Raw genomic sequence first — 121,896 nt, 5'->3', positions numbered from 1 at the left:
CAGGACAGTGTTTGTCCAGTCGTAGCAGCCACAAAGATCCAGGGTTAGACCTCTATAGCTTGTTCAGACAGAGAGTGAAAATCCTGTGGGCCTACTTTTTTTTCTACACACAAAATTGATCAGGAATCAATTAGGGAATCGATAAAGAGTTGTACCACTAAACAGAATTGATAATGGCGGTGGTATCAATACAATCTTGTCAAGTCCCACCCCTTTTAACATGCTGAAGTGGTATGTATGGATCTGTGCTCAACACTCAACGCTGTTTTTTCCCTATTTTTTCCAATAACACTGGATCAAACTGTCTTGCTACATGCTTACAACAGCAGGGTTCAGCTTGCATTCATAAAATGCCACATTTACTCCGAGCGTGTCCACTGTGTTGTATTTCCACACTGTGAGGAAGCTATTCCTGGATCCTATTAGAGATTATATTTAGGCACAAAATGGTTATAGCTCGGAAAACATAATGGTTTGGCTTGAGTAGCTGGCTGGCTACTGTTGACATTTCTGCCAGTGACTGATGTGGTCACAGGTGGTGAGAACAGTCAGTGGTTGTCAGCTATGAGTGAAGTTGGACTTGATTTCAAAAAATGACTAAGAATCTACCACTGTTATCATCTTAAACTGCATATCTGCTGTGCAATAACGAGGAATAAAGGAGAGCAGGGTTTAGCAAACGGTCAGGCAGAAGTTCATCACACTTGAGAAGCCTGACGTAGCAAAACAGACTGATGCTCATCGTTCATACATGGGTTTACAACTTGTTTGACCGCGGAGTGAATCCAGACATCACTGGTTTCATCTCCCGTTGTCTCCTGCAGCCACCAAAATAGCTGACCTTTTGGGGTGACCGGTTATAAAACGTTTCCCGATGCTGCCACGAGCGATCACGTGGGAACCTAAACAAACTTTTCCATTCTGGTTTGTGTCAAAGACTTTTTTTTTTTTATTATACAATTCCTGATTGATTCTGACTGGGGTAGACAGACAGACGTTTCAGCAGTCGATAGCTTGTATTTTCATTGATATTTCGCAGTACACACAGTGGACATGAGGGCACACTGGGGACTGAGGGTGCACTAGGGACAAGTTCAGCTCTATTTAGAGCTCTGTGTGGTCGAGCCAACTTCTACTGTACATAAGAGACGCACAAATTCCTCCACAGAGCCTCAAGACCAGCTGAGAAAGACGACGTAGCACCCACCCTCAAGCAGAAGAGGTAGGAAAAACTCTGCTTGCCGATTCAAATTTCTCATCTGCCTGTCGAGGGTTTGCAAGAGAGGCGAGAAGTCAAGCGCTGCTCACATTTCACAGAGGGTGAGATGCCACTGCTGATTAAAATCTTGAGGACACCGAGGTGTTAGCAGCTAGCAGTGTCTGTTCTTTCCCACAAAAGATGACAAGAGATCACTAATCGACCACCATCTGATAGGTGTTGGCAGTCACAATTCTCTATTTGTTTCCACTCAATGCAGTCTCACTCTGCAGCTGAAAGATCATCGATTAGCTAAAAGTAAACTTAATTACACACAACCATAGGATGAGGCAGCAGTCCTGCTCCAATGCAGGAGTATGCACCTTCCCCAATGCTGTAGATGCAGTATTTTGGATTATAAGCAGTTAACATTTTATTCTTTGCAAGTACAGTATTTTCACAAGTGCTTGTGAAATACAAAGTTGAGCAACTGTTTCTGAAATAGCTGCACACAATGCCAGTTGTGGAAAGTAAGAAGCACATAAAAAGTACTGTACTTAGAAGAATTAGAAAAAATCGAGTATTTATATCTTTATATCTTATTAAACCACATTAATTTGATGTGACTTTGCTGGATAAAGATTTTTAATACAAATAATGTGCTTGAATAACATGTGATGCATTATTTAAAGCTAACTAAAATGTCATATGCAGGACTGTAAAGGAACTTATTCACTTTCTTGCCTCTCTTTCTTGAGTCATTTACAGTAAACACGACGCTACTGCCAGGATAGCTTAGCTTAAATACTGGAAAGCAGCAGCCTGCAACCAAAACTTCAAACTTTTACACTTTGGTTCATTTAAATCTCACATTATCAAGATATCAAATGTTAATTAGTGTGTTTTAAAGGTGCTTGTAGGAGGATGATGTTACCCTTAGACAGAGCCAGGCTAGCTGTTTCCCCTTGTTTTTAAGTCTTTATGCTAAGCTAACATCTGCAACTTCAAAGTTGACTGACAAACATGAGAGTGATATCTATAAAGAGGTGAATGTCAAAAAAAGAAGAAAGGATCAATACTTCCTTCACCGCTTCATGTTGCACACTTAATGCCACCTATATTTATGTGGCTGTTTGCAAAGGTGCATAAGAAGTAAGATAACATTGAATTTCTTTGTAACAAATGACATCAATGGCTTTCTATAAACCACAACATGCAAGTCCAGGAAGTTTGAACTCATGCCCACATTTATAGAAGTTTAAAAGTGCATTTCCCTTCCTTTGAGATAAGATAACTTATCTCACCAGCCAGCAGAGAACATGGTGCAGATGATTTGCTAACACCATGTCGTAAAGACACAGTGCGGTGATTGCAAGATCATTTTCCAGTGAAACTTCACCAGAGCGTCAGCTTCAAAATAGAGACGCATGATGAAACAACCCCAGAATAAAGGTAACATAACATGCACTGAGTTTCAGGTGTTGACAGGTGAAAACTGAGTATCTAAGGATGATTTATAAGAACAGCTGACGGCCTGTTTGCCACAACAAAGTTTAAAGTCTAATGGACTTCAGCCACAGGTGAAAATGGCATAACGCAGCAACTGATCTGGAGAATTTGCTTAATCGAAGTGAAAGAAGCAAAGCAGATAAAAACACACGACACTTGTTATAGTCATAAAATATATTTATTCAACTAGTAAAACGTCCACTTCCAAAATAGAATGACAACAACACATACTCATTGGACGGCCCTAACTGTGATTGGCATAAGGCGTTTTTCTTTTTTTCCGGTTAATTACAATCTTTCTGGAAATACATCACTTTTGTCAATCTTCTGTATTATTTCAGAGATGCATACAGGACTACAAGCAGAGGCCTTCAGGACCTCACATGGCCTTTTATTAGTTACTGTCCTAAACAGGGCCTGACACCAGGCTGACACTATAATCTGTTGGCAGGTTCTCTTCTTCCTTGGCTTCCTTGGCGGGGTAATTTTGTCCTTGGCTTTGTGCTTGAGCCACTATGGCATCACCCGCGAGGCGATTGTGCGTTTTAAGCTTTAGCACTCAACAAAACAACACATGAAGGGATTTTCTTTGCACATTACATTTCAATTTCAAACGAGGATCATTCCTCCCTATTGCTATATTATCAGGGCATCAAAAAGCGCTGATGACCTTTTGGTTACAAAACACAATTTAGGAATCACTTAAAACTTATTTTGCATAAGCTGTCAGGCTAAAAAAGAAAAGACATAATCCATAATAATAATAAAAACACGACACGGGATGACAGAACACATGAAAGATTTGAAGATTAGGCCGTAAAAACAGAGAAGTAAGCCATTGTTGTGGTGTTCGGTAGCTGGCAGCAGCAGCCTGTCCTCGTGTCCTTACCCTGAATTTGAATCAATAAGCAGGTCAGTGCCTATAGGCATCGTGCCTGCATGAGACTGTGTGTGCCATGTTGTGTGTGTCTGTGTGTGTGCCAGAGGGGGATTTCTGAGTCAATCGGTTGTGATGGAGGCGGCTGCAGCGTTTCATTAAGCTGCTGTGATGCAGAGGCTGGCAGTCGGTCAGAGATTACAGACAGACTGGCAGCGGGAGGGTTTCCTGTGTGCTGCTTTTTATCTGCACCTTACCCTCCTTCACAGATGGTGATAGTTTCATCCTCCCCCTGCCTACTGCAACTAGCTTTCTGCTGACTCGAGAGCACCATTTTGACTATCTTCATTTTCCATCCCATTGGCGTTTGAACAAAGACGATGAAGTGTTTGTCTGTTAAAATAAATTATGACAGGGCATCTTTGCTGGCTTACATACATAAAGACAAGAGATGCAAATCCTGGAAGTGCTTCATCTCACAGCTACACTGCCCAGCTTTAAAAGCAATGGGCCACAGGAATCTTTTAAAAATTGGACGGAGAGAGATATGTGTGCTTTGTTGCTCACTGCTAGAGAGGTAACTCTGGGTGTCTGACTGTCGGGCGGGGGGAAGGGATAGAGGGCAAAAGGGCAAAAAGGGTCATAGAGGGGGGAGGGGGGGGATTTTACTTAAAGGAAGCACGGACAGCGCGACCCTTGAGCGGCTGGGGAGGACGGTAGTTGTCGACCATGCAGCACTCGGCCTCACCCTCGGCAGAGAAGAGCAGGCTGCGGAATTTGGCCATCTGTGAAAAGGGAGAAGACGTTTAGTCATTCCTGCCGACCTCCTGTGACTGTCACTCAGCAAACATGTCACTAGTCTGGCTGCTGAGTCACTGACTTGAAGTCAGATTTGTGTAGGCCTAATGGAGAACTGACTTTGACAGTTGCGTTAGGGAATAGTTTGGGAAATAGGCGTAATTCACTTTCTTGCCAAGAGTTAGATGAGCAGATCGATGCCACTCCCATGTCTGTACACAAAATATGAAGCTGTGGCATTTAGCTGTTAGCTTAGCTTAGCATAAAGACTGTAAACAGGAAATAAAAGCTAGCATGGCTATATCCAAAGGGAGCAAAATCAACGTAGTAGCACCTCAAAAGCTCACCAATTAAAAGCCGGTCTGGACGGGGCTCAGAGCTCCCAGTACAGACCGCTAGCTGCACAGCTAGCTGAGCTACAGCGAGCAGTTAGTGGTTACTCTGGTGGTGAGCTGCCCCCTATTTGTGTGAATTCACAGGACGACAATTCTTAAAATATTTTACCTTTATCTAAAAGTAAGGACATAATTGTGTAAAAATACTTGAGCAATTTTACTTAATCTCTAACTATGCATCACATTTTAAAAGCTAAAGTTAGCCAAACAGCTGCCAAATAGTGGAGTTAGCTAGCTAGAACTAGCTCGGGGTTAGCCTTTGTGTTGAACTAGCCTAGCCTTTTAGCTGCGTAGGTCACTGTGAGGTAAAACCACTGTGAGGTTTGTACACTTTGGTATTCATGCGGATTAAACAAACAAGATTTAACATGTTAATCAGAGCACATTAGCGGTGCAGGCTGACTTAGTTACCTTTGGACAGAGTCAAGCTAGCTGTTTCTAGTCTTTAGGTTACGCTATACTAAGCTAACCTGCCGGCATTAGCCTCACATGAACCCTACACGCATGAGGTTGTTATCGACAAGTGGCTGCAGGATGGTATAGTGTGACCTATTTAAAGGGTTTGTCATTAACTCTGGCTAATGATCAGTAGTTAAACTGCTTCTACTTTAATGTACACAGTGAGTTATATTCACTGCTGGAACAAAATAATTCAGCATGTGGGTGTATCTTACATTTAGCTGATTGCAGAACATTAACTAATGACGAGTATTTATTATTTTATTTTTTTCCACGTGAATGACTTCTTTCTTATTATCTGCTTTACCGGCTTTGTATTACACAAAGTCTAAAGGTTATGTCCACACATCTCACATGTTTACCCCTGAGACACACACTCACATCCATGAAATAAACATTACATCGGGCAGTGTTAGACTGAAGACTCAAACCACAAGGACAAACCTGCCTGGAGAGGCCCTTAGTTTAGATTTACGGGTGGTTGGGAGTCAAATAACCATTTTCAGTCGTGGGATTAGGGGTAATTTTAGGAGCAAACACTAAACAAATGTAGGTATGGTGTTTATAGATGAAATCCCACGCTCACTGAAGCTGAGTTTCTTCACCTTACAGAATGTGTTGCATGTGTGGGACGAACATTTCCTGTTGACTTCCCACATACTGACTCAGAAAAACTGTGGTAAAGCCCCATTACCATCGACTGTGGTGAACTCTGATCTGTCCTCATTCTCGAGATCGAGATCGTTTTTTTTAAAATTTCATAGAGTAAGGGCCTGCTGTATTGCGTTTCCCCCCCGATATAAAGGATTCTTCTTCTGGTTTCAGCCGCGCAGCTAATCTGAACAATTAAGCCCTTGATTCGGATCGTAGTGGAAGAGAGGATTTGCAGACGGGGCTATTCTAGACCGTGGGCACGCAGCCAAGCCTTCTGCTACCGCTGAAGTAATTGCTCTGTGAGCAGCCATACCTGCGCAGGGCTGACGCTGATGGGCTCTTTGCAGACAATCCAGGTGACGCTCTCCAGCAGAGGGGGTGTGGTCAGGGAGCCGAGATACGTCCAGTAGTCTAGGGAGCCGGGGAGCAGGGTGGCAGGGTCGAAGTTGGCGAAGGTGGTCTGCTTGCCCTGAAAGCAATGAAGAAAACAGAAAGTGAGGAACAGGTCTCTGAACTGCAGGGACAAGGGTCTAAACCCCCCCCCCCCAAAAATCCCTGCATGGGTTGATAGTACATCCCATAAGTGCAGGAACTTTAGGGGTGGGGCTTGGGGATAAACATTTGTGATTGGTTGAGTACTTGCAGCATTTTTTCTTTCAGCCACCATTTCTAAAAACCTGCAGCTGCAAACCAGTTTGTCTTTGTTCACTTATCTTCGACAAATCGACACATGGACCCGTGACAAATTGCGTCATTGTTGGATAGTCTCATTCAAAAGATGTAAATCAGCGTGCTCATTTGCCTAATCTTCACAAGTCTTTAGACCGTGATGGAAACGCAGACAAAAAAAAAAGGCTTAGGAAGTTCCCGTGGCTAAAAGTTCTGGGTGCTTTTAAAATGCAAGAGAGTATGTTTGTTTTTTAAAAATAGAAAATAAACTTACTTTGGCCTTGATGGAATCGAAGGCCTCCAGAAGCTTCTGGAGATTGGCATTTTCAGCACCAATCTGAAAAAAAGACACATAATGTTGAAAGTGAATTATATAATCATCAGCAGACAGGAGCCTACTATACTAAACTATACACTGTGGTGAATTAAAGCAAACGTGTGCTACTAACCTGCAGGAATACTCCAACAACAGCGAGCCCATCGGGCTGGCTAGCTGCCTCACCAAAACTGGGGTATTTGGTGTTCCAGTGCACCAGATGAAGCTGGGAATAAAGAAAACATATCAATCAAAAACAAAGCCCTTCAAACATAATATAATTTCTTGGATTCATTTTTGGGAAATCTCAATAGACTCTTTGAATCTTTTTGAGAAAGTAAGATAAGTTTGATCGAAAGCTGTTTTTTCTCATCGCAATAGGGGTGGAAATAAAAATGCGATGCTGCAAAACAGTAACGTGACTGAACATTTTGGAAACTGAATCTTCTCTGAGGTTAAATAGTTTTGATGGTTGGGTTAGAAGTCATGCAACAGATAACAAGCAGAAAAAGCTGCTTTGAGTTGAAGTTAGTGAACTGGAACACATACAAGGCAAAAGGAAATTAGTTTCCAATTTAGGCCTCACTAATCTGATATATTTCTTCCCTCGGAGCAGCTTTGCTCTCAAGAAATGTTAACGACCTACGATGCAAGTCAAATTTAAAACTCCAATCTGACTTTTTCCTCCTCGTTACTCCACGCTGAGCATCCTTACCTCAGCAGGAAACTTGCTCCCGGCCACGGTGTGCTCAGAGCCCTTGTCATCAGAAGCTCCCCAGTGGAAATGAAACTGCTTGAGCCTGTAGGTTCCTGTGATGGGTCCGTCCGTCAGAGCTGCAGAATAAACACACATCTACAGTCAGTTCATCCCACGCTGAAGGTGGGTGGTGCTGCGGTCGGCCTCAACTGTGCAACATTGTCATAAAATGGTAAAACGACTGCAAACGTGGAAAGAAATGTTTTTATTTCTGTGCTGTAAAAATATGAAAACACAAAGAATAGGCTGAGAAGATGACACACACTTGTGCCACCGTGGCAGACTTCCTATTTCATGGAGGCAGACTCAGTTCCTGTTGTGTAAGCTTTTGTCAAATTGTGGGTTTACATTCAGTCTGAAACAATGTCCACATATTGTTCACATCCAGACTCCCGTAAATGTTACGTAACGTATCTATTTGCAGGAGTAGTAGTTGAAACGGTGGCAGATAATCCTGTATATTGTTCTATTTCTGGTGCTATTACGAAATGCTCTCTCTCACACACACACAAACACACACTGCCCTCTCCAGACAGGATATTTGTTTCTCAGCAGACGGCCTCAAATGATAAGAAGATGTCAAACCGGTCTTTGCAATTTTGAAGGTGTGTGTGCTAATAAAGGGATCACTTAAAAATAAATATGAAGAGGCTGAGGTGATACACAGACACATGATGCACGATGACACGCAGACCGAGCTCGTCCTTTGTTTGGGAGGGCAGGGTGGAAAATAAGTGCAGCGAAGCAAGATGTAAGAGGCTCTAACTCGTCACATTCTCAGAAAAAAAAAGCTGCTTTTGTTTTGTCTTAATGTGTGTCCACCAGAAATAATCCATGTGATTGGGTTGATTATATAACCATCTCCTGCATTAGACTCAGATCAGCTTAAGGACGACCAATCCCAAATCCTCAAAATACAAAAAAAAAAAAACGAGAAGCAGAAGTGATTGTCTCTACGAAACCAAATCTTAGATGAATTGAAATGCAATAAAAAAAAAAATAGAGAATAGAAAATCAAAGTATTCTTAAATTGTATAGTCTAGGAAGGAAAACAAAGCATCTTATAGGTGACTCATTAACATGCAGGGTTGGGGTTGAATAGTTAAGCAAGCCAGCGTTTGTTTGCAGAGTAACCTTGGTTTTTCTTTTTTCTTTTTCTTTTTTTTTTGGTGCTTTTGACCTCACTGGCAGCAGAATGGAGTTGGCGTGGGAAAGGTTTACCAGGGGTTACATTACCAATTCAATTAGTATCTGCGTGCTTTGTGCTCCGCTTTTGAATGGAGCCCCTGCAGCATGTCCACCAAACTCCAGGCAGATTTCTTTTGATTTAAAAAAAATAATAAAATAACGCAGAATAATCGAATAAAATGAATAAATAAACACATTTTCTTCCTTTTCTTGTTTGGTCATGACGAAACCCTGGATAAATATTAACATGCATGGGTTTTACAGCCTTTAAGCAGGTGCAGCTCTGACACAAAGCAGCTGAATGCCGCATTTTTTGCAGGTTGCTGCATCCTGTAAATCACCATCAGTACATCGATTGTCTTTGTTTGCAAACCCTACAGGTCCAATCATCTTACAGCTCCTCTAATATATCAACAAATCTTGCAATAATAACTGGAAAAACAAAGGAAAACATCGTGTTTTCTCCACGTTAAGGCGAAATATGAAATGCAAATTTGCCTGATCAGATTCTGAGGCGTCGATATTCATACAATATTAATGTCACACTAACTTGAGCTGTCGGAGTCGTCTACGAAGGTCACTTGGAAGGAATGTCCGTTGTTGAGGATATCAAGGCAGGTGGAGGGGTCGTACTTCAGGTTGAGCGGCTTCAGCTCCCCGTCGTAAGATGCTGCGCCAGGGACGATGTCAATGGGAGACTGGCGGGGTCCATTGGCAATTGGGAAGTTATCGCACCATTTTTCGGGTCCTAGAAATTATATAATAATGGAAAAATTGTGATTATTAAAATGTTAATCTTGAAGTATGTTTGTTTGGGGAGGTGATGTGCTTAAAATGCGCGTAAAAAAGCCCCTAAATGTGCAGAATTGCAATAAATAAATAAATAAAATAAAAAATCTCTGCATGCAGTGACAAGTGCATTCATTGAGCACATTCTGCTGGTTATGACTGGTTCTTTAAACACCCCCTCTCAGTAATGACACCCCTATATTTCATAGCATGCAGGCCGATGAGCGCCTCACCGTTGTCGGCCGCGTATCCCCAAGCATGAGACATGGTTACAGTTTGGATCTGTGAGTATCTAGTGCCGTAATCCCCTAAAGCGAGTCGTCCCCTAGCGCAAAGCAGCCAGTGTCCTCCACCTGACAGCTGCAGAGCTTATATAGGGTCCCACAGTGAGCGGTGCGCCTGTCAGGCTGTTGTTGGCCACATGATGTCCGCGCAATGACCGGGAGGAGTTTAGATGCGCCGACACGCTGCAACAATGTGGATCAATGAGTCTCTCTCTCTCTCTTTCTCTCTGTCTCTCTCTGCTGCTGCTGCGGTGGTGGTGGTGGTAAACTCCTCATTGACACTCCACAGCAGACTGCTACAGCTCGATGAGCTGGATAGTATTCCTCCATCAACGTGCCGAGCGCGTTTTCGCTCTCCAGCTAACGGGTTTAACTCGCCTGTCGTGTCAGGAAGTAACGGAATTACGCGACAGCAGCGGTGACAGTGTCACCTTCAAACTGAAAGTCAGCTTCAGCTGGGACGTGACAGAAAGACGCGCCGTGGAGACATGGAAACGCGCCGCGTAAAAACTGAACATGTGCAAATACAGATTTAAAAAAGTTGGTAAAGTTTTACAGTAAGGCACACACACACATGTGAGTGAGCTGCACGTGAGGAATGAATCAGGAACAACTTGATGGTTAATACATCGTTAATTCCTCAATAACTGTGATTTGAAGATTAAATAGTGGACAATGATGAGTTACTTGAGAACAGACTGGGAGATAACATATTAATGAATCATTAGGCAATGATTAGTTCATTAATATCTGTGAATCAACACACTATCAACCAGCTGCTATATAATGACTCTATATTGGTTACTACTCAGTATGTCTCACTTTACTTGAGGTACACAAAAAGAATAACTAATGATTAAGCAATTAGTAACTAATGAGCTGTAACTCAGCGGCTGGTTGATAGTTAATCAGGAACAACTCATGAACAAAGTGATCAATCTGTTGAGTCACAGATATTAATGAACTAATCATTACCTAATGATTCATTAATATATTATCTCCCAGTCTGCTCTCCAGTAACTCATCATTATCTACTACATAGTCCTCGAATCACAGTTGAGGATTTACTCGTTAACAGTTCATTAACCGTGAAGTTGTTCCTGATTCATTCCTCACACACTCCCCAGTAACTACTCACATTTTTTGTGTACCTTATTGTAAAGTGTTCCCAAAAAGTTATTCTAAAATATCAATAAGATTTATTATTACTAGTTAAGGACCTCAAGTTGGGTCTCCAAACTAAAAAAGACAGTAACTTTTATTATTCTGTACACGAAAAATTAAAACATGTGCTTTCTGACTTGAAGATAAAGGACAGCAGAGTTATCTTGCTTGTTCTTGCACAGCTCAGCAACACAGATAACGAAACTGAAGGTCTGCTGGAGGGCCTACATAATTTGTCGGCGAGTGATGGAGCTGCAGCAGACAGACACATCTGTGGTGCAATGCCCCAAATGGCTGACACATTATAATCACACAGCTATTAGTAGCCTACATGCAACCAACATGCCATAATTTGCATAATAAATAGGTGTATTAGAAACATAGTATCAGAACATGAAAGCAGGTGTGTGGTTTCCAAGTGTGGCTTGCAAAATTCCCCTGTCTCTCCTTCTCTTCTCTTTTTTCTCCTCAATAGTAAAAATGCATTCAAGTGGCCAAAACAGCTCAGTGTGCACTGGCAGCACAGCTTTTCAGGAAATCATACACCTGTCAGGTACACAGCTGTGGTGGTACTATGATGCCACCTGCTGTTGGTAAACGAGACTGCAAGCATTCAAAAAAGTTTGATTTGTAGTTTATTTTTCGTTCAAAGGGGGGGGGGAAACCCTTTGCAAACAAACATAACCAACAGAGAAAAATAACTTTTAATTCTATGTTAATCTTATAAATGCATCAAGGGTATTTCAAGGTGTTTAAAATGCCATGTGGGCTGTTGTAATTTCTACAAAATGTTACATCATTAAATACAGACTTACCATGAATTTCAGTAGTGGGGTCACAGGGTAATTTGGCGCAAAATGTGTTGCCAAAAATGTATTTCCAAGCTGTTTTTTGTTGATTTTCGACATATTAAACATCTGATATGAAGTATATTAACAGAGCTAAACACTGTGCTTTTATTTTGAATAAAGCGGAAGTGTTGTTTTCATGTTATCCGGTTAGCTTAGCGCTAACTTCCGCACCGAAAATCAAATATTGAGGGTGTATTTTAGTTTTACGAGAATAATTTCAGTGGAAATCATTTTAAAACCCCCCTTTTTAAAAGAAAGGACAACTACAGGTTTAACACACGGTTAATATTTACACCTTGTCGCCGAACATTTTTAAAGGAAACACTTCAATTCACGGAAATCGTCTTTCAAAATAATGGCGTTTTACGTCGCTAATCTTCAACTTTCAGTCGACTGTAGTACGCAGCAAGCTAAATTAAATTATGTATTGGTTTTAACACAGTGAAGCGTGTTTTATTTATTCTGCAATACCTTTCTTCCCCGCTGTTTATTGACGCTAACCGAGAGGGATTTAACAAACGTCAAACGGGTGAGTGTCGACGGTGGTCGCACAGAAATGACGTCACAGAGAAGGCACGTTGTTTGTGCTAGCACATGAGGATATCAACACAAGCTAACAGCTCCTCAAACAAGGTCTGTCTGTGAGTTTCTCTACTTGTTAAGTCGTCAAAATGTGAACGTATTGTTTTGTCAAAAATAATCCTGCTTAGTAGAATTAATCGGCTTCATCTGAAACGATGAAAATAACTAATAAGTGACACAGTTTCATGTGTACAGTGAGGCAGGCAGGCAGTAGCTGGCAACAACATCTTTGTAAGGCATTTTAACTGACTTGTGTTTATCCAGAAGGATGTGGATAAGGTTTATTAAGAGTCATTTAAATGTGTCTGTAACAGGCAGACTAGATGCTTGATGTCTATTTATATTAAGCTATTGGTAGGACTCATATTTCCCCTGAGGTGACATGGACTTAAACAAGAAAATAGAAGACACATAGGCTTCACAGTACATGACAATATCTGTTGAGTTATAAAGGCTGTCTTTACACTTGCTGGTGCGAGTTTGGGAAGTTGTATAAATAATTTTCTCCATTTTGTTTTCTTTTTTGACTGTGGTAGGCCAATTTTTTTATGTATAAAATGTTCTATAAAGTTTAAAGTCATTAATCTCAGTGCATTATATTCATGTGGGCGGTTCTTTTCTGAAAAGCAGTTTATATTTTTCATGGTTTGGGGTTTTTAATCAGGCCTACAGGTAGCTGCCAGTCGGTTATTGACCCAGAGTCAGGGGTTTGTTTTTGTCTATGATGCAACCGTCAGTCAGTTCCCCTGTAGGGCCAAAACTAAAATGTATTGGTGGACCACGGGCCAATGTTTTACCAGACTAATCTTTCAATTTATTTTTAATTGGCTCTACATAGTACAAGGATCTTGACTAACCTGAAGTGACTGACTTCCTACACAAAGTGTAGGACATATTTAAAGAGCATTTTATCTCATATTATAATTTTATTTTTCTTCATTTGTATTTCATCTCACTAGAAACATCTGGTGGCCCAAATAAAACTTTATTGTGGGCCAACTTTGGCCCACAGGCCCCACTTTGGCCAGCCCTGGTCCAGACACTAATGTGCATTAAATTGCAAGCTTGTCCGCTGCATAATGCCCAACTTGGTGTGTTTGGTGTGACATTAAGAATCCCTTCAATTACGCTTATTCATACATCATCTGAACCTCTTGATCCTGTTAAAGTCATCTGACTATGTCTCAAGGAGTGAGCTTCTTGTGTGAATGGATGTGTTGCTAATCAGGTGGCTGCTGAGCGCAGGAGGCATACGGGTAACCTGGAACAATCTCAACATTGTCTTTTTCAGAGAGCAGCGAGCAGGTGTGATCAATGCAGAAACTACCACTTTAGTGCAGGCAGACACAGTAGTTGCAGAGGCTATGGTATAGAAGTTAAATCTCCCCACTCTTTGGTGTTTCTCTCCCCAGGTAACATGGGGAAGAATAAGCAAAAAGGGAAGAAACAGAAGAATGTCTTTCAAGTCGCAAACAAGCACTTGAAGCCCAAGAACAAAGCCAAGCCCGTCACAACAACACTGAAACACGTAAGATCTCTCTTTCTGGTGTTTTCTCTTTTTCTTGAATATATTTTGTATTCTCTTTTTGTATGCTCCATCAGCTTCAGCATAATTTGTGGCTTCACAGATCAATGCGGTGAAAAACGAGAAGGTGGAGAACCTCAATCAGATTTTCACAGAAGTCCAGAGGGATGTTAAGAGCGTTTCAAAGTCTGTTGCTCCTGAGCCAAAGAAACGAACACAGGTAGTGGTGTGGAATTGCAAAACATTTAAAACTTGTATTTTTCAATCAACAGTTGAATTCTCTGTGAAAACTTATATTTGTCTAATTTCTAGTCAGAATATCTCATTACACCTAATATAAGACGCAATCACATAGAAAGTAACATTTCAGTAGGATGCAGGTACTTGTTTTTCGACATTTTCCTTTCTTCCATTGACAGATTTACTTTAATGTTACAAGCAAGAAACTCCTTGTATTCGTTGTTATTTTTATTTATCTATGAAGTGACATTTTTCCAGTGTGTGATTAGTGATAATTATTTTTTGTCTGTGCTAGGTCGTCAGAGAGCCACCAAAGGAATCTGTAAATGTCGACAATGCAGCTCAACTCTTCTCTCAGCTATAATGGACGATGAAAGCGGGATTGCCATCAAGTCTTCGGTCAAAAAACAGCGACCAACTGTTGGACTGTATTTTCCTCCATGGTGGACATTTGAAAGTCAGTTTACTTCCAATGCATCCTGACATTTCATGCCAAAATGAGGACTGCGGATAAGTTAAAATCTAGAAGAGGTTAGGGTTATTGCATGATGTGTAATTTAAGCATTCTGTATATTGAATGCAATGAAATATATCAAATTGACAGACTTGTGCACTGTCAATTGGGATATTTTCTATTTATGCATATTCTCTTGTGTAGAAATGTTTGCTTCCTCTTCAGGATGCAACTAATGATTATTTTCACCATCATTTAATCTGTTGATTATTTTCTTAATTGATGACTTGTTTTGTTTATAAAATATCAGAAAATAGTGACAAGTGCCCATTATTTATTGGAACCCGTGGTGATATCTTCAAATCTTACTAACAGTCTAAAACTGTTACTAAATATGGAATAGTTAGCAGTCTGTTAACGATCATGTTTGACAGATAACATCAGCAGACATTCTCATTTGAGCGAATACAAAATGGCTGCATAACAAAATAGTTGCTAATTAATTTAGAGGTGCAATATGTAAGAATTTTAATTATAAACATCATGAAATTAACTATAATTATCAAAAATAATGTGAAGAAATAACATTTTTGATGTTATGTACTGAAGTTAGCATGCGAACCAGCTAGCCCCGACCCAATGCCCCTTCACTAGTGGTCTAAACACCAACACTCCCTCGCTAGTTGCACGGCTAACAAAGCTAACTAGTTAAGGGCAGCTACAGTTAGCTTTTATTCTGGTGATATGCTGCCCCTTATTTGTTTTGAGAGTGAATTTGACAGGCAGCCAATTCTTTCATATTAGACTTTTGATTAATCAGGTAATTGTTTTTGCTCTACTTTCTTTACATTGTTGCTATGGGTGCCGTGTCCTTCATTGTCTTGAATCTGTTTGCAGTTAAAGGCAACTAAAGTTTATGTTGAACGCAGTATTTTTACAAAGAATTTTATAACCATGCACAATTTATCCCTGCCCTTTTTGGAGTTTTGTTTTGTCAGGCAGTTTTCACACCCTTTTTTCATTCTCTTCGTGCCTCGGATTGAATGCAAATGAAGTCACAGAGCAGACTGTTGTGACTGGTGTTTGTAGTGATGAAAGTGTTTGCCTCAAAGAGTTTTGTTACCATCGGTTCTTATGGAAATCATTAAAGTTTAATGTAGAAGTTGCCGGCACAAAACAATCACAGAATTTAAATGAGAAACTCACATGTACGGTACAGTAGCATCATTGATTGTGTAAATTTGCACTGAATGTGGTATTGCTGTACTGGACTGACTCATCATCAGGCATTTCTGATTTTTTTTTTTTTGTCCACCCCTGTATTTATTTACCGGCTCTATGTCAGGGCTTCACACTATCATTTCTATCAGGAGTGCACCTGAAGATGAAGTTATAGATTTTCCAGCTCCATGCGAGCTGTTATCAGTATGCTGCTGCCGCAACTTGACAACAGAGTTCACAGGTGTGCAGGTACCCGGCTGATTGCTTGTGTACACGCCGACCTCTGACTGAGTTAGTTGGTCAATAAATCTGACAAAGGTGAACGCACAAATGAGGCTGGTAAACAAACTAATGCATGAGTGTGTTGACATAAATAAGAAAGGTTTTCAAGGTGGAGGCAGCTGTACTGTGCAAACTGTAAACAGCACTGACATATAACCTTTGTGGTTGATATGATGAAATTGTGAGCAAATAGTTGCCTATTTAACTATAACATTCATTTAGAGTCGTGTTTGTGTCCACCTGGTGAATATAAGTCCAATATTCAGTCTCCTTTTAGGTCTGTTTTTGGTCTCCACCACCCCCTTGGAGAAATATGGGCACTTTAGCTGCTAAATGTGTTTAAAAGCTAGTTGGTAAGTTAATTTATCTGCAATTTGAGGCTTGGCAAGTATCGTACAGTCAACTTTTTTGCTGGAATAAACACTGATGAGAGCAGTGACGGTTAAGTTTCGAGCCATAAAAACAAAACAATGTGCTGAAAGAGGCTAAAATGCTAGCTAAAGCTTGAAGGGAATGGAAGAAACCCCAAAATGAATGAAAATGTTTTGTCTGATGTCTGAATAAGGTCTGTGGTCAACACCATCTTAAGAGATTGGTAACTCCTCATTTTACGTCAGCAAATTTCATGATACGAAGGTGATAATTACCAAGAAACATTCAAATTTCTTTAAAAACAACCCCCTGGTTACCACAAAAACTACTTTAAAATGTATTGAAAAAGACCCCCATATGATTTAATAACAATATTCTGGTGAGAATGTAAATGGTCAAAAATGTGCTTCAATTTACTGACCTGCAGAAGTTAGTCAGAAACTAGTTAGTGTAAATGCAGACGCATTCAGCTCAGGAATGGTGTGCTTCTATTCACATTTTGTTAAACCTCCTGTACTTGTGTCAAGCTGTAATGTTAAGCTTTTTTTCAACATAATTTTGCCATAGAGAATATATGAGAGGCACATGATCACAGGGTTGGTCAGTTTGTTTATTCAGTCATGAAAACAAAGAATGCTTGAGCATAAAAAAGTCAGTCAATGAAGATCTTTCTCTTCTGATTAAAATCTCTTTCCCAAACATACAAGATAAACATATGTATGCAGGATGTTGCTGAGAAAGGGCAGCAGAATCACAGGGATTTTCAACAAATATGACAGATTCGGTCTGAAATGCATTCGATCGACGCCTTTGGGGCTCAAACATTTATTCCTAATACAGGGGAAAGGGTTTCCGGTTGGAAGCGACTGGCGAGGAGAGTGCAGCAGATGCCGTGTTAAGGTGTCATGTGCTCCCCGCTGAGATCCAGATGGCTGCACCACAACACAGGCAGTGGGGTTGCACCACCGCACACCCTGGGGAGGCAGATATCATGCCAGCACACGCGCACATTGAATTTGAAATGCAATTTACATGAGCTGGTGGGGGGTAGTTGGAAATGTGGGTAAGACCGATTTTTTGTCGCTGTTTGTTATGCAAAAAATATTTAAAAAAGTTCTGCTTGTTGCTCTAAAACTCATCCCTTTGATCCCACTTCAAACTAAGAGTCATGAATTAAAAAAGAAGTTGGCTCAGTGTGTCTCGCTGAGCCAAATGCCAAGGAGAGACAGAGACAGACAATGCTAATGACGCTATATTTTATAATGGAGAGAATTGATTTCCATAAATTGGATTCATAATTGAAATCGTGTCCTTAAAGAGGAGAAAAAAAGCGGTCATAAAAAACTCCCGGGCACTTCTGATTGAACCTGATGAGTCAGTTGCTTAATTGAATGTAATCAAAAGTGACATTTTAGACAACCACCAGAGTTGGAAATGTCCACAAGATGGTGCTCTGGATGGGCTTATCAATATGCATGGTGACAAGCGAGGAAGTGGATCTGAGTGTGTGAGTTAGGGGCACAGAGGAGAGAGAGAGAGAGAGAGGAGGAGGGAGGCTCCCTGAATGCCAATAAGACGCTGAAGGCCTATTTGCAGTATGTCATTCCCACCGCACAGCTGGGTTTTTCACTCTGACAGGACTAGCAGCAAAAGGTTACAGCACCTGCACTCCTCCCTGTGACAGAAATAAGAATCACAGTGTTTGTCTGTGCAGGAGAGACACAAACAGCAAGTGTTTGCCTATGCAGATTTGCTTTTCACAGCCATTTCCAGATAGCAGCAGTTGTCACGACCCGCACGTCATGTTTTTCTTGCAAAGCCTTGATGGTGATTTATACTTTTCTCTCACCTTCATCCTATTCAGCTTTTTGAAAATAAAAATGAATGCCTCGGGGCGTAGAGGACATACATTATCAGCTTGAATGTCCAATTGAGATATGCTTTGTAAACGATTAAAGCTTTTTCTGACAGCTTGGTTTTTATTTGATCGGTAAAGAGAGATGGTGATCTGTTCAGTAGAAAAGAAGACATTTAATTAACGGACGCAATTATAGTGTTTGAAAGGTCGGAATGCCATTCAAATGAAACGATTCGTCATGATTAAAAGTCATGAGAAGATGTGAAAAGTTAATTTGACGGGGCTGTTAAACAGGTATTATGTCTCACTCTGCAGTACAAGAAGTTTTATAGTCTACAAAAAAAATTTTCGGACCTGTTTTAAAATGTAAAACAACCGAAAAACGCACAAACTTTTTTTACTGTTGAAGCCAGTGCGCTGAAGCCACGCCCCTGCTGCTGCTGTGCTCATTGTTTATTCAAAATGTGTCAATATTGAACATCTCTCATGTTCAAATCGCACTAAATTCCACACTGCGCTTCCTCAGGTCCTCAACAACAAACCTGCAAAGTGTGAAGTAGACCGGATGAACGGTTCTTGAGATATGCGAACCGCAGACAGACATACAGGGAGTCCTTGCTTTATAGATAGAAGACAACATAAACATCCTCTGCTACAGTGAAGATTTGTAGCTTTTAAAAGGTGCAAGTACCATTTTTTCAAATCATTTGGGATCTTGCAGCTTTTGGAGATTTGATTTAAATCAGACAAACTGTATGGAGCCATTTTCTGTTTTTATTTCGGTCCCCATCTACTTCAGTTTTTGAGAACGCTGTTTTGCTGTCAAGGTCCAGAAATGTTTTGTGGACTGCAAAACTTCACCTGACTTTGCATCAGCACAGGGGTCAGTAACTAATGACTATATTTTCATTTTTTGGGTGAACTTATCTTTTAATGGGTATGCACTCATGAAATTCTCTTCACAGAAACACATTTTGTCATTGACAGAACACCGCTCCCCTTCAGAAATTGAGCCCTTTTTCCTATTTGAATCTCCCTTTAATGTCTTCAAAAGGCATTTTGCCAGCAAGTTAGACAGCCAAGATTCAAATTATGATTAAAGTTTGCTCTTCAGAGTGACCAGAGTTCAGTTGAGCAATGTCTCACTGTGTCTCCACAGGTGCCCAAAATTCTCCTCACGCTCTCATGCCTGCAGACTTACCTCATGTGAATCTGCAGGTTTTTCTTCAGTCTACAGTGTTGCAGTCAAAGATTTTTGTGCCCTCACTGTTGTGACAGCCCCCCTGCTTGGTTCACTCTGCTGCTGCTTGCTTTCTGTCTCCAGGGCTGCAGACCGATTGGGAGGTTAATCAGCAACATGGTACACACCTGGGCCCGGTGTGCATATAAAGCCCGAGCAGCAGCACGTCCTTGGGCAGATCTCACCACAAATCTATGTGTTATAGCTTTCGATTTCCTTTTTGCTTGTTTTTACCACACAATCAAATCTTTGCTCGTCCATCCCCTACACTACCGACTTTACAGATTCATCCCATCTATTTGTTTCAATCCAATGCAAGTCAGAAGTCTAAATCTGAATGCGTCCCAGTGCGTCTGCTCGGGGAAAACATGAAGGTTTGCAGCAAATGAAAGGCATGTCTCTGAACTTCACAACCGACTTCAGCAGCTGATTTAACAGATTAGGGCACTTAAAAAAGAGAAGGGAGGAACAGGCACGTACCGCATGCTCACAGAGACTTCTATCAAGCACAAATCAACTGAATGGAAACAACAAAGTTGTTTCACAGCACAAACCCTACATAGAGTAAAAAGAGAGAGATGTTAAAGTTTAATGCTGCGTCCCAGTCAACATCAGTGGTCAGAATTTCCGAGTTTAAATTTCCAGCTTCCAGCCTTCAAGCGTTCCAGGTGCTCGATGCCAAAAGTGAGCAAACAACTTGTCTGACCGTAACAAAATGTCTCTTTGGCAAGTGCACACACATTTAAAACCTCAGGAGGAGGGAAAATGAGGCAACAGATTTTTATTTTACAGCATTTTTATACATGTTAACGTGTAGCAGACTGATTCCTGATTGAGGAGTGGAAGCAGCTTGGGGCATTTCCCTCCCAGCCAAACATGGTGTGATGACACCCTTTTTGTAGCTTAAAAGAGGTGGGAAATGGCACACAGGGGGCTTTGCCCCCCTTATGCTGAATCTGCCCCTGACCCATTCTGAATCTCTCCCTGAATCACTGAGAACCTCGTCCCCTTAGAGTGCCAGCCAGAAACTCTGGTCTGTTTAGCCCCTATTTTGTTTTCTTGGCTACCCACATCTTTATAGTGAGGAAACTTTGTTTATTTGGGAACCCCTTAAAACCCAAGCCCCTCTACACCTTCAGTTTACCATTTTATTTCCCTGGGGCTTGTAGAAGAGGCATTTGTTTATTGGTTTATTGTCCAAGTAGCGGCTATGGGCATTCCCCTAGTTTTTCATGTTTTTTGTTTATATTTTTATGTAGGTTGGGCTGGCCTGTAAGGAATTTACAGCCAGTACCACCACAAATGCATCTAAATATTCCATGCACGAACCCAATACAAATACTGACTTGGATGATCGTTCCATTGCACTGACAGTCCGTGTCAGAAGCCATTGTTTTTATAGGTTGAAGTGCAATGGAAAGCAACAAATGACACTCTGGCCATCAGATTAAACCTAAACCTGTGGTACTTTTTCACAGAATAACCAATAACATCACTAACTTGACAAGAAATGCTAGCATAGCAATTGCCAGAATGCATTTAAGCAGCGTACATTTCTGCAAACCCTCAGGTTCAATTTTCAATTTAATGTTGTGACATCGCTGTGCTTATGATAGGTTGATGAGGTTATCACCCTTACAAGTTTTGAAACGCAGTCTCGAACTGCCGTGACTGGCTTGCAAGCCTGTGTTCCATGTAATGTGATCGTGATATGACACGCTTCGCAGAAATGTAACAGCCTATGACACCTACAAATGTGAAAGTTTCAGTGGTTTGCAGAAAAGTTAACTGCCAACGTTTTATCCTGGTGAGCACAGAGCTAATGTTTAATTAATGTAATTTATTCATGTTGATTCAGAAAACTTTGAGCAGAAGGGAAGAACATGACAGATGTTCACTTGTTGTCTGCTAAGTTTTTGATGAGGTGTGATAAATCAATCCTCTCCCTGATCCTGAAGTCAATCCCTTTGCCATCTTGGAAGTGAAACAGGAGAGAGCTACTATCTGACCAACATCACACCCGGTGGGGTATTGATTGTCGATTTTTTTTTTGCCTTAAAACAACAGTTATTTGTATCTGCCAAGCCAATAAAACCTTTCCCAGATCCTGATCTCAAGGCTCAGCCCGGTCCTCATCCTTTTGCCACCCTGAAACTCAAATGAGAGAAAACAAAGTATTAAATTTAGCTTTAATGCTACTTTTACAAGGACAAGTGTCATTGTAGAGGCCTTTTTGCAACAGAAGTTTTTAAGCCTGTTATAATTTAATTAAATCTTCTACATGTGTCGCTCTTAACACCTGGGGAACAGTCGAAAAGTCTTCCTTTAGAAGCCTCTTTACTGAGGTAATTAAAGTATTTAAGCACAGACATGATTAAAACGGTCTGACTTCTCTTAATTCTGGCACAAAAAGGTTATTTACAGTTTTATATACCTAAGAGACTGGCACTCTGCGATTCATTGCTTCAGGAATGTACGAAACAAACAATGTCTTTGCATCAAGGTCAGAGAAGAGACAGATTTTTTAAGACTGTGTGGATCCAGCTCTGGTGTCTGTAGGTCTTTGCCTGGAGGAAAAACAAACAGACTTAACTTTGCCAAAATCCAAAACACTAAACAAAGATTTATAGATGTACTGCTGTAACCTGAGGATACGAAACTACGACGGGTGGGATAAAACTGGACCCCTACGTGTCCAATGTTGAAACCATTTTTTTTTTATGTAACCAAGCCATAAAAAGTCACTTCTAAACTAAAATTAGTCAAAATTAACCGAAGTGCCTCGACATCTTCTCACCTGCAAATCATCAAGACCAAATGCTTATGATTTAATGAATTTAAAGGGCCGATGTGGAAGTGCTGGAAGCTGGTCGCTGGTTCATAGCCCCTTACAAACACATCCAGAGTTTACCCAGAGGAGCTGTATGTATGAACACAAATGTCTGCATTATTTGCCCTGGACTTTACCGTGCCAGCCCCCTAGTCCTCCAGGTTCTATTGTAAGTCTATGACATTTTGGTTTTGAAGTGTTTTAAAGTGTATCTTGAGAAAGCTTTAACGCTTTAAGTCACCAGAACAATTTATTTAAAGCTTTACTCATCCAGTAAGCATTTTGAGGACTTATCTGCCACTTGTTCTTAACATACACACACAAACAAAAAATCAAACTTGGAATTGCTTCAGCGCAAAGCTCGGTACTGACCACTAAGAGCTTATAATCACAAGGCTTGGTGCTGAGCCGAGGCGAGTCCCCCGTCAAGTCCACGCCCCGAACTGTATCTGGATCACTACCAAATGCCAAAACAAACAAACCCAAGCCTCTGCACCTCTACTTTCCATCTGCAACAAACCACCAGAGCGTCAAGCCACTGCAAGCTGTTTGGCTCGTAGGGAATGAAATAGGCTTTACACTTGAGAGAACACAGCACACAGAGTTGCTTTTTTTTTTAATAGGATCCCGGGCACGTTGCTGGAGTCGCCGGTGAGGTCCCACCTGCAGGTGCCGTGGGCCGGCTTGTGGCTGAGGGACGGGAGAGGGAGGAGAGAGGAGCACGGCTCAGAGGAGATCTGCAGAGGAGCGCCTGCTTGCTTGTCAGCAAAGTGGATAGGGGAGAGAGCTTTCTGGTACACCTGTCAGACGCATGAACAAAGTACATCTGTTCATCCCCTCCTCTGCCGTCAGATGTCACAGTCTAAAAACAGGGCTCTCTAAAAACACAGCACACTTCTTCCTGCCTGCGTCTGTCTCCCCGGCCTCTTTGTTTCTCATATGAGCGCACACACACACACACACACACACACACACACACACACACACACACACACACACACACACACACACACACACACACACACACAGAGAAAGTGGTGCAAGATGTGTTCAAAGCAAATATACAGTTTACAGCATTATAGAATTCATCCTGTCAACAGAAGGCCATCAGGCGTCCTCCGCGGTGGTGAAAGCATGCAAATCTGTCATATTCAAGGCTGCAACAAGAAATTATAAAATTTTAATTACTGCCTTGGGCTAGAAAATGTTTTAACAATATGTAGATTTTTGTGAGAAAATATTTCACAGATAGGCTGATGCATCAACTTGCAGGAGAGCAATCACAGCAACTCAGTCGCCAAAATAGAAGTTGGCAGTGTACTTTCCTACAAAACAATGGATATGTTAAAATTTCACTTTCTTTATGTTGTAACTTTATGTTTCTGTAGGTTCATTTTTTGGGGTTAGAGACTAAAACCACTTAAGTTGGGAAAAGATCATGTTTTGGCTTAAAATACTTATTTTGGTTGACACAAACACAGCTGGACATGTCCTAAGGTCTTGTTAAAAACACCTGGTTTTGTCACTACAAAGCTGACTGGAGATGTCCCGACTTCCAGTCAAAAATACATGTTTTTTGTTGGCTAAATATGTCCCATGGTCTTGTTCAACACACCCAGTTTTGTCAGCACGAACATGGCTGGAGATGTCCCCAAGTCTCTTTGAAAAACACCCAGTTTTGTTGCCACAAAAGCAGCTGGACATGTCCCAAAGTCTTGTTTAAACATCCAGTATTGTCGACACAAACATGGCTGGAGATGTCCAGACTTCATTAAAAATAATTGTTTTTTGCTGTCACAACCCCGGTTAAAAATGTCCAGAGAGTTTTGTAAAAAACACCCATTTTTGTCACCACAAAGACAGGTGGAGATGTCCCGACTTAATCTCCAAAATATCCAGTTTTTGACGCCACAAACACGGCTGGAAATTGTCCCCTAAGTCTCCATTGATATCCAGTGATGTCACTGGCTTGCCACCACTGTCTCCACCACGTCTTGACATGAAAGTGAGATCATGTGATATGAGGCGTTCAAATTTGAATGAACCAGTGGTCTGTACAGAAGTCAACATTTTATTCTGGCGACTGGGCAAATCAGCAATTCAGTGCATATTTCCTGAGAAACAGAGAGTGTTGTGGTTGAGTTGCAGAGGAAAAAACATCTATAAGTGAACTTTTTTTTTTTTAGCAAATTTTCTCTCTGTCTTAAAATGTATTAATAAATAAATTTCTTTTGTGTGACTGCCTGGAGGCTCTGCTGCAGAGAAGGTTTTAGGTCTGATTCTGAGATTTGCTTGGTCTTTTTCTTGCAGTGTTTTTTTTTTTTTCGCACAGATATGCAAAAATCTTACTAAATCGAGTTTTGAGTTTCAAAATGCATTTCTCTCCAAGGTCTTGAATTTCATTTCATGCCAAAGTAAGAGCAGCTTTTCAAATGAGAGATTCCTGTCCTCGTGTTCTTGTCCTTGCTTTTCATATTTGGTTTAAAATAGATGTAGCTCAGATGGAAAAATGTGATGTCAATCAGACTTTAGGGGTATTTTAACCACAACGTGACGACAGTTTCGTTAATCAAACTCAAACAACAGGCCAAGAGAGCTTAGCACTTTTCATGAATAAATAAGAGTGATTTCTTTTTGTCGTCTTTAACTTCAGTTGTTGCTGTTAAGTTGTGAATATTTAAAATTATAGGGAAAGATTCACAACCAAGATTTAAGGAGCTTTAAAGCGATTTTTTTGATTATTTATTTCGAGCTGTTGACACTCAAAATTGGAAATATGGAAAGATTTCCCCTTTGCTGGGAGTTTTCATGTGAAAAACAACATCTTAAGACTTAAATCCACGTGAGACTGGCTTGATATCGTGAAATGTTAAACTTGTTTGTTGTCTCACGCAACTTTTATGTTGCACCAAGGAAAGTTGTTTCATCATTGAATTTCAAAGTTGGGTTGGGGTGTGCTCTGGCAAACTTAATCCTAGTTGCATTCCAGAAAGTGTTATTTCAAATTTCATCATCTTCTCCAGTCATTATGTATAACTGTTGTTTACTGTCCGGTCCAGGTTTGATTTATTGAGTTTCTCTCGGTGCTGAACTGCTGAACAACGATGCTCTTGTGGTCACTGTGCTGAATTCCAAGATTTATCTAAACAGCTGCGATGGAAGTTCAGCGGGTCCCAGTTGATAGATCTTTTCCATGGCAGGCAGCAGATAACTGCAGCACTACAGGGAGTGTACAAATGTAAATAAGTGTGTGAATGTGGAGGTATGCATGCTCAGCAAATCCTCCCTGAATGTAGATAAATAAAGAGATGAAAAATATGCTTCTCCAATTTGTTGTAAGAATACAATAACCAAGATTCCAGGTCTGCAGTTTGTGTTGCATTGATATTTAGTCATAAAAACCTCTTGTTGTATTGGTCTGGAGTCTTATTTTTCACGGCATTTGAACACAGATGAGGTCTGACTCGAAATCACTTAAAGCCAGAAATTGAAATCTGACCTCTTGACGTTTGCATTAAGCAGGCAGTCGGTGCCAAGATAACAAGAATTGGAGCTGATAGAGAAGTTGCACAGAGGACAAGGACGGAGCGAAATGTTCTTCATTCATTTCCGTAACGAGGCAGGAACGCTTCCAGAGGAGGGCAATAAGGGAGAGAGCTCTGTGATTCAGGGGAGACGGGGACGGACGTGAAGGGCTTGTTGATGAGAGGAAGTCTCAGTGGAAGAAAAGGAGACTCGGCCGTCCTGACTCGGGTGAGCAGGTCAGCGGACCGTCAGGGATCCAGGAGGTGGACGGGCCGAGCAGAGGGGAGGTTGCCGCAGGGAAGGGAGAGTGAGGAGCTGGGCAGGAAGACAACATGGAGCCCTGGCAGGACTGTAGCCTTGAGGGGAAGTGGTGCCAGCACCCGGCTTTTACATTTTGGAGATAATATCATGTTGCATTTCTGGTCATATTCCAATATCCTGAGACAATGTGCAGTGACACAACAATGTGATTTTTTTCTGCTGATAATGGATGATGTGGATGGGAAAAGAACCTGATAATCACGGATGAAAGAATGTGAATAATTAACACTTTGGCTGGCAGGGTCTGAAACTAGACAAAGATGTTTATCGAAACAAATATTTCTCTTACTGTAGGTTCAATAATTGCTGGGATTGCAGGAAAATGAAGCCAAAAATGCATCCAATGAGGCAATAATCATAAAGAAGTTGGTTTGACAGAGTTATTTGGAGCAGAAAAGCTAAGGCAACCTGTTATATGACTACCCAGACCGTCTGTTGGAAACATCTGTCCAGACCTCCTGTTCCAACTGTCACTGATATTAGTGAATCTGGATCATATTTTATGGAGAAAATGTTTTAATTTGTTTTTCCCTGATATCCTCCGGCTGCTCTGCCTCAACTCTCTGTGATTTACAGAGTTTCCTGAAAGCAGCCTGTAGCTGCTGCGTCTTGTTGCTACCGTACAAGTTAGCTGTGAGAAGACAAGTGAAAAGAGTGCAGACTATAAAAACCCATAAAAAGTGTATATTCCCGGATTTTGAGATCTCATTTGCTACATGATGCGTCAATTATCCGGTGACTGGCATGTAAGTGGCTCAGGAGAGAGGAGAAAGAACAGAGAGTGGGTCTCCTGTCTTTGCGATCACTCGTTGGTTGTTGTAGGCTCCAGGGCGGGCATAGAAGCTCCTATCTGCTCATTGAGGCGTCAATGAAACGGCTGCTATCTCAGGACGTCTGCTATGGAAGGATAATCGCATTTTGGATTAAATGAAAGCAGTTTTTGGCTGTTTTATCACCATTTATGCGTGGAATACTGTGTTTTGGACTAGATAAATGAGTGAAATGGGACTGCTGGATGTTTGGGAAAAAGCGAAAACGGCTTTTGTTGGATTTTGGTACATGACTAAAACACCCAGATCTGTGAGTTGGCTAGTTTGTTTGTAGATTGTAACTGCCTGATGTGGTTTTACCTTGAAATGTTTTGCATGATCCAAATGACAAGAATTGAAGCTTTCTAAAGATGTTCAGAATGGCTTGAGTATCCACATAAACTGAGGCACTTTCCCTAAAAACAATAAGCCACTATGATCTCCATTAAAATCAATGAAAGCTTTTAAACTTGCTGTTTGGTTGATCTTTCTTGAGAAGAGTCCTCTGGTCTTTTTCAGTTACCAGAGGCAGCAACGTTATTTGTTTGGAATGAATAGACGTCGCCGTCTACAGAGACTCAGCCTTCATCGACGGAAAAACCGAGGGAAGATTGCACAATATTGCACACAGCACTTGACTGACAGGCAAAACCTGAGAAGTGACTGCTTGGCTGCTTTGCAACCAGGATGTCACCAAAATAAATGTTAAAAATAAGACTTTGCTCTCTGTAAAGATTTCAGAACTAATAAACGAAATGATATTTGGCATGTGTGTTGCTGCCACTGCTCTAGCTCCAGATGAATTCAGACACTTGTGAGTGGAAAGGCTCTGTTGGAGATGTTTGCCTCGGTGAGTGAGATTTAAAATCCCATCTTTCAGACTGGTGTTTAGGCCTCTTCAGACCGTGCAGATAAGAGAGGGAAGTTTTCAACCTGCAGACAAGCAGAGAGAAGATGATGACAGCAGGGCTCACCTCACCCCAGGGAGGTGAGGAGCCCAGAGGTGTTGTGAAGAAATGGATTTCAGGAGCGCCGCTGTGCACTGAAACGACTAAAATGGAGGAAAGTGGAGACGCACGCAGGTCGACATCAGAGACAAAATGGGAGACACAGCTGAGAGTCGGAAGGGAGGGAGCAGATACGGAGAGGAGGAAGTTTGAGATCAAGTACCGATAGACAAAAAGACAAGACATGGCTTACTAATAAAGCCAGATTGTACGCACAATACAAAAGTCTTCATCATCTCTGTGTCCACCTGACAACTATAAGTCTACTATGTCAGCCTGGTCTCATTCCTAGGTTGTCAAATTCTGACATTTTGTCATGCTCCTTGACGTCTCATTCGCACAAGGTGTCCTTTAGCATCCGTACCAGAAACACTAGGGTTTCAACAACATTTGTTGAAACTTTACATTTCTTTATGTTGCAAGTGCACCTTTCTTTAATGTCACTTTTTTATTTTATGTTCTGACAATGTGGTGCATATGTTAGGTTTCGGCACAAAACCCACCTGCTTAAATTACCTGTTTTGGTCGCCGCCGACATCTGGAGATGTCCCACCTCCTCGTCAAAAATATCAGTTTTTCTTCACCCAGGATAACAGGGTTTGTGTCCTGTGTAGAAAGAAACGTCAGCGATCTTTTCCCAAACCTTGTGCATCTGTTTGAGCAGATTTTGTGCCTAAACCTACCAAACTGTAAACGTTTCACAACTTCAACCTTGTGTTTGAAAGTTTTTCTGGGAGGAAGTGTTTGCATGTCACACATATAGTAAAGGATACCTTGAGTTTCCGTATGTGTGACAAAGTGGCGTAGGAATTTGACAATCTGGGATGCGAACATTCACTCTCTTTTAGCTCCATTTTTGGTCTCTACCAACCAGCAAACTGGTTCGCTAGCTACTAAATGCTACAATATATTCACCAGCTAAACTTTGTCAGCTGTTTTTGAGCTGAGCAGGTTGTATACTGCAGGTTTTTAGTTCTATTTTTGCTGAAAACTGCCTGCTGCATCTTAAAACAACGCTCACAAGAGAGGTGAGAGTGAACCAAAACATTTAATTTGCATGGTGAAAACCAAAACAACGAGCTGAAAGACACTAAAATGTTTGAAGAGTGGAACTGCAGCGCTGAGTGATAATTGTCTGTGGGTTCATGAGCAACCCCATTTACAGTATCTGTAGTTGTGTGATCCAGACTTCTGCAACTTGAGGTAATCTCGTTATTAAATTATTACTAGTAAATTTAGCAGGAGGTATTATACGGCTCAAAGTTAGATGAATGTTCCTTGGATAAAGTTCCTTGAAACAGTCTTTTCTATCATCTCTGTATTGAAACCAGAAGCGAGAGTCTGCTTTAGCTGAAGGACAGTACTTCAGTGCATATCTGAGTCCTCATTCAGTCAGCTCAGTTTTGTAAAGTGAAGTGGTGTGAGTCACAAAACGAATGACGGAAAGATATCAAGTTCTCATTCCTTCTTAAATATATCTTCTATCTCTTTTCATTTTGCCACTGACTGAGAGAACGAGTAGTTAAGCTTTTTTAATTTTAATACATATACAAAATGTTTTAATTAAGGGGAACCTATAGATGGGTTCAGCTTTAGTCTTCTATCAAGGTGAAAGCTCCAAAGCTGTAACTCCTGTGGGGTACATTTTTACGCACCGGGAAAAAGGAGGTCAATTTGATGTAGATTTAAGTGTCTGAAGAGTGAAAACTGTGGGGCTGAAACCAATTTTTCATTTAATGTCTTATTAAGCACTGCTTCGCACTCGGTTGAGGCCACGGCTGCCTTTCTGTAGGTTTGCACTGGACTGTGAAGGAGGAAAACCGAAGAAAACACGAAAACTCAAACAAATAGCGAAAAGTGAATACGAGCACATATCTGAAGCTGAACTTTGAAAGCTGTAAGGTTTTCTTGGTGTGAAATGTTTTTACTTTGCTGGTGTTTACTTCACCGTGCATATCAGATCGACCTTTTCCTCTTATTCATTATTAACTTTCAACGTGGCTCTCAACACATTTCAACCATCAGAATGTTTCATTTATTCTCTGGAATGGAAGCTGACAATCTTTCAGAATAGGGTCGGTGTGTGAAAGCTTTTCTGAATTAAAATATTCATCTCTCCTTGAACGTTTCATGTTTTGTATCTTTTTTCTTCACTTTTTTTTAGATCCATTTCTAATGGAGGTATCTGGCCTGATGGAAAACTGGCATCTGCTATTCCGATTGCTGCTGAACTTGCCGGACAATATAACAAACTTTATTTTCAGCATTGATAATGAATAGGTGGTGCATTTTTTTGGTTTACATCCTCCACGATGTTCTTCGTCGGCTTGTGCTTACTGATAAACAATCCAGTTAAAATGTCAGAATCAACGGGACATCCATGTATCACTTCCACAGAACAGATGATTCGTTGTATAACTGTGTGAAATCTTCAGTGAAAATGCAGCAGTAAGAGAAAGAACATCTGCTGCTGGCTGCAACCCACCAGAATAAATATTGGCAATGTGTAAACCTTGGATTTGTTGAAACTCACTCTTATTTTATGTTGTTGCTTATAGTCTGGATAGATTTAGTCACAAAGGGTTGGGTAAAGAACATGTTTTGTCTTAAAATATCTGTTTTGGTCACCACAAACCCAGCAGGAGCTGTCCCACCTTTGTCACGGTTTGAGTTGTTTCCTGTTTTATATTAAACACTTCCTGTCTTTGTGTTTTTTCCCCAACCTTATTGATTGCTCTATTAGTTTCACCTGTCTCTTAGTAGTCTTCATTCTTTTGTGTAGTTACGTCTGTGTCTTGCCCTCCATCCTTGTGGTTTTGTCCTCACGCCAGTCCTGCGTTTCTTGTCCGTCTTGTTTCAAACTCGTGTTTTTCCTGCGTCCTCGTCTTATCCTGGTTACTTAGTTAAGTTTTTTGTGCTCCGGGATTCCTGATTTTGTTGCCTGTCTTTTCTTTTGTGGATTCAGCTTTTATGTCAATAATGGTGCGACCATCCAAGGAGCACATGAAAGCAGCAGAAAACTACCTTTTAGTTACGTATTAGTAACACCTTAGTGTCTTTTTTTTTGCCTGCCTTAGTGTCTGCTCTTTTTGTCAAACCTTGACAAAATTCCTGTGAAAATTATCCTGAAGTCACCTTAAATAACATCCAGTGGTGTGACATTAGCAAATGTTGAAACACAGTCTTGAACTGTGGTCACTGGCTTGGCAGTCTTGTCGCCTGTAACTCCAACACTGTCCCCTCAACTTCTCATGTAAAGGTCAGGTCATACACATTTGTAGAAATGTTAATATGGTACATACAAATGTGAACATATCAGCGGTTTGCAGAAACATTAACTGCCCACATTACATCCTGGTGACTGGGCTGAACATCCACCGATTCCACACAACAGGCAGCAGGACTGTCTCTTTGCTTCACAGCGGTCCTCTGTGGTCTTCAGAGTCACAGCAGACACTTGTTGTTGCCCGTACAGTCTGTACATGTCTCACACACACTCTGTATTTTCACAGTACTGTTCTCAGAAGGCCATCTAAGTAATGAACTGTGTGAAAACCCATCTGTGTTCCATTTTCAATTTGGCACATCTTTGCAACACTATTAATGATCTCCCCAACACATTTGTATGCAGCGTGATTTGCAGCGTAGCATCTCTCCCACCACACAACATATTGATATGTGGAGTCTCATGATTGGATTTAGAGTGAAGTCGAATGTGGTGTAATATCTTCGCGAACAGGACATTTAGAAGTCATTTTCCAACACAGTGACTTATTTGAGAAACAATGAAATAATTCTGAAATAAAGATGCATTCTAAACAGCTCCATTTATTAACAGAGGAACAGTGCCTGAAGTGTTGAGAAGTTGATATCATCAAAATACGGAAGATTCGGTGTGTGAACAAATGATTGTTTCACTATTGAATTGTGATTAATGTAACGACATTTTGATGAATCTCTTCACAGGTATAGAAACCACTTGTCTGGTGGACTGGTACATAAAAACAATCCTGCAGGAATGATTTATTTAGTGTCTTTAGAAGCAGTGATTTACAGAGCTGGGCATACTGGGATATAGAGTGCAAAAAAAGAAGAAGAAAAAACTACAATAAAACCATCATTGTAACACAAACTAAAACATGATTCTGGGTTTGTTTCTTTGTCAACCTCTCTGAGGTTTTATTTTGATTTTGAGTCTGTTGAAAACCGACATTGATTTGTTTATGTCCAGCTGGATCAAGTGAAGTGAAACTGTTAAACTTGATCTTTCTTGATGGAAGAAAAATCAATTCTTGATGCAACACTGCAGAAATCAAAATTTTGTTTATCTCACACAGAGCAAGAGAACTGTGGCTGTACTGTTTTTTGCAGGACAAATATTAATGATATTATTAAGAATATTCTCAGAGCTTTCTACTTATGAAAAACAGCTTCCTGCTGATGCTTCAAACAAGGTTAAAACGGTGCAGTATTGGGCATAAAGCCAAAACATGTGAAAACAATCTAAAAATATTACTTACTTCAGCTTTTAAGTAGTTTTTTAAGTAAGAAAAAATCCTTCAGAAATAAGTTTTAGCCTGTCTTCTCATTTGAGCAGCATGTGTTCACATCTCATCTCAAACCAAACATGTCGATTGATTTCTCCACTAGGTGTTTTGCAAACACGGCAGCACATTGTTGGAAGCTGAAAAACAAACCTCATTATCCCCCATGACGCCGCACAGCGATTGCAGGTGTGTTTGTTTTGCAATTGGAAGGGGGTAATGCGAGAATTTGACCTGCAGCATTCGGTAATTCCAACTCCTCCAGTTTAATCCCATCTCATTTAAAACAACAGCCACTTCACACGTAGACAGCCTCGGATCGATCGCACCGCATCCTTTAATTAAAAAAAGTCATTAAATCACACCAGTATTCGAGAGTTTCTCATCGAGCTCTTGGATCCCTCCTCTGTCGTTGGATTCTCCAGAGCTCCATCACCTTCCCATAAAGTCCTCCATATTACCCAGAGCAGCTGTTTGGGAAAATCAAATTATGCATGGAGATAAAATTTAAATTCAGCAGCCACCCTCTGTGTAACTCATGATTTATTGATACTTGGGAGCAGACATTAATATTGTCGTTATGATGAAGACTCATCTGACTTAATTTAGGACCAGCTTCCATTCTGATGTCTTTATTATCTTTCTGTCACTTTGCAGGGAGGTTAATCTCGCATTGGGGCCACACTGATTGTCAGGCTCTGGGGTTTGTACAGGAGGGCTTCCCTTGTTACGCCTAACCTTTGGAAAGGTTGCACCATTTCATTTGACATTTTAGAAACAGCCCATTTGCTTCGACAGGCACGCCATCGCCGAATGACTTGCTTCCTCTGACGCGCTTGCGAAACCTGGAACAAGAGAAACATTTTGTCGGCAGACAAAAGCTTTTCAAAATACTTCTCTCTAGTATTTTCTGGTGATTAATGTTCTTTAATGATGAAATATCAAAGTTCAAGAATTTACTGGATGTTGTAGTAGCCAGGAACTGAAGTGATATTGATCAGTACTGATTGTTTATTTTCCCCTCAATACTCATTTCGAAGAATCCCACCTGCTGTGTGTTTGGGAGCTAGGCTACCTTGAACTTATTCCCAATGACAGCTTTACAGAAAATATTTAATTGCATTTCTCAGGGTTCATTTGCACTCTACAGATTACCAATTGTATGTTCTATTTTTTCTACTTTTCCTAAGTTGTGTGTTTTTGTTGTGCAGGTTGTAGAGCTAGTGGCAGAGGTTGTCACCAAACAGAAAAAGTCAATATGGGTCGTAATAAGCTGCTTTCACAGTTAATATATGGATGTTTTTCTAATAAGGATTGGCTGGTTTGCAATCAGGTCACCATACAACTTACAACAATGTAAAAGTAAGTCAAAATTTTACTTTAAAGAAGTATTCCACTACTGGAAAAGATGACCCTGCATGAAACTTGGATGTCTATGCAGAAGAAAGTTAAACTGGTGCTACATGACCAGAGAAAACAGAGAAAATGTGCTGTGCTATACCCATTTGTTCACAAAAATCAGAATGCATCACACCGAACTGGACCAGTACACACTCTCGCTGATGAGTGACACACTGCGAGCTGGGCAGCGCTTGGTTTTGGCTCAGAGCCCGTTTTGAAACAGGAAGCCAGCAATGTCGTATTGCAGCTAAACAGAACACTAAATCATGTTTCTGGAAACATTTTAAGTGAGACACTGAACTGGATCGTGGTCCTTTTTTGATCAGCACTGTCTTGTTTTCCAGTATGAAGTTTTTACAATACAGAAACAATATGGCAGCCACAATCTTTTTCCCCTAATGCAAAAATAGGTTTCTGATCAGAACTGCCTAATTTAGACAGTTTTATCTGCGCTCCTCCACACCTGCACTGCATCACCTTCGTCAGCTCCTTCCCTGCTCTCTTTGCTCTTCCAATCATTTCCCTCACCTGTGTTTCTCTGCCTCACCCCACCTGCACCTCATCCCCTCGTTAATTTGGTTTGTATTTAAATCCAGTCTTTAGCTCAGTCTTCTTTTCTTTGCCTGTTCTGTCCAGTTACTTGTTCCTGATGCTTATTGTGGTAATAAACTCCTGCTGTCTCCACTGTGACCCCGACTACACTCTTTGTGTCGGTGGATGCATGCATAGAAATTGCAGAACAACAATCTGCAGGTGATGCAGCAACAGCTGTAGAAACCACCAGGTGACATGTTTTATGTCATTGGGGGGATTCATGCTCACAAACGAGTGGGGGGCTCTGGGTGCAAGCAAAATGCAGAGAAGTTTAACACTGTTCTCACATTTATGTACAGAGTTTGAGGTAATTTATTTAGCTACACTGGGTGACTAATGTTGCACTAAGCAGCCAGTTGGAAACACATCTCATTTTAATGGTGAGATGAAATTGAAGTTTGATGTTATTATCCAATATCATTAGGTACATCAAATAAACACGAGCTAATTCCATTTCATGGCTCTGTACCTGGGAAATTAATAAAATACCGACTATATATCTAGATACGATTTCTTCTAATTACCATTATTTAGATTTGTGTTGCTGTAATTTGGCGGCTAAGTCTGCAGCCTCACCTCAAATGACATGAGCCAGGCAACTTTCAAAGAGTCATGTGTTGCATAAAACTTGTGCGATAGTTGGATTCGAACGGGAAAAAAATAGCTTCAAGTTCAGAGGGATTTTTTTGAAAATCAATCAACTCTCATTCAAACCAGTGAAAGCCACAAGGCGCAGTTGAAAACTCCTTCAGAGAAAAGAGCAATCAAAGCGACTGTTGTTCTCTCACTGGGTCACAGTAGGGGGATTTTCCTTTCTTCTGCTTCCTTATACAATACCAGTCTAAGTCTTTGCACTGCCTTAGCCACTGCTCCATCTTTCCACTCTGCCAGTATTGATTAAATCAAGTCGCTCCAAACAGATGAATGGAGTAACGTTCCTCTCTGTCTCCATTTCCTTTTCAACTGATGGCAGAAACACAGAGGGTGTGGGTGACGTCGAGCCAAAGAAATGAGGCAAAAGGATCGGTCTATGTGGATCCCTGCTCTACTGATCATGTGCATCGACTGCCTGGCTGACAGCAGACTCAGACAATCATCCTCATCCCCTCTCCCATCAACCTTGGTTTGGCCCGGCCGGCCACAGCTTGCACAGAATCAATCAGCTTTGAGATATGGGCAGCCGTCACGGCAGTGACCGATTTTGGCATGCAAGACTCTCCCTTAATAGACAAAGAGACGGAGATCAATAGCCAATTTGGCCTTGGAATGAGGCTAGAATGGATCAAGGAAAATTCATTTTATTCTCCTCTTCTGTGCCCGGAGAATCCAGGAAAAGTATGATGAACATTCACGACCAGTACAGTAAAGAAGTGAATCATTCATCGGCTGTATACGACTAACCTTGGCAGAGCAGATAAGATTGTATGTTTTTTTTTTTTTTGTGATCTGCAGTTTTTTGGTTTTGTGTCACACATAACGCGCTGAGAAAAAGCCACACGTTTGTTTCACCAAGCTTCTTTAGGCTACGGTTCCAGTTCCAGAGTTGCTCATTTTCCCTTCATAGAGAGGAAAATCTAGTGGTGGGAAGTAGCTAAGAGCATTTTCTCAAGAACTGAGGCACTTCTACTTCACTTGAGTATTGAAGCTGTTCAACCATCCTTAAAGCTGTTGGGATGAAACATACAGGTGCCTTAATAATGCTCTTTCTCAGATTTGTCTCGTGGAGCAGAGAGAGCGGAGAGTGATAGAAACCAAGGTAAAACAGCGTTATTGAGGTCGAATTGGGATTCTTACGATTGTTTTTTGTTTTGGACAGTAGCCTGGGTATCCATGTTGCTAATGCTGTGTTTGCAACAGTGGCACAGCCAACAGTAATACCAGAGGGAAACACTAGTTAAGAAAGGTGTCTGATTTCACACAATGACTAAGCGCTGAACTCACAGTAATTCGTCCCTTTTTCTAACACCATATTGCCTTTTCTGACTCATTTTAAAGCCCACTGGTCAGAATAAAATGCTGGCATTAAAGCTTCTTCAATCTACAGATATGTGTTGTATCACATTCACATTACATGTCTACGAGGTGATGTTCACATCAGGAGAAAGTTGCATATCTGTGGTTTGCAGACATGTACATTGCCACCATGTATTCTGTCCTTTTGGGTTGTATTTTCAGGTTTTGTCAAAATGTGAATAATAATTATGACAGTTGAGACTAAAATGACAATAATTTGTGGCTATGCATGAATGGTCAGTGGCCTCTCAAGAACTTAATTGCAGCAGGAGCGGTTTGAGTCACGAAACCTAAAGAGCTCCTTTTCTGCCCACTCTCTCCTCATAATTATAATGTGACAATTCTCTGTACTATATTATCATTTCTCCATTGAGATGCATAATAACTTTTTTTTCCCATTAGGAGTCTGTCTCCATGGAGAGTTATCAGGTGAAGAATACTGCTCATACAGTGTTATCAGCGGGGGAAGCCATAGCCTGTGGGCGCTGGAGGTGTTTGTGTCACCATCCTCGGGCTCTCCTCGAGCGTCCTTGGCCTCACTGCAGTACAAAGGAAGGGATTCAATTATGAAGTGACACCTTGAGGCATGTAGCAAAAGCACGCTGCTTTAAAAGAGATCACTGAAAATGTATCCTCACCCTTTATCTCCCTCTGTCTACCTGCCCGTCTCACTCCCTTTCCCTTTCTCAAGTTCCTGATGTGTTCCTCTGGGAAGCATAAAACAGATAAATGCATCTCATCGCACCCACGTAAGGGGTTCCAAGGTCAGGATGCACTGAATGTGAGTGATACAGCTGCATAAGTAATGACGATTATTTCAAGCAGTCAGATATTCACCTGCATGGGGAGATCGTTTCATCGTCTTTCCACTTTTTGTCCTGGCTGTTTTAGAATCTCCATTTTTAGTTCTGATTTAATATATCTTTAATCTGGGTTAAAATAAGTATAAAAGTTCAGACTCAGAGTCGGGTCTCCTGGGTGGAAGTCTTGCGTTTGACCTCCTCCAACCATCCTGACCTCGCCATTATGGATCGCAATGGTTTTCTAGCAAGACCCGCTCTACTCTGCCTATGATTGGATCATTTTCTGTGACGAAAGCCTTGATGACATCGTAGTCCTGGTCATCTGTACTAAATACATTCTTCACCTTCTACCATCCTGTAAAGTTCATGATAGGCGCCTTCTTCTCATCAAAGAAACAAAGAAATCTGACGGTTTTTGGTGGCCCTGTTAGTCCACTGGACAACTAGAGGTAGGGAGGGAGGGAGGTCAGTCGGCTATGATAAATTTACAAATGAGACAAGAATTAGCTAGGTAGTATGCTATCTCCTAAAACAAACTGCCAGCGGTGGAGGCGATGCAGCGGATTGTTAATTGTAGTTTACCCACCTACCTCTTTGGCTTTAGTGCTAGTGTCTCTAGCAGAGCGTTTAAGCCAAGTGACTTGCAGCGGACCAGTACCAGGGCAGCCTGTCCTGTGGACACCTGTCTACTATGCCTAAATAGCCCAGAGACGCTCCGGCAGCAAAGAGCTGCTCTGGAGGATGAGTATCTCTTAGAGGAGCAGCAGTAGACTGGGAAGGAATCCGGATAGGTTGGTGTGTTTACTGGGGAAACTACAGCTCACAGATGTAACCACAGCTACACCATGAGTTTACAACTTGAGTCAAGCAAAGAGAAGGCAACCAGTCAGAGGCGGAGTAGGGAAGGTCTTGCAAGAAAAGCAGTGGGAACCATAATAACACACCATGACCACCTACATTGTGGTCTTTTCTTGCCTCTTCATCCTGCTTCGCCAGAGGGGTACCTACAACGTCACAGTATGAAGCAACGGGCCACTGACCAAGCTGCTGTATTGGGTCTGTTGGTAGAATGGGCTGAAAATACATAGCTACATACATGTACAAAATAAATAATAAATACCAGACAATACAATACAAAACAATGCAGTACATTCAACATAATGTTCTTTGCTTATGTCTGAGTTTATGACAAGCAGATATCCCTGAACATATTTCAGTTTTGGTGAGGTTCAGCTTTTTTTTTTTTTGCAATGTTCATTGTGCATGTTCTCAATCCCACATAATCTTGCACAAGGCAGACAGCGACTGAAAATGAATAAATTACAAGGCTGAAAAAATACAAGTGAGTCATTTTAGGACGACTACCAATTAGCAGCTTTAGTTCATGTCTGATAATAAAAGTCTTAAAATAAAATACTGAAAACCTGCATTAGCGAAGAGAAACTTGTATTTGTATCAGATATTGTGTCAATGCAATTTGTAAACTGTGATTTTGTTTGTTCTGTTCTGTACATGCGACATCTATAGCATGTCTGTCGTCCTTGGAGAGGGATCCCTCCTCTGTGGCTCTTCCTGAGGTTTCTTCCATCTTTTTTTTTCCTTGTAAAAAGGTTTTTATTTCTCAATATGGCAAGTTTTTCCTCACTCGAATCGAGGGTCTAGGGACAGTGGGCTTTACAAACAGTGAACGACATCCTCTGAGGCAATGTGATTGTGATTACCATGTAAAAGTAATATGAATATTTCTGACTAAGCCATACTGTAGTATTTCCTGCTGTGCTTACTGAACTCTTCTTGCTATTGTTACCACTTAATATTCTGCACATGTCATTATATCCTATTTTCTTAAAGTTTCTCAGTCATGCCGCTTTCCCTCTCCCAGTTTCAGATCAATACACTTACAGCTTTTCATCTTGTCTTTTTGATTTTCACTTATGTGACATTTTATTTCTGCTGAAGCTGCAAATCCAAATCACGCATACAGCACGACTGTCTGTTTCTGACTTAGATTCAACTGGATTAACCTTTGCGACGCAACCTGCTCTCCACTCTACCTTCGCTATACATCACCGTGACATGTTTTCAATCTTAAATTACCCCATGATGGATGTCATCTGAAGAACCTGATGACTTTCGCAGCTCGGGGACAGGAGGAGTGATTGTTCTTACCCTCTCCTAAATCAATGTAATATCAGCCAAAAGGCATAAAATTGCACTGGCAATAAAACAATTTGTGGAAGATGTACTGTAGCATTCAAAGGCTTTCATTCCTCACCAAGGCGCTGTGTGTACATACTGTAAATGTCTGTTCATGTAAAGCAAGAAGAATTGACAGACCTATTTGACTTAAATCACCCCCCCAAAATTTTAATCTGACACTGATTAATCAACTAAGATTAACTGATTTGATCCACCATGAAAAGCTAAAGGCTTATGCTAAATTGCCAGCCTCTAACTGATCTTAATGACTTTGCAATACCTAATCCTTCACTGCTGTCATCACTTCTACTGATTTCATTGAAGTCTCTGCGGATATGAAAATTGGGTCTCTTCGTTCGCTTTTTGCAGCTTGACACCCAGTTTATTGGCAACACATGCAGATTCATTTAAATATTCCTCAAATCAGACGAGAAAAATATGCTCATCATGCACCCCTGAGCTAATATAATATAAATGTTAATTAAGATTTGTGCAGCGAGCTGGGGAAATGAATATTTGCAATAAGGCAAAAAGCCTTCCAACTTCTGAAACGGAATACAGTATTTAGCGGGTTGTATACTATATATTTATTATTTCGGCTTTAACTCAAATACATATAAATGCAGAGAGAAAATGTAAAACTGTTATTGTTTTTAATATAATATTTTATTTATTGATTTAATGAAGACATTAAGACAATTACTAAACGGAAATGTTATCCCTTTCTTCCCACCCCCCTCCGCAAAAACAGGGTAGAAAAAGCGAACAAACAAACGACAAAAGACAATTACTGTACTCTACAACAAAGGTTTCTATGGTCATCTGCAAATAACATTACATTGTGTTTGGAAAAACACAAAGGAATAAATATTAAACTGTAGGCAAAAGACAGTGAGGTGTCATGAGGGCCCCCTCAGTACTGTGATATAATCAAGGAAGGGCTGCCATATCTGTTTGAAAAAATATACATTTAAGATGGAACAAGAGTTAGAGCTGCTTCTAAATGTGTTTGGCCCGCCTCCAAATGACGCTCATTTTCATCACAGTAAGCCTTGTGCAAATTCAAAGACGCAAATCTATATGCAAAGATTTATTACCCAAATGGAAAGAGACAAGCAGAAATGAGAGAATTGAAGCTGTCAGCTGCTGTACACACACGCGAGTTGATGGTTGTAGGCAAGACTGAGTAATATATCTAACTCTAAAGCAAGGACTCTCAGACATCTGTCTGTCTGTCTGTGGTTCAGCTATCTCGAGAACCGTTCATCCGACCTACCTCACACTTTGCAGGTTTGTTGCTGCGGACCCAAGGAAGTGCAGTGTCGAATTTGGTGTAATTTGGATACGTGACACATTCAATTTTAATACATTTTGACTAAACAGCGAACATCACTCTATAGCAGCTGGGCATGGTTTAAGTGCAAATGTTAAAAAATGCAGATTAGCGTGGTGCAACAACTTCCTATAGTAAAGTGTTGCTGTGAGGAAAAAAGCGAAAGCAGAAGGTTAAACAAGTCTGGATGAGTAGGGAGACGTGGTCAACACAGGTTTTCTATTCTTGTCAACAGTAGTATGCTAGCTAACGTTACGATGGCTCACTCCATTTCGTTGTATTGGCACAGCTGGAAAGTACCAGTTAGTTCATCCATATTTTAAAATGTAAACATCAAACATGTTTGATATCATCGGGGCGGCCCTGATGAATCTGTGAACAGTTGAGAAGGCTTAAGACCGGGTCTGTAATCCCCTCACATTACCAGGTAATCTGTGCCGAACAGCATGTTTTTAAATGGGCACTGCACTTGTTTGTTAAAATAAATAAATAAAAAAAAATAATTAAATACACACCAATAATTCAGATTTGTATTGGCACACCTGGAAAAAAAAAACAATATTGCAAAAGCTTAACAGCTCCAGTGGAATTTCAATCTTGCAGCTATTTTTACCGCCGTCATGGCTGAAAGTTTTTCCCTCACTTCAGAAGCTTCACTCATTTCTGTATAAATGAATAAACTCCAGTGCATTAACCAGGGGTGATACGTTTCCCCACATATAGGTTAAACAGGAACAGCTGTGTGCAATCATGCCGTCCACTGATGTTGTCGACTCAATAGAGCGGGCTAATTGTGCGTGGCACTGAAGTTGGCCCCTAATTAACCTCACTGCGTTACCTTTTACCGTGGATAAATGGGTGGCTCTAAATCTTCCATCTGTTGCTGCCCGGCTACCTTAACAGAGTCGCTAACACAGTGGAAGTGACATCCCAAAACCTTTCAAGGACATTAATGTCGTAGTCTAACAATGAAGACATCCCCTAATAACACACAAAAACCCCTGCAGAGCTCAGATTATTTGAACCCTTACTGCCTTGTAAGTCCTTTATGAAGGGATTTGTTTTAATGTCAGCAGTTCTTTTGTTATTTTGGCTTCCTGTCTTGTAATATACCTTGCTTTTATTGCAGCAGCTGTTTTAGATCTGCTGCAAAAACACCTTATGTTTTGAAAGTCCAGCATAAATCAAGATTTCTTTATTAATTGTGTGTGTGTGTAGCACGCCCTTGAGATCAGAGGAACATGGCCTGAACATTGATTTCAGCCACAAGCAGCCCAGCAATGATTTTCAGGAGTAGTCGCAATCAAAACAAAATTTTCCGTGCAGTCTAAAAAAGAAAAACCTATCCATCTGTGAAAAGGCTTTGAATCACACTTTGGCCTGGACTTGCAGAGCAGAGATTTCAATGGACGCTGCTGTTTACCAGCTCAGACCACAGCTTCACATTCACAGTTCTGCGACTCATTTGGGAAATGAAGGACGGGACAATGTTGGCAGATTAATGCTGCTCTGCTGAGTTTTGCACAGTCAAGTTCAGACTTCGCCACATAAACAAGGTCAAGCTGGGGTCATAATCGGTCTTTAAATCACGTTGCGCGTCCCCAAGAGAAGAACGAGAACTGGACTTGTTTCTTAATCTTACTGAGGGTAAGTGTAATGAGTTTGGAGACTACTGCTCGACCAGAGGACGCAAGTACAATTCCCATACGTCCCGCCTAAGTGTCCTTGAGTATGACAGCGATTACTCAGCGCCTCTGTGTTGGAGCTGATCCTGAGCTCTGACCTTCGTGTAAAGGCGGCGTCCAAAAACAATATTTCCTCACACAGATCAATAGAACTTTCACCTTATTTTCATTACCTCTGTCAAGGAGAAGTTTTTCCTCGTGTTGGTTGAACTGTCAAAAATGTGGGAATGGATATGTGTTAAGAAGCAGTCAGTTTTCAGCCATATCTATCGAACTGACTGTAAAGAGAAAGACACACGGCTGTACCAGTGGAAGGTTTACAAATTGTGTATGTGTAAAACTATGCTACTGCATTTTAAAATGGTTAATTTCAATTAAAACCCTTGTAAACTTGATGACATATCTCAAAGAAGACACATTATGCTCATTTTCAGGTTTGTAATTTCATTTTGGGTTAATACCAAGGTAGGTTTTCTCATACTGTCCAGCGCTGCAGCTCTGTATTCCCCCTCTGTCTGTAACGCTCTGTTTTGGCTCCTGCCTCTTTAAGGCCCCTCCCTCCTGAATACCCAGTCTCCTCTGATTGGTCAGCTCACGCATGCCTGAACTAGCATCGCTAACAACACCAGATCAGCTGCGCTAACTCAAATCTTATGTGCCAAACTAGCCGCTATGCATAAGTTATGCCAATGTGTGACATGATGACGTAGTGTGACGTTGCCTGATGAGGTGTTCGTGGAGCAGTGTTTTCTGTGGGAGAGAGGAGCTTCTCTTTGGGCATTAAGGCATAATTTAGTTAAGATTTGAACAATTATATAGATTTTAATGCTCAAAAAACTTAATTAATCTGTTTTATTAGCACAGTGTGGGCGTGGTTTGATCAGATTTGATTGGCAATAACCAAATAACCCACCAACTGCCATCAGAGTCTGATCCCAACGTTGCTTAATCCTGATTGGTGCAAAGAAGTGTGCAACATCACCTTTTCCAACAGAGCCACACCCACTTCTAATCAATGGAAACAACCGAGGAAAAAAAACCACGTGAAACAATTAAAAACGGTGATGAATAGTGTGTTTATGTTGGATCCCATCACTCACAGTAAGGAGCTGAATATCAATGTACAATTTCAGGGCCTTTATGAAATCAGAAGAATTTCTCAACCCATAAAGGAGCACTTAATCTGTCAGTTTATCATAAAAAATGCATAGTTTGCAGCAGACAGCGAGTCTCATTAACTTTAAATTTAAGTGAGAAAAAAGATCTCTGGCATGAAGAATCCTCCTTTGTGAACAGGCTGTTTTCCTCACATTATTTCATGTATTCTAACCCTTCTTCGCTGTAGTTCATCATATACTTAAAGACAAAATGTAACATTTCTGCATTAAACTGTCCAATATCATCCCAAACTTTTCCAACAAGAAGGAGCCCAGATGCGTGCGTACTTTTACTCAAGGTTAAAGGTGTGTTTCATCGGTTGCCTGTCATTATAACTTCCCTGAGAGAGTCAGAGAGTGATGAAGGAAGTCAGCGAATGTGACTCAACGTAACATGAATAAAACTTCGAGTGAGTCACATCACAGACTTTTATCAGTAAGGTGGTTGTTTAATAATGAAGACTCTTATGAAATTACATACTGTGCCTTTTAACATATTTTTTATAATGTCAAAACTCTGTGTTTTGAGCAAATTTTAGTAGCCTGTCAATACTGGGAGAAATTTGAGCGTATCGTTCTGTTTTTCTGGATCCTTCATTTAAATATCAGGGACAACACACATTAATTGAAATCAGCATAATAATCAACGTGTCAGAACGATTCAAAAGGCTATCTGCAGTCTGTTGACAGGCTGACGACGTCGGAGAAATTGTAGAATTTAATAGGCAAGATATTAAAGCTAACCCCGTTCCCATCCGCTTCTACTGTAAACTTCAGACGCATACATTTCAGATTAGAAATGACTGTTACGATTGGGTTGGTACGTTCTTATTATCACCTACGGTTACAAGTCAGGTGTAAAATGACCTGCCACAGGTGGACACTCTGCCGCGGTCAGATTGTATTAGGTGCACGGCGATATCAACTGGCAGCAAAGCGAGACTGGTGCCATTAGTGAAACACGAGATGACAAGCTGCCGTTATGGTGTCCAGTTTTCTGTTGACTGACGTTAATTTGACAAGTATTCAAACACTAAAGCTGCGCCACTTGTTAAAGTGTCATTTTGACGGCGGCTGTGGCACACGGGCTGCATAATTAACTATATAAATCATGATTAAATGAGCAGTCTGCGGTGAAGGAAGACGGGGAGAATGTATTTTTAAGTGGCACGCCTTGATGTTGCGCCAAATATTTACACACGTCTGTAAACTCTAAGTGGTAATCACACCGTCTGTATTTATGTACAATAAAGCCAAAAGGTTTCTTTGTCCTTCAGTTCATATTTATTTGTAAAATAAAGTGTTGATCATTGAAACATTTGACTAGTTAAATATGACACAAACATTTTATTGACTGAGAAGAACACAAATAGTTATCTACAATGACAATGAGTTCTTTTTTTTAGCCTTACAACAGTTGGAATATACTTCTTTTTTTATACATGAACTGAAAATACAAAGTTACAGTAAACATGCCTTTTGATAAAAATATCTTTACAAAAAAATGTACATTTCTATACAACAGTTGTCAGTTACACGTCTCTACAAGCCCCATGATCCCAACGATCCCAACAAACTGTCAGTATATCATTTCAGTATTATTTTAAACTTAGTAAAATTCTTCTTTCAGTCTATTGATATTTGAAATAAACATGATAAAGGACTATTTACAGGGCAAACTAAAAGTGAGCGTTGAGCCAGAAATGTTTTAAAGTGACCCAGATAAATTACAACAGTTAAAAGCAATGAGGTTTTCCCTTTTATTTTTTTTTGTATTTTTGCAAAAGATTTGACACATCACCATACTGTTCATTAAATAACAGGCTACCAGCAAAAAAGATAAACATGTAGCAGAGCCATTTCCCTTAGACATGTTTTTTTGGATACAAAAATAGTGCTAAATATTACACATTATCATCATTCACCAGACACTTAATTTTGAAAGAGCTGCAGGACAGACATTTTATTTCATGTATTTTTTTCCGGCAGCACTGCCAGGGTTCACTGTTGTGTTCATCACATTGTGCAAAATAATGAATTCTCTGTTTTAAAGGGTCCGTTCACAAAACAATATATTCTTTTTTCAATTTTTGTGTTAATAAGAGGTGAATAAAAATCCATCTATGGTGTTTATCTATATAAAAACACCGTTATTCAGGTTTGTAATCCACAGTTTTCATGGGCACCACGTTCTACCCAAGGTCAAATAAAATAGTGAGAAATTTCAGAGGCATGTGTGGATTCCCCAAAGTAATTAGGGCATTTCTTTTCTGGAAAAAACAAACAAACCATCAAACAAACAAACAAACAAAAAAAACAGCTGCTGAATTTTTAAAATGCAGATAATTTTGCAAATTAAACTAAATTAAATTAGATTGCACTGGGCTGGCGACAACATATCTCAACGATGTGCAAATAAAACCACAATTATCTGCTTGACTAGACACAGCTAAGGCTTTAAATGTCCGCTGCGTAGGATTTAAACCAAACACTGACTCTAAAGCGTACCATTCGTATTTTTCTATATTCTGCTGGATGTCACTGAATCTTACACACTGAACCTTAAAGTGGAACATTTTTTAAAAATAATTTCAGTAAAACAACTCATTAATCTATCAACAGCACTAAATCCAATGATTCGACATTTACATAAATGCAGGACCTCTCCTGATATTCAGTAAGAATAAAGTCATCTCAGTGACACGGCGTCTGTTTGCTGTCATGCTTTCACTTCTACTCTAAAAAAACACCCTCAGGAGGAGCTCTGCTGTGGTTACACTGGAGATTCATGCGTCCGAGTGCAAATTGAAGGAGTAGAGGAAAAGCTCAGTTGGATTGAACTTCGACACTGACACTTCGAGGCTCTCTAAGGTGCAGCTAGTTTAAAAGAGGTGGTGGACTTGACATATCATTCAGAAAATATTGACTGTTTATATCACTGCATAGTGAAGAGATATAAGCAGTAGAGAAGGAGCGATGTTACTTTGCTGGATAAGCTGTGGACAGTCTAACTTTTTTCATCACAATCCATCAGCTTTAACTCATCATCTACTGTTGTTATTATACGTAATTGCATTCAACACACTCAAACTCTTCTTAGCTGAAGTACTTCAGTGTATTTATTTACTGTAAATATGTTATGTTGTCACTTTAAATGGTCGTTTAACGATTGACGCTTCATTTTCCGCTTAACAGAAACTCTCAGTCCTGCTGTGCATTTAGCTCTGTTCGCTGTCTGCTCTATTAGCTCTGTTAGGTCTATTAGCTTTCTTAGCTGTAAGCTAATGGCTCAGCACACTGCAGGACTCTGCTGCCTACCAGCTGCTAAGAGCTAACTAGCTCTCCTCCTGCCGATTTCATTATGGATTTATTGTCGTTAACATAGCATTTTTCAGGGCATTACGGCATACGGTCATTTTTCAAAAGTCTCATGCTGTGTAGTCATCCAGTGATATTAACTATAGTAACAGCATGAGAAAACATTTGCTAAATAATAGCCTAGCTACACATGCTTTAGGTCCTTGGGCATCCCGAGGACGGTCTCTGTTTGTCGCAGGCATTTTCAAACGTCCCCGGGACGCTGTCAGTCTCAAGCCCTGGACAGTGACAGAGATTAGTGATCACAAAGTAATTGATAAGAAGCCGTGTACATTATAAACTTGCTAAATTGTTGTTAAACCGTTAGCCATGCTAGCTCCCGCAGTTTATGCTTACAACCCTACAGTGTCTAAGCCATTTCCTGTCTCACCTGCTAAAATTTGCCTGGCGTTGCCGGCTAATTGTTCAGAGACATGAATTAGGCTTTAACATTCACATAATTAGCACTATTAATCTCTTCTGAATAGTGGCCTACAAGCTTTTACAGGACTACATTATCAGCCTAATTGACGCTAACAGCGTGTCAGCTGGTACACCTGGTGCAAATTAGTTCCCTCCTCCTGAGTTAGGCTCTGAAGAGAAACTGAAAGCTCGAGACAACAAACATGCCTTTGTCATTGTTTGGAGTAAATTTAATCTGTAACGTATTAGAAAAACATGATGTGAATAATTAACAGTAGAACATGCTGACATCTAGTGACTGGTGACATAATTGGGTTTGTGGCAATTTATTTAAAATCAGGTTAATTATAATTGCTCAGCTGAAGCTCAAGCCGCAATTTGAGATGTTTGTGTGTTAGCAGCTCCACATGGCAGGAAAATAACAATCTGGACTGGTAGAAATCATAATTCTGTCAGTATCTGACCACTGTTTGTACTTCACCTTAATATCGACTTTTACGGTGGTTTTATTTAAAGAGTAATGCTGGATGCTGTTTTGTATTGTCCTATCACTTATTCAGGTTGTTTAAAGGCAGCATTAGCCATTACATCTGTTACATTATTACATTTATTCGGAAATATAAGTGATCTAAATCACGGATCACATACTTTGACGATATCAAAGCCTCTCAATTTATAATTAGGAAATGATTTAGATTCCACAGTTTTCAAAAAACTGGCCACGCTCCCTCGCCTCCATAGGACAGAATCAATGCAGGATGCAGAGGGAGATTGTAGAGGAGAAAGAAAAAAGGGCGTTGGCTCCTGAACAGCAGCAGTCCATGTTGGGATGCGCAGGCTGAGCGGGGAGCAGTGCATTGAGACATTGGGGCACTGCTCCCTGGCAGGAGGCCTGTGCCAGTGTTGGCTCTCTACCACAGGAAGCTCTTTCTGCTTCCTAAACTTGGCAGGAGAAGGAATATATGATGGAACAGCCCCACAGGGCATTTGTGTGATAAATGGATAAAGCTGGATAAAGTTATGCTCGCAGCTATTGGCTTAATGTACGAGGCAAATCCGAAACCAGACGGCAAACGATGTTTCATTCATTTTCTGAATATCACACTGGTCGCAGATTGTTCCGACTGTCATTTATTCATTCGATTTTTTTTTTTTGAGCAACAACAGAAATTAATTGAAAAAATCAGTTTGTGAAATTACAGCGCATAAACACATTTCATAAAAGCAGCAACAATTGATCAACATGTTCCCTTCTTTCGACGCAATTCAATTTATAAATCCAAATAAAACTCATTTTCCTCCCTTCTCGTTTTATTTTTTCGGGAACAGGATTAGCGCATTAAACTGTCAGCTTTCTCAAACATAAATTGCACAGAAATATCCGTGAGGCAAACTCAGGCCAATGCTATAAAATGGGTCTTGCACACATTTTCTTTAGAGAGCACATCACATTTCTGTTTTCTGCTGCACAGTTTGGCATCTAAATGTGATTTGGCGTCTCTTTAACACAACTTACAGTCCAGAATGGGTGGCTTGATCCCTCAGAGATCCTTTTTTCTGTCTCTTGAAGGTGATGATGAATTCTAATACCACCGACCGGGGGTGTCTGCCGCCTCATCCTGAAGTGATAAAGGAGAAAAACTGATGAAAACACATTATAGGACTGTGTTTCCTCCTCAAAAAATGCTAGCTATTTATAATGCTGTAAATCTGATGAGGATTAGCCTGAATTTTTAAAGCTTGTCCGTTTTTGAATGGCCTCAGAAATATCTCGGGAAGTGCAGAAATATTTGCTGGTAGCTGGAACTGCCTCCCTAATCCTTCCGGACATGACTTATTGAGGTTCTCCTCACACTGATTTTCTATCCATGGTAGGCCTGCAAGCAAAACATTCATATATTCTCCACAACCTCGAGTGGGATTTTCAGCGTTTTTAAATGTATGTGCTGTGAGGAGGTTTTGTGAATTGGCTGCTGATTTTAGAAGGCGGATATATGGAAAAGGAAATGGAAAACTAAAGTGTAACATGGTTCCTTGAGAGGCGGTTGGAAGTGGTACACCAGACATCTTCACAGACAGATTGGGGGGGGGGAGAGGTGTGGTGTCAGCTCTGAAACATTTTTGCCAGTACTTACATAAAAGAAGACTTTGGAGCAGTGTTAACAAAAACTGTGAGAAAAGCATTTGTTGGTGACTTTTTAGCCATAACTAAATTAAACGTTATTAAAAAGCTATCACGCCTTTCAAGGTGTCGAAGATGGCCTTAATAGATAATAGACACCTTGTCGGACATTATTCCTCATATAACAGTTAGTGAACAACGAAGTAAAAGCAGCTTCTGAATAATCATGCTGCAGGTAGCTGCAGTACTGCCAATAACACCAACTGCCAGAGTTTATGAATGAATGGGGCGTTTGGGAGAATGACTCTATTACCACAGGGAATGGCAGAGATAGATGGTATGTGAACTCTTTCAGTCTGGTATAAACAGAGAAATGGTGCCTTTTCAGCCAACCTTGTGAAAGACTCAAAAAAAAAAATACCAGCTATAACCCTGGTAACTGCACACATTAAAGGTGGCGACGGCCTAAAAAACCTTTTAAAGCCTAAAGCATTAAAAATGCATGAATAAAAATGACATTTCGCTGGTGAAAACTAGACGAAAATGTCTTTTAGTTTTGCTGACTAAAAGTAGAGGAAAACTAATATATATTTTGTTCAAAGAAAAAAACTAAATCAAAATCAGGTGCCAGTTTGATTGCTTTTTACAGTCTCCAATGAACTGAGCCACTTTTTTGGATTTCCTTTGCTCACCCAGAAGCAAAAGGGGAACCGTAGCAGAGATTAACTCAGCGTTTCATCAACAGTCTGCGACTGATAAACACAGCTAAGCACCCCCGCTATGAGGAGCCAGCCAGCGCCGAGCCAACTGATGATGTGGCTGCATCATTACCCACACCCTGAGAGGCGAGAGGCAGGAAACTCTTTACCTTGGGCCTCGCCATTCATACCCCCTTCCACACAATTCAATTAGATGAATGCTGTTTATGGGCAGTTCTGGCCCATTGGAATGCCATTATTGCTCCCTCTGTTGAATTCGGCATTAGCTGCCCTTCAGTGGAGCTGGTCTTCCAAATGTCATGGAGCTTATGACTTAGGAGATGATTAACGAATGTTTAGGGATGCTCACGACACAGTTCAGTGGTTACGGCCGTTAACGAGGACCGGATGTAAGGCCGTTAATGAGGTCTGGCTGTGAGAGGCTGCAGGACTCTTCGCCATCTTGTAACAACCTCACTGTCGCTGTAATGCACACTTGGATTAACCATAAATCCAAATCTCTTACCTGATCTCAGTTGTCGATATCCGATACATGGTTCTCTATCTGCGAAGGAGAGAAAGGAGGTTAAGATCGCGGGTACAATATACAGTTTCCAAACAGAGCACGCAGGTCGTCTTTATTCTTCCTCCAAAAGGTCATTGCCAATATACGTACGCTCAACAACAGCAGCTACGCCGACCTGCGGGACAGACTTTGTGGTACATTATCACCATCCGTGGTCAATGCGACCTTCAGGAAACAAATTCATCTCTTCCACAATGTCTCTGAAAAATAATGCCCTCTATTAGCGAGGCCTCCAATCTTGCATCAAGGATACAGAAGCTTGCCCATGCTCACCTGGTTAATGGCAAATAAATGTAGCATATAAAGAAAGCACGGTCGAAACCACAGCCACGCTGCCCAGATGAACCCACATGAACGCTTGAACTTGAAGGAATTGTAAGGAGGAGGCATACGGCTTACACTTCTGAGAAAATATGGGGAATAATACTTGACTATACAATAGTACCGAGCACTGTGGGTGTTTTTAAAGCCCCTGAGAGCAGATAGAGGACATTTGAACACTGTAAAATGACAGTAATTAAATATTTTAGTTTAAAATGCTTCAACAAAAGAAAACCTCCATTTTTTTCAATGAACAAAAACAATGTTAACTCAAATCCCAAGTCGATGGAAAGTTAAATCAATGTGACAAGAAACTTTCCACAGATGGGAACGATTAGTTGATGAATAGATCACAGTAGCCTACTGCATTTTTATTCACCTTCAAGCAAAAATACCAAACATGTTTGGGTTCCAGCTTGATGCGTGAAATCATTTTAAACGGGAACATCTTTGAGTTTTAGACGGTTGGTTGGACAAAACACGCAATTCTATAGATTACCAAGAATTAGCAATGGGAATATTTTAGTTTATAGATTACATATATATAATAAATAAAGAATATCTAAATCTTTGCAACAATTTGATTTCTGTTGGCTCATCTGTGCCCTTGTGAAAGAAAACCCCTTCACACGACTCTGCAGCCACCACTTCACGGTCGGACTCACACCAGTCCATACGGGTCTGAAACGCTCTCCGATGTGTCTCGAGCTTACTGCTTTAATTATAGCCTGTAAGTATGTGTATGTGTGTGAGCTGGTGTCTGCGTGCGGGCGGTGAAGAGCCCTACTTCCACTGTTTGAGCCGGGGTCGACAGGGAAAAACTGTCAGTCCAGGCGCCCTCACCATTCACTCATGTGAAGCCTCGCTCTCTCAGATCTGTGGCCATGAATAATTCTGGAAAATTAACTTTCAGAAGGCGAAGACTGTCTGCCCACTTGAGATCTCCCAAAGTGCCTTGCTCTTTCCCTCCCTGTCAGCCTTGTCAGCCGTTTCTCTTACCAGATGGTGGCTGCCCTCCTCGTCGTAGTCGTCCTCGCCTCCATCGGTCATCTCGCCCGCCTCCACGTCCAATGCCCCCTCGCCGGCCTCTTCCCCGGAGTTTTCTGCCGTCTCTGACACAGACTCCTCATGCAGGGAGTCGCAGTTGTCCTCGTACTTTCTCTGAGCCTCTGAGAGAGAGAAAAAGAGGGCACGCAGATTCAATTCAGAGTGCGATCACAGTCAAAGGAAAAGTTTGGCTGCCTTTTTCTGGTGACGCGTCTACACCGGCTTCCAAATTCTTGAATTTCACTCAAGCTTTATGAGCATAACTTCAACGCGAAGCATCTATTATTAGCTTTCCATTCCACCCACCTCACATTATGTCCTCCTCCTGATGGAGGACTTGGAGGTATTAGCACTGTATGCTAAGTGGGGCTAAAATTAATCAAATATCGCTAAAAGCCGTTCTTTCAGTTATTATCGTCCAGTCGATCTTTTGTTCCTCTCAGATTCATCAACCTCCAGGACACAACTGATCTTTTCGCGTCTTGGTGTCAATTTGCAAATTCTCGTCTCTCTCGACTTGACGCTACAGTGCCAAAAACTACTTTTCTCTGCACTCATTTCATTTTATACTTCATTTTTCAGAAACCACATAATGTCGTCGAACAATCCATAATGTAATTTTCTGGTTAGACAAAGAAATGCTCTCTCTTGGGGTCATCTTTGCAGCCTACGTTTCAAATAAACACAGCAAATCTTAGTCTGAAACACGTTTTCTGCTTCTTAGAAACACTTCGCTCCAAGAAACTGGAAACTGTTATTCACACCTTCATCATTTGTGGACTGGACCACTGTAGCTCTCTGCTCTCTCTCTGAAAAACATTTCTGCAATATGTGTTGACAGCAAAATCAAAACTCAGCCACCTGGGTGGGTTTTAACTGAACCAAGGAAAGAAGACCAGATTTCAGCAACCCTGGCATCCCTGCCTTGGCTCCTATTTTTTCCAAAATTGATTACAAAACATTTCTGATTACTTTTAAAGCCCAGAGGGATCAAACACTGATGGGAAAGACCAATAAAGCAATTAAGATTTGTTTAAAATTCAAAGCCTGAGGTGGTTACATATTTTTTTTGCAAATGACCCTGTCAACTGGTCCTTTTAGCAAATTGCCTTTAAACTTAAAATGCTTCTGCATGCCACTCACTGCTAGCTGTTTCAAACTATATGAATCCACCAGAAAAACCTTGGATTTCTCATTGTCAGCTCTGGCAGCTACTTTAGTTTTCAATGTCACTTCAAATAAATTACAGAACAGTTTGCCTGGAGGACGACCACGACTGAAATTCTTTTGGTGTTCGACTGTCATGGAGTTAAAAGAGAGTTTGAATAAACCATCGCACTGTTGAAGAACTGCGACATGCACAAACATCAAATGGCGTGAAGTCTGAATGACCTTCACAGCGAGCTTCTCTCTGAGGCCGTCCTGTATTGCAGGGCATCTATAAAGACCTCTCATATAAACTGAGTCAGCGTGGCGTTGACACCTGTCTGCTGTTATGACAGAGAGCTCTACTACTCTTATCTCCCCCGATGTCACTAAGACGTATGGCCTGTGTGTGCTCTTAATTTCCCTCCCTCGGTGTTCGCTGTCCTTTTCCCCTTCTCTCTCCCCGTTCTCACCAGAATCAGCTCTCTGCTGCTTCTCGATCTTCTCAAGGCGTCCCAGCAAAGAGTCGATCTTCATCTTGATCTGAGTCAGCTCCCGTTTGATAGTCTGCAGCTGGTCTGTCTTCACTGCTGAGGCACAGAAACACAGAAACAGGGACATTTATAGCGACTTTAACTTCAGTTTGTCCTCATTTCATTCGTAAACACATTTTAACGATGCTGCTTCATACAGCTCATCGGAGACCGCACGCTGTCAGCGGTTAATACTTAAAGTTTTGGATATCATATCATCGCACTGAGTCACACTTTCCTCGGGGAAGAACGTCTAAATCTGGCCAACTGCAAAGTTACCCAGCTGAAACTGTGGACCTGCTGCTTTCAATTTGAAGATTAGTGCACAGCTTACGCCCACCATGCTGGGCAGTGTTGCTCAAGTTTTGCTCGAGAGTGCCAATATCTGACAGAGACTGTATGCTATCTTTCAGTTGGCATTAGATGGATTATATAAACCATGGAGACTGAAAGGAATCTGTTACTTCCTTTTTCACGGTTAACGGTCTGTTTCAAACAGAAAAGGGCGTGGTTAATAGTCCATACCATCGCAGCCAGACTGCCGCTCTTGCGAGGTCAACATCATTAAAATGGATATCAAAAGCTCTCTCTCGCTCGACCACACACTCACTACGCACTGCCTCTGTTCCTTAAAGGAGCCACGCTACTCTTAAAGCGATGCACTTGAACCAAAAGGCTCACATTTTGGGGGAAGCTGCCTCAACTGCCTGCACAAGCTTAGAGGATGCATGACTTGCAGATTCTACTATAATCATACATCGTTGTTTATAGCATAAAAATGCCAAAATACGCTGTGGAGAGTGGGGCTTTAAAGATTCCTAAAGGGCCATGCAATCCCTAACTAATTACAGGGTAAACTGAGTGGTCAATTTGCACACTTCTTTAAGCAATTAATAATTCATCTTCTTAATTAGTCACTCATTTAGTGCACAGCAAGTCAGCCGAACATACAAAAAAAGGTTTGTTTTTTTCTGACGGCGAATAAAAAAAACAAAATGGAAAATGTGGTTTCCAACTATGAATGCATTTTTCTTCCAGTCAGTAAGATTGTAGACAGCTGCTTTAAAAACTCAAACAAAACAACTTCTGTCTCAGAAGATGTTCTTTGTCTTACGAAATCACATCATGTCCAAGAAATTCTGAGAACATTATGGGACCCAGGAAACAAGGCGTTACCAAACTGAAATCCAAACAGCGAATTTGAAAACATGAATTTCACTCCAATGACCAAGTAATTAAATCAGAGAGGAGAACCAGCTCATTTACTTTTTAAAAAAATCCACATAAACTTGTTTGTACAAACCTTGCTGAAGGTTATTTTGCAGCCGAAGAGAGAATAACAAGTGGCAAGTATTGTAACATGATGCAAAACAGTACAGCATCCACTAAACTGGATAAAAAAAAAAACAACCTTGCGTCAAAGTGTTTTCCAATTGCATTTTTACATTTCATACACTGCAACTTCACCTGATCATTGCCTCACTAACGGTACCGCATGAGAAACAGGGGGCAGAATTTGCCTTCCCACAGTTTCTGTTTACTACCTTATGAATAATTGCTCTCACCAACGCAGGGTGCTTTGGGTGTTACAATACGTATTCTGAGCTTTGGGTAAATGAAGCGTAACTGTATCGTGACGAAGTCTGAGTCTTAACCTTGATATGTCATGTGCAGAAAACATGAAAATAAAAAATATATTCATGGCGTCACCATTAATTCAATCTGGCCCCGTCTCACGGTTGCTCAAACGAGGGTGTTCCTCCTCAGCAGCTTGAACTGAGCAGATTAAAAACATTTAGACCATAAAGTAATGAGATAATCTCATTCCTTAACCCTCGGCGGCTGAAATGTGTCATATTTTGAGAGGAAGGGAAAAACAGACATCAGAAGTTGAGGAGAAAACATAAAATTCTCTTTGACACCTATCAGATTCTGTCAGCCCTGCAAAGAGGATGGATGTGCGCTCGGTAAACAAACCCACGAGTTTCTGTAAATCAGAGGCTGGAGACTCGCACCGAATCAAAACATTACTTGTCTGGAATAATGCCTGCATGCGGCTCTTTAAGATAGTGTATCTGATGTGTATTTACACCCACACCACATCACAATGCGGAGCCCTTCGTACGTCTGTGCGCGATTATGCATGCATGAGCATAAAGCGCACGTACATAAAAGACAAATGGTTAGAGAAGATGTGGACGTGTGATAGAAAATTCTCACACATTAGCTGGCTTTGAACTAGATTCCCTGAAAGGATGTTTTAATCTTTCACTGGAATTCCTGCTGGTAAACGCAGCCCAGGTAAGATCCAGTGCACTCCGTATGGCATTCGTCATCTTTCAAACAGAGCAGGATGATTAATGTGCATGAGGAAAGAGAGAGAAAGGGTAGATAATGCCACACTAAAGGTAATACATGAGTGTAGGAATCAGAAGCATGAGTCTCATGTTGTTTAGTAAAGCAGCCATCAACCCTAAGGCTCCAGAGAGGCAGAAAATCGACCTTTCCCGAGGGGCAAAAAGGAGAGAAATCAGGGGATATACAATGATATCTCGGTGGTGGAACACACTGGAGTGTCTCTATCTCCTTCTCAGTATCACCTGCTTCCATTTGTACATGAATGCACACACATATATACGCTCACTTCCTTATTCCAACATTATCTCAGCTCGCGCTGGGCAGCTTTTGATGATAAGAAAGTGCGGAACAGTTTTTAATTTATCAGCGCCTCCAGGCCCTGTTTTTTCCCCCCTTTTGTGCTATCAGTCACATAAGCCGAAAGAGAGAAAACATACACATCCTAATCCAACATCATCAACGCAGCATCTTTAAATAGCTCAGGTTAAAGGAAAAAATGGAGGAAAAAAAGCACATTGTTATTTAATAGGCAGCAGGAGAGATTTAGGGGGATGAGTAATGGATCTAATTTTAGGACCTCTTGATGAACCGCAAAAATTATTATCTCGGGGATAGTGAGGGTCTCTTGAATCACTGGTCTATGAAGATTAAACCGGACAAAGAGTTTTCGGGCTGCTGATGTAACCCGAGACTCTACATAGTTGTTGGAAAGTTACCGGACTGGACATATGAATATCTGTGAGTCAGATTTAAAGGACAAAATGAAAGGAAACCTGATTTTAGTGAACCTACTAAACAAAATACACCTGCAAATGATGTATTTTGTTTTTGTTTTTATATTAAAATCCTGAACAGTAGAGCGGTTTGTTGTGTGATTTACGATGGCATCCTGGCGAATTTCCACTCTAACTTTACATCATTTGAAAGCAAAATGCACAAAGTGCATGTATTTATCTGTGGCAAAACACCTCATGATCCTACCAGTGTGACCCACTTTGAGATCCTAAAACAGCAACAAAATGTGCTTGTTTTGCAACAGGAGAACATGCAAAATGGGACAAAAAGTGTGAGGAAACCTTTTTGTGCATCTGTAAATGTGTATAGGGATGTCACAAATTAATATTTATGTGTCCATTTGTTTGTTTGTTGGTTGGTTTGTCAGCAGGATTACACGAAAACTACTGAACGGATTTCCACAAAACTTGGATGGAGGACGGGTCCCGGCCCAGAATAGACCCCATTAACTTTTAGTGCAGATCTGGATAATAGATGTTGTTAGATGGTGTTTTTCTTCATGTCAGCTTGCGAAATAGTGACAAAATCTATTTGAATTGTGTACATGGGCACCAATTGTCCATTTTTTCATGACTTCGAGCAGAAGCTTAAAATGTGAAATGTATGTAGATACAGGGTAATGACATCCCTGTGAGCTACATACTTTATCATTGCAATTTGAACTTTATTAAAGAGATGGTATGGATAAAGGAAAGGCATTTGATCACAATATTGATAGCTAGTAGGGAAGCAATCACAAGGACATTGGGTAAAGTGGACCCTCCTTGCCAGGAATAATGGATGGAGATTGTAGAGGAAATATGGAAAATTGACATCTGAGATTACTAAGAACCACAGCTAGAAGAAAAGTGGGAGAAAATGGAGGTTTTTCAGAACCCAAAACAGTGACCAAGACTACAGAAACTCCTTACTGTCACTGCTGTGATACTTTGTTGAATGTTTGAATTGCATCATATTTGGATTAGTCACATAGAAGAGCGAGAAAAACTAGAAAACATTCACATTTGACTGACTTTGACCGAAATTAATTAAAAGGTTGCTTAAATGATAAAACAATTGTTGTGACTCATCACTGTATTGTTTAGTATCACTTAAGACCTTCTCTAACTTTTTAAATGTCAACTCCAAAAAGTTATCTCTCAGGAGGGAACATAATAGTGACCTCAATTAAAAAAGATCCAATAACAAAAACTACTTTATTTTGAGTTTTTCATTTTTAGACCTGTGGGAGGGTGTTTGTTTGAGGGTTAATCAATTTATTTTCCATTTATTTAATATGTTGACAGCTGAGAAAGAAAGGGAACATTAGGAGAGAAGAAAGACAGAAAACACAACCTCAATATTACTCACACTATTTAATACAACTGTGTCCCGTTCTCAAAGCAGCCTGCGACTTCACCGAAGAGACAACAACTTAAAGCGGCATTCCTTATTTACCATCTCTTCTTCAAAGACAAAATACGCCAAAAACCTGAATCCTGTCTTCATAAACTGACAGTCAGCACTGTGCATCAAAGAGGGTTTAATGTGGAAAACACAAATCTATCCGTCCTCACGATCCATTCATCTGACGGATGTTTGTTTTTTTCCCCTCTCGAGTGAATTATTGCTCGTAAAGCCCAAGTGGTTCAGACTGCCCACGCTAACCCACCCCGTTGTTTGGACAAGCTAACCTTATTTTGCTGTCCAATCTATCTAGGCCAAAGTCAATACAAACAGTGATTTTTCACAGCACTGGCTGGGGCAAATTAGTCTCCCAAACATACAGCAGCACTGCTTAGACAGGGGAGAGAATTCATTGACTCTGTCCACAAAGAGGGAGATGGGCTATTTTTATATATATATATATATATAACACCAACTGCAACTGCAGACCTTACCAAGCTGCTCGGGCTGATAACACTGGCCTCGACAGGCAACAATGAAACAAACACTGTAGCCAATTACACATAGACGGATAGAGACTTAGGTTTAGGAAAACACAGCTGACCACAGCTCCACAGGGACGGCCTCCAATCTCACATTAATTACATTTAGGTCGTCAGAATGCATCTACAGTTAATCAAGAGGAGCAAATGAGATCCAGATGGATCCTAGATGACAGCAAGAGCGCTGCAGAACGGGCGCCGCTCGCAAAGCTCGGATTATATTTGTGTTTGCGATTTAGTGTTTTTTGCTCTACATTGCGGTGTGGCATGTTCTGAGCTGCGAGAGTGAATTAAATAGCTTTTTTTTCCAGTTTTTTTTTTTTTAGCGGCGAGAGCTGAATCATGCCACCACTTGCTCTCTCTCAGAGCTGTTGTTTGTCGAGATTTGCATTAAGCCTTGAAAAGGACAGAATGCCATTAGCGTAATTAGGCAGTGTTCTTTTGAAAAATACAAATGAAATAAAAGCAAAAATGTGACTTCAGTGCAGCGTTAACACAAAGGCAAGTGAAAAAGCACCTTATATGGTACGTACGTTTGAGCCCGGAGGAGGAGGATGATGTGGGAGGTCTGGAGGATGAAGAGGAGGAGGAGGAGGATGTTTTGATGGGGAAGGAGGTCTTCCCCCGGCGGGAAGAGGGAGCGAGCACCCTGGAGCGTTTGAGAGGGATCACGGCTCTGGGTGGGGGGGCCACTCTGCCGTGGTAGTCAAAAAGCCTTGAGGAAAGAAAGAAACAAGAACGTTACACTTCACCTTTTACACTTTTTATATAAGTAACTTTCTTTTCTAAAAGGCCCTATAGGACTCAGAGAGCGTCTATTGATGAGCGCTAAAAGATTTTCCACTTTATTTCACCACCACTTCCTTCTACAGCCTTTTATCTGCTCCCCATATTGTATTTCAAGAGAGATTTTCTATGGATTTCTCGGCACACACAAAACCAAAGACTGAGTTTTCTTTGCTAGTATCGAGGTCTCGCATGCAAATAATCCTTTCACGTATCTCGAGAAAGTGAAGAGGATGAAAAGGAGAGGGTGCTAAATGTCAGATGAAGGTGTCAGCTTTGAATGTTCGTCGTGACAGCAGACGTCTGTCACGGCTCTCAACAAGTTTGACATTTAGGAAAATGTCTCTCCGCAGATAAGCACTCTGATCACTGGCGGATAAATGAGAGAGAAAACAAGTGCTCCCTTCATCAGCGTGTTTGAGTTGCATGCTTGATCTGTTCAGCCATTTTGACAAGTTGACTATTTGAAGGTGCCTCTGCGGGAAGGGTACTGAAATACATCTAACGGGGGACTCTTAATGAGAAAGAGAGAAGTCATACCGACTGTTCGCTGCCCTGTACCGAGATTTACCGAGTTTCCTTTCACATCCACTTTGTAGTATTACCAGAGGTTAGCTCTGTCCTATTTTTTTTATTCTACACGTCAGCAACCCCAGCCGTGTTGCCCGAGATAGCCAAACGTTTAGCAAAAAACACTGATTAGTCTTCATCCTGAACGCCTTTCTTTTGTAATGTTAAAGGTGCAAGATGTAAGAAATGGCCACCTTTCAAATTCATACTTATATCTTAACGTAACATAACTGCTGCTAACTGAAGCTGCCGTTAGCTAGTTTGCTTACTTACTTACTTAGCACTGCAAAATAAGGCTATTTCTTTATTTCCGTGTCCTCAACATGGATGACCAACTGGTGAGTAATATTTTCAAGATACTGGAATTTCTAACTTCGACACAATACCTAGAAAAATATCGTTATTCAATATAATTTTCCATACAATGGGGAAGATTTGAAAAAACACAAAGATTTTCATTAGGCCTAGAGATAAATATAACAATACAAGGCTATAACATGAAGAGATATGACTAATAGCAGAGAACAGCAGAATGACAGAAGAAATATACAGTTTTTTCTTTTGATCGGCCTTAAAAAATTATGTGTGTGAGTCAATACGCTACATTTCAAGGTTTCTCAAAGATTCTCATTTGAAAACAAGTCAGCTGAAAGTATTCGAAAGTCAGCAGGAACCAGCGTTATCAACCAACTCGGCAATCAAGTTGGTTACAATAGCTTAATAAGTTAGCTAGCTGCAGCTGACACAACCTGCTGTCATTTCAGCCAGTTCGATATGAAAAGCCTGCTTTTCTCTACTTTCTTACATCAGGGACCTGATGTTAAAAAAACAGTCAGAATTTCGAGTGGTAAATCTGCAGCTGTTGTGATTTTACCCTGGCAGAAAGCTTGACAGGCGTAGCAACAGCAACTAAGGCAGACAGGGCTTGACAAACAGTGAACCGTTTCTTGATTGAACTTGATAACGTAATGTAAACGATACATACCTGCTGTAGAAATCATCCCTGTAGTACTCGTAATCAAATTCATAACCACTGTGAGAGAGACAAACAGAGAGACAGAAGGGGGGAGGACAGATCGGAGAGACGGGGAGAAAGAGATAAGGAGAGGGATGGGCTGTATTTAGAGGAGCCATTCTGGATCTGTCAAGAGTAAGCAGATCAAACTCGAGCCGCTTCGATTCGAACGGACACGCTCTAGTTTACGCCTAAAGCTCACTGCAGGTTACGCGGCAAGCCTGAGCCACGCTGGCATGCACAGACCCACAGATCAACAAAGAAATAAAAAGTTTCAGACGGGGAAGTACAGTCGGAAGGAGAAGAAAAATCTTTTCTTAGACCCTGTGGAGGAAAATCAATGTTAAGTACACGCTCAGGATGGCTGCTAATTTAGAATTCAGACAGAGAAAAATAAAGAGAAGAGGTGCAGAGAAGGAGCTGTTTTTGAAACGCTGCTACTCACACAGGAATTTTAATTAGGATTAATGTATTACTATTTCAATTTAGAGTAGTGTTGGTTTTTGCCTCTCCTGTTCCCGTTTCCATAATTACCATATAACACCCTGCCTGTTTTCAGCCGCAGCTATAACATGCAAATGAGGGGTCTCATATTAACACAATGCACACACTAATAAATTAGTAAAAATAAGACGTGCAATGCAACAAACCAGCTATTCAGAAGGAGTAATTAGTGGGAATGTAAGCTTTGTCAGTGGAATCGAGTATCAGAGAACACAAGAAAAGTGTCCCGGTGAATAGAAAACAACATGTCTGCCCCTCTTTCACATTAGACTGCAGTAAACAAGCCCCGCTTTGATCTGTTTGTGACCAGGAGTTGCGTGCGGGGCAGAAAATCAGGGTCATGCCTAATGAAGCTTATACAACAGCATCTCCTTTGAGCTTTACGGACCCATGCCGAACAAACTCCAGTCACAGTCGGGGGGGGATGTGGAGAGCATTAAAAACTCAATTAGAGATTCAAGGTTCAAAAGAAGAAAAAAATGGACATAATAGGAATCCTCATATTCCAAATATTACTCCACATTTACATCAGAGCAGGAGCAGCGGGGTGTGAAAGATGGTGGATATTAATGCCGGAGAGCTGCATGTGGAGGAGTTTTTTGTCTCACCTGTAGACGGCTGAGAGCGGCCGTTTGGAGCCTGCTTTGGGCCTGTATGGCTTGGGCTCGCCTGCCATGTTTATGTCTGCGGAAACACAAACAGAGAGACGAATCACATGTCAGTCATCCCTGCACGCCTGTGAACAGCCTTTACATGAATGATGCATACGTAATGATTTAGCCGTAACACTTGAGCATTCATGAGCAATAAATAAACAATTGGTACAACATTGTGCGCTGACACTGTATATTGTACTTGTAAGGCATTTCGACATCTGTGATGATTAACGTATGGCTGGAAACTCCTGTGAAGCATCCTTAATGTCTTATGTTTGCATTGTAAAATTATGGAAGCAAGGAAAGGCTGTCGTCTTTTGACATAGGAGTTGTTTCGATTCCAATACCGGTATCAGAAATGCAACCGATACTGCCGACACTGTATCGCTGAGTGCGTGAGTCTACGCACCGATCCGATACCACGTAATTTAGTAATGGGACCCTGCTACTTCCCAGCTAGCTCCGTTAGCTCAGTAAAACGGCGACAAGGCTGTAATTTCAAGTGTTGCCACAAAAGTCAACACCAGCAACCTTTTATAAAGCATTTGAAGACGCATCACGCGACAGAGCACGACGAACCTGCTCTCCCCAAACTTTATGAGACAGTGAGGGAACACATTCAGCTTTACTACTGACATTTGGACCTCTAACGTGTGCCCCATGTCTTTGCTGAGTCTGCACACTGGGTGGACACAGTATCACCGTCAATATCTTTGCCCTTCAGTGTGCGGTGCTGCAAGCCAGAAGGTTCTGTGAGTAAGTTTTAAAGGAATCATTTACTTCTAGATTTATTTAAGTTGCTGTGGCATAACTGTTTCAAATTGTTCTATTTAAAAAGCTGCTGAACTTCTTTTTCGGTTAAAACTCACTGTCAAAACAGACAATACAAGAATGTTGTACGGAAATCATTCTCTGCAAGGTTTTATCTGAGCCAGGCCATACAACAATGATCGCAATCATATCACATCCACACAGGGTTAGCAGTATATACAGCTGTTTTTTTAAACACCCAAAGCCGAGGTATCAGAATCAGAAGAAAAATATGGTATCGGAACATCTTTAAATAAGAGTAAAGCTCTGCACTTTACTGTAACACTCAACCTTTCATGTGACATTTAAATAAGAAACACACAAAGCTGGGAGGTCTATAGCGCACATTCACTGATGTCGAGGTGCATTGTGGAAGCCAATTTTCTAAGGCAAGACCAGAGACCTTGCTACGGTGTACTGGAAGGATTACAAAATGAAATTCTTGATGCGAGGCAGAAGAGAATCCTTGAAAACATAAAAACAATGAAAAACAATACGCATAGAAAGAAAAACTCAACCAAGAGCTGGATTTTAGGGCAGCTTTGATTTATCGCTGGCTCTTTGTGCTGTGCTTTTGTATAAAAATATGTTGCCATCAGGTGCACAGTTTTGTGACCAAGCCAGTCAGTGATGCAGAATTTTTCAAAATCGCTATCTGTGCATTGCCAAGGTTGTTGCAAGGTCCTCGTATTTTGTGCACAGTCTGAGTGGCTTTCGGGAGACGAGCCAGCGGGTCAAAATAAGCACCCGGTCCGAAGTAACACACTGAAAACAGTCCAGAAACTTTATGCGTGCAGACATGAGTCTATAACCCTGACATGAGGCAGAGAATAGTGCTGAATGAGATTAACACTTTTACTTTAGTATAAAAAGGAGCCTTTCTATCTGAGGTCAGGTATATGAGCCATTCAAACGTTAGCCTCAACAAAGACGAATAAAAGACTGAGAGGATTCTGAAGAATACGGATCTCTTGAGGCAAACGGAGTGAAAAACTTGAATACGTTCTGCGTAGTTTGACTGAGGGCGGCAGAATCTAATCATCTGCTCTTTTATACCGTCTTTGATATCAAACAACCTTTTGCGAACGTCTGCACGATTGTTGCAGCGAGGTACTCAGACAGACCACTTCATAACTGGCGGGATAAAAAGTTTAAGACCAAGAACAATATCACAATCAACAAGGTGCCCTTGAGAGACCGAAGCCTCGACTGTGCTGCGAACTCACTCTGGATAAGTGCCTTTTAAGTGATCTATGTACCTGTAAGGCACTCTCTGACAAATTGTTGTTTTCTGCATGCGGCCGTGTTCTCACTATCATTTCGTCCCCTCCAGCCATACACATTTGCTTAAACTATTTATGCCCTGCCCCCCCCTCCTCTATCCTCTTCTCCTCTAAGCACTAAACAAGTGGAAGCACCCCAATCCCTGGGAGTGGAATTGCACTGGGGTGAAAATAAGCTTCTGGCAAACTCTCGCCTCCTTCTCCCAGTGGCTGCTCTCACGAGAAATAGGATTAAACCCCGGGCTGTTTGTATACCACCTACTTAGACGTGCTAAAACACCGACTTTTTATGCAGAGCTGCATGACCAAATGAGCGAACAAGTGTGTGTGTGTGTGTGTGGATGTGTGTCTGCAGACTCGTCGGAGCATGTTGGGGCCGACCATGAAGCCGTTTTAGGATGATTATCATTTTTCTCATTAACCTGAAGGTTTACTTGGACACATATGGAGACTAAACCTTTAATTAGCCCACAAAAATCCCACTAAATGATAATTAGCATCCAAAAACCTCAAGCAGCCTAAAAGCCGTATCTTCGTCTCGACTGCGGTGTTGCCGTATGGTTCATATACAGCGCTCTGTTCAGACAAATCCCCACTATTCTGTCCTGCCAGTCAAGCTAAACCGGGCGAGTGTTGCATCTGCGAGGAGAGGAGAGCTTCTGCACACTTTGATGAAGACTGACTGGAAGAGTCTGGTGTGAGAGTTCAATCTACTGGAGCTCGATCAATACCACACTATCAGATGGGAACAGGTTTGGAGCTAAAGTGATTCGAAGGATCTATTCAACCAACAGAAAAGGAATCGGAAACTATTTTAATTATTAGTTGCACATGACTATTTCCCTGTTTTCTTCACTTTTCTCTGTTTTTGTAAATTGAATATCTTTGTGTGTTGGCAGCCCAGCAGACAGAATAAAATGTTGGCAGTTAATGTTTCTGCAAACCACAGACACATGTAGGTAATAAGGCTGCCAAGCCAGCTTTTATTCCAACATTTCTACGTGAGAAACTGCTGGATATTTTTTGACGAGGGACAATGTCGCTTCAATGATTTCCAGCTGCGTTCAGGGCATCAAAACAGGGTGTTTTTAATGAGAAGTCAGGACATCTCCTGCCATGTTTGTGGTGATCAAAGCAAGTATTTTAAGGCCAAAAAATGTTTTTTCCTAATCCCACAAGTTTTAAAAATATCCGTGGTTTGCAAAAACATTAATTCTGGCGAGTGGGTTGGTTTTGGACTGTGGGACGAACAGATTTAACAGAACAGATTTTTCTGACGTTTCATAGACAAAACATCGTTTCATCGATAATGAAAATAACTGTTAGTTGCAGCTGTGTACAGATGTGACAGCCGGGCTCTGCAGGTTTCTCCATCTTGTCTGCTGATCAACTGAGTTTGTGGATGTGAGCCGAAATAATAGTCCAACTTAACAAATTAGACACATTTGCTGTGTGAAAAAGTGCCTCTGCTCCTTTTTCCCTGAAAGTTAATATCTTATTCCATAAAAATGTAATTACTTTTTTTATGATCTTGGTGTATTTCAGCCTCCAAAAAATGCTGAAAAAAACTGCAGTTTGTCTTACTGACAACAGCTGCCCCTAAAATAATTAAAATCAGCTTGGACTTCATGACTGCAACTAAAGATCATTTTCATAGCTAATTAATCAGTCACAATAATCAATCTTTAGCCAATAGCATGTCAGAAAATAGTGAAAAATGCCCAACATGGTCTTCAAATTGCTTTTTTTCCCTGATGCACAGGCCAAAATCTAAAGGTATTGAATTTACAGTGACTCATCTGAAGGAGAACTCAGACAGGAGGACAGGAGGTAGTACTGAAATACTGAGTACTTCTTATATTTTTGATTTGTTGGGATTGTTAAAGGCAAAGGCTGCCAGCAGCTTTGGTACAAAGGCACTTTTTCAGCCCTCCATCAACTGTTGAGCACTACTTTGAATAGGCTTGGGTGAATCGGTGGTGCAGTCACATGTTTTCATGAAAGCCTAAATTCTGCCTCAATTCTCAAAGAGTCTTTGAGGAACTAATTGTCAGACTCGCTGTTAAGGATCACCTCAGAAGCAGCTTTTAGCATAACACTTTGCTCAAAACTTTGCACTTTATGTAGTGTTTATCAGTTACTGTCCTCTATCCCATCGGTTTGTACCATCGGATTGTCTTGCCTGATCAATCTGCAGCTTAGTAAGACCGGGCCCGGACGGGGCGGAGCTGTCTGTGGTGCTGAACGAGGGTTTGTTAAGGTCTGTTGCACTGCTCAGTCCGGGCAGCGGGTAAAACAAAAGGGCTCGACCTTGCAGCTGCGCGAACACAAGCATGATGCAATTTGAATTTGGCAGCCCTGAAATTATTTATAGTTACACTTGAGCTCGACTCCTATTTTCTATCGCTCAGAGAAAGGGGGTGTCTGTCTGCCTATAGATAACAAAACAAACACAACTCAGCAATGTATAAATATTTAAGGTAATGCTGCTATTGGCTGAGGAATCTGGCGGGGGAAAAGGCTCTGGAGCTAAATTGCAATGGAAAGACAAAAGCACAGAGCATAAGTAATCACTGAGGACAGACCGGTGTTCCTCTGTCAAGAAAACAAGGATCCGTGACTCCCTGAAGGAACCTGCCCGTGTGTTTTATTGCTCTCATTTGTTGCTTTACGTCTCTGTCTCCCTCAGACTACTCTTGCTCATGCTTCCCGTTCTGCCCTCGGCCTCAGCCTATACCTCAACATCTCTTTCTCTACCTCCATCCCCCTCCACCTTCCCCTCCCGCGCACAAGACGCTATATAACCCCACCTCGCCATCCGTCACTCTCTCTCACATCCTGTGTCTCTGCGCGAGCCGAGTGAAGCTCATTATGAGACATTTTCAGCGCCGAGCATCACCTGTGGGCCCTTTTCTTTTCGACACCTGCGCCGCCAACGAAAGGTTTTGCAAGTCTTATTTCTCCCCTCCTTTCATTAGCGAGGGATGAATAACACAGAGAAGTCGGGGCTTTGAATAAATCAGGGCTATAAACTGAGCCATATGGCAACATATTGCAGGGGAATGACTGGGATGAGGAAAGTACTCCTGTGAAAATCAACAGGGCCCAAAAACATACGGAGAGGGTGGGTCCTGTGAGAATGCGGGGAACTGGAGGACACCGTTATATTCAGAGAAGGAATATGAATGAACTACCGGAGCAGGGACAAAACCTGCTCGGCCACGACAAATCAGACTGTAATCTGTCTGTCTTGTTCTCTCTCTCTACCTTTGACTTTTTCCACTCTCCTCGCTAATAGCCCATGGCTTCAGAGGAAAGCTAACAGGCAACGGGCAGCAGGGGTTACCGCAAGGTCAGACGAAGCAAGAGATGAATAGATCGCATCACGAGAGCCAAAGAACCTCTTTGTATTAGTGAGGGCAGAGTGCTGGAAGATGGACAGAAGCTTATATTCCTGAAAATCAATTCATTGTGCACGACGGCGCTCTCGTTAGCCATAACTCTGCGCTATTGGAATAATGACAACTCAATCACTCAGCCTTCAATAGCTCATTTTGCTCTGGCTTTTCCTTCAAATGCCGTGATAAAGACTGTTGTCTAAACATACGGCAAGCCACATCCATCAGTGTGGTCGGTCATAATCAGGATAAACAAACTGTGTTAATCATTAATAAACACAGGCTCAATACCATTTACATCTAGAGCAGAAATTTGGTGCAAGCTCCCTCGACCAAAGCCCACTTAAAGTGACTGATGCCCTCGCTTGGCGTCACACCAGCTGTGCCTGAAAGGACACCAGCGGTAATTAGCATGCCAAACTCCCCCTGCTTTTAACTCAGATTTTCCTCAGCAGATACAGAAACAACCCGGCAACCAACACACAGCTGATTTCTGTTGGTTTCTGCTGCTGCAAATGACCTGTTTGGACTCCTGCTGCGGTGTGGCGCAGAAGCTATAATAGACAAAACAACAAGTGATGTGAGCCAGTTATCACCCTAAATATGTCTGAACCCTCCCACAGAGACTGAAAATAAACAAGCAGGATACTGTCTTCTCTTTGAGGACACATGGCTCCTCACAAACAGCCTATTTACTAGCTGTTGCAAGAGATATAATATCAAGGTATGATGTGTTTAAGAGAATACATGGATGATAAGTCAGTATTTTAGGAATGACGATTGTGTCTTTTTACCTGCAAGAACATTTTGAGATATTACTGTATCAACATGGAATAGAGGTTTGGGTTGGGGTTTGGGTTAAAATAGCTACATTACTTATGTAACCTCAGTCACATCATGTACTGTATGTGAAGTTACTAACTTAAATAACTCACTGTTGACTTTTGATTTCACACTGGACACAAACAGCGGCCTCCTTGGTGAAAGTCATGTGCTTGTTTTACCCTGAGCTTCCATTCCTGAACTCCTCCATACTCATTAAACTACTTTGCCTAGTCTCGCACTGTGTCAGCACTGGAGAAGTGTCTGATGGCACCAGTTCTCATTTCTTAAATGCAACCACAGTCTCCTTGGGCGCCACTTAACTCGGGATACAGTTTACCTGCAACAGAGTGTCGGGGGAAACTTGGTCTGCATGTGGGGAGGTGAGCCCTGGCAATAAGATGACTAAATCCCTACAAATGAAAAGGTAACGGGTTAGAAAATTACCAGTTTCAGCTTGTAGGTTGCTAGCTTGGATGTTGTTGTTGTTGTTGTTGTTACATCAGTCTACATCTGGCAAGTCAGACTATACTTTGCCTGACTTCCTCCTCTGCTGCTGTAATGATAACTACAGCCAACAGAGGTCACCGCCTAACAGAAAAGGTCAATATAAGTCATAATAAGCTGCTTTCAAAGACGACCTGTATGGTTATTTTTGGATAAGGATGGACTGCAGCAAGCCTTTGTGACCACTTGCTTTAACATCTGGGTTGAATGCAAGTAAAGAAGTAAACAACAACTACCCAGATGTATTTGTTGAGAAAAATCCAATACCTCCTGTGCTTTCCACTTTTGTGAACAGATCTACAGCGAGGCTGCCACTCTTTGAGGCTGTACTTCGGCGAAGCGTCACCAAGGTCCAACCCCTTCACACCCCTGACCCCTGATGTGTTGTCCCAATTCAAAGGGGGAGATTTCAACTGCCAGCGGCTGAAGCTAAGGGGCACTGAAGTATTAAAAACCATCTGCCAGGCCACACAAGTGAAAAAAAACACGATTTCGATGACATATAAAACTGGTAGCGAAGACATAAACCTACAGTGTGGTATCATTAAATCATCCCGAGGCCCTTCATGTATCTGCGTTTAGAAACTTTGATGATTTCATTAAAAGAACATTTTGGAACAAGAAGTTCAATTAAAGCCTCTTCATACAGGTATGTCCAACGGATTAAACCTGCGATATTTAATTTATGGGGCAGACTTGCTAACCTAGAAACACCCTCTATCTTCTCCCCTCCTGATTACCTAAAAAGCTTTGGTGTCGCCTTTTGAGTCATATCGCAGATGTGCAGCACAGCGAACAGGTGATTGACTGCAATAAACTCCCTTTAAACGAATCAACGGGGACCTTGAGAGAATGAAAAATGTCTTCTTTTCTTTTACAAAAAGGGAGGAAAATTCCCCACGGACCAGAGCTGATGGCTCTACAACGCATTTGTCACTTCCTCCCTTTGCTCGCTCTTTCATTTCAGTCCCCTCTCCTCGCAAACGTCAACTGTCTATTTGATGAGATAAAACATTAAAAGGCAAAGACGGAGAGCTAGAAAGAATGAGAGAGCGGGGACACGGAGGGAGCTGCCGATCATCTCCTCATGGAACGAGAAACTCCGGCGCCAATCTCCCCAATGTCTTAATTAATTGAACAAAGTAAGTAATCATGCAAATTGTTCCTCGGCGGGAGGGACGTAAAGCTGAGTGTCGAGAACGTGGCGAAGGAGCTGGATCGAGCAGGTAATGGACGTGCAGAAGGGACAGGTAGGGATGTAGGAAATTCGTCTCTCAATTGTGAGGCTTGGCCGGTCTGTGAGGAAGGCAGGAGGTCTGAGATGAAGGAACTGCCACATCTAATACCAAACGCTGTACATCATGACCTGCAGGCAAGGCCCTGACTGTTGTGGGCATCATAAAAACTCCAGATATGCCTTTCATCTTTGCTCCTGTGATATATTTCCGAGGGCTGATACGGGCCGGCCGTATCGCAGGTATGGACTGACAAGTTAAAATGACAGATTTCCTCAAAATCTCAGAGTGAATTACAATCAAATCTGCCTTTCACAGTGGATCCTCGCTGTGCCCTGACCGCTTCTGATTTTCACAGAAGCCTTTCAGCTCCGTGCTGAATCATTCCTCACATTTCAATCACTCCACTGTTAGACATTAGCCTTGTTCTTTGCTCTCTGTGCCCGGCGAGCCCCTCAATCAAGGTCACCAGGCAATTCGGTCCCTTCAAAAACTGAAATAAGCGCTTTGCTGTTCCCTCTCAGCACCAGCCAAAAAAAAAAAAGACAGCTTGTTTACCGACGCTTCTCCGAAAACAGTTGCAGGCTGGCGTCGTGGACGGCTGGTGTTTAATTATATGAAAAAACAAGTAGCGAGGAGACAGCGTGGATATCTGCATATCAAAGGTGGTTTACCTGGAACCTTTGAAGATCAAACATCAAACAGGGCTATTCAAGGCGAGGTCAGGTGGCTCTCTACATTTTTCTGTTTGGATCTGAAATTTTAGTTTGTAAACCGTATTCTTCCGCGTCAAGTGGGCGATATGATGATATAAAATGTGAGGCAATACGTCTCTTCAACATCTCTGGTCGTCCAGTGTGAGCAACAATGAACTGCTGTCTGGCAGTACTGGGTTTTTATGCGATTCTGACATCAGTGTGATTTGTCCGTAGTTTCATTTGCGACATCGATGTCTGGTCATTTAATCAACTAACAGCACATCACAATAATGCAAAAATACCTAACTTTTACTGGTTCCAGCTTCTCAAATGTGAGTATGTAGTTTGGGGATGTTGGTCAAGTTAATTTTCACATTGGGCCCTTGTAAATAAACATGGGTGTTTTTCACTGTATTCTGACATTCGATCGGCAAAGCAATTAATTGATTAATCAAGCGAATGGGCAACAGATCAATCAATAAAGGAAATAATTGTTAGTTGCAGCACTAAAGTACAATAACTTGTATTTCTGTCATCAAAGGCAGAGCGACATCACATTATTACAATCACGTTATTACTTTGTTAGTTAATTCTGTGCGTCATGATTTACACTCAGCGAAGTGTGAATGAAGAACAAAATTGAGATTCCAAGCCATTCATTCCCGCTCATAGAAAACCTGCTGCCTCACAACTTTCAAGGTGACACAGGCTTCAACACACTGGTGCGTTTCTGTTGAGCTCCAAACATCCTTTTTAGGCGTCCTGAGAAAACAAGGCTGTCCTCAGGAGATACCTATTGTTATTATGATAATCTTAAATTTGCAATGCTAATTTCACAGTGGATCGCTTCGATAAATGAAGAGAATACACCGTTTACTTCATTGCACCCTATATAAGATGTCACAATTATTATTTTCCTTATTTCTTATTTTGCAAAATATGATTAATTCAAATGTTCAATATATAAAGTAAAAAAAGAAGAAAAGCGTGACAAATACAAATCACAGAATCCCAAAGTCCAAGGTGAAGTCTTTGCCAACCACAAGACAAGACAAGAAAACATTGTGGTTCGGCTTAAAATAACTATATTACTATGTAAATTTGGTTACAAAGCGAACCAAGTTATGTTTCGTATGTGACGTAACTACGTTAGTGAGTTAAAATAACTCTTTACTTCACCTAACTTCCTCCTTTGCCGCCGTAATAATTACTATGACCACTAGAGGTCGCCACCTTGGACGAAAAACGACAATTTGGGTCGTAATAAGCTGTTCTCACGGTCGACGTTTACAGTCGATTTCCTGATGAAAAATAGGCTGTCAAAACGATTGGTTTTGTCCCAAACCAAAAGATAAGGTTCAATTTTCAGTAACATATTAGCAGTGCAGTAGCATGAAGAGTGAGAACAGTCTGAGTCAGGGGGTGGCTGGTGGGTTGGGTGGTTCAATATCATGGAAAGCCAGCAAGTGTTACCATTTAAGAGGCTGTGACCAGAGCATATTTTGTAATTTTGCTCAAGAATCAATGTCTGTTTTCATTCTACTTCTATGTTGTTGGCATACTCCTAGCTCATCCTCTTCCCTTGCTTGAAAATGATAACGAGTCACATCCCCCTTCCATCAATCCACTCTGTGCCACAGAGTTCCCCTAAAAAGCCATTTTATTATAAGACTACAACATCTCAGTGAACATCCTATTATAAAACTGGAGCATCTCTCCCTCTGTAAACACTCAAGTGTGACTTCTAGTCTGCTGCCCTGCCTCGGCGCCTCTCTGAGGTCGCGTGGACCAGAGTCCGAGGGGATCAGCTCGTAATCCTCGGCCCCTTCAGGCACCGGCGGAACAGATAAAAGCGTGGCATCGGTTTGAGATCACATCCTTCTGTGTGACCTGTAAAACCCAGCGAGCTGCCTCACGCAAGTCAACAATGATGCACTTCAAAGAGCGGACGATTCGGGCGGCTGGATGGATGAACGTGGCGCGGCGAGGGAGCTTAGCGGTGGGGCACGAGGCAGGAAAAACAAACGCATACGAACAACCTCTGAGAAACAATCATGGCAACCGTTGATAATCAGGTTATCAACGCAGACTTGCCTCCCTGCTAAAAATAGGCCCCTTTTCAGGCTCTTTAGCGTTGAACCTACAACAGAAATATTTGAGCTGACATGGTTCTGCTTTATAATTCCCACTTATGCATTTATATTTCATTTAACCCAGGAAATAAAGAGAATTACTGATCGAGGGGAAATTTCACAGGCATACTGCTGGCCTACATGTAGAAATTGTGTTCTTGCCTTTCAGATACGATGTTGCACGTCCCAGAATAGGTGTGCTGGCGTGCATGTGAGAGACGGGCGCCGCGATGGGAAGAGAGACAGAGCGAGGTGTTACAAGTTCCCTAATTATTTCCATGTGCTCGCCCTGACACTTGACAGACATTCATTGTACCGTTCTTTAGACTGGTACACTGCTGCAGTCGCGTTATCTGTCGACTGTGCACATTAGATCCAATATTAACACACGCCATTCACCAGAGCGTGTTGTGCTAAAATATTCTGCTTCTTTTGCCATTTTGCATCATTTCTCAAAAAGCTTATTGCACATAGGGACGTGGATAATAAGGCGTCATTTTAGTTGTGAGTGTCTGTGTTTTCTCTGTGCATCAGTGCTCGGACGTGTTTGTGTGTGTGTGTGTGTGTCACTGAATGCTTGTCTTTATTTCACACTGATTGGCGCTTCTCCTGGCAACAGTCCAAACTGCCTTTGCTCCACTAAACGCGAGTGGAGCCGCCGGTGTGAGAGACAAGGACTCTGGGGGAGCGACATCTTGTGACAACTCTGTCACATTATTTCATCATCCACAGAGGACTCTCATTAGGGTCCTTTTCTGACAGATAAAAATCAAATTCTCAGGACGGAGCGGAGCGTGACGCGGGTGCTTGGACAAGTTGAAAAAACAACACCAACACAAAAAAAATAAATAATAAAAGTGTGGGGGCACAGCTGGTGAAACTGAAACTGTAGCAACTGCATCGTAGGTGGCAACTAGAGTATCTGGAATGGATTATATTCTCTAATTGCTTGTGATTTATTCAAGAGAGGACGAGCCGCAGATTGTGATGCGCGTGATTTGTATTCCTTCCCATGCACGGACATCCAAACTGAAATTTTGGGCAAAATGGAGCTGAGCTGAAAAGAGGTCTAGTCTTGGAGGCAGCACACAAACACACAATCTTCCCGCTCGTGCACGCACCAACCACAGATGCCCTTGACACGTGGCTTGAGATCTTGAGATACATGGAGGACATCTGACAGAAGATGTAACACCCCAACCCCCAAAACCACTCCTCCACACACAAACTAACATCTGCAGCACAGACACACACACACACACACACACACACTCATTCGTCATGCGCTGCAGCCTTCAATCACACACAAATTGCAAGAAACAAGGAGAACGCAGGACGAGCATGTGCAGGGAAAAGGAAAGGAAAAAAAGGTGCAGGAGTAGAGTCTCAGGAGCTTGTGTCCAGGGGAAGTTTTCATTAGCATGTATCAAAGCCTCCCTTCGCCTGAAGAATGACACACAGTACACAGACGCGCACACACACGTGCACAGTGTGTGTCCCAGTGGTGCAGAGGGCTGAAACCCCATTTGATCTCCAAAGATTCCTGAGCTGCAAAATCTTAAATATTTATGGACTTCAACTCAAATACTCGTGCTCACAGACTCGTCAGAAAAAAGAAAAAAAAAAAAAAGGGCCGAAAGCGACTTTTTTTTCTTCTTCCTCTAATTAAATTAATCACAAAAGGCGACGGCATAAACACGCTCGCGGGCAGCAGAATTCACCTTTTGAAAAAAGAACAAAGCACAAAGATAAATCCCCCCATCCTCCCCCTGGGAGGTATTAGCTGAGCAGGGATGGGGATTTCTTTAACACAGCACAATCATGACAACAAAGCAGAGATGTGTAGCAGATTATTACTCTCTAATTAATAAACAATCACTATTTGCAAAAGCTTACATTTTCATCATGTCCATGCAGCACTGTTGCAGAGCACATTTCAAAGTAAGAGCAGCCGGGGCCAAGAAATAAATAATAAATTGCTGCAGTCTCAAACAAACTGATTGCAAATGTTACACCTACACAAATCTCTCTCTCTAGATATATATATAACGTATATTTGCCCTATTATATGTCACTCACACATCCATCATACTGCAGTATATGCTGCTGAAAAACCACACAAACTGATGGCAAAAAAAGAAGCACGAGGTGTGAGGTTTCAACAGCAAGGGAGTCCTTCACTATTTTTTCCTGGCCACCTCTTCCAGCCACCAGTGCTTGACACTGCTCGTGCTTCAACGCACTCAGCCTCTGAATTTGCAGTCAGGGAGCTGATTGCAGAAATGCCCGATGAAGACGATGGCAATGAGTAGGTAGAAGTCACAGTCCTACATTTTTCAACACATTTTGAGGAGCTAACCAAGGTGCTTCAGATAAGATAGGTGTTGAATTGCATCTGGACTAAGGCTGATTATTTTCATCGTCGATGAATCTGTTGATAACTTTCTCAGATAATTGATTAACTGTTTGATCTATAAGATGTAAGAAAATGGTGAAAATGTCAATCAAGGCCGATATAACGTCCTCAAATGTCTTTTTTTGTCCACAACCCATTCACTATGTACCTTAAAGAATGACTCAAACCAATTAATCGATTATCAAAATAGTCGGCAATCAATTCAACAGTTGACAACTAACCGATTAATCGATTAATCGCTGCAGCTCTGACCTGGATCCAGCTGGTTGAAAGTGCATCTAATGACAACAAATAAAACTGTGGTTTTCTCATTTTTGATCAGAACATAATAAGAACAGACATCTTAATATCAACAGGTTTACTGTCCGTTATCCATCAGACTCAGACGTATCACATCCTGAACACATTTCAAGCACCGGCGAGTTCATCCCCTATCTAAAAATTACACAGAAGGGGCTCGGACCAGCCACCTGAAGGTTAAAGTCCAGAACAGTCTGTAAAATAAGCTCAACATCTTCACCAAGCACAGATTTTTTATTTTTTTATTTCACATTCTCCCTCCATTGGAGCTCCTGGATTTCTTCGCCTACCCTTTCTCTGCACACTGACTCCTCTGTGCATGACTTCCAACTTTGGCTTTTCTTCTCACCTTACAAAGCTTTACATCCAGAAAGTCATGCAGTGCTATTTGTAGCCTACACAGTGCACAATATAGTTCTGCATTTCCTCTGTTGAGGAAAACAGCAGCTGCATCACACTCTGCAGGCAGGAAAGTCGTGGGTATGCGTGACTGTAAAACGCCTAATAATTGATTTTACATTGGGTAAAAGGTGTAAACACATGTTTTCTTCAATTAAATCACATGCAACTAAGATATTGCGATAATCTAAACTGTTTCAAAAAGGAAACCTCAAAATGTTTAGTCGCACTCGACAGATTTTTGGTTGCCCTGGTGTGCCAGCAACGTCCATATGCACTGGCCCAGGCTTGCAGTATGGCTGTATAATAGCACCCATATTATACAGTTATAGGTCTGCACCATATCAACCAATCTGCTTCCTATTTTCTTAGTGAATTGATTTAATCACATCACAACTGGATTCATAAACATCCTAAAATTCTTAGAAATCACACTGGCCATGCCCCTAGACCTTGACATTGCCTCTTCTGTCTGACAAAGACAGTTTACAGCCACATTAGGCAAAGAAAAGTAGCAAATCCTCACAATTAAGAAGCTGAATTGCTGATATTTCTGTTTCCAAACTGTGCATCCACCAAAGGAAGATACGTGTGCGCACTGGAACTGTGATCATGTGATGGATGAACGCGAATTAAAACCTAAAACGACTGTTTACATTATAACCAGCTCTCTCTTCAGCCCTGATGAGTCGACACATATTATTTCATGCGCTTACTTCAGCAGTTTGAATGAACATCACAACAGAGCAGGTGCGGGGATGGCTCTCCAAACTAACAGCTCGGTGCAAACACTAATCGTGCAGCAGCAGCAGCAGGTGGCTTGACTTCCTATTAGTCAAGGAAGCATTGACATATTAAGAAAAATACATGTAGACGAGAGCTTTTTCGCGCAGCATGATCCAGTGGCGCTTCTGCGTTTAACTTTGGCACCTCGCAGCTGCGCGTAAAAACCACATTTCCGCGCACAATACAGCAACTTAACCGGGCCTGCAGATTCGGGATGCATCAACAAAAGGCAACTTGTATCTGTCGACATCAGCATAAAGATGCAGCCCGCGGTGAAAAGACGCTGTGTATAAACTTACATCGATGGTTGCGACGCTTCCCCTTGTACATGGTCATTATGTACGGGTCCAGCTTTGCGCTCGTTCAAGATCCGCGTTCGGTTACCACGAGACAGCGACGGAGAGGGAACAGCGGGGACTTGGTCTTGCTGCGATACTTTGTGACTGGATATAAATTAGCCCTTCAGACGGAGGCGCTGCTGAAGCGAGGATCATACCATGCTCAGAGACGGGAGAGGGGGGGAGGGGGGGGAGTACAGTGCATCTCATCCACACACACACGCACACAACCACACACACACAGCGGAAGGGAAATTATAAATCATGGAGATTAGGAAGCAAAACAATCAGACAGCAAGGAAAAGAAATATACATAATGTAGCAAAACAACTCTGTCAGGATTCATTTTGATCACACTCAGGGCCGGAGCCAGGATTTTAGAAATACTGAGGTCATGGCCCCCCCCTTTTCAAATCCTGACGCACTGGGATTGTATGACAGGCTGGCCACCATCCTAAAGTCAATTCAATCAAATCAGTTTTATTTATATAGCCCAAAATCACGATCACATTGCCTCGGTCGGGCTTAACAATCTGTCCAGTGAACGACATTCTCTGAGGAGAGCCACAGAGGAGGGATCCCTCTCCCAGGACAGACTGACATGCAATAGATGCGGCATGTACAGAACAGAACAACAAAATCACAATTTACAAATTGCATTGGCAGAATATCTGATACAAATTATATAATATATGTAAAGTGCGTGGATCCAGGAGGACGACCGAGCGGGCCGAGGCATCGCCAAGAGGTGCCCAGGGCCACACGACCTGACGAGTTGGGAAACCCGAAGCGTCAGTATTTGACGACTTGGGAATGAGAATCCAGAACCTTTAATGTATAAAAGATTTTTAAAAATATGTAAAATACTTGAGCAAGTTTCAATTTCATGCTAATTCTCGGCAGGAAGTGTCCACAGCCCTAGTTGCTAGTGTTAATAGCATGTTGATACAGGCTTTTTGTCAAAGGAGCCATGGCGATGCTAACTTCCAAGGTTAACCTGCAGAAATACGTCATCCCCGCCGCTGTCTTTGGTCAAAAACCAAAAAATATCTGATAAATATTTTCTGCTGATGATGGTGCTGCTCAGTTAAAGGTCAGAAGTTATTCCAATTCATCATGAGCCAACATGAGTCTGTGCTGACTTTCATGTCAGTCCATCAGATAGTCACGTAAAGCCAAAATGTTGACCTCATTGTGTCACTACAAGAAAACTAGATCACCAAAGTCAATAGGATTCAGCCTCGGGGACAATTCATGTTTTTACAATCTCTTCTGGGGACAAAAATGTTCACAGCAATCCATCCGTTAGTTGATGAGATATTTCAGTCTGCTAGCGTGGCTAAAAATGCAAAATGTGTCGGCACAAAGTGCATTTTTTGCGACTCACTACTCTTCAAAAGGCTTCAGATTTATTCAGACTTTACCCTGGGAATAATTCAGTGAAGATTCATCCATGGTACACACTTTTTACTTCAGAATTTCTGCCAGTCTAACCTTTGAAAAAAAGACCAAACCCTGACATCAAATACTGTCTGTGACCTTCAACATGGAACAGTCGCTTCTTAGTTTCGCACTACAAAGCAGTGATAGATCCTTTTCTGTATTATAACAAGGAGGATGTGGCATTCGGCAGCAGACTCTTCATTATAAAACTCTCTCTGATTATTATCTTACTCCATATGAGCATACTGTGACACTGGCACAAAAATCATATTCCAGAAACCTCTGGGCAAGCTTGAGAAAAGGTGCATCTCATCTTACTTGCAAAGGGGATTGTGTTGCTAAGGAGACAAGGATAAGGAAGCGGCCTGGATGTTGATTTTGTGTGATTCATTCTACTATATTCAGTAGGTGATTTGAGGGGGGACAAGAGGGGGGTGCCACCTCCCTTGTCAAAAAAATGAGGGGGGCGTAGAGCAACTACTACGAAGAAGAACCGATATCCAACAATATGGAGGGAAACTAAGTTGAAATATTATGATTTATGTAGGAAAACTAAGTAAATAAGTGTTTGCTGACCTTTATTTCACTGATATTTAACTTGGATTCTTCATTTTAATAGCTTCCCCTTCTGTTAATGATTGATAAAGAACCCCATCGACCACCACCAAACCACCATTGTGGTTGTCGCCATCTTTGTTTTTTAAAGCCAGAAGTGACCACATTTGGACAAGATGGTGGAACTGGGAAGGATATCCTGATTGGATCAAACACAACGTAGCCACACCCCAATGCACACCCTGCTTTGTCGTCTGTTTTACTCTTAATGGGACCATAATTCACAAAATGAACATCATGCTGTACTGACGAAAACTTGTAACCAGCGATTGGATCAAAGAGACACTGCTGCCTATACGATTACTTTTTTGTTGAAGTATTTTTTGGGCCTTTTTATAGCTTTATTTTGATAGGACAGTTTAGAGATGACAGGAAGTGGGATAAGAGAGAGGGGGGGATGACACGCAACAAGGGGGCTACAGGTCGTACTCGAACCCTGTTAAAAAGATGATAATAGGGAGAAAGGGAAGGTATTTGTATTGTGTCATCCCCCTTGTGAAAAAAACAAAATTAACAAATCAGAAACCAACCTTATCACATTGTTATCCCGTGGGTTAAATGACAACACTTTTTTTTGGCCCAAGATGAATTGTGCAGTGGAAACAAACGACTCTGGTTGCAGTACAAGTAGCAGCAATTCAATCAATATCGCTCTCCTCTGAAACTGCTGCAGCTCGCACACTCTCCAAAAAATGATAAATGGTCTTCTATATGCTTTTACTTTGAAACTTTTAACTGATGAAACCCCTCAAAGTGAATATTGCGATAGGCGAATAAATCAATACAGCGGATATGATTACTGGTTCATGCACTAGGCTATAGGTCAAAGTAAATTGTTGTAAAAATGGCTTTTTAGGACAGTTAAAATAAAAAAAAAAAGATATTTCTTTGGATGAGGAAAAAAGTGTACACATTTTTACATCAGCAAACAGCAAAGAGAAAAATTTGTGTTTGAAAGTATCGCAGAGACATCTGCTGTCCGTGATGGATTAATGCAACAAACAGCATCAAGAAAGCAACAGGAAGCACGACGTCAATACGGCATAAAATTAGGAAAATCTGAATCCCTCATCTTTGTTTGCAAAAAAGAGAAATGAAAGAACTACTTGAGACCAGGCCTGCTATGTTCCATACTCCCAGGTGACGCCAGACCCTTTTTTAATAAGCATCAGACAGAATAAATCTCAAAGCAAAGCAAGCCAGACTCTCCTCACTTGAATCTTTTCATATTTTCATTTTAAGAAATATGAGGAGTTTTTAATTAAATGTTCCTTTTTTAAAGTAAGGTTTAGTTCAACAGCCTTGTGGTAAGTGGGAACGGCTGTACTCCTTTTCTCAGAATAGTCATAATGTTTTCAGTCAGATGTGAAATTCAAAAGGGCTGTATTCATGTTTGAGGAAGAATACAATTCTTAAGTTTTTATTTCAAATCTAACCTCTAACCTTGTCAGTCAGGACCACCACAGCAAGGCAGATGTTTTCAGATATATTGGCTTTGATGAGGCTTTTAGAGCAGCTATGAAAAATGGATTTAAATCAATTAAGGACTAACTGAATGACTATGTGTAATGTCAAAGGGGTCCTTCAGAGCTATTATCGTTCAGCTCATTGTTTTTTTGATTTTCTGACCCACAACTTTAATGTTTTTGTTCACTCTTGACATCCTTATCGAGTCATTTTCAGCTAATGGAGGCAGCTTGTTATAATATAAATGCTCTAAAACTCACTGTAGACTACCTGCCAGTTACCAAAAATAGCAATGTTAGCAGCTAGCAGCTTAACATAGTGGAGTATTTCGCAGCTCAAGGGCCAGACATTTTTCACAGGAGTTGGTGGGGACCAAAAATATGTTGGACCTAAATTTCCCTGGCGACCTCCCATATCTGTCAGTTTGTTATTTTCATATCTTGGGAACCCTTCATCCGATCTACTTCACACGTTGCAGGTTTGTTGCTGAGGACCAGAGGGAGTGCAGTGGTGAATTTGGCAATTTCGCCACCGCTCTGTGCAGCAACGGGGGGTGTGGCTTCAGCGCTCTGGCTTCATGGCTCTGAAGACTGAAGCTGGCCTCACATGTGGTCCCTCTCATGTTGTTTCATGGGGAAGTAGATGTAAACAAATTGGAGATTAGCATGGTGCAACAACTTGCTGTAGCAACATGTTGGACAGGGAGAACAAGGTTATTCGAGTCCAGATGAGTGGGGAAACTTGGTCAACACGTTATTTAGCTTCTTCACTAAGAACTGGAGGTGACATTTTACGTTTATGTCTACAGTAGCATGACAGCTAATATTATCCTCAAGGGCTGGAATGTTTAGCCTTGCTTGGCAGCCCCGTAAGCTGCCGGGATGCTTCTCTCATTGGTTGCTGTGGTCCAGCTCAGATGTAATTATCCAGATTTCAAATCATATGATTGATGAGTCTGTGAGCAGTTCTGGAGGCTGAAGACTCAATCTGTAAACCCCTCACATTACCAGATAATCTGTGCCAAACAGTATGTTTTGAACAGGCACTGCACTATTTACCTAAAATGTTAACTGATGTTTGATTAACTATAAATTTACCATTTGATAATTAAAAGGAGGTAAGGTTATGATAAAATGTTACCATAAAATCTGTTACTGCTGGTTTACGCTCTTAGCTCAATTCCACATATTGTATTATCTAAATCCTCCATGTTTATGTGGGAGCAAAGGTAAATATAGACATCTACCCACAGGACCACAGTGCTGTCAAATTTCCACAGTGACACATCCGTCACTGCTAGTAATATATTGCAGCCTCTCGGAAGCAGCCACTGTTATTTCCCTTGCTATTCGGCTTCACGGGGCTACTTAAATCCAGTTAAACTGATATCATATAACGAGCCAGGTGGTGAATTTTCCTGGGTATGGACTGGTATCAACTCGGATTTCCTTGAGAAGAATCTACCCTGTTTCTAGGAACCTCATAAAGTCCTCAAAGCACCAAGCACGTCATTACCCTTTTTAAGATACCAAGAGCCTCCTAGAAGATCTAAATGCATCAACCTAATCTAAAGTGCTCAGCATTTTCTGCTGGCATTTGAAACACACTCCCCGCTAACAAATGACCCTCATTTATAGCCGAGACGGAGGGATGCTGCAGATGCCCACGGGGAAGATTTTCTACATGATGGATATAAATCTGCTCAAGCCATCACATCTCATTGGCCTATGACTTACAGCCTCTCTTAGCTCATTAGACAGGCGCTGCTTTTGGCACTGAGTAATTGCAAACGTATCCAGTGTGTCAACTGCTGCGACTGCTTAGCGGTCTGTGACTGCAAATCGCCTCCCTTTTTTATCACTATGCTTACACTCATTTGTTTGGATTCGGTCCAATTCGACAGAGCGTTGTCAGGCTCAAGGTGTCGAAACATTAAAAACACGGAGGAGATAAAGAAAAAGGAGGTCTCTCAGGCTCCAAGGCTTTTTCTTCTATGATGAACTGAACGTTGTGCTCATTGAAATTCTCTGCATTCACAGTGAAAACTCATCAGATGTATGGTCTCCGATATAAACCTGTGCCACATTGTATGACATTGTATTCTCAATTTACTCCTCCAAGTTTGTGCATACAGATAACAATCAATTAGTCAAAGGAGCACTGTGCTCAAAGGGAACCTTATACCGGAGTATATGGAGGAACAACAATCCCCGGGGTGAAAGTGAAACAAAACTTTATTAAGGAGAAAGCAGGCATCCAAATCCAACACACATGTTGCTTCGAATTGCTGAGTATCTCCTCTGAAAGGAAAGACTGCAGGAAACCTCTCGACAGGTTTTCATCAAGAGCATCCCTCTGGTTCAAGAGCTGATTGCAACCCAAACCTGGGAAGGAAAATTGCACACTCTAGTGGAGAACAAGCAGCATGACAGCGAGGGGATGACTGCTTCCAACTGTGAGATTTAAAGAGAACAACATCTACGCTAAAGATATCATTAATTTGTTATTTCTATATTGCCGGCAGAGACAGACTGTAATGCTGGTATCACACAGGAGACTCCTGCAGCTGCTCCACAGACAGTGAAAACAGATATGATGAAAAGCAGCCCTGGTGATTTTCTATGCATGGATGCACTTCCCTTGGCTGATTAAGCCCTACATTTAAATGAACCTCCCTCTGATACTGTGTCTGTCAGTAATCAGTGTCAGTGGACCGACTTTAGAAATTTGTCACCTGATGTTTTGCTCTAATTCGTAGTTGAAGAAGATAATTTCCTGTGTTTGTACAAGATGACTTTATTATCGGAAATCAACAAGAACAGAACAGAGCAATGTTAATTCTGATGCAGGCAGCCTTTTTGGGTATTTTTGATGCCATTTCTCACTATTTGCAGACTTTTTGGAATTTAAACCACTGGTCCTCAACCCCAAGGGGGTCGGCAATTCATCTTCCAGGGGTCACCAGATGGTTGTGGAGGAAAATAACAAACATATTTTAGACCGGTGAATAGTTCCTACATTATCTGTCAGGGGTGATAAAATGTAGTAGAAATATTTTCAAGGTTATTGCACTTTCTTGTTGCGTGCGCTGTGGTTTGAATGAAGAGGAACATTATTAGCACTACACTAAAACGTGTTAAGAAATTCAATCTAAATGTGCTGGGTGCATCTCAATTACATGCTGTTGCATCTAAAGGACAAAGTTAGGCGCACTAGTGTGGAACCAGTGTAAAGCGTAAGTCTGGAGCCCTGAAAATAATTAAAAACTAACTAAATACAACAGTAAAGTCCTGCTTTTACATAAGTAAAGGATCAGAATACTTCCTCCACCACTGCTGGAGTCTCTCCCAGCATGCACTGGACCATATTGACATCACCTGATGTTCTGCTCCATCTGTATAAAATCACGGGAACAGCACAATATGATTTCTGTTCAAGGGTGGGTTAGGCTTTAATCAGAAATTGCCGAGCTGTCTTTACTGGAGTGCATGAATCGTGATCATTCATTGGTTTATCTTCTGTCCTATTTTGGACCATATGGGGAAAGCAGCATGCCTTGTGCCAAAGGGAGAGAGCCACCTGGCTGCAATTATGTTGCAGAGCAAAAAATACAGACAGAAAACAAACAAAACAAAACACAAAAAGAAAAAGAAAATCACATCTGTGGGGAAGTTGGATTCTCTGGTTAAGACATGTGTTTGACCTTTGGGAGAAAACTGGAGTTTTTGTGAGAGATTAAGTACAACCTTGACTCCAGAAAGAAAGGGAAGCTGTGTAAAATCATTTGCAAACAAAATGTGTTTTCTGACAAAAATGTGTTACTCCTGAGTCCATTACATCCTTTAAGTGCTGAACCTCGCCCCGTCCTTGCTTGTGAACGACTGAGCGTTTCGAGGATGCCCCTTTCAAATCATACCCAATCATGATACTATCACCTGACACCAATGAACCTATTTGGGTTTTCCCAGTCTTTCGTTGCCCCTTTCCCGACGCATTTGAAATGTGTCCTACTTGACTGATACATAACTCAAAAATACAGCATGATTTGTTACCAAATGTCTGTTTGGGTGATAACATCTGCACTGACAGTTGATTTTAATAACACTGAACATTTGTCAGAGTATGTCATGTTTTTGAAATAGTGGAAACCTCATTTTTAATTCTTAATGGCGGATGAATCAAACCTGTTCCTATTTAGGCAGGAGCTAAAACTTGACCTCGTCTCTAAAACCTACAAATCCTTAAGTGAACACATTTAAACACATTCATTGTTATTTCACTGAATTAAAGGATTATTTTTTTAAAGGCTGAGCAGAAACAACCTCTCCTATAATGTACCTTCACTTAATCATCCATCTTTGCACATGAGTCACATTCATCCAGCCCACACCCTCTCAAGTAAGACCTCATTTAGCTTTTATTTAGGCTCTAATCTGCATCATCCCTCCCTCCTGCTTACTTCCTTCCCCTTACGTTCCCTCCTTCCTCCTTCTCTCTCTCACTCTGTTTTCTCTACCCTCGCTCGCTCTCTCCATCTGTCAGGGTCAGCAGAGTGCAAAGAATCACATTAAGAAGTATTCAAATGTTGAACTAGTCGCGATTGCTATTCATACAGGCATTACAGGCTGCCAAATTTAATTCAGCTCAGACGCTATCAGTGCCACGGCAGTTCACCCAGCAGGCGGAGATAATGCCAACCACACAAGGAGGAGGGGGGTTAGATAAAGCCTATACACAGACAAGAATGTCTCCTGGATGTAATGGTGCCACAAATACTGTAGAGTGATTTTAAGCAAAGTAAAGAGGAAGCATTAATTTTTTACTCTACCTGCTGCACCTGAGATTAACAAGGCTGTGATTTCTTCGCCCACGAATTGGAAAGTGACAAAGAATACAGTGATTAATGCACTCTGCTCTCAGTACCAATCTTCTTAACTTCTGTGATCACTTGTTCCAGTGTTTGTGTACTTTATATCTGACTCACAGACCTGTTTTTTACGAAATCCAACAGGAAATCTTCAAATCAGATCCACTTTTTTAAATTTCCCGTCCGCCTGAACACACAGCACGCATGAAAAGAGTAAAATCCCAACGAGGTAACTGACTCGAACACCACAGACTTTTGCCGACCTAAATTTTGAAGGATATTTGCATAATGGAGAAGTTGACCAGATTTCAGTCTTTGGTTAAATTTAAGCAACAATGAACCTATTTCATTTTATAATATATTTTTTAGGGTGGAAATAAAGAACAAATTAATTTCCCCTATATTGTCATCTAAAGGAATTAACTTAATGCGATGCTTTTTGTGCTATTAACAAGTTGTTGTTATCCCAGTCCGTTTCCAAATTCTCCTCTCCTGTGTTCTTTTGTTGTGTCATGGTTTTGGCTTTCAGTTAAGTTGTTTCCTGTTTTATTTTGGTAAATTTCTCATCTTGTATCATGTCTGACTTTCCACTTCCTGTCTTTGTGTCCTTCCTCACCTTTCCTTATTTCACCAGCCTCTCATTAGTCTTCCCTCCCCTGTGTGTTTGAGTCTTTCCCTCTCTTTGTCAGTTCGTCTGTTTTGTTCCTGTCGTGTCTGCGCTGCTTCTCGTGTTTAATGCCCTCGTGTTTTTGGATTCCTGCCTGTGGTCCCCCTCAAACTCTGGTTTGTACTTCTTTTGGTTTTTGTATTTCTCTTTGGCTCTTTTTGTGTTTTGCCCCAGCCTGTTTTTGTCAGTTTTGTCTCTTGACTTTGGATTTTTATGGATCACAGCTTACTTTATTAAAGCTCACTTTTTGTTCTGTTACCTGCCTCCCTCAGTGTGTCTCGCCTTTGGATCACTTTTTGATATCCATAACAGTTTGTTTGTATGTTTTATTTTGCTTTTTTTATGGTTGGTGTTTAAATTCTCCCAAACATTTAAGAAAGCTTATCTGTGAGAAAGATCTATAGTATAAAAACAGAATAACTTCTTTGTTATTTGTTTGCTTGCTTGTTTTGGAAAATAAATCATGAAAACCAAAGGAACATTGAATGGACATTGAACTTCTTTTGCCTGCGTACATTACAAGCCCATGGTGCAGGAGTGGCTCTTTGATTTGTATTTTGAAGTTTGATTTAGATTATCCGACAAATGGCCACCACAGTATCAAAAGCACATTTTTCCACTAAAACATCAGGAATAATCATTTTCCCATAAAGTACACTTTTGCAAATAAAAGCACTAACAGGAAGCATTTCAATAGATACATCTTTCTATGTCATGGGCGGCACAGAGGGGACCGTCTCAGACACAAGTCATATGCTGCAGCAGCGATTACACATAAAAGGTCACAAACAATACTGAAATACAGCAAAATTTAACATGCTTTTTCTTTCATAGTCAACACGATTAACTCACATCACTGTCAACACCTACTGTAGAGTATGTTCTGTGGAGGGAGATGATTTCTATGATATACAAGCTATCGCCTCTTGTCTCCTGAGGGGGTCACTGTTGTACAAACTCCTTCCACAGATTCCCAAAGTGCTTCAACACCTGCAGAGCTCTCCAGTAGAGAATCAAATAAGCTATTATACTTCTGTTCATGAGTACACAAACAATTGCAAAGTAGAAATGACTCTGCAGAAAAAATATGTTTTGGGAGCGTTTAAACTTTGTATACCTGTATTTTTGTCAGGGGACTGGAGAAATGATTTATGGTTTAGTCCTCACTGATTAGTGCTGGCCATGAGGAGCTTTGAAAATGTGAATATACAGCTTTAAAATGTCTGTATCCTAACCTTAAAGTGAGACTATGTAACCATGCCTGCAAGTGACAGTTATGGATATTACAAATGCAAACACAGCCAAAATAAGATTGTTTTATTTAAGATAAGTGTATTTAAATCGTAAAAAGTGAGTTGGGTAACAAATTATAATAACCGTCACTTATAAAAGGTCAACTTTTTGTTAATTAAACTTGAGTTAGTAGTTATTTCACTGTTAAACAATGAAATGTTTTATAAATCTTGTATTAAACAAGTGATTATCATTAAGTTTTAACTGATCTTTATAATACTTTGCCAGTGTTTAATAAATAACGTGCAGTTCATCTATAAACATTATCTGAATGGCCATTATAAAGTTGCCCCTGATGTTTTTTTAATTGCTTAATAAATGGTTTATAAAACATTTCATTGTTTGTTTATAGTCAAATAACTATTAACTAAAGTTGAATTAACTATACATTCATCATTATTATAAAGTAACTTGTGACTGCAACATATACTGTAATGATGTAATAATAAAGTACACATAATAATGGTACCAGTGTTATTCTTTGTCTTGCATTAAAGCCTCTCTAACATCCCTCTATACACATAGTTTACACTGTAAATCAGACTTATTCAACTGGCGGCCCGTGGGACGAATACAACCCTCTAACAACCTCATTCTGGCCCTTTGATCATTTTGTTTGTGGGATAATTGGCCCAGCACAGAAAGACTCTTATTTCATTAAAAAGTTTTAGCTCAGGCTGATAAAGCAGAGGGAATTAAGGAGAGTCAAAGAGTCAACCTACTACTGAGATTAAAAAGATGCTTGTGCACTTTTGTACAGTACATAACAATTATCTTTCAATTGTGAAAACTAATAAACAGAGCGGGAAAAATATATTATTTGAGCATGTCGTAGGCCCCGTGGCACTTCACTTTCTAGTTTTCCAGGTTTTTCAAATGAGAGAGCAAACATGCAAGAGGAAATAAACCTCTTTAAGACATATTAGGACATTATAATACACATGTACATTTTAACTAATGATGTATAATGTAATATTATTCTGCAATCCAGTTGCACCAAATCCAGACTCGCCCACAGTTCTATAGACGGCTATTCATGAGCACATTAACTAACTGAAACCAATCAAAAATGATTTCATTCAGAAAAGAGTTATTTTAGGGAAAAACCCTGACAGTGGAAATAATTGTGCTTAACTTAATGGACACTGTATTGGTTCTGACACCCGCAAGTGGTAATAACTGCTGCGAACCACAGTGTGGTGCTCAGTGACCACAGAGTGAAAAAGTCTCTTCTCCCACAGACACACTCCTGATTCCATGATCTCCTCTTCCTCCATGTATGAGCAGAGGAGACTGACACTGTCTTGACCCATCATTTCAAACCAAATTAACACTTGAATGAATTTCCCCCCTTTTGTTATAACAAGCGCTCGTCTCGGCCGAGGCTCAAATCTCATCTGACAGGACGGCTCCCACAACTCAAAGTAATGACGGCTGCACATCTTCCCCTGTTAGATGAGGTGCATAAATACAGACACAGCTCATTAATAATTCTGTCACACAGGTAGGCTATGGAGAAACCGGTGACACACTTTAGAGCTCGAGCACCCGAAGTCCCAGAGCTCATCAGCTGCAGAGGCCCACTTAGGTTTTTTCGCACGGTATGCCTTGAAAACTAAGATGCTTAAGACCTTGGTACTGATTTTTAAAATCTTTCATGTACTGTATTCATCTGAGTCATCTTGTGAGAACATTCTGTATGAAATTGATAACAAATGATTCCTCTTTTGCAGCTTGTTTAGCCTTCTTACTTGTCCACCAAGGCTATAGGCTAATAAGGATGTGTGAACAAGCCACAAGGAGCTGCCAAGGTCAGGAATGCGCTTTAAACCAGCTGCTATCTATTGAAGACAACCCCTCCCTGCGTGCATAAAGCTCGCTAGTTTGTCAATTTTTCCTTGGAGACACGGAGCAGACAGCTGCGTGTTGTGCCTCCTCTCCCTCAACAGCTGCAATAGACGCTCGGTCATCCTGCCAGCAAGTACAGTTGTGCGCCTCTTTATCGAGCGTCTCCTGAACGTGAACTCCAACGAGCGAGCAGGCGGTTCAGTGTTTGGATCAAATCTTCGCTTAATATGTAAAATATTCTGGACACTTTTTTATAAAGGGGTCAACTCAGGTAGAAGTCATTATCCCTTACCGATTCCCCTAATTAAATCCATACCAGTCACAAAGGAGGTGGCACAGATAAAGGAAGAAGAAGCTGAGTTTGAGAAAAAAGAGTTTTAAAGCCTTGAGATAAGTCAGATTGTGCAAAAAAGAAAAAAGACTGTGAAATATCAGGACTGTGCACCAGATGTTTGGTTTAATCACTGAATATTCAATTAGACGTATGTTTGCGTGCGGATCTTTTGACAGGAACAAATCTGTGCCCTCTCAGCGCTGGAATAATCCGTCTAACTGCTTCCCCCCCTCTCCCCAAAATAGCACACATGGCTTAAGGTCTGAGAAGGCCAAGTGGGCAGTTTTGCCATGCACCAGTGCTCTAAACAGCGCTCTGAGTACCTTGGGATGGTTATGGCCTGACTGTAAACTGTGTCTAGATGGTGTCAGAGAGGTTACTTCATGTCGGCGGCTAATACAAAGTGTTGACTGCAATAAAGTTGAGGTGGTTAACCGCCATCATGCTCGGCGTGACCTTTACCGGACAGTGGGGTCCCAAGGCTGGGGCCCGTCCCCCAGCTGTGAGTCACTATTCCACACTAACAACTGGATGCAATGATTCACGAGCTTTGAGCTTTGCCGCGTAATTGGCGAGGAGGCCTTGTGAGAATGAGGACGGAGGAAGGAATGAAGAAAAGGGTGGAGGCAAAGTGGCGTGAGAGAGCGGGGAGACGGAGGGAGAATAAATGTGGAGTCAAATAAGGAAATGTGAGAGGAAAAAGTAAACACATGAGAGAGCAAGAGATCGCTCAGGGGGAGGTTAAAGGCTGTTTTTAATGTTTTTCTGTTTATACTGTCCATCTTCATTCGGAGGGGGGGGGAAGCTCCCCAGCGAGTCTGTCACAGTGATTCTTAATTTGCACACTAAGCGGGGGAGGGGGAGGAAGAAGGGTTACGCTGAAGAGCCCTGCGAGCGAGGGTCCGCAGAAACCCTCCAGGGTCGCAGTAATTATCGCTGCATGTGTAATCACGAGTCACAAACCATTACTCACACAATGCGTCACCTTTTAACGCCTGGCTTTGTCTTTTTTGTCGCTCAGCCCGAGGTGCATATCGACAATTACGGCGTGAATTAAGAGGCAGACATGACTGACTGGATCAATTATTATGGAGTGTTAAAGGGCAGATTTTCCATTCCAGGGGTCGCTGTCAGGTCTGTTATGAGTGTCGGTCTGCTTGGTTGATACTCTGTAAAGGTCGCACTGCGGTGGCCTCCGTCACAGCGAGACTGTTCTAATCCACATGTGGGGAAAAAGCCGATCGCATAAGAACGTATGTGAAAATGTGATGGAGGCAATTTTCACATGACTTCGTGAAGAGGAGGGAGGGGATTGCTACAGTAACTGCAAAACGGACAGGAAGTTAGCTAAAACTACGACAACAATGCTTACAGCGACTTTAATATGTGAGCAGAGTCGATCATCTGTGATAAAGTCCTGTTTACAAGGAACAGTATTTTGTTTTCACCTGTCAAATTTTGGTTCAGATGTGAAAATGAAGTAAAAGTCCAAATTACAAGTTATTCACATGCGAAAACGTGAATCTTACGTGTGGAATTTGTCTTCTGTATGTGGAAAAAGCCAATAACAATGACTAAAGTCTTGTTCACATGTCACAATTATTATTTTTTTCACGTTGAAATTTTAGTTTACATGTGAAAATAACAAATTGAGTCTGAAAATGTGGAATTAATACGAAAAAAAGGCAAATTTCACATGATTTCATGTGCCATGTGAGTCTGTCTCAACAAATTCTAGTATACATGTCAAAAAAATTACATGTTTATGTATTTTATTCACATATAGAAATTTTCATTCAAGTCCTGTTCACATGTGACATAAACCTTTTTTCACGTTAGTTCGCAATCTCGTGTCACAAATGAGTGAGTGGAGGAAAAAAAGCATCTTACTGTTTTTTTTCACTGATCAAAATTTTAATTCTCATGTGAAAATATTCAACTCACGTGTCAAATTGTTATTTCCACACGTGAAAAGGCAAATTTTAACGTTTGCGTATGAGAAACAGTTTTCTTGTTGGAAGTATTATCGCTCAGCATGCACAAGTAGAGCATCTGCGAGAACACTAATCCTACACAAAAGGCTCATTACTCTTGATACATGTCGAGAGATAAAGTCAGAGTAGAGACGAGCCTCTTTAATTCTTCAGTTAATGTGTTTATTCCAAATATGTCTCCTAACGTTAACATGCAGTGTGCAGTCATGCATATCTAGTGTAAAGTTGTACTTTTTGCAGTCTAGATGTGAAATTTCTACCAGTTATCCACTCATTCAACCCCACCCCGTCTGCATCAGCATGCCCTAAATGTGAACCTCAGCTCTCAGCAGTAAACATGAGTCTGTGATTATGCATGGGGAACAATTATCCGACTCTGTTCTTCTTCAGTGGTCCAAAGCCACTTCCCCTCGCTGCCTCTCCCGCTCTTTCTCTGTAGATGGATGTAATATTAATGAAGACGTCTTAGCCAGGATGCTTGTTAGGCTTCAAGCTAATCCTGTTAGTCTGAAGCCACACTGTCCCCAACTGTTCATCTCAGACCAGGCCTCCATCAGATCATTTACTAACTGCTGTAGAGGAAGGGACAGAAGCTTCAGGGGTCCTCGGTCAGTTAAAGAATAACAAATGTGGCCTGAGACTCTGAGATGGCTGGTTGGTCAGATGGAAGATACGAAGAGAGGAGTGAAGACAGATGTGTCCTCTTCTTACTCATGGCAGCACTGATGTTGTATTTCAGGGAAGGCTTCTCCTGTGTTTCATTCACTGGCTTTAATTTCTCACAGACCTCACTGCCATTATGTGTAAAAATAATATGAACTGCACTTCTGACCTTATTAAAACCTTATTTGTAGACAAGTAGTGAACTAATAGCTGTTCTCTTTGCCACAACAGGTCTCAAAATACAGAAATGACCGTAAAGCATTGTGATTTTAAATCATTTTGAATACACATGAACAACTGTGTATATATATATATATATATATATATATATATATATATATATATATATATATATATATATATATATATATATATATATATATATATATATATAAGTTTGTTTGTTAAAAAGTCATTCACCTGCAAAGAAATGTTCAGGTCCTATATAGTGACGTTAGAGGTTGAATTTCCTGTCAGAGCTCTTCAAATGATAAAAGTCATATACGTGAAATCCAAATAGACTTACTGTATCTGGGGATAAGGAGGGGATGTATTAAAGGGTCACCCCAGAATCAAAAGTATATATTTTTCCTCTCACCTGTCCAGGTTGATATCGCCATGTAAGTGATGTTCCTACAACATCATGATTAATGTTGTTCCAGGATCCAATCGAAACCGACCAATCATGCTGTTAGATAAAATAGCTATGTGTTTGATGTTGGTGTTGTCACTGGAATATCACACTTGAAATGCATTCATGTGGCGTTGGTATAATCAGAAAAACGTATGTCCGACTGGGAAAACTCTCCCTCAAATTGGAGCAACAACTCAGAAAGTCAGAGAAAATGTTGGTATACGAGTTGCTGTCATCTGACACTGAAACATGGCAGATGAAAGTGAACATTGGGTTGATGGTAACATGCATATTGTGAAATGTATTTCATGGCTTACATGATCCGTGGTCAGTGTCAATGATGAGCAACATTAATTATGATGTCCCCGGAGCAACAGCAACATGGGGATATTGGATTATGCGGCAGGTAAAAATCAAAATATGTATTTTTGATTTTGGTGGTGAGCTGTCACTTTAAGCAGTGTAAACACCGACTGCTTTAAAGATGTTTTTGCTGCTGGAGACTGTGAGTGCTGCTGCAAACTTCTGAAACATGCCATCAGTTCAACAATTATGTTTATTACCAATTATCATAAATTAGTAAAAGTCATGAGGTATCATGCTGATAAAACAATATTAAGTGTTTTAGGAGCTCTCAAAGAGAAAATTGGAGTTTAAATAAATGTGTTGTTGTTGTCAAAAAATAATTCTCTCCATCTGGTTTGTCAATCTTTTTTTTTTTTTCATATAATGTGATGTCAGGCTGTAGCTCTGCTTTCAAAAAGAATAACAGTTTTGTTTGAATCAAGCAGACTATAATTGTGTTTCTAATTAGCAGCCTTTCATCTGTGCGAGATTACTTAAGATTTTTCTGTTTCTGGCTGCTGTATTTAGTTCATTTATGCAAACAGATGTGCTGTGGAGGAACTTCTAAAGGCCGCTTTAATTGAAATAGACAAATCGAATTAGAGTCAATGATGTTTGATGAGCTAATATGTAATCTGAGTACAGACATGGATTGCAAAGAACAGACATTAATTGATTTTCCATTCAGCAAAATAGGGACTATTAAAAGAGACATAAGTATCTTTGACTTTTATTTTCCTCACTTGATCATAGTTAAGGTCAAAATGAGCGTTTGTTGTCTGCTGTGTTTTACTTGCATTATTAAAGGTGCAGTCTGTAAGAATTATTAATTCATACTCCAAACAAATAGGGCCAGCATATCACCAGAGTAACCACTAACTGCTGCCAGTTGTATTATGTTTATCCATCCATGACTGTCGCTGTTGTTAGCTCAGTTAGCCATGCAGCTAGCCTGCATGCGGAAGTGTTGGTGCTTACAACACTAGCAGAGGAGCTTTGGACCGCTGGGAGAGGGAGGTTTTCAGATCTGGAGCTAGCTGGTTAGCATGCTAACTTCAGTAGATATCTCTGCAAGGCAATACATAGCGTCAAAACTGTTATGTCATCACATTCTGTTGATAATTTCTGTTACATATTGCCTCTTTAACACATATTTTTCAGCCACAAACAATAAAAACTACAATTGTTGTGTAGCGTTAGCTTTGTTGTCTTTCTATCATTATGTAACCCACTGAATACCCACTGAGGTATCTGGTGGCTGTGGAGTGCATATCAGATTATTCATTTTGGGCATCTTGCTGGTGCTGAGGAGGCAGGTTTGCTTTGTTTTGCTCAAGGGCGCTTTGACACACTAACGTTTATATGAGAATCTATATTGTGACCTGCTAGAGGAGGCCGGCACATCGACCTGCACCTCAATAGTGATTTTTATATATTATGTTTTATTAACTGTCCTGATGCTCTGCTGCAGAGGTGCGAAAAATTGTGCTCATATTTAACGGGGCACTATGTAGTTTTGGAGTATTTACAATATAAATCAGGTAATAATACAAACTGAAATATGTATCTTTTCTGTAACTGAGTAAACAAGCTGTTCTCAGAGGAAAACAAGGTCCCCAGAACACTGTTTGAGGCTAGAAAGGTGGCAGGGTCCGCCACATATAAACAAAGTAAAACAGTATGAAATTGTGTTGTCCTTGGAGCTCAGTTTGTTTATTCAGTTTATTCAGTCTTGAAAAAAAAGAGAATTTGTTTGTTTAGGCATCTCTATTTCTTCCCCAAAACTACTCAGTGCACCTTTTAATAATTATACTCAGACAGAAAAAAACATGAACATAAACTAAAACAAATCTCGTTTCCTTAATTCTATGAGCACCCGCCCGCCCACACACACGCATGCCCAGCTTTCTGCTGAGCCCAGTGAGCCCGGTGCTCCGACTCTGATTCACAGCTCAGTGTTTCTCTACCTTCTGAACCCAGGTTTCTAATCAGAGAATTAGCTGCAGTTTCCCCCTGCCAAAATCCACACAGTAATCCATCTCACTTTGTCCACACTGTGGCTCATGCCCCGCTAAAGCATTTGTCAGAATGCATGAAAGAGAGAGGGAGAGGGATACTGAAAGAGAGAAAGAGACAGCCAGAGAGACAGAAAGAGATCCTGGCAGCCGGGGAAATGTGCTTTCCTGGTTTCCTGGGTGGCTTTATTAAAGCCTATTAAGTGCACAATGGCAATCTTTAAATTTCTCCAGTATTGTTTCCACAAAAGGAACATGTTCTTATATCCTGAATACATTACAGCTCAGATAAATCCCTGGCTTGGCTATACCGTTGATGTTATTGTACGACTGCGAGCCTACGCGCTGCTCTGTACCTGTGTGTGTGTGTGTTATGGATGCTTTTGTTGAGTGCTGGGTCAGGCCAACTGTGCATTCAACGTCCGGCCGACTCTCTCGGAGCGTGATTAATGAGGGAGGAGACGGACAACCATGGTGCATTCTAATCACCCACAAGGACAAGAAGAGATATGGAAGGGGAAGAAAGGGAGGGAATACGAGAGCAAACAGAAAGAAAGCGAGAGAACGAGATTATGTATTGATATTGCAGTTTGTGTTATATGATACTGCTCTCCGGTTAAAATCCCTTCCCGTGGCACAAATGTGAATTCTCTAACGCCTCCCATCTGCAAGCACACATAGACTCTGCACACATGCTCAGACACACTGAATACTCTCACAGCCTCAGAAGCAAACACGGGGACATGAAAGACACAGAGGGGGCCTTATGGGGTTCGCTTTGGCAAGACTCAGTCCAGTGGATCAGGAAGAATTGGCCCATCTAGTTGCATACTGCAATACCCATAAGGCCTCTCACTCATGGCTGTTCATGCCTCTGAACCTGGCTCTCAAAATAAAGTCACTGAGCTGTGCAGTTATTGTAGACATAGTTGGAATTATCTATGCAAATTTGGAAGTGAAAGTGAGCCTGTGAATACTAATGGTGAGTGATAGGGAGAATTACAGCAGCCAGGTGGAGAAGATGCAGGAGGATTGGTTTGGCTAGACATTAAAGAGAAAATCCCCCTTGGGTATTCACTTATAATGTTAAGCCTGTGATATTGAGAGAATTTAAAGAGTTGGGTGTACTTTCTGAGGAAGTGTTGCAATTTATTTTACAGTCTCATCTATATGAGTTACATATTTCATTCTTTTTTCCAGAATGCAGTGGTATCTGATGACAAAAGGGTGAGTAGCGAGAAGCCTCTGCACTTATAACCACCCATACTGAAATGCATGAGATGGGTCTAATAAAGGCTTTATCACAAACTGTTTCAGGTTGAATAATATCAATTTCGAGACATGTCAGGTGATGTAAGGATCGCCTGGCGAATCATAGCCAAAACTTAAAAAATGGAAATGGAAGACAGAAAAAGATGGAGTCGATTGTTGTAAGTGTGGTTTAGAAATCAAACATATACAACAACAATGTGCTCGACGAAAACAATCAAAGGCACAGTCAACACATGGCAGACAACCAATACAGCATATATTGTGTCATACCACGCAAGCAGATGGAAAAACAATACAACAATGAAACAAACACCGTTCGCTTCCGTGCCAAGATCTAAGCCCACCATTTTGGATTGATGACAAGAGTGCTAACCACATACTGTATCTCAACAATTACAATTGTCAACATGGGTCCAAACTAACATTGCATCAACTGTATTCAGCCAGTTATTAACAAGAATAGAAGATAATTAAAATCAGGAAACAAAAATGTATCCACGGATGCAACACATCCCTCCTGCAACACTTATACTGCCACCACACTTCTTCCTCCTTCTACCTGTCCCTGCTCAGTCTTCTCCTTCATCCCGCTATAGTTCAGTTTGTGTGTCCTGTGCTCCTTGCTATGCATCATGTTGGCCCAAAATGACGATTGATTGCAGTGCCACTGCCTTTGTAATCCGCTTAGGATGGATTTTGCATCTAAATCACTTTATTATTTATGTGCCTAACTCTTGCCAATGCCATTTGGAGGCAGTATGATTGGTGATCCATCACACATTATCCTTCACTGTGGTCATTAATATTGTAATGGGACGGACCTTCACCATGAAACTTCCAGGTGGAAGGGAATGCAGATCTCCTCTGGGAGGGTCAAGCTACTCAAAACAGGAGTCAACAGAGGGAAGATTATCAGGTGTGCTCGCTAGCAGACAGACTCTCCAGAGATGTTGTTAGTTTGCCCTCTCTCTGCCATTAACCTCCCTCCCTCTGTTGTTCTCCTCCTCTCTGCTCCAAGGTTGCACAGCAGCTTGTATCTTCATACATGGCCTCTCTTAGAAAAATAGGGGATGTTACTCTTTCATTGTCCTTTACCGTCAGGGCTTCAATCACCACCTGCCAATCACATCTGCTGCCTACAGGCAGAAATACTCAAGCACACGGTGCCACATCAGGACATAGTTGAAACAAGCACTTCTGAAGATGAGAAAAACAAGAAAAGGAAGACACTTATCTGACCACATAAACGGCCAGAGTGATATGCATCACAGAGTATTCGGTGGAAATGCATTAAAGGCAGGGCTGGAGACTAACGGTGTGTTTGGGCCTAACAGAGATCTTCCCTAGGACACCTCTGAGATGATGGGGTTTTTTGTAAGTTTACAATATGTATGACTATTGCTTAGCAAATGACAAACTGAAATGAATGCTCACTGCACTGGAATGCATCTCCTCATGCTGCTACAATGGTTATTTCTCTCTAAAGCGCTGTGTCAGCGCTAGTTACAGTTGCTGGCAGACTTAGAGCAAGACCTAAGATAAACGTTTCACATTCAAACCCAAAAAAACGAAGTAAACTCTATATATCGGCAGGGGATGCCACATATTTTTTCCCCGGTAATGCTACACTGTGAACAACAAATCGGTTGAAGTTGGCAGGAGGAGTGCTGGTTAGCTGTAAGTAGACAGCGGCCAGCAGAGTCCTGCAGTGTGTTTGGTTAACGTTGATCACAGCTAATAGAGTGAAACGCCTTTTTTTTTGCTGCTGAACTGCAGTTTACCACTTCATGTTAAAATCCGAAAAGACGTAAATCAGTGCTGAAGTTGGCAGATGAAGTTAGATGTTGGCTGCCAATGGACAGCAGACTCCTGTGGTGTGTTTGGCTAACGAATCTAACAGCTGACAGAGCTAAATGCCTTTTTTTTTTTTTTACATTCAATGCTAAACACACGGCAGGACTGAGCGTTTTAGTTCAGAGGAACACAAAGTGTTATACAGTCAACGGCAGTTTAATGTGACAACACAACAAGTTTACTTGTTGAGTTTTACTTCTTCTTTCAGTCTTTATGCCTTATATTTTATTCCTGTTACTCCTTAAGTAGAGCTGAAATGAAAAATTACCATTTTGTACCACACCCATGGTCATGTTGTGCACCTATTTAACAATGTATGCCAAAAGATTTTTATAGCAAATCCAGTCACGTCTTCTTCCTCTCGTGTGCTTACATAAGCTTGAACTGATTTGGGTGAAACTGGATCATATTAATGGTGACAGTGTTTTCTGTTTCTCCCTCTAGTGTCCTCCAGCTGCTCTGCCTGAACCCACGGTGATTTAAGTTTCCTGGTGAACAGATGTCTTTACTCATTGCTAAAGTAACCGCTAAAAGTGGCTAACTGTACTGTGCTCTGTCAACAGGGAATCTGGTACGGAGGTGGTTCACGGAGTAAAGCTGCTGTTGGACAGTTACTGCTTGCTTGTTTAGCTGACTACTGGTTACTGTCTTCATTGGGAGCTTCCGGTGACCCAGTTAGCTGTATGGCGGGTGCCGTAACATTATACATTAATGCTATGGGCTACCATAAAGGCCAATGATATCCCTCCCTGCATGATTGTTTTAACGGGAAATACAAGAATACGCGGGAGCAAATAACACTCCGCCTTCCATTTCATGCAGACTTTAAGCAGCCTCATTAAGTTGAAAATTGCGTACTTTTTATTATGTCTTTCGTAGCAGATTCCACAGAGTCTGCAAGTACATGATTGACAATTGCTGGTTCATTACAGTGTGTGCATAGTAGGATGCGTGCATGTTCTATGGAGCGTTTGATTTAACAGCAAGTTTACAGTGAATAAATGTACAGAGCTTTTACACTCATGATTATTCATGATGATTTTAGCTAGATACAATATATAGCACTGGACATTCAGGTAGCATATCTGCTATACACTGTCAGTGCATTGTATAGATGTAGATTTGGAGACTCAGCAGTAGCATGTTAAGTCTTATTGCATGCTGGGACTGCTGAGGGCAAAAAATCTGTCACTGTTTGTCTCTATGGCAGCCCACTGAGTCCAGTATAGAGCGAGGCCATCAAGATGCAGCAGATGTAGCTCAGTGGGTGAAGACGGAAAACTGCTCGATTGCATTTGAGGTTCATGCATGCCAGCAATCATCATGTCACTGTGTCACAAGGAATTCCCCCCAGTCAGCTTTTTAGCCAGAGGGAAGGAAGCACATAACAACACAAGTGAGATGTAGAGATATTTGTTCTTAACGTGCCTTATGTCGCTATGTAACAGAGCTACCGACCCCATAGTGCTGTTATATTAATGTTAAAGTACGTGATTTTATTGTGATTGTAATGAAATTTAAACTAGTTTGGAGGCTGAAATGAAGAGAGACCGGTGTGTCAGCATGCACGCTATATGTACTGATCACATTTTAATTATTTTTGGCTGATTAGACCTTTGCCTTCCTCTTTGTGCACCGTCACGGCTAAATGGAGCATAGCCTGTGACATTCCTCTCACTCTTTTGTTAGCTTTGTTTCACCTGTTGGGACCTAACAACTTATACCTTTATTATTAGTAGTAGTACATGGAGTCCAGCCAAGAAACACCCACGCGAGACTGCAGCACATTTAAATCTAATTTTGGATCACGGTGAGACATCTCCTGGAACATCTCAGAAAACAACAAGTATTAAATCTTGGTACAAACATTTTCCTGACATTACATTGGTAGGAGTGCTCTGTTATTGTTTGATTGATGACTGCATGTCGGGTATAATCTGCATTAAAATGTGTTTACTTCTGGTACACAGACTCCCACGACAGTGTACTTTTTGTATACATTATAACTTTAACTGAAACAGAGCCTGATTTTGAAGTTTTCAAAGATGCTAACAAAACTTAATTGAAATCAGTATGCATACTAAATTACCTTTATTTACATAGGAAAGGTAAGAGCCACTCACAGATACAACTAAGACTAATACTAAATAGTTGTGAGACATACTTACAACATTATACCACACATATTCAAACACATTATAGCATGTGTTAAAATGTTTCAGCACCATGGTGAGAGAGAGAGACATAACGGCACACTGAATCCATTTTCATTTTTTGCTTTTAATTGACTCTACCTACATCCTACATTCACACAGAAAATGTAGATGCAGCACTGTATTAATGTGATACATTAACACTCCCCTTTCAGACTCTGTCTTGCACATGCAATTTTCTGTGACATACTGAATACTGTGACAACATTTTTGCACATAGTGCACAACTCTCTTTTCAAATAGTCACTTTGTAAATACTGTTTTGTTGTCATTAGGATTTTCTTTCTGTTAGTATTATAAGGATTTTCATGCTTTATTTTCAATAAAAACATTCTATTAATGCTCCTTGACTTAAAGCTAGGTTTGGTTCGACTGGAGCAACCAGCAAGAGCAAGCAAAATTTTAAAAGTATACAACTGAAAAATCCCACTCCACTCCGACACCGGCCCAGATAAGTCAGTCACTAGCTTGTTGTGGTCAACAAGCTCTTTTCTTTTATGTCTGGTAAATACACAAATAAAAACACATCTGTTAATAGCCACTATCATAAGTAAAATAGCATTCACAAAAGCACACCAGTCCGAAAAAGCTACCCAGTGCGACAGATACTCCTTACTGCTAGCTGTGTGCTTTGTGCTAACTGGGTTAGCTTGGCTCAGGAGCTGTGTGCTTTGTGCTAACGTTAGCAGCTGAACAAGTCTGTTGCTGCCACAGCGGGCCGGTCTGTCCAAGCGTTTAATACGGGCTATATAAGGTGACTGGATGGGCTTATTTGGGACCTGCAATAGCCACAGATATGGTTTGTTTTCTTGTATTTGTCAGAGAATTTGATTTATTTATTGCTGTAGGAATGTAAGAGATTTTATTCAAATATAACAACAAATGTTCTAGAAGAAATTACTAACAGTTGCTTTAAAGAACTGCTTTCATCTTTGTGTATTTCTTTTTCTAGTACAATGTCTATTGGTATGCACCGACACACCCAAGAAAATGTGTAGATGCACTTGCCAACAAACACAATTCTGTCTCAGAAAAAATATTCACCATTTTGCTTTCTCTTTCTAAATTTTACATTGGCATTGATGCAGTCGAACATCCATGGATTAATGTTTTATGTATGGTATTATTTCCTGTAAAGTGTGTCATATTTGATTTATTCTCTGCCAAATGGTATACTATGCGGATTTGTATACTTTATAGTATTAATCGGGACACTGTCTGAGTTTCAACGTTTCAGCACTATGGAGAAAGAGACAAAAGAGGAAAGATTCTTAACGTCTGCTCTGCGAGACTTCAACATCTGTGTTCATGTGAAGCACTTGAAGAGCAATATCTTCATGCTCTTTGAATTGCATAGAGACACTGCACTTATGCCATTCAGAATAGCATTTCATGCACTGCTATTTAGTAATGATTGCTGTGCCCACAATCCTAGATGTGATCTCATGAACTCCTATTCATATTTGATAGGGTAATGGCGCATTCATTCTTTCACTCAGCGGCGGGGGGGAGAAAGGTGCTTCCAGCTGTGTTATTTGAGAATTTTTTTGCATTCTTTCATCAGCTGTTTTTCATCCATATGCACACACAGAGTGACAGTCTCATCTTCTGTAGTGGCGGCAGGCTAAGACCTTTGACATTTGTGTATCATCGAGTGCACAGATTAGTCATCACCAGTGAGTCTGTGCTGCTGAGGTAGATCTGTGCAGTCGCAGAATGATGTGATTATTCCACTGACCTCTTTTCCAGTGTCCACAGCCAGCAGAAAGCCATGCTTCTCAAACCCTCCACAACAACATGTTCTGCTTCTTCTTTTGAAGGGGTGGGGGTGCATGATCTCAGTAAACATAGCAGTGACTGTTGAAACACCAACATATTTGAATTCCTCCAGTAACGCAGCAATATTAGCTTACCTGCAGGAGTGATCTCTGAAACTGAGGTGCAATCAACTTGCAGGTAATAACGCTTTAATGAAACGTTTTCGAACAGGAAGACAGATCCTCTTGCGGAGGTCATTCCTCAACTTCACATCATTATGCGGCTGATTCATTTCTCCGCCATGTTAATATAAAAAGCATCGGCTTGGGAGCATGAGACTGAGGGTGTCCTTAATTGTCAATTAAGGATGTATCTCCCAGTCATACTCCCACCACATGACTCGTAGATTGAGTGATAAGAATGTGGGCAGGGTTGCTTTGCTGCAAGGTCGGTTTAAATTGAACTCTGGAGTAATGAGAATACTTTCGATTATATTTGCTTTCTCAACCAAACACAAGCAATCACACATGAAGAGAGTGAAATTATTTGCAGAGAAGTAACAAATAAATCTCTAACACTATTACTAGAGATATGGTAGATTGCTCAGTGATGGTTTTGGCTGTGAATGGCAATAGTCCTGGCTGTGACTAGGTTTTCATAACTGATGTGTTTTTCTGCTTCTGATTACAACATCCATAACGCCAAATATCAAACTAATGAACGGCTTAACACATTAGCTGCTATCAATCAGGCAAAGAGAGCTCATCATCACTTGCGGCTGATTTTTGTCTTTACTATCATGCAACAAGATGCACAAAGTGTTTCATTAACCATTGTTGCTGTGCTGTCAGATCAGAAAATCATCTCAATGTCAAGCTTAAAGAGGTATTAGACTCCTATCCAAATTGACAAGCCTTCATAAACAGACAACATCATCTCAAGCAAATGAAGAAACCACTTAGCATCCCCCAGCAGCCAGATGGATGGAATGGAAGATGGAAGAGGCTACAACAGTCGAGAAAGCTCATTGGTTTGACGTTTGGGTTGATAAATGTAATGTAGACTCATAGGACACATAGTAACCTCTAAATCAGCTCTGTATGTTCTTTTTTTAAACTTTAATTTTTTATTCTGCTCATAAATTATGTTAGTCACAGCTAATGTTCATTAACACCAGAGTTAACAGTCTGGGGAATACTGTTTTCACTGGGTAATGCCCTTGAACTGGGCTTGTTTACCTCAGTCGTGTTCATTATCTTATGTATAACTTTCACTTTCACTACTAACCCTAAACACCCGAGGATACTATATAATGAAGTGGTAGACTGTAGGAGCACTTAGAAAGATCATCTTCAAGCTGGAGGACAAGAGTTGAAAAACATGTATACCGCTGCAGTGTCCACAACGCATCTATCTTTAAACCAAAACCACGGCTGAACCAACATTTTCCCCGAGACTTCACAGACACCATTTCGAGCCATTAATTAACACATTATAATGAAGTGAAGCCTGCAAGCTAGTTCTGTCAACACAAGTCAGCTGCACCCACATCTCAACCCCAAGCAGCTTATTACGACCCATATTGACATTTCTTGTTAGGCAGTGACCTCCTGTGGCTGTGGTTATTACTATGAAAGTGGGTCACGTACATAACTGCGGTTACGTAAGTAACTAGGTACATGAGGCACATGAGTATCATGGTTACTTTAACCTAAATCATGATTTTTCCTTAACCTAACCAAGTAGTTTTCTTGCCTAAACCTGACCAAACTTCGAGCGTACAACAAAGGTCCCGTAGGCCTGTTGGCAGTATGCTCCAACAGTCACGTTGATTTGGGAACTGTAATGTGTTGTTTTGGGAGTGACTGGCGATCGACCTACGCAGTTGTTTAGCTTTTAGGAAGTGTTGGAAGTTTCTGAGGAAAGATGGTTCACTGCTGAGTCTCTTTGGGTTGGTGGCTCGCCAAACAGCAACCGACAAATCCCACATAGTATGCTTTTGAAGTTCAAATTACTATCGTCACTCCCCAATCCCTGCTGTGTAGAGCTTGGTGTTTCTTGTGAGGAGTGACCAGATCAGTGTGTAGATGCCAAATATCAACTGTGTACATATTCTACATTCACATTTTAATCAATTCCCATTCCGCACTTCACTTCCATATTGTATTAATGTTTCTTTACTGAAAACCAGTGATAATTGCACTTTTTTACTCCCTAGCTCCATTGTTTCCTGTTTGAAACTCAACGCATGTTGCACTCCACTCTCCTTGCACCTCTACCCCTGGTACTCTCTGTAGGGAATGAGTCAGAGGCACATGTTGAGATGGGGAAGTTATTATTGTCACCCCCCAGTCTCTGCTGGGTGAGCTTAGTGTATCACTGTGGGGAGTGATCACAGCAGAGCCAAAATGCCAAATATCAACTCTGCATATATTCTACATTCACAAAAAAAAAATCCATTCCTGTTCTGCATTTAACTTCCATCATGCACTGCTCCCTTTGATCATCTCATGCTGATGTTTTTAACTGTGTAGCATACAGACACCCAGTGATATTTGCACTCAGTATACTCTGGACCCCAGGATCCCTAGTTGAAACACCAAACACATTGCAAAGACTTAAATCAAAAGGTCTCTAGCCTGTATGTGGTATGATCCAGTCATGATCAATGCAACATTATGTTTTGTTAAAGCAGCAGTGTCTCTGAATGTGCTCTGCTGTATCTTTGCAATTCATCCCGAGAGGCTTCACAAAGGCCCAAGACAATCCGCCTCACAGACAAAAGTATTCTGATTGAGCAAAGCAAATGTGAATACAAAACATTTCACAGTCAACTTCCACAGAAACAACCCACTGCAAAATGCATGCACAGTATAAAATCAATGCTTGCACAGCATATTGTAGCTGCGTCCCTGGGAACTTAACATATTCTGCTCTGCTCAAGTAGTGTGTCTCAAGAACTTTGACATAGTTTTTTGCAAGTTGCTGCCTGGTAAATGTTAAAATCAAACTGTGCTTACATTCAGCAGTGGATCAGTTAACGGATTCAGCAGGGATATTTCTCCAAAACAGTGTGACAACAAACACAGACACTTCAGCATTTAGGAGCCAAGGGAAGTTCCAAACTAAAAGTCTGAAAGATGCCTGAGGCGTTTTGTGTTCCTAAGAGAGACATCCATTCTTCTTGCAAAGAAATGGCCTTAACGAAACATTCTGTATTTCAAGGAGAAAGTTTTTTTGAAGAGCTGTATAGACTGTATCTCACTGGCCCTTCATGAGTTCCTAATAGCATCTACAATGCAAGCGCAGCAGAAATTTCTCACAAAAGACAAAGAAAAAAAAGAAGGAGGCAAAGAAGACTCACCGAGAGGCTGTCCAGCGATGATACGGGCATTTTCCCCCGCCACGGCTGCTCGGGCGTTCCTCTCGTTCAAGTACTGTACGAAGGCGTAACCCTTGTGCACAGAGCAACCCACTATCTTTCCGTACTTGGCGAAGATGACTTCTATGTCAGTCTTCTTGACAATGGCTGTGTTGAGGTTGCCGATAAAGACTCTGGAGTTGAGGGAGCGTGGGTCATTCTTGTTGGTCACGTTGCTGGTCTGGGTTTTACCAGTCATTCTCCTCCAGTTGCCCTCCTGGGACACAGACAGAGTGGGGGGGAGGATAGGACATGGCTTTAGAGGCTTTGGACGGGGAAACTCCAGCTAATTCTGCTAAACACCATGGAAGCCCAAAGTCTACATTATTAAAGGCAGGGAAGGTGATTATGGAGATAGATAGTTGATTGTTAAGTTTCATTCCCAGGTCATCAAGTACTGACATTGTATTTTCCAAAATGACCTTTCCTACCTTTAAATCAATCAAGACTTATTTCATACAGTAACATACTTAAACAAACCATCAAATAATTAAAGGAAATAATACAAAAAACCCTCATTATTATGAAATATATCTTCATTATTTTCATTTTCTTATCACATTCCCCCATCCTCCCACAGGTCCATTCACCAATAGCTCATTAAGTTACAGTAGCTAGCTTCTGTTGGCTAAAGAAACCACAGAAAAAAACTGATTAACATGTTGAGAATCACAACACTGCCAAAATAACTTTAAATGAACCAGTTAACTGCTGCTGTAAACACTTACTCCTCACTTTTAATTGAGCCTCATTTTAAGATAATTAGCTTGTTAGCCGGGGGAAGCAGGTATCCTGTGCAGAAAGCAACAACTGCCTCTGTAGCTGTATTTAGCATGTTAACTCCTGTTAGCTAAGTTAACAAAGCACACATACAACTAAACTTACCTCTCTTACCTCTCCTTTATTAAGCTACATTTGCAAGACCTCACATGCTACCTATTTGTCAGCTACCTAGCTAGACTGGTTCTTGAGCTTTCACTAACCGGTTTATTCAGAGTTACCTCGGCAGCATTGTGATTTCAAAGAAGTTTATAAAAGAAAAAACATAACTCTGAAGAGCAAAGACTTACAGTTTTTCTTCTGTGGTTTCTCAAGTCAACAGGAGATGACTAGTTAGCTACCTGGCCTGCTGAGAGCCTGGGGCAGGTGATTGGCTTCAAAATTCACACGGCAGCCATTTTCCTCTGCTGCTGAGTTCCACTTTGCAAGTTGTAACAGACTATAAACAGGGAATCTGATAAAATGTCTTCTTTTAATCACTTCCTGATTGATCAGCAACTGAAAAGATGATGTATAGTGAAAATCTGGAGGGACATCAGGCCATATTTTAAGGTAGAACAACATATTTGATTAGCTAAGGTTGGCATTCAACCACTTCCTAGCTAACATTACAGTTTGATTGCATCGGTGCATTGCACTTCTAGGCTTAAATAAATGTGTCCAGGATTTGTATTGATATTTTAGAATTATTTTCCCCCTTTTCTATTATATCATGTAACACTATGAAACAGTAACGTTAGCTCGGAAGTGGCTGGAAGCAAACGTTTGCTGTCGTCTAACGGTAGCTAACGGGTTGTGTTGTTTTACCTTGAAATATGGCCCGATGTCCTCCGGGTTTTCACTATCCATTTTGTCTTTACAGTTGCTGGGCATTCAGGAAGGGAAATTACAACAATTTGTCAGATTACCTGTGTTTACATGACTTGAAACCGGCACACAGCAGCACGACATTTGAGCCTCCTACCCTGCGCGCGATGTCAGAGGAAAATGGCCGCCGTGTGAATATGAGCTATAAGTCACTGTCATGAGAAGTGACATTTTGAAATAAAAATGTGACATGAAATAATAATAATGCCACTCTGTGGAAAATGCCATTATTAAATAAAAACAGACTTGAAAGGGCATTTTGAAAAACAAAATTAACTAATTAAATATACAAACTGTGTTCATATGAATAACAATGATTAAACAACATTTCATAATAATTCAGCTTTTTTCTTTACTACATTTTATTCCATTTACCTTGATGATTCTCCATACCATAATGTCTTATTTAATACTGATCACCTTAGGGCTCCATGACACTCAAGCTTTTTTAAAAATTTGCTGTTGGAATCTACATCAGTGACACATTTTTGAAGGCTTTTTGTTTACCGCATTTAGTTCACGTACAAGGTCATTGGCCAGTCAGCTGCTTATCTAAGCCACATTTTTTGCATGGCTGAAACGCCACCACTGGATGGCTGAGTCGGAGAATTAAAGGGGTACAACAATATGTGAATGTCGCAGCAGTTTGCTCTGCTTTGTGAGAAACCAACTACAGTAGCTGTCAGTGGGAAAGCTTTGCTATCTCAATACCCATATTGTTGCATCCCTAATGCTTTGTGCGCCGTTTCACTGATCACAGAATGCGTAGGCTGTAATTCATGTTACAGTTTTATTCAGACTTTTTTCTGCTGTCAACTTATCAGCGTACATTAGCCTCAGCTTTTGTAGGTCTCCCCTGCAATTATTTCTGAGTGACCTTTTCATAACCTGAATGTTAGTTTTATGAAAGATGACGGGCTTACATGATCAGGGGAACTCATTTCTCCCACGGAAAGGATGCACTCTTGAACAATTTGAGTTTTGTACAGTATTTAATTACTGTTCGCACATATGTATGTACAGTAGATAGATCCTGCATGTGTCTCTTTGCTGTTCCCATTGATTTTCCTTTTTATCCACACACATCATTCCCTTTTTGTAGCTGGAGAAATCCAGGTTTTCATTACAGTTTATATTCCGAAAAGGATTACACTTAGTACATTAAATACTGTGAAATATTGTGAAGAAAACACTGAATATTCAATATTTGTCTCCTCTGAGTCTCTGTCCCTGACACATGGTGATAACAACTATTCAGCTTTGAGACGAAGAACCTGAATAATGGATCCAATCCTCCGTAAATAGGATTAGTAACCAAGGTAACACTGATGCTGTTGGAATATCATGTGGATAGACGCATGCACACACATTTTTGTCACCGGCAGTCTTTTTTTTTCCTCTATCCAACTTAATTTTCCACAGCTCAGCCTCCCTGATCTGACACCGTGTGGTGCGGCCTCAGTATCCGCACAATTACATGATGTAGTTTTACTGTGAAGTGCTCCACTACGTATAATGGGTTTGTTCAGGTAATTATAGCATGGCCATGAGATTATGTCGAAAATACAGCGAGAGGATGTAATTCACAAACTTAGTGATGGTTGAATTCCATCGTAGGGACGGTTGCTCTGCACCTACAGTAGATGAAGGAGGAAAGTGTCCAGTCATCCAGGAAATACGGGAGGCAGCCATGTGATTTACGGAGGAGAGATTCTCTGTCAGGCATCCATTACACCTGAGACAGAGATCATGCTAGACATTCAGCTGCTCATTCATGGATAAACGCATATTATTTCACTTGGCAGCACATGTTTTTAGCATTACATCACCTGCAGCATAATGCCGCTCGCCTTCCCATGACTATTCAACACCCACCGACGTTTCACCGCTCCTGTGTGTCCGCTGTTTACAGTGCTGCATCGGCCTGTGTCGTCCCCGCATGTGGGTGTGTGTAGGAATAAACTGCTGCTCGCCATCTCTCAAGTGGCCTTGACATTTATCAGCAGCAGACACTGAAAATTAATGTGGTGCAGGCGCGCACACACACACAAACACACACACACACACACACACACACACGTGCTAACTCAAATGAGCTCCGCAATGACCACCTAACTGTGGTTTAAACCCACAATCTGACACCCAGCCCATATTGATGCTCATGGACAGGTCACAGGGAACATGACAAATCAGAGGAGAAACGTTAGATTGCCTCTCTCGTCAGATAAATCAGGGGTGGGTAACGGTCACGGAGACCTTTTACCACTCCTTACTGTTATATTTCATGTTGTCTTCTCTGTTGTTTTCTTTAGGGCAGGACACTAATTTATTCCATCAGTGGTTTTCCTGCTGACCTTGCCATTTGGTTTATTTACAACCTCCATTAAGTGTCTCATCCTATGAGGTGATGGCGTCACGAGGAGAAACATGGGAAGACAACACATGAAGTGATACGCACCAGGAGTGTAATTGGCAAAATAATTGTTCAGACGACCTGACATTTGTTATCAAAAGAAGGGCTTCATTTGAGAAATGCAGTCTACAAACTGCTTTTAGAGGAAAAATGATGACCTGCTGTTCAAAGCACGCTCTTTAAAAATGATTACAGCGTCTACAGTGCTGCCTTTTTTTGTCAGTAAAGAGCCAAAGACAGATCTTCATTTTCACTTTCATGCCGGCGTGCTCGTGTCAGAATAGCTGTCACATTTTTCAAAAGGTGGATGTCTCATTTTTCGAATGAAACACTGCTCCTCTGGCATGACAGAAAACTCCTGGCGTGCCTTACCTCTGATAAGGTATGAAAAAGCATCGCAATGTCATGCCAATGATAAAGAAATGACGATAAGGTCAGCTGAAAAAACCACCAAGGTCGTGTGGTCGTCGGCACTGAAAATGGTTGAGCGAAAGAAAAAGATTAAGCACAAAAGCAGCCATATTACTGAGTTGTACCTTGCTCTCCGCTGCATTGTGCCTCGGTAGACAGGCTTTTAAAAGGTTGTTGTTTGGGTCTGGCCACATGCCTGATTTATAGACATTTTTCCATGGAGGGAGGGAACTCATTGAATTGATTCCTTTTGTAATTTCCTACCACTCCACCACTGTACATTTCTCTTCGCCATGCCTCAGCCACTCTGCTCTGATTGTTGCCAAGGCAGCTTGACGGGCTGAGGAAAAGGCTGGAGAAGCTGCTCAGTGAACAAGAACAGACACAGGTAGCCCGATACACCTTTTCCATTGGTGTTGCTGCCATGTACTGCAGAGGTGGAATAATTGCTTCATGGATTCCTTCCATTTATATCTTGTCTGAAAATGTGTCTCTCCGCCTGTGAAAGCAATGGCAACAACCGAGAAATAAATTCCCTCTATTTGTGAATCAATGCTGCTATTTGTATTGTGGACTGCAGGGCATTCCTGCAACCGGACATACATTTGTGCACCTTTGTGAAGTCAGAGGGCGAACCTATTCGGCCCGACAAAGGCAGCGCTGTCACAATATTTAGCCCAATATGATGGCAAAAGAAGAAAATTTAATTTAATACGAACAGGATAATGGGCCTTAAACCCAATTAAATGCCATATGGGACATTCCACATTTCTACCTGCCTCTTGAAATGTGTTTAGTCTTCAAGTGAGAGAGAGATAAACCTTATTCTCCCCACATTTCCAATCAGTCGCTGCCCTTTGGCTTTATGAGTCAGGCACAAAGTGTTGGGCTAGAATTCAACTCAGTAAGCAGACAGCTACGGCAAAGAGGGTCCATAAAAGGAAGAGGTACAACTCTAATTTCGTCCGCCAAGGGTGCTTGAAGCATTGTAAAAACATAAATGAATTACTGTGAATGGGACATTTACACAACATCACTATTTATGACCATCACAAGTCATAACTGTGAGACTGAGGGTGATTTTTTTTCTCTGAATAGTGCTTACAGAGAAAAACAGCAGAGTCTTTTTGAGTTTAGTGGATTTTTTTTTTTACCTATAATGGTGTGACGGGACATCAAGGGGTGCAAACTCCTTTCTGCTAACCTCAACCATGAAATTCAGGCTATTTCAGCGTTTCAAACGTCTTGGAGAATCGTCCTCCATGCTCGATTTAGAAGGACATTGAATCAGATATCAAAGTGTAGTGTGTGTAGATCTGTTGTCGTTTTGTTTTGTAGGAAGAGGCCATCAGGTGGTAAGAGATAACACACTGGATACAACGCCGTGAGATGAAAACAGATGGCTTTTCTAGGGTACTCAGAATGTTGTTGATGTCAGGACACTGCGTTTCCACTAGCCCTCAGTATGTAGATAACAAATCTTTGATAAATCATGATAATCCGTCATGTAACCAAGAATGATTTTCGATTCACAAGAATTTAAGGCCTAGAAGCTGGAATAAAATGTTGGCATTTTACGTTTCTGCACACCACGGATACACTCAAATGTGTAAATGTTTTACGTGTCATATCAACATTATGTGTCATATAATGTGGAATATCATATATTTTAATACGATTTCTGGACATTATCCAGCCTATGTTAGTGGCAACGAAATGTGAGGCGTGAGACTGTGACAATTTTTACTATGTTTGCGGTGACAGAATCAGTCAAGCCAAAATGTGATCTTTTCCTAACCCTAACCAAGCTGTTATAAAATTGAAAACTGAACCTAAACAAGTGTAAAGTTGCAATCTGAAGAAATGCAAAGTTTTAACATATCCGTGGTTTGGTAAAACATACCTCAGAACATCTCCAGTCATGTTTGTGGTGACCAAAACAGGTTCTTTAAACTAAAACATGATCTTTTACTATTATAGTAAAGGTTTATATACTGTAAACCTAACCAGAGCATAAGCACAATGTTGTAGTTGTACAACAAGTTGTAGTATCTACCAATGCTAAATTTTGCCAACAATGATTCTGGCAATAAGGTTTGAATGCTAAGCTTTAGTCACTCATCATGTTTCCCTTTGCTTGCAGTTGCTGGTTCTGGATTGTAAATTGAGCTTCCCACTGAAGGAATAAGAATCCAGGATTTTACCTTCTTTACTTACTTGGGGGTTTACAAAACATTTACGGTCTTGGGAGAAAGATTAAACCGTATAACCCTCATTCATTTTATCTAACTTCAATACCACGGCCTTTCTCTGCAGGGCCTTTTCCTCTTACCTGCAACAAATCTCATTTCACTACAAATGGCAGCTATATGCTCTGCGGCTCCAACCTTTTTTTTCGTTCTCCCAAACTCCGTTCTCAGAAAATTCATTAACTATTAGAAAGCCCAGAGCAATGATACAATTAGCTAAGATGCAAATGGAGCCATTTCTCCTCTGGCCCTCAGTCACCTGCAGTCGGGAAATTGTTAAAATGAGCTGGGAGAGACTCCTGTGTGCCGGGGCATGGCAGACATCGGATGATATACGAGTGGAATTTGTTATTGTCCAGGGGGAGCCCACTGTTTGTGATGGACAGGGAGACACTTCAGCTGCAATGACAAGATTTCATTTCTTTCAATGGTCATATACAGCTGCACAGAGTTGAAACTAATCCGGTCAAACACAGTGAACTGTCGAGCGCAGAATAGATCAATCTCTGTCTGTTCTTAATCCAATTTGATTGGTAAGGTTAGCACTGGGGAGTTTTACGACTTAAACCCACTCTGCATGATTGTTTTGAAAGCTTCCTCTCCGCAATGGAACATAGCTCCAAAGGATATTTAAAAGCTTTTCCTCCACAGTGCAGTGAGATATTTTCCCTCTTCTCAAAATGGGCCGGCAGACAAGCATCAGCATCTGTTCTTGAGCAACACGATCCGGGTGTTTATGAGCACATCAGGCATATGGCTCTTTAGGAAAAAATCAACATAAAGACACTTGGGCATTGGTGGAAAAGTGTTGCAATCCTTCAGCTAAGTACAAGTGGCAAAACAACGGATGAAACACACTAAAGGTCAGAGTCTAACTACTTCATATACTGCTGGTTACTATAGCAATGGATCATGTTTTATGCACATCAGATGTTTTGATGAAATGATTATCTCTGAGACGTGGTGGAGTGTAAATGAAGCATCACAAAATGGAAATGGAAAAGTGTACTTTACACTCTCATGGGAATAAACTGTAAATAAACTGAACTTTTCACCTCCCTATGTTTTCATGCAAACTGCTTCCACTCTCAAACTTGATTTTCTTAAAGTTTCATGGCTATTGCATTCGCTTACCACAGCATTTAAAAACAGAAACTAATTTGCTGTACTACAGTTATTTCTTACTTGAGGGGCTGCAGCCGTGACTACTCCCGAAGACGGGTACAATATTATGTTAATGTACTGCATCGCAGTTCCATATATTATATACAGATTTTAAAACTGGTGTAGGTTGTAGCAACCAGCAAGAGCAAGCTAAATGTTGAAAGTATCTAATCACTGCCTGACTACACCAATACCAACTGCCTGGCAGCTCTCTCAGCGAGGTGTGTTAGCTGCTAGTTGGCTACGTTCAACAAGCCCCCTAGCTTTTTAAGTCTAATAAATACATAAATAAACAACTTTGATGCCAAAATCATATAAACACAAGCAATTAGCTGTCACGAATGGACCTCAGTCGAAAAAGGCCACCCAACGTGACAGTTACTCCTTACTGCTGTAGTTGTGTACTTTGTGCTAACCGGGTTAGCTTGGCTCAGGGGCTGTGTGCTTTGTGCAAACGTTAGCTACTGAACAAGTCTTTTGCTGCCACAGCGGGTCTGTTCTTTGCTTCAGAGGCTGTGTTCTTTGTGAAATTGTGTCTGCATTTTCTGTTATTCTTGTGTGACTAGCTTGCTAATAGCTTTAGCAATACATCAACCTAGTTTTGTAAAATAATATTGTAGTGCACAACGAATACAAAGGACAACTTTTTGCTTTAATCATTAGAGCATTTGATTCATTTATTGCCGTCAGGATGTTAAGAGATGTTCTAAAAATATACCAAAAAATGCGGCTAGAACAACTTACCAACCTTAGCTTTAAGATACAGTTTTATAGGGCAGTTTATAGGCCAGTATCACCACTGAAGTAACTAAAACCATCACTGCAATAAATGTTATTGCTCTAAAACTCTGTTGGAAGGTTAAAATGACAATCTTAGACAAATTCACTGAATCAAACTAAATACAGCACACTATCAACCAGCTGTAAACCAGCCTGAATGGTCTGTGTTCGTTCATTTTAAATGGAATAACTTGAAAAACTGATTTTTGGTCGAACAAGCTGTGAACACTAACCTGACGCACCAGATGGTTAATTACATATAACCATCTGGAAAGGTGCTGCCTGAAAGTGTTTGGAAAAGGGCAGGCACTTTCAAAAAATACTTGGCAGGTGATTAGACGCATCAGCTGTCAATCACCGTCAATCACAGCTGTTAGATCAACAGTAGGAGAGCACCGTCACCAGCTGTTGGTAAATCAAACTCCGAAACCAGTCAACAGAAGAAACTCTTCTATCGTGAAATCCCTTCAGTGCCATTCTTTGGTCTTCTTTAAATGAAACATACTCTCCAGTTCTGATATACCTGATGCTATAGCAGCCGCTACGCTAACCTCTCGAGGAGCAGTTATTGTTGTTTTCAGACAAACAGTCGGCTCTCTTGCTGGTGGTCGCCTTCACCTGATTGGTTCAATACCTTTGTGCTCGGCAACAAGCGCATAGTGGCCTGAAACAATGGATTCAAAAGAACACATCTTGTGAATCAAGCTGCCTTGTGAGGTAACAAACACAACATTTTCATATTATTATGACTAACCACACATTGTATAACACATTGTCTGTGTTTTGGTCCTGGGCAGACAGTATACAGTGAATATAAAGCTCCGTAGAGCTGAGGGGAGCTGCAGAGTCAGGCGATGACACTCTGAGGGGTCATGACTAAAGGAAGACCTCCTTCACATTCAAGGTGTGTGCTGATTATAGTCGCATTTAATCAAAAAATACTGCAAGGATTGCAAACCAAACTGTTCAGGAAAGACTGTATTTCAATTGCACTTTGTATTCATGCCTTTGGGCAGAAACACCACACAAGCTTTTTAATTAAAAGTTAACAACAAATTAGACAGGCGGGACACTGCTGCTCCGACTGTTGTCAGTTGTTGCCTATCACTTACTGTGGCTATTGGGTGAATGAATATCTTATCTGGTGCATTTTCAAAATGTAGCCAATAATGATCAGCAAACCACATTAAAATCCATAGAGAGACGCTCCAAACCAGGTGACATAACTGAAACCAAAGTGTTTAAACATGCTGGAACGTTGTAGAGGTATGCCTTTGGTGGGTGTAATGTATTTGGTCGTTGACCGTTCTGCTCTTCTAATTAAATCTGGATGTGTCATCATTAGCGCTCCAAGTTGAAGCTGCAGCCGGGACAAATTTTTAATGGGGGCAAATTAGCATTTGTTAACATCTACACTGCAGGAGAGGTAAAAACAAAGTCCCAACTCTTCATTAGGGGCATTAATCTACTCTTTAAAAAGTGTGCTGAAAAACGCAAACTGCAGCCCGGGCTTCAGTATCTACAAGAGTCATGTAGCCAAACAGCAGCATATTTTGTCAGAGTAGGGGACATTTCATTTAATCTTGTTCTTGGCTCCCCACAATTAACAGTTTGCAGAAGGATATTTCTTATTTATGGGCACCCCTGTGAGCCGCGCTGCGCTCAATAGCCTGTATTGTAAGAGGGTGACAGGCAATTTTTTGGCTTCAAAGGCTTGGCAACGGCTCAGTGGAATTTAAATGACCTTAAATTTCACAGGTTCCGTTTATGGAATTACTATGCGGAAAAGCAGGAATATTATCAGTATATTGTCATCAAAATAAGCTAATTTTTCGAATTATATGCACTTTGTTCGTGGTGTGCTTTATGCATATAAATGTAGTTGAATGTGTTCTGTTTTTGAGACGAATTTCAAAAGGTTGTAGCAAAAAATGTGTCTGGCATCGCCTCTTCTCTGGTGGTGCTGCACAGCGGAGCTGGTCGGCCATCTGCAGTCGTGCCATGACCTGTGTGTCAGCGGAGGCCTCGTCCAGCAGCAGCTGGCCTTGCCCGTAGCACCCTGCCTGGTGCTGAAACCGTTTTCGTAAGAAGGTGCTTCACCCTCCTCGGGTTGTGGACATGTTTCTGCTGGTGGCGTAGCGGGGCTGGCGTGGCGGCTCGGACACACAGAGAGCCAAAGGCTTGCTCTCAGACAGAGTGCAGCTGGCCTGACCGCACGTTCACACAGCAGGGAGCACAATCAATCAAGTCACCGGAAATTCATTAATTTCAAATTGAGGTAAGCAGCCAGGAAAACTCTGCCTACACATGCAGAGTTGGCCAAGAAATTTTGGCTGTGGCTCTCCTTTATATGGCCATCAGGCTTTGATGAGCAGGTTTCCCTGCTTTGCTGTCTCCAATGTCAGTTTCACTTTTATTCATAATGATTTTGCCTGCCAAGTGCAAAGTTTATTTGAGTTATTCATCGCTCTCCACATGACAGGAATAAACATCTCTGAACCATTGGTGTTCAGGGCCAAGGGGAAGTCATTTTATACAATTGAGAGTTTCTCAAAGAGCTCGCTGGTCAAACAGGGCATCGAAAAGTACAACTGGTGGACATGAGTAAATATTAAATGTGAAATTATCCACAAGAGATTGCTTATCACAGCAAGCAGCACTGACAGTTGTATCCGAGGCGACCTGTAGGATACATATGCCGAAGACATCAGTAAGAACCAGCCCTCAGATGGACTTTGATGATACAAATCTCCATCATGTTATGTTTATGCCTGTGACTGCTCTCTCCTCTTATTGCTGGGCTAAATGTTCAAAGGTAGCAGAAACTTTGTGTAACACATTGACAAGAAAAAAAAGAAAGAAACTCGGATCGCAAAACTTCAAAGAAACCCGAACACTTCAAAAGCTTCTTCATGGTTCGGTGACTAATCTTCAAAGTCATGCCAAGGATTGAACTGATAGTGCCGCTGTGTGTAGCAGGTACTAACATCCTTGTCAGCGCCACTGAGGTGTGAGGTGTAGAGAAAAGGAAGACGAGATAAAACCGAGAGCTAATTGAGACAAAGTCTGTCCCTCGGCTGTGTGAAATACAAAGCCCCTGGCTGAGACGTTTGGTAATTACAACTGCCACCAGTCGAATGAATACGTCATTAGTGGTTGAAGCCAGGCATTAAGGTAAATTGGAGAATTATTGGTGATCCTGGAGGTTTATTCCAGTCATTGTGGAGCCAACAGTAGATCTATCTTACCTCTTTGCTGCCCAGTGCATTGCAGTAATCTCAAGAAATCATCTGAAGAAAAATGGCCTTGGATGTTCTGCCTCGAGAGGAATACTTAATGCAGATTTAATAAGTTGTGGACTTTCAACAGTTTCTTATTCTGCACCTGTTCAATCGATATCCTCCACTAATCGACAATGGATGTATCTTTTGACCTAAATAGTCATCACCCAATTACTTAAGTTGTTGTTAGGACTTTTAATGGCTGCGTATTTTAGCTCTGCTGTAGTGGAGCAGTACAGCAAATTAAATATTCTCTGTGACCGTCTGTGTTAAAGTTGAAACAGACAACTTTCCCCCCCTCTTAATGTTTCCAACTGGTATTATTGTTGGTGCCAAAGAGCGCTGGATTGCTTTTTTTATAGTAGCAACTACTGCCAAAACGGGGCAGAATGTGAGGTTATTCTTGAATTTAGTCTTAAATTGAGATGTGAAAACAGATGGAAATGGTGCCAGGCTGCCAGCCTGACTGGATCAGATGATGCCAGTCAGCCTTAATTTTTCCCAAGAAATGTTGTGCCTGGTGGCAGACAAACTTACACAGTGAAACGAGGATAACATCATTATTCTATAGCCATTACATTGTGCACTTAATGTCTACTTCATAATGATACTGGATGGTGGCTTACTGGAATTTCAGCAGACCGTCCTCATTAGAGAAACGACCAGCGCCACAGGAATGAATCCTAAAACCCATGAACAGGTTAGCATTTTTGCTAGGAGTCACATTTAGCTTGTATTGGACAAGAAGGACAGTTGACTGACAAGACAATGGTGGGGCATCTGTTGTCGAAGCAAAGCAAAAGCTCCTATTTGGCAATATTTCGGATTTAAACCAAATGTAAGTACTGAACCCGATAACATTAATGAGGGAAAAGGAGTTGGTTACCTCAATGAGAAGTTGGAGGTGTGCAGCCTGCAGCCCTTCATCTAATGGCTCATTCTTGTTTAATACTCCCACAGACTGAATAAAACTACTCCCCGGCATATTTAAAATTGTTCGGTTGTCTACAAATACAGCTAAGCTAAGTGAACACTTTGCATTTCATGTGACTAGCCTGTGATTGATTGAACTAGTCAGGGGTTTAGGTATAAGGATGGCCAAAAACAGACATGTGAAACCTCACAAGCCGTGTTGAACATCAGGCAGATCACACATCCTCCTCAATCACTACAGCAACACATCTGTTGGTACAAGTGGTCCCACTCTGTTCTGCATTATGTGAACATGTTCAGTATCTGCATGTATAGTGTTCTGTGGATCCTGTGAATGTAAGTGGCCATGCATTTTCCCACGCGAAAATGAGATTCCACTTGTCAGAGCGAAACGTACTCTGCGTGCACTGTATATAAAAACGCAGTGCAGGCCATTTACTGCATAGAGAGTTATATACTAAATGGAAGAAACATTGAATGGCTATTGCTGAAAAATACTGTTCATGAATAGTGTAAAGGAGGGCTTTTATAGAAAGACAGTCTTGAGGGTTATACTTTTGATGCAATTTGTGGCTGAGCAGTGAGCTGTGGTGAAGTGGCTCCACATCAGAGCAATATGTGCTCAGGAACTGAGACATTAATGCTGTTTTTCTCCGGCCTTAAAGGTTAATGCAACTTTCATTAAAGGTAACATCCTCTCCTCCATCCCAAACAGACAGAGATAATAAATGAGTCACTCCGCACAAACGTACAGTCCGCATGTTGATAATAAGTACAGAAGGTCATACAACGGTAAATTCTGTGTTGTAAGCTTCCCATAACCCCAAAACTAATCAGTGCACTTGCTTAGCAAGCTCTTCAGTTTTATAGATCTGAGAAATACGCAAGTATGTGTGAAATCATGCATTAATGAAGTCAAGACAAAAGCCGAGCTCGCCAGGTGTTCGATTCAATTGATTTCTCTCAATTCAAAATGTGCATATCAAAGTAGCCTCTTGTAGCGGAGGGCCTCTTGTAGTGAAGGGCATAGTTCCCAAAAATCAAAGGAGACTTAGCAGGCCCTGCATTTAAGGGCTGAATCTCAATAACCCGCGAGTCCCAGAAGAGCCGCGGCTCTGCTACTACTGAGGATGTGACACATCTCATATACTCACCAAGGCATGTCATGAATTAAAACACAATGGCAGTATCGGCGGTGTCATGCAGGAGAACATGGAGAGGTGGAAATTGAATGCTCAACAGCTTTATTTAATTGTCTGGCTGCATTTCATTAAAAACACCTCCCTCCTTCTTCATCTGTGCATAGACATTTCATCACGCCTCCTCACTTCTTTTCCTCTTAATTCCTTCTTAACTGTGTTTTTGTGGTATAAGAGTAAAGATTAAAACACGCTCAGTATTTGCTGACAACCATACTCTTTAAAGAGTCTAATTAATTCAGACTTAAGAACTTCAGCAAAAATAAGATCAGCTTGATGAAGGGGCTGATACCTCGCTTACTCTCCTTTTTTTTTTCTGTCTCTTACACATTTTCAGTGAAAACACAGTTGCAGCAGGTGGTAATTGCTGCTAATTCTACCTATTCTCAACCAGACAAACCACAGCTCACTTACTCCAACCGGTAATTGCAGGACACAGTTGCGGATTTTTGGAAACGTTTGCTAGTTAGAGCCCAAGGGAACTCAGAAGGGCCTCCCTGGGCAATGAAGCCGTCATTGTGCTTCATGGAGTGTAGCAGTTTTTTTTTCCTTCCTGCCCTGGTGTATTTTCCATTTATCAGGTCTACTGGCGTGCCGTATAAGAGCCGTATAAGACTTCAGTAAAATGGATCAGAGTCGAAGATGTGTCAAAAAGAAGCAGACGCTCTGAATATACACGCACAAAGAGGCATAAACGCACTTGTGAAATACACAGACACGGGGACATGTGCGTACACAGATGTCAAAACACACGCACACATCTTGCTCATTCACAGAACACACGCGCTTGTACACAAACACCGCAGACATGAAAGCGATGGAGAACCTCACGCGGCGGACTGATCACAATCCTTGAAGTATAAGTTTTGACAGTTTGACAGCACATGCTGTCTTTTGTGTAGCAGAAGAGGCTTATGGAGTCTGTCTGCTGCCCTCGACACTCCTTCTTCTTCTTCTTCCTCTTAATAAAATGCACCATATGGCTTTATGAATAACACTACACAAACTTGAGAAGCATCACTTGCATGAGGCATAACAAACAATATTTTAAAAATAGACATGAGAAAACTACCAGCTCAGAGGAGAGGTTCAGAAAACAACATTACCATGTGTGTTTGAAGAGTTTCCTTTCAAAATAAAACATCAATCATTTGGAAACAAAAAAAAGTGACAGCTACTCTCTTAGAATGACTGCTGTCACAAAAATCAGGCTCAGATGTTGCTAAAAAACAAAGAAGATTTTA

The 121,896-nt window shown here is 41.1% G+C and overlaps 3 protein-coding genes across 3 annotated transcripts; 1 reads left to right on the top strand and 2 right to left on the bottom strand.

The window, feature by feature from the left end:
• Positions 1–2,863: 2,863 nt before the first annotated feature.
• Positions 2,864–10,268, bottom strand: LOC141014777 (carbonic anhydrase 1-like). Its single transcript, XM_073488688.1, has 7 exons — positions 9,843–10,268; positions 9,371–9,568; positions 7,591–7,709; positions 7,009–7,101; positions 6,834–6,896; positions 6,204–6,359; positions 2,864–4,369 (listed from the first exon to the last, which is right to left on the bottom strand). Exons 1-7 carry the CDS (start codon positions 9,874–9,876, stop codon positions 4,250–4,252), a joined length of 783 nt encoding a protein of 260 aa, XP_073344789.1. The 5' UTR covers positions 9,877–10,268; the 3' UTR covers positions 2,864–4,249.
• A 2,225-nt stretch (positions 10,269–12,493) lies between these two features.
• LOC141014941 (ribosomal biogenesis factor-like) lies at positions 12,494–15,026 on the top strand. The gene is made up of 5 exons (XM_073488884.1): positions 12,494–12,549; positions 13,719–13,795; positions 13,903–14,018; positions 14,119–14,235; positions 14,551–15,026. Exons 1-5 carry the CDS (start codon positions 12,503–12,505, stop codon positions 14,617–14,619), a joined length of 426 nt encoding a protein of 141 aa, XP_073344985.1. The 5' UTR covers positions 12,494–12,502; the 3' UTR covers positions 14,620–15,026.
• Positions 15,027–51,035: 36,009 nt separating this feature from the next.
• On the bottom strand, positions 51,036–106,774 carry LOC141014722 (RNA-binding Raly-like protein). Its single transcript, XM_073488622.1, has 7 exons — positions 106,519–106,774; positions 62,701–62,776; positions 61,559–61,606; positions 59,751–59,932; positions 54,077–54,190; positions 52,410–52,579; positions 51,036–51,068 (listed from the first exon to the last, which is right to left on the bottom strand). The coding sequence occupies exons 1-7, from the start codon at positions 106,772–106,774 to the stop codon at positions 51,036–51,038; spliced, it is 879 nt and encodes a 292-aa protein (XP_073344723.1).
• Between the last annotated feature and the right edge of the window lie 15,122 nt (positions 106,775–121,896).

This window comes from Pagrus major, chromosome 19 (genome assembly GCF_040436345.1).
Source record: "Pagrus major chromosome 19, Pma_NU_1.0".
NCBI lineage: Eukaryota > Metazoa > Chordata > Actinopteri > Spariformes > Sparidae > Pagrus > Pagrus major.
Note: the sequence above shows the minus strand (reverse complement) of the source record. Positions and strands in the feature narration are given on the sequence as shown.

Bases quoted from the DNA above. Each gene is read 5' to 3' on its own strand.
- LOC141014777 (XM_073488688.1), bottom strand. From the start codon at position 9,876: ATGTCTCATGCTTGGGGATACGCGGCCGACAACG. The intron at 6,897-7,008 runs GTTAGTAGCACA...TCTTTTTTTCAG, and splicing joins TTGTTGGAGTATTCCTGCAG to ATTGGTGCTGAAAATGCCAA. The intron at 6,360-6,833 runs GTAAGTTTATTT...CATTGCTTTCAG, and splicing joins TCGATTCCATCAAGGCCAAA to GGCAAGCAGACCACCTTCGC.
- LOC141014941 (XM_073488884.1), top strand. From the start codon at position 12,503: ATGAGGATATCAACACAAGCTAACAGCTCCTCAAACAAGGTCTGTCT. The intron at 12,550-13,718 runs GTGAGTTTCTCT...GTTGCTAATCAG, and splicing joins TCCTCAAACAAGGTCTGTCT to GTGGCTGCTGAGCGCAGGAG. The intron at 13,796-13,902 runs GTGTGATCAATG...TTCTCTCCCCAG, and splicing joins TTTCAGAGAGCAGCGAGCAG to GTAACATGGGGAAGAATAAG.
- LOC141014722 (XM_073488622.1), bottom strand. From the start codon at position 106,774: ATGACTGGTAAAACCCAGACCAGCAACGTGACCAACAAGAATGACCCA. The intron at 61,607-62,700 runs GTGAGACAAAAA...TCTCTCTCACAG, and splicing joins CCGCTCTCAGCCGTCTACAG to TGGTTATGAATTTGATTACG. The intron at 59,933-61,558 runs GTATGTATCGTT...TCTTTCCTCAAG, and splicing joins AGGGATGATTTCTACAGCAG to GCTTTTTGACTACCACGGCA.